This window comes from Melopsittacus undulatus, chromosome 4 (genome assembly GCF_012275295.1).
Source record: "Melopsittacus undulatus isolate bMelUnd1 chromosome 4, bMelUnd1.mat.Z, whole genome shotgun sequence".
In the NCBI taxonomy this organism is placed as follows: Eukaryota; Metazoa; Chordata; class Aves; order Psittaciformes; family Psittaculidae; genus Melopsittacus; species Melopsittacus undulatus.
Window position 1 is genome coordinate 29,780,419 of NC_047530.1, and position 121,896 is coordinate 29,902,314.

Consider the following 121,896-nt stretch of genomic DNA (forward strand, 5'->3'; position numbering starts at 1 on the left):
GGTTATGCTGCAGAACACCATGTATGTGATTTTTGAACTTCTCCCTGCAGAGCACCTTGAGACTTGGGTTGGTCAGCACCTTGGCCTTAGTTAGTACCTACATCTTGCTGGGGACAGTACTAGCCTGTAGAACCTCCTACTGTCTTGGTTCCTACTGGAGACCTCTTAGTGAAGAAAGCATGCTTGTAACCATAATCCTGTTGGGAAAAAAATAAATGTATGAACTCTGTAATACTGCCTTACCCAAATGTGTTTAGATCTTTAAGAATACAAATAAGTGCCCACCTTGCTTTCCTGTAAGCACAAGTGGTAAAAAAAGCTGGTCCTTTTAAAGCATATTTGAATGTTTTTCATTAATTTATATGTATATGACATAGGACAGCAGGCCTAGTTCCTTGCCCCCTAAGAAGAGATACAGAATGGTAATTAAAACTTTAACAGCAGCATCAATTAGCAGTTGTAACAGACCTTGGTGCCTCAGAGTGATTGAGAGGTGGGGCCTGTACACTGTGGTGTGGAGCACCAACACAAGCACTCATATGACACCAGCATTTAATAAGTCTTACAAAAGCAACAGCCAGTGCCCTGTAAAGAGCAGGTCTTTGTTTCCCAATAAAACATTTATTTGAATTGAACTGCTTTGGTAGCAAAGTGTTACACTGACTGAAAACCCCAGCAGCATTTAACGTCTTCAAGAATGACAATTAGCCAGACTGGTTTTACATCATAGATATCAACTGTCATCAACAGAAAGAGTTCCTGGGAGGCCCCAATGAGGCAAGTGACTTAAAGATACAGTCCCTCAGGGGTTCCCTCCTGCTTCTTGTAGAGAACATTCTCTTTAGACTTCTTGAAGTCTTCATTTGTTACTTTCATTCGCCGTTCCCTCAGAGCCATCAGTCCAGCTTCTGTGCAAATGGCCTGCAACAGAGAGCAAGATAAGTCACCATCCCTGCACAGCCCCTGCAAGCCCTACCTCAGAGGGCAGCAGCACCTCCATGCTGCTCTGACTGACTCCAACAGAAGGGAGGAGCATTTACAAAACTTTCATTCTGATGTACGATACTGTTCAGTAGCACTAAAACATAGAACATTGGATAAAGCCAGAAGAGCATGTCCTACTGCAGGCAAGAATGCTTCTGTAACAGAAAAGCACCTTCATAACCATGCTACTTCTCTCCTGTGAGGACATGCACCTCCAGCTTGGGTAATGTGGACTGCATGACCCGTCTGCAGTGAGCTGAGAGCAATGTCATGTGTAGTACCTCTGGCAAGGGCCCCAGCTGCTTCAGAAAAGCAGACTACTTATGTCTGAACCTGCTTAAGCTACAGCTGTATTTTTAGCTGCTTGCAACTGAATCTCTAAGATGCAGAGGATAAGAAGCAATTTTAAGTAATACCTAAAAATCTTGCATCTTTGTGCAAGATTCCACATTCCCCTTCTAATTTCCACTTCACTACTTCTAAAATGTCGTATTTTAACAGCTAACAGACACGTGCTGTTCTCAATAGAAACTACATCATCATGACAGGTTTGATAAATTCCCCCTGTGTAAAGCCAAGTGCATGGCACTCATAAAAGGTATTTTAAAGCCAGCCAACTGTCCCCCAGCGATGGAGCCACAGGTCATTAGAGAACAGTTTCAACTGTTAAATTTTTGAATGCAGTAAAAATGAGGTCCAGTTTGTGTTTTGAAGTATAAACAATGGTCATGTATACTGACCTTAATATCTGCACCACTGAGATCATCTTTTGCCATAATCAGCTCATCCAGAGTCACATCATCTGCCAGTGTCATCCTGCTTGTGTGAATCTGAAAGATTCGTTTCTTGGTCTTCTCATCAGGTAGGGGGAACTCTATTTTCCTGTCGATACGTCCTGTGCAAAAGGAAAGCTCAGTCTTAGGGTTTCTGCACACAGCTACTGGGATGAGCACAGGAAGAATATCTCAAGGTGAGGCTGACAGCACCTGTTTTTTCCCACCACAATGAATGAATGAATCAATCAATCAATCATATCTTGGCATAGAAAGTGAGATCAGACTGCTGGCCATGAACAGAAAGCCATGGAAGCTGACAGATGCCACACTGCTGGAAAAGCCTGTGTCACTGCAAGCAAGTAAGACTCCTCACCTGGGAAACATGAACCTCCCCCCCACCGCATCATAGTATAGAAAAGGATTACAAAATTCTTTAAGTATTTGCTTAATCAATTTCATTCTACTCTGACATGACACTTAGCTCCCAAATTTGTTTTTCTGCCACATTCACATACACCATGGCAGCTTCCTCTCCTGTGTAACCAACATCCTAAAACCAAAAAACCCAAAGACAAAACCCAAACCCTCAACTGATGACAGCAGGTTTTGCCTGAAGAGTTGTGCTGCAAGCTCCTGCCAGATGTTTCCTGTGTGTCAGCAGGGGCTTTGGATGTTCTGGTATCCATTGTTCCAGTTTAATGAGCAATCTTTTAAAAGACATTTTCCATCTCTGGATCACTCCTGCTTTTCTTCAGTTTTACAGCATCTTCCCTAAGGAGTTGATGGCACTACTTACAATACCCCAGAAGATCCTACACAACAGCAGCTCTTGTCAGTTGCTAGACATGCCCTGATTGCTCACAGGATGGTTGGAATGTAAATAGCTGACAGGTGTAGGATGCTTCCTTCCAATAAGTTTTAGATCATCTCAGCTTGTCTTTCAATACTGATGTAACAGTATCTCCTCTGGGCTCTCCTGACTTTGATTTGGAGGAGCGTGGTGACAAAACCAGACTTCTTTTAAAAACCACAAACACACCTCAGCACCTCCACACTACGGAGGTTTGCATAAACCCTGCAGTCCAGTGAGTGCTCAGAGCAGATTTTTGACAATTTCAGCTTAAATTACCTTTTCTATCTTACCTCTATTACTTCAGGAGAATCTTCACAATCTCTTCAATACTGTGGATTTACTTGAAGATCCCAATGGGAGGCTTAGCTTATTCCTTTTATCTCTTGTGTTGCTTTCTACTTTCCAATCGAACAGACCCCAGATGTGTTATGTTCCTGTACATTTTTAGTGGCAATTTAAAAATACTACTTGTGCCTCTTCAAGCTCTTGGCTCAACATGTAATACATGTGCCAAAATAAGGCATTACTTGTCCCCTGAATGACAGCAGCAGGCCAGGTCAGAAGAGAAGCAGACTGGCTTCCTGGTGTCAAAATCCTAGACCAAGTTCTGAGCCGTGAGGCATGAATGGTGCTGCCTCACCTCCCCCAGCTGCTGCAGGCAGGAATGAAATGCTGCTGCTGCAGCACACCCTGCCCCAACAATGACTTCCCACAGCAGGAAGTCTCTTACCTGGCCTAATTAAAGCTGGGTCCAGTGTTTCTATTCTGTTCGTAGCCATGATAACTTTAACATCCCCCCGAGAGTCAAACCCATCCAGCTGGTTCAGCAGCTCCAGCATGGTACGCTGGATCTCTCTCTCACCACCTGAATTTGAATCATACCTATAAGAGAACAGAGTCAAAAAAAGCACTTGGCAAACTTAAGAACATATTTTACAAAACTGCTACAAACACACCAGTATAACAGTGTGTGTGGTGTTTTGTTGAGGTTTTTTAACACCCATAATAGGTTATCATTTAATATTTAACCATAGAAAATAAAAAGCACCTTTTCAGAATCATACTGTAACATCAAGGTACAAAGACACGCTGAACTATTCTTGTAGCTGTAGGATGTTGCTTTACAATTGAACCAGTGAAGCTGATAACTGGATTTGGATATGCCCTTAGGGGATGCCCTATGAACTTGTACACAGGGTCTCCTTCTGCCTAAGATACTTTGTCCTAGAGATGCTAACAGGTAGCTAGAGAATAGGGGCTAAGTTTCTGGTCATACCTATTTAAAATTAAAAGGTTGTGATGTATTTTAGTTTTGGAGAAGATATTTGAAGTCTCACTTGTTAAAAATACTTACATCAAAAAGAGTATTACAAGAAGGTAGCAGAGCTACCAATATGGTTGCAAAAGAGATGTTTCTAGTAAACCATTTACTGTCCCTGGTAACACTTGTGTGTGATGCCAGAGCTGGAATACTGTACCTCTTTGTGCCAATGGCATCTATTTCATCGATGAAGACAATGGACGGGGCGTGTTCTTCAGCCACACGGAACAGCTCGCGCACAAGCTTCGGACCATCACCCAAGTATTTCTGTATAAGTTCTGAACCAACCACTCGCAGGAAGGTTGCTGAAGTCTGGTTGGCCACTGCTTTGGCTAGTAAAGTTTTCCCTAGGTTTGGATGGGAAAAGATATTGTAGTTAGGCTGGGGAGGGGGGGAAAGAGGCGCTTTAACAAAACAGTCACATGAAATCTGTAACAGACTTGGCATTGCTTTAGTACTAAACCAAGTATATTTATTTCACTTGTGTTAGCACAGCAGAGCTGTTACTGTACTGTAAAAAGATACCTGTGCCAGGTGGGCCATACAGAATGACTCCCTTAGGTGGCTTTATACCCATCTCTTCATAGTATTCAGGGTGGGTGAGAGGAAGCTCCACAGACTCCTGCAGCACAAGAAAAACAGTGAGTGAATGCTCTGCACAGTTCTGTAGGAGTCTCAACAGCATTAATAAAAGTAATGACGGCAAAAAAGAACTTAACTGATTTTGAGACAGACCTTGAAAAGCCTGTCTCTCTACTGCCTCAGTTCTAAGGCACACAACTACTCTACCTGAACAGTCTTCCTACTGTTCCCACCTGACATGGGGAAGAGAAGCAGTAAGTGTTCCCCCTCCTCCAGCACTGAATCTAGACCCTTGGAGTCCTTGACTTACAAATGCTCACGGAAGACTCCTTATAAAAGGATGTTTTCCATCATGAGTTATCAGACACTGCAGATCTCATCAGTGATTTTGAAAACACGTAAATCAAAGCACAAGGGTTGAGCTTTACGAGGGTTCAGACAGACCTGCTTGTAGGGGAAACAAAAACAGCTCCCCCCTAAAAAAAAACCAAACAAAAAAAATCCCCAAAACCAAACACCAGAACCCAACCGAACACAAAGCCCCCCAATCCACCAACAAACAAATGCAAACACAAAACAAGCCCAAAGCCCCTACCCACTAAATCCTCAGACTGCATGGCACCACACAATCAAAACACCTCTGCACTTCTTTAACTGTTCATCATGCAACAATCAGTAACTTTGCTGCAAAACAATAGTTTTGCAAAAGTTATTGCAGAGACCTTACAAGCTCAGGGCTCTACAGATTCCCCAATGAAAGGTTTCTGTATGTACTGTTGTGGATGGGTATGCTCCCACCTTAGAGACTTAAGCCTATGAGCCTTCCTAGCAAAACCAAATGAAGAAAAGTTCTAGAGCAAGACAGAGAACACTGTGTGAGCAGCAGTTGCCCTGTGGTGACACTTACAAACCCCCAGCACAGTAGCTACATCAGCAGCTTGCTGAATAGTGCAAATCAGTAAAACTGAGTACCTTGATTTCTTGAATCTGGTTGTCGAGGCCGCCAATGTCAGCGTATGTTTCTTGAGGAGCCTTCTCCACTTTCATCACAGTAACTAAAGGGTCTGTGTCATCCATCAGGACTCCAATCACAGCATGAACCTAATTCAAGCATAAGAGTTGTCAAATCAAGCAAGTGCTGTTAATACAGGCTAAAGCCTAATCCCAATGCCCATCTATTTAGATGCATGAAATAACAGCATCAGCTCTCCTGTGATTCTCAGAAAAAAAGGCCAGTTAAAAACTGCACAAGAACTTGTTTCTTTTTATAAAACCAGCTCACCTTATGGTTTAGCAATACAGAGCAGCCTGGCTCCAACAGATCTTTGTCCACAAAAGACAGAATACTAACGTAGTGTTCCGAGCCTACCGATGTGGACACGATAGCATGGTTGTCATCAATGATCTCTTCCAAGGTACCCACGGACATCGGTGTTCCTCTCAGATCATCCACTTTTGATCTTTCTTCCTGTTGCCAAAAAGAACCCAAGAAACAGCTCAAGCACACAGGCAAAAACATTCTTGTACAACACTGGCTCAACTGTTTACACTGAACAGAACTGTTTTTTTCCTGTGGTTGATCTTCTGCATTAGAAGGTGTAATAGCAGAGGCCAGTAACAAAATCCATTACTGTTTTTGTCCTATTTTATACACACTACTATATGGATGTGCACAGCTAGAATATTCTTTCTGTCTCTGCTGCAACTGGGCAGACCACTAACAAGCTGAAAACCACCATGGCCTTATCTGTACTAACGAATACTTGGACTAAAACCATTACACCATTAGAAAAAAAGTCTTCTGGTTTTTGGACAGTAATTGAGATTTAACAAATAACTGTAACACATACAGTATGTCTGTACTGATTTATATATTCATGGCACTTTATTCCCATTGCTTGTATTTCACATTAGAGCACTTACTGTAATATTAGACATAACAGTTAACTCAAGCCTCACCTCTTGTTTTTCTTCCAAAGGTTTCATCTGTTCTTGATTTCTGATAAATTCTTCCTCCATTAAGAGGTAATCTTTAATTCTCTCCAATTTCAACAATTTGAGTCTGCACTGTGTGTGAGGAGTCACTGCAATTCAAGTGGAATCACAGTATTTTAGATCAAGTTTGACATATTACCAATTACTCACTAATTCATTACCAGAAACTCTGCTTTATTTTTTACCAATAACTTCTATGTGAGCAGCAGCCACTATTTTACTTGTCTCACTGTAAACCTACATAAAAAACTGATCTTTAAAGATAATGTTTCCCCTGCATTTCTCATCATTTAAATTTCTCTCTCTGTCTCACTCATGAATTCTTGGGCTGCATCTTGCATAACTAACTTACATCTAACTAATGTAAAAGAACAAAGTAAGATTACATTTTCTCTTCTGCTACACCACTTGTGACACAACACCCAGCCAGCTCAAGGGGAAAGGACAGCTCTGCGCCTCTCAAAGGCCACTGTCCACAGCACTGCTGGGGCTGGCAGGACACTTACCCAGGGGGAGTTTGCTGGCAGCATCTGGTCCCTTTGTTTTCTTCTTCTTTTTCCCCACTCTGGTTGGAACTGGAGGTTCATATTTCTTCTTCTTATCCTTATTCATAAGGATAAAATTAATGAAAAAACAGTTTGGGTAACAATAAAAAATACAGATGTAAGGTGCACAGAATGAGAGTGCTCAGCTGAAGTGAATGGATACATAACACAACTGTCTCCTTTATGATACACAACAAGAAGCCCAAAAGAAATATTCTTATTCTTTAGCAAAGTTCAAAAACGTCTTCTCCTGCTTATTTTACACTTAGTAACAAATTTAGATTTCTGCCAATTTTCAGTGAATACAGCACACAGAAGGTGAAGCCTGAAGGAAATCACAACTAAAGCTCAGATGCAGAAGGATGAGGCAAATGCTGAATCTGAATGTTTCTGCTGCAGTTTAACCCACAGGTAAAGCACATTCAATCGGTCAGCTCAGACATAGCTTCTCAAGTGCATTGTACTTCCATCTCCAAACAAAACTGGAAAGATCTCTACTGGTCCACAACACCAAGTCCAGACCTTATGCAGATGAAGGTGTGATGTCATTTTCAAACCAAACCTACTGACTTGACAGCTTGAAGGCAACTCATCTTTCCTAACCCGCACAGGTTTGTAGTTTATTTTAACAAATATACTACTAGCATCAAATAACTTCACATTTCCTTTACAGTTAACCTCTTTTTCTATTTTTGAACAGCAACCCGTTTTCTCCATTGCGCACTTGGAAAAGAGAAGGCATTTCATCAAAACCAGCAAGAGCAGAATTTTGTGTGGTTCCGAGTACAAAATCAAAAAACAGTTGTAGGTTGTAAAATAAAGCCTATTGCATCCACTCTCTGTAGTAAGACATACTTAGTTCATCCCGTAAGTAAAAGCCTTTGTTGTGGTTTTAGTTACCTTGTCATCCTTTTTACCCCCACCAGGACCGTGTCCACCACTCTGACTCTGACCCTAAGAAAAACCAAAACAACAGCCAACATTAGTATACTACTGTGAATTGTGAAATCCATGCACAGGTCCATGTAAAGAAATAATTAGATTCCTCTTATCCAAACAAATCACTAATATATTTCAATTTATTGCCAAAAATAAATAACGAGAAGTGTGGACTTTTGAGACAGGAAGGCCACGCTCAGTGTTGTCTGCACTGTCGTGGTGCATCGTGGGTTTAGCTCATTCCTTGCCAGTGTAAATTCACGAGCAACATGAAGCAACGCGTACCACAGAGCTCCCAGCATCTCCCGCGAGCAGAGCGGGCCAGCCCCGCTGCCCCTCTAGCAGAAGGCCGGACCCGCGGCGCGATCGATGGCCCTGCTGCCGGGACGCTGCAGACCCATGCCTACAAACCCACTTCCCTATTAGAGCAGCGAGGCGAGCCTCCCACAGCACCCGCCCGGCTCGCAGCCCTGCTCGGCCTCAGCGCAGCTGGTCGCGCTCCCCCGGCCGCTGCCGCTGGAGCGGCCTACGGGCCCGGCGCTGACTCCGCAAAATCCCCAGCCAACGGCCGGGCGATGCCTGAGGAGGCCTGGCACCCCCCGGCCCCGCTCAGGCACCGCCAGCCCAGCCCCTGCCCCTGCCCCACACGGCCGCTCTCCCAGCGCCCGGCCCGCCCCGAGCACCGCACCGCTGTCTCACCATCCTGCCCCGCCGCCGCAACGGAACTAAAGTACCGCACCGGAAGTCCCGCACCAGCAGCGCCCGGCGACGGATGCGGTGGCGACGTCACTACGGCGTACGGCCAGGGCCAAACGCCACAGCGCGGCGTGAGTGGGGCGAAGCCCAGGCCACGTGATCCAGCGGGCGCAGCGGTTGCTTGTTCTCCTCAGCCCGCCCGCCATCTGAGCGGGGTCACGTGACCTGGACGGCACGGGGCCCTGAGGCGGTGCTCGGTAGGGGGCGCTCGGTGCCGCAGTTGGCCGCTGGTTGGTGCGGAGCGTCCCGGGGCCACCGCTGTGTGCGGGTGCGCGGCTCCGGTGCTACGGGGCGAACCCGCCCGGGTTGGGTTGAGTGCGGCCTGCGGGCGGGACACCGCGTCTGAACCGGCCCTCCTGGGTGCAGCTGTTGGAGAAGTGGTGGCTTCTGTCCCGTCGGCAGGCACGGCGTGGTCACATTCCACCTATGAGAAAAGCCGCGGTAGCTTTTGAATACAGCGTCAGGTTACCAGCACTGTTCACCATGGTTAAGTAGGGAAGATGTTTCAAACGGTCTGATAAACCTAGATAAAAGCAGAATTCCTTCCCTATGAGGTATTTCACAGGTATTCTTACAGCTCAGTTCATTACAGTTCATTATGAGCTTCATCATGCACATTGAAGCTCATAATAACCAGCTGCGGCAATGTTAACAACTATGAAAATGATGCTTAAAACTTCTGAGTACGCCGGAAAAGTATGCCTTCATCCTGGTAGTTGAGGTTACCTCCCTTAAGCACTGCTGCTTAACCACCGAGAGATGGCTCTTACTGGCAAGACCAGCGCTCTCTGGCCGTGTTGTGCCACAAGTGAAAATGTTAAGGCACTTGCAGCCTCTACCTGGTTTGTACGGCGGCTTTGGGAGGTCCCTGCTCCTGCCGGGTGTCGTGGGAGACTCTTCACGCAGTCACAGCCTTTTACCTGCTGCAAGCTCTGCTTTTAACGTGTGGCCCTGTACAGTGGAGGGAGACATAGTGAGTGCTGTAGAGGACTGCAGCTTTAGAGCCCAGGAGGGTAGCCTGAAGTATAAAAAAAGAACAAACCCAGAGCCAATGTTTTACAATAGTGATGGAAGGATCTTCTCCAGAGACCATGTCCGGAGTGCTATGCTGATACATTGCAGCAGATGTTTTCAGAGTGCTGCTGGTGCTGGTTGTTCTCCACCTGTAGAACGAGCTGCCATGTGTTTTGGCTGTTCCAGCAATAGAAACAGGCATTCGTTTGTGTACAAAATGTCAGTAGCTCTTCCAAAGGTTTGCTTTCCTGTAATATTTCCTCATCTGTGTTTCCAAAATGAATGGAAGCATCCAACCTTGTTTTTAGGTTATTTGTAGGGGTAGTAACCAGAAAAGCTTCTCAGGAATGAAAGAATGGAAATACAAATCAGAGAGAGTGAGGGAAGTTTGTATGTCTAGGGATAACATCTAAGCTTTGTGAGTTTTAACTACCAAGAAAGAAGAGACACTGTGACCTTTCTGTTAGGACTTATTGCTACTGTGGAGAAGCAGAGGAGGAAGACTTCTATTTAAGGTTACAGGCTTTTCCCTAGACCCGATGCTTCCTTCTGGCTCTTGCATTGGCCAGTCAATATGAAAGCATAATTTCTAGTGTGAGAATTGCTTTTCTTATGGCTAGCACTGTAAGAACACTGGTAGTTTTAAGGAAATCCCTCTTTCCAGATAAACATTACACTTGTACCTGCAGTGAGGTCTACCGATCTGTAATGTTCCTGCAGAAACACAGTGCAGACTTCTGGTGTCTGCCTTGGGCACTCCCAAAGGCAGAGCACAGACTGAACACAAGCATGAGCTCAGTCCAGAATCAAACACCTGCTTCACATCCAGCCTGTCTCACCCTGTGTCTCTGCAGCAGAGGCCCTGTTGTGTGAACCCACAGCAGTGGCTGTGTTTCTGCCTGCCACAGAACACCAGTGCCTGCTTCCTCTGCAGGAGCACTGGTGGTGTGGCTAATGAACTTGGGGGATCTTTGGGTACTTTCTCTTTTTTGGGCTGAAAACTCTGTGGCAAAATACTGTGGAGTTATGTAGGGAGTTGATATGGAAAGACAGGGTCTTCTGTGAGCATCACTAGCAGCAGAAGACTTATAATAAAGATGAGGGTGTAGTCTAAAAATACTTCTACTCTGCTTTCAACCTGTTGACCAGCACACAGATTATATTCACATCCGTCACTGTTTTCAGTGTAATGATCATGAGTGTTCATGAGCCTTCACTTTACAGCAGTCAGTAGGACGTGGAGGATGTCTTGCTTTTGCTTTCATGTTTTTTCTTTCACACTGTCTCTAGGATTCGTGAATGAGTAGGGAACTTGATCAAATGTTAATGTGACTGGCTGGGCTGTGCAGAGAGGTGTGAGGTTTTGATCATTTACTTTGGTTTGGTTCCATTTGTTCACAAGGGTTACTGGTTTGCACTGGGGATTTAATCTGCTTTATCTATTTTTATTCTTTTAAGAATTAGCTATGGGCTTTTTATGGCATCAGCTGTTCTGTAACTTTTAAGGACACTTGGAATGAAATTTAAACAGATGTTCTTTTCTTTAATAACATTCACTTCATGGAATTTACTGTCTTACAGGATTGCATCTATATTTTTTTTGTAACGCTGCAGTGTACAGATGCTGGAACATCCTCTCCCTCAAATATATGCAAGTTTTCCTCTCTTCAGCCTCACTTTAGATATAGAAATACCCAAGTTTATTTAGAATTACACTTGGAATTGGTAGTGCTGGTATTGGTTCATGTGGAGACAGTGTTTTCACAGGAGAATGGATATTTGGTACATGAACTCTGAATAACTCCGAAAGATACAGCAAGGCCGTGAGAGGCCCGAGGAAGCTTAAGCAAGCAAGATAAGAAGCTGTAATTCACTGAGTTATGAGAACTGTGGACTGTTGGCAAGCGTTCGAGGTCAAGTTCTCACACCTGTGCTTAACCAATTATATGTTAGTCACTAAGGGTCTTCAAGACAAGTATCCAATCATGATATGCCAAATTGCTGTAGGTGTTTGTAAGCAACAGTATATAGGGAGTTAATGTTTTGCAATAAATGGCTTTTTGTCTGATCACATTGATCTCTGACTAAGTCCATTCCGCGGCAGGTTCAGATTTCTTGTCACTTGTTTCTTACAAAATTTAGCTCTGCAGTCATTTGAAGTGGGAGAATTGTTTTGTAAGTTGACCAGAATGGTAGGGGTGTAAGGTGAAGCTAAAAGCTCAGCTTTGCATTTGTGAACTCACAAGACACATCTGTGACAGCATATCTGGTTTTCTAGCCTTTACAAATATTAGGAGATTATATATGGAAGCAACAGTAAAAGGATGTTCTCAAGATTGCCTCCTAGCTCATTTTCTTAAATACATGCCGTGAAACAGATGTGGCACAAAACACAAATCACAAAAGGGGAATGCTGTGGGTTTTGAACCAGCTTCCCAACTTGGGAATATCTAGCTAATGCTTTCAGTTGTTGGGGCTACTAATGCTGCCCAACTGTCAGTGCTGTGGAAAGGCAGTTCTGTGACCTGTCTGTTTCTCTTCATTATCCACATCCAGATTTTTGGTTTGTTTGCGGAGTGCGGATAATGTCAAATTAGGAAGCTTAAAAAATAACCGTTTGACGATCCACGATTTTGTGTGTTATCCTCATTTGGGAAAGAAAAGAAAGAAACCCACAACAAGAGAGTGAGCAATCAGGGTAACAGGAAGGAACACACAGTCATTGTTTGCTAAAGAGGAACATAGCCTGGGGGGTGTCAGAAAGCTTATTTTCATATAAAAAATGCTAAGAGTTGTTCAGGAGGGATGAGGAGGGTTGCACTTTGTTTTTCTTAGTGTTTTCCTACTCCCTCTTCTTTTTTTTCTGAAGCCAGCTTACTGCTGATCTTTTATGCATATTGTAAAGCCCCCTTCTTTGTTCCCAAGTTTTTGGGGAGGAAGAGGGCAGCTGAAGGCTGCGGGAATATTTGGGCTGGGATTAGTACATAGCAAAGAGTTTTATTTTCCCTTTACACATAGAGGAAATTACTAGGATTGCTCATGTTGTTGATGTTAATATGACTTTCTTATTATATATTTAGGTGCCTAGAGCTTTCTATGTTTCCATAAATCCAGATAATAAAAAGATTAATCTTGCTATTGTAGCTACATATAGTGGGTTACATACTCAAAAGTTGCAATCTGGACTCCCTAAGTGGGTTATGAGCTTATACCCTTCAATAAATGAGTAAAACTGCAGGTTATTAAGGGCCATTTAGAAAAGATCATTTAAGTGTGCATGTGTCCGAGTACCCAATTAACTGTAAAGTTTCTCTGCTGCTTGCAAGTTGTTCAAACATTTTAGCAGTGAAAGGTACTCCCACCACCTACTAACCAGCATGTAACTACGTGAAGGGTAGTTATTAGCAGGGTATTTACTCCTTGTGTGCTCCCTACAGAATCAACTGAGAGAAATTTCTCTCCCAATTCAGAACAAGGCGCTTCATCTTCTGGAAGAGTCTTACTTTACATTGCCTATCTTGGGAACTAAGAACACGGCTTTTTTTAACTAAGCTGCTTGAATAAGCACCTTATGTGAGGCAGCATGATTACTTCCTCCTTCTCCCATCAGCAAGACTCAAATATGATGATTTTAAGAACAGGAATGTTACCTTCACCTCCATTCTTTTTCTGAAGTCTGTATGCTTTGGAAATACAAGAAGTTTCAGATTATTTCTTGTTTCCAGTGAAAGTCACGATAAAGTAATATTTCTAAAGGCAGGTATGAAAGCTTTATTCAGAAAGGTATTCTGACTACTACTTAGGCTGTGAGAATGAAATCTTTAGACAGTATTAGATGTTTGCCAAGTCAGTGTGTTCCATTGAAATATTATCTGCTAATGTTTGGTATGTGTTTCCTCATGAAAGGGCAGAGTTGTTGTAATTACTTATCTAATGCTGCCAGTGCTCATGCTTTGCAAAACCAAGACATGCTACACCTGCTCCACGGTGCTTCTCCTCTCAGTGCAGTACAGGAAGGAGGCCAGAGGGCAAAGCACATCAGCACAGATACAGCAGAGAAGGGTTCCTGAAAGACAGTAGTTTTGAGGAGAGACTTGAAGTCGGAAAACATCTAGGGACTGGCCCAAAGCTCACTGAAATGGATGAGAAGAAAGACTGAATCTAACAACAAATAGCATAAGTGGACTGAATGCACTGAAGTATTAAAGGGAAGCAGAATGCAGAGAAAAGGGAGAAAGCTATCATCAGTGTAGGAGAAAGAATGGGAAGTCATTGTCTGAGACATCAGAAAAGCAAGCAGAAAAAACTTAAAAGTCCCTAGTAATCCAGGAGTCACCAGGTTCACCATTGAAACTGAGATGGAGATACGTTAGTTTTAATTGCTCCTCACTGAGGTACTGGTTCTGCATTAATCTGTTGGCTGTAATGTAATCACTCCTCTCTGTCATTTCCTGCAGCACTGTAATCCAATCCTGCACAACTGTCTCGCCATGTTCACATCCTCTATTGAATAATTGTGGCCTCAGTTTCGTGAAGCACAGTCTGTTCAATCAGGCTGTGATTGCAGCGCTATCTGGAGGTATAGTTGGTATACCTGTGTAATTATATTTACTGCTAATAAGGCAAATTGAATCTGTTGAGTTAGTCAAATCAGTCATCTTCACTTGCAAGCAGCAGTTTCTACAGACAATTTTTTAAGCTGCCGAGACTATTTTTCTAGTTTTACTTTGCTCATTCACACCAAGATACTCTCATTGAAAAATAAGTTTAAAAATAAGAAACAAAGCCCCATTGAGGAAATGTCAGTGCTTACCATAAAGGCTGTGCAGAAATCTTGTCTGCCCAAAACAGCTGGAGAAGGCCCTGAGTTTAGTGGAATAAGGGTGGTACTGGCATGCAGAGTGACTAATGAGAAGTGCATGAATTCCTGTTTGCTTTGGGTATTGTTTCATATGGGCTTTTCCAATATGGGGCAGGGTGATGAATTCAGAAGTACTGGGATATGTAAATCTCCTCTGGAAAAGCATAGAATCTATGCAGGTGCCTTGGCTCTGAAACTCTATTTCATCTTCTACAAAGATGCCTGTTGGAAAAACTTTGTCCCTCCCTCATAATGCTTTATTCCCTCCCAATCTCATATAAGTCAGCCTTGCAAAGGTTTTCAGATATAGGTTTATAGTTAGTGAAATTGTCCACATTTTCTGCTGTAAAAACAGCTCCCTACTTCAGTGTCCTTTTTAATATGCAGCAGTTTCCTTCATTCTGGGAGCAGGGGGAAAGGAGGGGAGAAGGGGGGAATGAACAAGGGGCTACATGGTTCTGAGTTGCCAGCTGGGCTTAAACCCCAACAAAACTGTATTACTCAAATATTACAGCTATCAGGTTAATATATTTCATATTCTAGTGGGAAGTGTTTAGAGACCATGAGAGTTTGATTTATAGGATTATACTGTTTTTCAATAATATCAAACTGCGCTGGGGTCAGACTATGACATTTTCAGTCACCTCTTCTTTCATAATCTTCTGGTTCAAAAGCTATGCTCTTTACTCCTAACTGCATTTGAAACATATAAAATCACCTGTTGTATTACTGATTTCTTGAATGGCAACACAAAAAGGTTGTAATGCTTTGGCAACAGGCTAATGTGCATAGTTCTTCATGTCAAAAGTAGTACACTGCAACAGTATGAGGACTGCAACTGTCTGTGCTGTGAAGATTTGGTAGGATTTGTCTGTATCCCCTCTAACACAAGAAAAATGAATGATTCAACCAAAGATATGTAGAATTCTACAAGCTAGAGGCAGAAGAGACATTACTTTTTACAGAATATGTTTCTCAATTGGAAAAGAAATTCATGTAAGCTATGAGAGTACCCCCAAGCTGAGTCTGAAGTGACCTGTCTGACACAGACTACATGTGACTCAGTGGCAAGCTGCAAAATTCACTACTCTGTCACCCTGTTCTCCTCATTCTTAACACCTAAAGACAGCTTTCTGCTGGCAGGTCTCACATCCAAATAGTGATACAGCCCACACATATTCATATATGAAATGTGATTGCATCATGGCACAATCGTGGCTTCAAGAAACTCATGGAAGTGTTCCAGTTAATTCAGAATGAAACAAGAACAGTAGTTACAACAATATCAACATACTCTGCTGTCAGCTGTTAAAAGGAGAACTCTTTGGTAAACCAAACGTCTGCAGCCTGAGAATGAAAAAGGCAAATGCCCACTCAGAGGAACAGTGGTCCTTTGCAAAACTGTAAGAATTCCAGCTATAATGGTATGTTAAACACAGGGCACCATGGACAGTAATTTTACAGGGGACTGCATCTATCACTGGATCTAAGAGTATAATTTCATTTAGAGAAATTATTGTCTTCCCATGACTGACTGTACTTTTATTATCGATATCTGTCTTTGTATGTGATCCATTCACTTGCGCTTCCCTGGGATCATCTTTAGTGATAACATGATGTTTACCATATATTCCCAGGATCCAGAGCAATTTCTTAAAAAAGCATTTGCAATTTCAAAACTCATCTGGTGTCGAGTGTCAGATTTAAGTTGTTTCTGATTAATATCTTGGAGGTCTGGCTCCAAATTTGGTTTTGGTCTAACAGCAAAATAAGTAGCATATTTCTCTCCTTCTCTCCCAAATCCAGACTGTCATACAAGCCTTAGCTGACCCAGCATACATTTTATGTTTATGCTATCGAAAAAAGCACAAATCTCAAAGTATCAAAGACAGTGTCTGTCTGTAAAATTAGTTTTATACTTTCACCAGATAAATTAGAAAGACAGCAACATTGTTTAACATTCTTTAGCTTACTAAAAACAGTTTTGTCCAGAGAAACAAAACACTCAATTTTAAGAAAAATTAATAACTCATTTCATCTAGGTGTGCTAGGAGTATGCACGTGCAAAGGATAAGGTAACTGGGCAACTCTGAGTCCAGGGATGGAATTTGACCTTATGGCAGGACAAGTTGGGGAGGAAAGGTAGCAGTGCTCAGGCTATGTATCTTTCAAACTACATCAGTAGTATACTTGGTAGAAAATACACATTAAGAACAAATCATGCACTGTAACAGTGCCATGACAACATAACAATATTCCTCCACAAATACACAAGTGATATTTTACTGTTACATCACTTGTGATATAACAGCCTTCCAGTAACTAAAGGGGGCTTACAAGAAATCTGGAGAGATGCTTTTCACAAGAGCAAGTAGCACAAGGGGGGATGACTTTAAACTGAAAGAGGGCAGAGCTAAACTAGATATTAGGCAGAAATTCTGTACTATGAGGGTGATGAAACACTGGAACAGGTTGTCCAGAGAAGCTGTGGATGCCCCATCTGTGACAGTATTCAAGGTCAGGTTGGATGGGAGCAACCTGATCTAGTGGAAGGTGTCTCTGCCTGTGGCACAGGGGTTGGAAATAGATTGTCTTTTAGGTATCTTCTGACCCAAACCTTTCTGTGATTCTATCATTCTATTTTATCAAGTTAGAAGTAAAATTTATTAAACGGTTTAACATTTTTAGACTTTCATTCTCTTTTCAGTGATTGTTAGAGCTTGCCAGCATAGATCTTCTTATGTACGTGTGCTTCTTTCTTCATGAAGAGATACACTTTTTGCTCTAAGTTATCATATTATTCCCCATTGTTACTCATTTATTGTTTGCTGTTGCTCTTATTTACTGTGCACATTTATGCTGTGGTCAAACAATCTAAGTAAACTATCTCCCTACACAGAAAGGTCACAGCTGCAGAGGAAAATAAGAAAATACCATTTTAGGTCAATCCTGGATACATAATAAAGTGAGAGGCTAAACAATGGCAGAATGGGATGTGATAACACAAATGGCCAAGCAGGAAATTTTTAACATTGCAAACCCAGTAATACATAGAAAAGGAAAAAAGATCTAAGGAGTATCCAAGTGTATGTCAGGGTGTGTATATATGGAAAGGGTTAGGAAGAACAGAATAGAAGAATATGATCACCCAGAAGTGAGAGGCAGTACATAAATAGGAATACTGGTATGACAGAAAGAACGTAATGTCACTGCACAGAAAAAGCTACCCAGAGATGAGTCTGTGGAGTATTCTTCTAAACAGAGTATGTGAATACAGACATTTAAACAGACAATGAGCCAAGTGTTTGAGCACACAGCGCTGGCAGTGTCCCACTCCGGCCATAAGCGGCTCTGGGTAAGGGGCAGGGATTTCTGCTTTGCAGCAGTATGTGGGACATGGTTTCCTTCTGCCAAGCCTGCTTTTTTGGGACTTCCCTGTCAAAAGGAATTACTCACTTTGTGATCTTTTTAGCTCAGGATGCTCCTTTTGTAAATGAAGAATTGGTCACACAGTATGAATAATATTTGAAAATGGCTCTCTTGAGCACATTTAATTGAGACTGAATTTAGCACTGTTGCAATAAAATAAATTCAGCTCAGGCTCCAACAGATGGGAGCACTGCACATTTTATGTTACACAGTCCCAGAGTTCTCCCCTGTTTTCTGCATTTAGGTGGCTATTGGAAACTGTTGGTACTGTATTGTTTTCTGGCTAACAGTATTGCCTATGGCTCTGTAAACCCCTAGAAAACAATTATTAATGACTCTGAGTACAGTTATTTGCATAGCAACTGTGGAGTTTTCTGGGGAAGTGCCCTCTGAACATGCAAAACTCTCTTCATGTTTCCTGCGTGGTCCCCCAGCTCTGACTGACTCCAAACATCACTTCAGGTGCTCATGTGATGGAAAAGTGCACAAAGGAGGAACTTTCAAAACTGGAGCTTTCAAGGGGTGATGGTAACTTGTAAATGCCCCTCAAGGACCTCTCCCTCCATTTTCCTATCTCACAGGCGTATGGCTGTGGCCACCCATTCTGTGTCCCTGTCTAGCTGGCTGGAGTTTGCTGTGGCCGTGGGGCAGTTCTGTGGAGAGAAGAACCTTGCTGGCTTCTGGGGGTCAGGGTTACTGCAAAGGTTATAGAAAACAATCAAGAGGAACCTACCAAATTTGCTATTTGTTCCTTAGTGGCACTGTCAACCTGTTTCACACTTCATTCCTCTGTCCAATTTAAACTCTGAAGTTTCAGAGTATTAGTAAGAACTTCAGTTCATTATATCCAGGCTTTTGGATTTAATGAGGTAGAGGGACCATAAAAATGTGTTTCTAAAATCATGGAAAATCATTCTTATTTTGGTGTTTCTCTTCATCTGGAGCTGAAATGGGTTTTTTTCTCTACGATATGGGTGACAAATACTATTCCTTTATCGCTAGCAGGCCCTTGTCCTCATGGGGGACTTCAACCACCCCAGTATCTGTTGGAGCGATGGTATGGCCTTGCATAAGCAATCCAGGAGGTTCCTCGATTGTGTGGAAGACAACTTCTTTCTGCAAGTAATAGAGGAGCTGACAAGGAGAGGTGCCCTGCTTGACCTCGTGCTCACCAACAGGGAAGGGCTTGTTGGAAATGTGATGCTCCAGAGCAGCCTTGGTTGTAGCGATCATGAGATGGTTGAGTCTGAGATCCTCAGTGAGAAGAGCATGCAGCAAACTCACTGCTCTGGACTTCAAGAGAGCAGACTTTGGCCTCTTCAGGAACCTGCTTAGTCAGGTTCCATGGGGTATAGCCCTAGAGGGCAGGGGGGCCCAAGAATTTTGATTGATATTCAAGGATCACCTGCTACAAGCTCAGGAGTGCTGCATCCCGACTAGAAGGAAGTACAGCAGGAGGGCCAGGAGACCTCCTTGGATGGATAAGGAGCTGCTGAGGAAACTTAAAGGAAAAAAGAGGCTTATAAAAGGTGGAGGGAAAAATAGGCGGCCTGGGAAGAATACAGGGATGTTATCTGGAAAGCTAAGGACCAGGTTAGGAAAGCTAAGGCCCAGTTAGAATTAAAATTGGCTAGGGATGTTAAAGATAACAGGAAGGGATTCTGTAGGTACGTAGCGAATAAAAGACAGACTAGGGATGACATGGGCCCTCTCCGGAAGCTATCAGGAGAACTGGCTACACAGGATTTGGAGAAGGCTGAGGTTCTGAATGACTACTTTGCCTCGGTCTTCACTGGCAAATGCTCTGACCACACCACCCAAGTCTTGGAAGGCAGACGCAGGAACTGTGAGAATGATGACCCTAGGTCCACTGTAGGAAAGGATCTGGTTCAAGACCATCTTAAGAACCTGAATGTACACAAGTCCATGGGACCTGATGAAATCCATCCGTGGGTCCTGAAGGAGCTGGCGAATGAAGTTGCAAAGCCACTGGCCATCATATTTGAAAAATCATGGCAGACAGGTGAAGTTGCTGACGACTAGAAAAAGGGAAATAAAGCCCCCATTTTCAAGAAGGGGAAAATGGATGACCCGGGGAATTACAGACCAGTCAGTCTCACCTCTGTGCCTGGCAAAATCTTGGAGCAGATTCTCCTGGAAGGCATGCTAAGGCACATGACAAACAACAAGGTGCTTGGTGACAGCCAGCATGGCTTCACTAGGGGGAAATCCTGCCTGACCAATTTGGTGGCCTTCTATGACTGGGCTACAGAACTGATGGACAGGGGTAGAGCAGTTGATGTCATCTACCTGGACCTGTGCAAAGCGTTCGACACTGTCCCACATGACATCCTTGTCTCTAAATTGGAGTGTCATCAATTTGATAGGTGGACCACTCGGTGGATAAAGAACTGGCTGGATGGCTGCACGCAAAGAGTTGTGGTCAACGGTTCAATGTCCAGCTGGAGACAAGTAAAGAGTGGTGTCCCTCAGAGATCAGTGTTGGGACTGGTCTTGTTTAACATCTCTGTTGGTGACATGGACAGTGGAAGTGAGTGCACCCTCAGCACGTTTGGGAATGACACCAAGCTGTGTGGTTTGGTTGATACACTGAAGGGAAGGAATGCCATCCAGAGGGACCTTGACACACTTGTGAGGTGGGCTGATGCCAACCTCATGAAGTTTAAATATGACAAGTGCAAGGTCCTACACCTGGGTTGGAGCAATCCCAGGCACAGCAACAGGTTGGGCAAAAAGGAAACACAGAGCAGCCCTGTGGAGAAGGACTTGGAGGTTTTGGTCAATGAGAAAATGAACATGAGCCAGCAGTGTGTGCTTGCAGCCCAGAAAGCCAACCGTATCCTGGGCTGCATCAAGAGGAGCGTGACCAGCAGGTCAAAGGAGGTGATCCTGCCCCTCTACTCTGCTCTCATGAGACCTCACTTGGAGTATTGTGTGCAGTTCTGGTGTTCTCAACATAAAAAGGACATGGAACTGTTGGAACAAGTCCAGAGGAGGGCCACGAGGATGATCAGGGGACTGGAGCACCTCCTGTATGAAGACAGGCTGAGAAAGTTGGGGCCGTTCAGCTTGGAGAAGAGAAGGCTGCGTGGAGACCTCATAGCAGTCTTCCAGTGTCTGAAGGGATGCTGGAGAGAGAGTATTCATTAGGGACTGTAGTGATAAGACAAGGGGTAATAGGTTAAAACTTAAACAGGGGAAGTTTAGATTGGATATAAGGAGGAAGTTCTTTACTGTAAGGGTGGTGAGGCACTGGAATGGGTTGCCCGGGGAAGTTGTGAATGCTCCATCCCCGGTGGTGTTCAAGGTAAGGGTGGACAGAGCCTTGGGTGACATGGTTTAGTGTGAGGTGTCCCTGCCCATGGCATGGGAGTTGGAACTAGATGATGTTAGGGTCCTTTCTAACCCTAACTGTTTTATGATTCTGTAATTCTCTTATATCTTCTTGATAATGAGACATTATTTGTCTTTTTTTGCTTAACATTAGCATAATTTGCAACACTGGAGTCCTTGGAACTGAGTATCCCAACAAATGCAAAATCCCTGTGCCAGGGCTTGGGTAAATGCTAACTATATTATCTACAACCTAATTTCAAAACAGAGAAGTGAGGTACTCCTCTGAAAATTAGACAGCAATGGTATGTTCCAGAAAGCCAGCAAGTCTCAGGAATCAGCTGTGACCACCAGGAGTGGAAAATTCTCCTTTTTTATCTTAGACTACTCTTTAAAGATGCAACATTTCTTCTATAGCAGATAGTGTGCAGCATGTCTTAAACACAACACAGCACCTGTGAATCTTGTTCTGGAGGTCCTCACTTTTGCTATGCTTTTCCCAGGAGAACCCACACACCCAAGTCAAGGTCATGATTTCCAAGAGGTGATGAAAAAGAATTCAGTCATGGGATTCTAGAGGATTTTGGTTGGTGTCTGAAGCCCAACTTGCCATTTACCCATTTGAGGATCCAGATTTATGGCCTTTATCTCTATAGTAACTACAAACTGCCCTTTACTTGTATGAACCAAGCAGAGGAGAAGCAAGAATGTTACTGTAATTATGATACCTAGGTGGAATTCTTAGTATTAAGTACCTGTTAATCTGTAGTGTTTATAGGCATGGTGTCTTTCACTCATGCTAGATACCAAACTTAATATGCTATCTTTAAAATATAAGAAAATTAAAAAATAATCTAATATGACTTGTTGCCTTGCAAAGAGACTCTCCCTGTTTTTATTAACTAACTGCAATCTGTGTCTCTCCAAGGTATTTGAAGCAGCTGATCTGTCTTTCATGTCATGTCTGGGTTATTGGCTATATCACAAACAGGATAAATGGTATCAAAGTAAACAGTAGACAACTGATGCATTTATACACTGAATCGCAGCAGTGCAAACTGCATGTGTAGACTTCATTGAAAGTCTGAAAATTGTTTGATATAAGCAACATAAAGTAGAAGCAGGAATCTCCAGAGCAAGTGGATTTACTACCCCAATCAGATGCATTTTTCAGAGACCCTATTGCCAGTTAAGAAGTGATTGGCTATGTAATTACAGATATGATTATGGATATTACATCAACAGGCTGACAGTAATCATGGTAGCTAGATTTTAGTCTCCAGCAGAAATGAGATTAACAACTGAGAAGTCCTCTGATGGAGACTAACCAGATTTCTTTGCGTGACATAGGCATTCCCTATTAAGCTTGTTGAACGAAAAGGCCACAAGGCATCCTGAAAAAGCAATTCCAAGAAAACTATAATTTCATCTGGTTTTCTTCCTCTTTTACTGCCTGATGTTCCCATCAGTTTGTTCTATAGATTAGTCACATGGAATGGAATGGGAGCCAGGTTTGATGAGCAATTCAGACATGGCAGGGAAGCTAGCAGAACTGGATCACTGCTGGGTGAGGTATCTCATTTGAATCTGGAGCAGGGTAACTCATGTGAGTACTGGACAAGCAGTGCAGTGCGAGGGTGGTGCACAGGCTATTCAGGGCAGCAGGCAGGTTTGAATTGCAGTGTCAGAAGTCCTTGCCCTCAGGCACAGGTTTTGGCTGAAGGCAGCACAACCCCTGAGGAGGCAGCCAGCACCATTTACTTCACATCTTCATAGCACTGGGTACCTTCTGCTCCTGCCAGTTTGCAGAATCCAAACACTCTGGCCCTCAAGGATGCTAAATCCCTTATAAGAGGCTCTTAGAGTTTTCTGCTGTCTCTTGATGATTTTTTTCTGTGGAGGCTGCCGACAATCCAGCCTCATTGTAACAACTGCTGGCTGTGGTGCTTTTGTGTAACATACACAGCACTACCAACCCTAAATCCCAAATCCTCAGTGTGAACACCAAAATGAGAATGATTTTCCATGACTTTTAGAAACACATTTTAATGGTCACTCTGCCCTCAGCTTTATGACCTTACAGAGGGCACCAAAAACTTGTGTTCAAGCTTTTCTTTGTGATGATGAGATGTTCCTGGATCACAGTAATGCAGGGGGTGGAGCTCCAAGGAAAATATGTGGTATCCTCAATACACCAATGAAATCAACAGAGCTGACAAAAACCATAATTATTGATGAGCAAAGTGGAGACTTTGCAGGGCAGTGATAAAACAGTAACAACTGGATGGCTAGACAGAACATAACAATAGCTAACGCAATGAAAGAAGAGGCAGGGGAGCAGCACTTTATAAGGGCATGCTGTTTGGCTGCGAGCTGAAGTATGAAGGGATTTCAGCTGATCCCTGTCACCTATAGCCAGAGAAAGTATTTCCAGAAGAGAAAAGTGAAAGGCTGGAGGAGATGTGTGACAGTGAATAAAAAATAGAAGGATTGTAGTTTCTTTTTCATCGTTAACCTGAGGTGGGAACATTGGAAGGCAACTGTTTACATACACCCCAAATAAAAAAGGAGTGCTGGGAAGGCAGTGGTCTGACATGCCCTCAATTAAAGCAAAACCAGCAGGAATATGGTGTGTCTGTGCTGTTAGGCTTCTTGGAGGAGGCAAAAATTGCTGGGAGAACCCTTAACCTTTTATTGTATTAGTGTCCTGAGTTTATAAAAAAATCTATTTCTTTCATGGTAAAAGAGGTGCAAGGGAGGAAAACAACACCGAGAGCGTATCAATTCTGGGGTGGCATATCCTGACAATACTGAGTGTCCTCTGGAGCCAGCTGAGCCCCGCTTCCCAGAGACTCAGGGCTACTGGAGAGCTCCTACACTCACTTCTGGCAGCTGAAAGTGTCATATAGAAACAGGAATCCTCAAGTGGTCAGACAGACCAGCGGGGCCAACAGAAGGCTTCTTTTTTCCTTCTCCTTTCCATTCTCCAGGCATCATGGCTGAATATACTAACAACCTGGTGACTGAGGATTTCTATATATGCCAATGACAGCCTAGATTTCATCCCTACTTGTGTGGCCTGGGGGAAGATACACTTTTAAACCTGCACAAGTATTCAGTTTTCATGAACCTATATCTCTTCATCCTTTTCCCTCAGTTTATGTGGTGGCCAGGCATCCCAGTTGCAAAATACCCTGAGGCAGGAGCATTAGCCCCAGAGGAACTGGGCATAAACTTCTGAGAATGGCTGCTGAGGAACAACCAGCTACTGAAAGCATCCAAACCCAGCAGTTACCTGGAAACTTGTAGTGACCAGCTCAGAGGGAAAATGGCTGCCACCCTTGTGCTCCCAGTGCTCCAGAACAGACAAGCAATAAGGAAGAATGGAAACATACACAGTATCACCTGCAGTGTGCCAGGAAACTCCTTGTGCATGCCGTTCAATGATAGACAGACAGACAGTTGGACCATTTGCCACACCAAGGCACTAGATCATTGATCTACTTTTTCACTGTTCACAAAAAGAAGAGTTGGCACTTCCCTCCCACGTGTCTTATTGCAATTGATGATTGTAGCAACTCACTGTAGAACCATAGGAAGTGTCAGATTAACATCTTTTTTGAATTTAAACACAATACCCGTTTGGAATATGTGACCTGTTTGTTGCCTCTTTGGCCACCTCTGTGTTATCTCCAGCACTGCAGAGAAGCTCATACAGCTATAGCTGATTGAAAATAAACCACCACTGTCTGAGCATGAATGCAGCACGCAGGATCATAACTGGTTTTGGTCACTAGGCTAATTCAGCTTGCTGAAAGTACATTTACACCAGGGCTGACTGTAAAAGTCTGACTGCAGCAAGCAGTAGCCAGGGCTCAGAGCTCAGTTGAAAGTCCAGAAGCAGCAAATACTGGAAGTTTTATCACTAAAAAAGTGGAAGTCTATTACAGCCTGTAAATGCTCTTAGTTAAGCTTAGGTGCATGGGAGCAGAAGCATTTCATGCTGCTTGAGGATTATGTTATTGAACAGCTGTTGTTGCAATTAGCCTTAATAGAAAAGTCCTCCTGAAAGCATATTTCAGTTCATTGTCTGAACTCTGCCTTTAGCTCAGTTATTCATTTCCTATCTAATTATCAAGTCATATTTCCTCTTTGTTACAAATCCCCTGCTATGTTATCCGTTTTAAAGAGCTCGTCTGAACTTTTACATCCTTACTGCTGTATACCAAACATGTAAATTATTTCACGAATTCGCTGGGGGCAATTTGTTAAGCAAAGCTCATTAATTTACTTGCCTGGATTGCCTACACACTGCTCTGCAGCTGGGAGTACAGGTGCATGCAAACAGTAGTGACCCTATCTTATAAGGTGCTGGATACTCCTTTCTGGCACATAGCCCTGCTTTTACTACAACCAGCCTGGTGCCTCCTGTCAAGCACCAGCACAGTAAGTACCTTCATTACCAGCCTCTTCAGAGAAGGAAAACACCAAGTTAGCTTTGAGACTGGATTCATTTATCATCAATACTGATGTTTCTCCTGACTGCAGGATGACACAGTGTTTGGGAACTAAGGGAAGATTTGCAGGACTGATATCTATCTGCAAGCCAGCCAATACCATTTGACACTCTTCTTACACCACTGGACTCCTTTTCTTTGCTCCTTTTCCAAATTATAGGGATATAGGCTGTCTCTCTATGGTTGCTGTTCCCTCACAATCAAGTAGAAAAATCCCAGGAGGCTAAAAGGCTGTATGGAGATATTGATGCATGAAGTCCCCTGGACTTCCCCTGCTGACTGCTCTTAGAAGCACGACTCTACCTTTGACTTGACCCAGTACAGCATAGCTTCAGTACGGCATCTTCCTTGTGATGGTTTTTCTTAGCTTTTAGTGCAATTGTAATACACAGGCTGGTTTGTGTTCAGGAAAATGTTGCAATGAGGGTATACTGCTGTGACAAAGACACTCTCATTTATTCTTTTGTGTTCTGTGAGAAATAAAAGCTAATTCCTAGACAGAGGAAGCATAGCACTATGAGATAAAGGACACTTTTTGTTCCATTAATGAGTGTTTTTAGGAAGGATACCAGGGATCCATGCTTGGATACCATCTGTTTAGTGAAAGGATGACCTCAAGAGGTCTGCGGTTTGCATGCTGTTTCTGAGGTATAGAATGCAACTTGTGGGACAGGCGACAAAGAGGTGCATTCACAGAATGTGCTTGATGGATTGGTTTTCTAGAAAAAACTTTTACCAACAAAGGAGACTTGAGGGAAAACAACACCTACCCATATCATGCAGGCTTGCGAGGGGGAGGAGAACAGGCTAAGTAATCTACTGCTTTCCCACAGTGGCACTGGCAAAGGAAGCACATGCTCCCTTAACTCGCCAGAGCCTGCTCAAAGCAGAGCTGCATTCCTGTCTCCTGAGCTAGCAGCCACAGCACCCACCTGACCTGAGTCAGGCACAGCCTCTGTCTTTGGGAATTTTAATTCTAGAGTCAAGCAAAACTTCACCTTGTGCATCAGAATCAAAGAGCTACTGAGCATGAAACTGAGCATCTCCCTGTGCCACCGCTGTGGCCTGGAAATATTTCCCCATATTCTGTGATAAGTATAACCTCTTTTATACCCACTACTAAAAATTCTTTGTCGTGGCAGAAAGGCACTGAAGATTTGGAGTTACCACAGCCTGAGGTCCCTGCAACAGTGGGGCTTTACTGGGTGAACATGCCAGTCTGATCTAGAAACCAATGGCAGCTCATCTACCCTTCAGTTTGGCTTTTAATCTATAGCTTCTTCCTTTTGTCACTTGGGGACAAGGAAATTCAGTTACTGTTTTCTCCCTGTAAATTGCATGGATGATTTTGTTACTGTGCCTATTGCCACCTTTGTGCTTCCAGGTAGAAGCTGTCAAACAGCTTCTTACCCAAGCATTTCTGCAAATTCTGGATTGTTTACTTGCATTTGATTTGGTTGCTCACCCAAAGCTACAGCGAGAAATAATGTCCACAAATGCGAGAACAGGGCTGTGTTGCTAATTAGCACCCTGGCAGTTTATCATGTTTTACCAAGCCTAAGCTCCTGGCACAGGCAGTCACGTGGTACACTCTGCTCTAAATTTGCCCAAAAAACCCAAATGAAAACTATAGGGCTTCTTTTTCAAAAAAAGGAAAGTTAAAGTGAATGTCAAAGATGCTCTGAGGCCCTTTGTAGCACTTCACATTATTACTATTGATTCATTTAGAGTGCATGAAGCATGTCTAAGCCACAGCACAGACTGAATCTGAAGTATGTCAGGAGGCAACTCATCTGTGGAAAGACAAAATGGTGGGCAGATGGGCATCAGCTCCTATGTTCCCGAGCACTGCAAGCCAACAGCAGGGATACCCATCACCCAGGCAGCTAACACTGGTGTTTTGACAGGGGCTGTGCTAGGAGGCAGATCTGCAGAGGGCAGAGACCCTGTCACAAGCACAAGTGTCTATACAAATGCCCACACAGAGGAAACTATATGACAGTGATGAAGTACAAGGGCAACCCTAACCCACACCCAACCTTTCAGTGGCCTTTCTGCTTTGTATGTTAGCCCTACAGAGACCAACCAGAGCTTCCCAGAGAACACACTTTTCCCCAGAGCTGGCATTAGTGTAGCCACCTGCAGCAACTGATTGTCTTCTCATTAGGATGGAGAGTGCAACTGTAGTAATAAAAGGGCTTTTATATTCTGTTGACCCCTGCCTTTGCAGCAGCTGCTGCTACTCTCCTAGTATCAAGATACAAACTGAGAGCCAGAGATGAAAGCTGAAAGAATAACTCATTGCTGCAGCAGGAACCTCCAAGCCTTCAGTGTGGAGTGAGGCACAAAGGAAGGAGCTGACCCAGGGGAGTAGCCCCCAGAATTTTGCGGCACAACATGTTGATGCATCTGCCTGTCTGTGGGAGATGTGAGAGTGCTTTGGGGTTAACTGCAGTGAACCACCTTATTTCTTTTTCATACCTCCAGAAATCACTCTGAGAAGTTAGCACAAGTACATCCTAGCAGGTTTATGTGATGCTACTACTTGTGATACCAGGTGAGGACAGCATTTGGATTTGAAACATCTAGGATGGACTGAACTGCCTCATGAAACTGTGGCAGCCATGTTGTGAACATCCTGCACCCTAGGTCTGCAGTTGCTCTGCAACATCTGTTAATTCTTGTAACATGCTATGATGTCGATTTTTCTTGCTTTATTTTTACAGGTGTATACAGCTTGAAGAATAGGTGACTGAAGCTGGAAAGACTGTTTTGTATAATTTTGCATAAGTTTGTAGGTCTCCTTCTTAAACGTTGGAGGCAATTTTACATACTGCTGCAGACCTGTGGAGCTGGAGCATGGACAAGAATGCCAAAAAGGCATCACCATTGTGCAACCACTCCCCCCAAAAGTGTAGGTATATTGCAATTGGTAACTAGTGATTCGGAGAAAACTCCAGGAACAAACTCGCCAACAGAGTTTTAAGTTGACAAGCAGGTATTCTTTATTATGGCGCCGGTGGACACGGGGGATAGCTCCTCCTAACGTGTGTCCCCGTATTGCTCTAGAGGCCATCCTTACATAGTCACTGGGAATATTACATCATTTCCAGGAAGTTTCCCGCATTCATACAAAAACGTGATGGTCGTTTACTTTTCCCAGCTTAATTAACATTACAGACATAGCCATCATCCGGTTCTTTTACTTATCAATAGGTTTAACTGCTCCCATCCTGGCCATCAGCTAGTCCCAGGTGCTCCCCACCCCCAGGTCGTTTTCCATTATGTTTTTCTCACACCTTTTGTACTGAGGTTCTGAGGGCCTGAAACTGCCTTCAGGCAAAACGGTTACTTTCCATTACAAAGCATCAAACTTATAGAATCATAGAATCATAGAATAGTTAGGATTGGAAAGGACCTCAAGATCATCTAGTTCCAACCCCCCTGCCATGGGCAGGGACACCTCACACTAAACCATGCCACCCAAGGCTAAACCATGCCACCCAAGGCTTTCATTACTTAGAACTGATTACATTTTGTGCCTCCTTGTTTCACTAGTGATGCCATCCATTAACACAGTGTGGATAATAGAGGATTTCAGAGAAAGGATTTCCTTGCTCAATGGCAAAAGCACTAGCTTCAGTAACTAAAAAGAATATTGATGTCAGTCTGATGCCATTATGTTTCACAGAGTTGAATGTGTGACTTCGGCTGAAACAAAATAGTCTTACAGCAGTGCGAGGACAGAGGCACACATTTTACGTGCCTCATGGGACAGAGAACAAAGCTATAGATGCTGCGAGCCTAATCACACAAATGTGGTTATTTTGTGCATTGCAAAAGAGAACATGGGATTGGTATTTACATAAATCCCCTGGGAGAGCTGAGCAAAGGCAGAGGGACTGGCTTCCCTGCTAGCATGGCCCAACAATCACACACATCTCTGGATCCCTATTCTCTTTTTCGTGATTTCTCTTTGCTTCTAATGTCATGTCATTTCAGAACCCTTATTGCCATGATAAGGGCTTGGTAAAATTAACCTTCCCAGCAGAACAGCTTCTCTCCTAAAATTTCAGAATTTTTTAAATGAAGGTTAATAAATTGTTGTTTTGACTCTCTGGTCAGAGAGACAAGTGCAATTTTTAATTTTTCATTCCCATACACAGCCTACATTGCACAGTGGAAATGCACAGTGGAAAAGTGAAAGCAGACAGAAACGTTTCTCCTCCCCTTACCACATGGTCGGGATCTTACTTTCTGGCCCCACACAGGATCTCCCAGTAGAATAAGGTTTGACTCTTACACTTCCCCTCTGAAGGGTATGTAGCTAACACTGAACCTCTCGTTCCACATTTTTCTCTCAGCCCTTCTCCATGGTGCAAGACTTGCTAGCATGAGTAACAGATCCACAAAAGATTCATGTGTGCAAATTCACACAAATGGCTCTAGTATAACAATACAGTCTGAGATGGTAAACTCTAAAGACAGTTGCTGCCCAGCCCTGGAGATCCCTGGAGTAATTCCCATCATTATGTCCTCAAAGTAGGTCCGTAAGCAGCTGTATTTTGTCTGAGCACCTGGCTTACACTTTGGGGCATTCAGACTTAGCTCTAGCTGTTTCATCTGCAGATGTTTTTAGGCTCGGAGCAGAGTAGACCTGGGAGCAACAGGACCTCCCAGCTACCTTTCCTCCAAATGTGGCAGTATGGATATGCTGTTATGATCCTAGATCAAAGTCCCATTCACAGCTCAATTAACAATTGCGGTCTTGCTTTTAGTGCCATGTGCATGGACAGATCAGTAGTGATGTTGGTATGGAGCAGGAAAAGAGTGCAAAATAGACATTAGCCTCTGGTCATCTTCCAGAGTTGGGCAGCTGGAAACCACATGATCCAGACCATTTTCAGAGGAAATAATACAGCTACCATCTGTCTTTGTACCATGGCTCACTGCAATCACTTTTTCCTCAGTGCATTTTTTCACGCTATCTCAAGTATATTTTGAAGCAATAGATGATAATGTGGCTGCCAGTCATATTTTTACCCTCTCATCTGCTGTAATTATGGGTCTCTGTTCAGTTCCTTATTACTCAAGGAGTTCTTTGGCTTTACATGACTACTTAATTTATCCCATTAATTTCCAAATTACAAATCATGTTTTTGATTTCTCCGTTTATCAGGGTGCAAACCACTCCATTAGTTTTACAGTACAGAATTCCCATAAAGATTATTACAGATTGATTCTGCATCTTTGTATTACATCTATCACTTGAGGCTCAGTCATTTTAATAATGAGCAGGAAAAGAAAGTATTTTGTATTTAAATAACATAATTTTGGTCCCAGTTCAACAGAGCATTTAAGCCCATGCTTATTGGCTAGGAGGTCACCAGGACTCAGCATGTGTTTTAGAAAATGAAAGATGCATTCCTGATCAGGGAAGGACCTGAAAGGGTTCAGCTGTGTGAAAACAGCATATCTGCCCCTTACAGCACATGCGACACAGGAGAGCTGTGATGCACCTCCAGCAAAGCTGCTTATCTTACAAGTAGTGAACAGATGCTCTCTGCAGGAGGTAAAGGATGCTGCTAGTCACGAGCAGCATTTTCATCTGATTCATGTTTCTGAGGGTCTTGGCCCCAGATCAGTATAGCAAGAATGCTTGCTTAAATCCTTGCAGATAATGGGACTGATACCCGTGCTGACCTGAAGGTACATGTTAGCTGGTATAGCTGCCTCCCACTGCAACCCTGCAGGGCTGCATGCTTACTCTCCTTACACTTCAGTGGGAGCTACTGGAACCCTGTAGAGCCATACTGGCTCACTCCTACTCTAGGGCTGACAATCTTAACACGCTTTTTTTAGAAAAATATTTGGGGTTTTTGATAGCTTCTGTTCAAAGGAAGAAGGAAGAGCCACATACCACAGCAGCTGCCAATACAGACTTCAGGGTGTAGAGATCTGCTGAGGACTGGAAAAGCCTATGAAAACTTATCTGTGCCAAAAGGTACCAAGTGCCATTCAAAACCTACATCTGCCTGTGGCAACACGTGAAAGACTCAAAGGATGCCACCAAAATTAACTCACTACTTTATTAACAATCATAATCCCTGCAATTTATTCAGTACCTTGCAGTTAGTAGACTAAAATGCTACAGTCAGAATTCCCAAATTCCTGTTCAACAGTATAGACAAATTACTGCAAAGCAAAATACTGTGCGAGTTTACAATGTGGAAGTGTTGGGGAACTGGTTCCTCAACAGCAGTGATTGAACAACCTTGCAGTCGCTGTAGGCTGGGCAGCTGGGGTGGAAAACATGAAGCAGAATGTTTGCACCCCAGCATTCTCACTGGTAATCTGTCTGCTCTGCACTGGCTGCGCTGTGAAGGAATAACTGTTATGCCCCTATCATGGGAGCAAATCTGGGAACAGACTATCAGATCTCCCACCCAATCCCACAATTCTCTCCTTTGGGTGAAAGAGGACATAAAAAGTTTTCTTCTGAGAGGATGAGAAAAAGAGATTTTGCTTTGTTTGTGGTGTGTGTGTGTTGTTTGGTTGTTTGTTTCATTTTCTTTGGGATTAAAAAGTTCTAGCTTTTTTTTTCCCCAAGGAACTTCTCACTCAACTTTGCTAGGAGGTACTGTATCAGCATAGTGTTATGAAATCAGCTGGTATTTGATATCTCCAGTTTTACAAACCATATGTAAATATTCTATAATGAAAGAAAACAGTACTTTTTTTCCCTTCACTTATTTATTAGTGGTATCACCTACCATGGCTACGAAAGCAGACCACTCATTGGCATGAGGACCTAAACATTTAATCTGTATTAAGACATGGGCCAGCCAGTGATTTCATCCCTATGGACCTTTTCTTGTGAAAGCCTGTCAGGTTGGAAGATCACAGTGTGCTTTGTCTAGGAATTTGTTGCTTCCATGTGGTGCACTTGTGCCATGAAGATTACAGTCAGATGGAGAAAATACTCATTTAGCATCTTGCATCCTGAGCCAGATCCTGCAAGGACACATGTGCTCCCACAGCTTGCTGAGATTCTTATTTTGTAAAACTCTCATATGACAGAGGAATAAAAAAAAAATAATAAAGTTTTGTCTTTTGGGCTCCAGGTCTCCAGGTCTCAGCTTCATTGGTCTGACTTAACTCCCCCCATCTGATGAATCAGAGCATAAACAGAGGAGCCCTGGCACAGTAGTGCCACCAAAGTACAGAGAGGTATTTGGGGATAACTCGGAGCAAAAAGTTCTGACTTCCATTTGGTTACAGTCAGCAGGTTAGTGTGCAGCTCCCGCAGTTCAGAACAGCTCCTTCTGGAGGGCTTTTGGTTTTGTCTAAGGTCTTTCAAAACTAACAACATTAAAGTAACAGCTACTATGAGAAGAGTTTGTGCCTCTGGTGCTTCAGTAGCCAAGCATATTGATTCCTGAGTGAGATGCACTCTGCTGTTGAATCCTGGAGTCTATATTACCAGAGCTTCTCCTGGAAGAGACAGCATTTTGTACTCTCTTCAGCTTTTGTATTTATTAGTCTTAAGAGTCTCAAGTCTTCAAATTGTCAAGCAGAAGAAGCACAAGAATACACTAAAATGGAGTAGAAATTAATATACTGTCTCAACAATTATAGTCATTTGGGAATACAATTTGTAATTACTTTCAGGTCCATAAATATAAATGAAAAGCACTTGATGCACAACTGCAGTGCATAAAGGCTGTTTATTACCAGTGCTTTTCTTCTCTATGTCTCAATGCATTCTGCAAAAGTAAGCTACTGCAAACCATTCTACAGATGAGGAAACTGACTTACAGAGAGCTTGAGTTACCTTTCCAAACCCCTGCTCTGAACAAACATCACCCAGGCAAAGTCCAGGCTTCATAATTCCATATCTGATGCAGCATAGTGCATGAAGTACTAATTACATACAGGAAAACAGTGGAGTTGTGCTGTAAGCACAGATTTCATATCTCAGTTTGGAGCCCAGTCTACCCACTTCCCAAGCCCGCTGTGCATTGTCTGTATGGGCAGGTGTGGTGGAAGTCCCCAGCCAAAGGCCATTAAATACAAAATGCAGAGCAGTTTAAGTGTGAAGGTCTGATTTTAACAAGGTCCAAGGGAGAATGAGAGTAAAATAGGTAGTGTGAGCCCATCTAGAAATTATCTGAAACACCCATATGATTTGAGATTCGTCTGGACTGAAAGTGAGCTGGGATCCAAATATATATGTAAGTGTGTGGGTTTTGCACTTTCCCTGTTCCTCCTTCCTTCACCAAGGCTCTGGCTCCCACAGCACCTTCTGATGAGGGCCAGCTGAGGTTTCTGTTGCTCTAGTGAACACACCTTTCTTTTTCCCAATGCTTGGAGAACGGACAAGAGCCTTTCCTTCCTGTAGCAGCAAGCTGTTGTTCCAGTCTAAGTGGTCTATTGGAGCTGTGTCTTGACACAGCCTGCATGTTGACTGACTATGGTTTGAAGGTCTCTAGAACTGCACAGGTTGTCTCATAATGCAGAATAAAGCATGATGCAAATTACTGATCTGGTAAGAACACAGTCGAGTACCTCAAGTTCCTTCAAAATATTTGCACTGACAGGTTTGTCAACCCTGTATTTTCATCTCCACCAAGTCATGAAGCTGGTGTAAACTACTTATTGTGTGCTCTGTCTAATTTAATGAAAACATGGTTGCATGTATATGCTGGTCACTCCAGGGCTGAAGTATTATTGTGTGATATATGGACCTGCTGTTTCAATTACAGACCATGACAGTGGGTCTGATTACAAGAATGCGTCCTTCAGTCTCTTCCAGGTGCTTAGTAAAGATGGATATTCAACATCTAACCTGTTAAACTCGGACAGTTTCTCGCCTGTGGTTATTTGCACTCAGATAACCATAAAAACCGTAACACACTATTGCACCCTCTCTGAGGATAGAACTCAAATACAGAACCATGAAAAGCCATATAGGCAAAACATATACTTTGATTTATTCATTGTATGGTGGAAGGAGAAACACCCATCTGCTTTTATTCCTCAAGTACAAGTCTCATTAGAAGGCTATTCACAGCTCACAGCAATCTATAGACTCAAAAAGAGTCAGTGTACTTCAAGGGAGGTGTAGAGGCCATTGTCAGTCAGCAAAGCTATAATTAATCATGATCACATTCTCTGGTGACTAATTGGGAATTAAACTTCGATATTATTCTTGGTTTTCAAACAAACTATGCAAGCTTTAACTTGCTGAAGGGAAGTATTAGCTGTGATCTTAAGGTACTGAAATGCTGTGATATATTTGGGTATTTAGTGTTACTATTTCTGTGTTTGTTTGAAGTCATTTATTGCATATGGCTCACTCTGAACAGATGGCAGGAACTTTTGTTTCTGAATGTTGCTCTGATGGCAGAGGGTCAAGAATCCCTCAGTTACAGTAAACCATTGCAAACAACAACAGTGACTGGAAAGCAAATATGATTATTTGATTATTTTCCTTTCCTGCATAGGCAACTAACCAACCACTCTCTGCACAAGCTGGAGTGTGTTCTTATGGCAACAGCCACCTACTGCTGCTGGCCATGCACCTCTCTGCTTCCCCTTGTGATACTTGTGGAAGACAGGTACAGAGAGAGTTAATGGGATAAATGTCTTGGCTAAACAATAAGATGTCAGTTCCAAGGATATTGGCTTGATTTGAGACATCTTGCTGGACAATGCTTGTTTTTATAATTGAAGATTAACTCAGTTACAATAAAATCTGACTCAGTCACAAATATGCCTAAATACAGACTCTGAGAAGAGTATTCTATGGCTTATAAAATGGTACCCAAAAGATAGTTGATCTGTGTATTTGTTAGAAAAAAATCAAACATTTCTGTTTAAAGAACTTCCAGTATTATTGGTATTGTAGGAAATAATTGCCCAGATAGGCTCAGTGCTTTGGATCAATGCAACAGCCATTATATCACTGGGTACATTCTGTAATTATTCTATATTTAAACAGTGGCTAGAGTCTCATCCCTCCCCAGCCCATCATCCTGATCAAAGCTACTTGCATGAAATGAGTTCTCTCAAAGTCTCCTTCCCCTTCTCCAAAGCATGCTGCCAGCAAGCTTTCTTGTCCCATTCCTCACAAGCACAAGTACCTTTGCTTTTTGCATCAAGTAAGTTTTCTGCCCAAACAGAACACAGCTGCTGCACTGTGGTCTATTGCCTGAACATGCATGAGGAGCTGCTGCTCTCACACCTTTCACCAGTGGTACACCATCTGACTTGTGCAATACAGCTCCGGCCCTTGCTGCCTCCCTCCCTGCACTTCACTGTACAAAATCTGCCCCCATGTCCCAGAGTGCCTCTGTTCCCAAACTCACACAACACAGCAGTGTCTGTACTTTTTGGACCAGTATGTTTTAGGAGAGGTCTTCTTCTGGCACATGCTCATGACAGCCAGTGGAACACAAGCTCCTCTGAGGAACTGGCTACACCCGGAACAACCTGTAAGAGTAATACATTTTGCCCTCCCTGCACTGCATCTTTCCGTGCAGGCCACCGTGCTCATGTCTTAACACAAAGACCACCATGCTGCTGCTGCTGACACTCTCACCTCTCAGGACAGTGAGGAAATAGTAGGAGGCAAAGAAAACCCAGCTCCTTCTGTGTCCCATCAAGGAAGCTGTGCCTTGCAGAGTGCTGCCAAAGCAGAAGATGAGCTGCTGCAAGGGGGGGCCTGAGCTGGCAGGTGGAGGTGCATAGACACCAAACTGGTGACCTGTTAGAGGTACTGTTCAAAGCACCTCACTGAAGGGAATGGGCTCACTGCAGTCACCAGTGTAGGGCATTTTGGTATATTTGTCTGAAGACAAGACTTCCTCTTTTTCAAACTATCATAGAACAAATTGCCTGCGCAAAATAAGAGGGTTTGGAGGTTTTACTCAGAAAGGTAGTACTTGCTTCTCACCAACACACAGCTTTCACCTGTATCATGTAATTTAGCTTCCTACAGTCCAGTCTGTGCTGTTTCAAATCCAACAAATCCAACAAAGTCATTCCTGTTTCTATGTCATGCTTCAACTGCCCCAGTCTTCAGGAAGTATTTGGATGTTAAATTTGATTTAAGCCATTATGTTTCATCTTTATGAAGAATCTTTGACTCACCATTTATTTAGCTGATTCAGTTGCTTGTAAGGCAGGTTGCCCATTGCCAAGGCATCCGAGCACCATATTGCCAGTTCAAAAATCAGCAGAGTGACAAGTCCCAAATCCTGAGATATTGGGACAGATTTTACAGGGGGTGATTAATCTTTCAGTTGACAACTTCCAGCTGCTGATATTGGGAGGTTTAGCTGTCTGTATTTACAACACAAATGTTTCAGTCAGTCTTAGCCATTTTATACAGTATGAAGAAGGGCCTGCCCATGCCTATTGGTAATATGATGAAGGCTATGTACTCTCTAGTGCCACTGATAGCCCTTGACACCAGTGAGAACGGAGCAGAGGCAGAGGTGTTTGTGTGTCATTTTCTTCATCATGGTATCATGATTATGATGTGTCAGGTATCTTGTAATAAAGCAGTATGGCTGGGAGTCACAAGAGGAGCATGCATGGTGCGTTCCTTACAGTGACACTAAATCAGCGAGCAAGTTGCGGGACATCCTGGGGTTAATTTCTAATGATCCTGATGGCAGTCTACTCTCCAAACACTTATTGAGAGGCAAAATCATTAAACTAGTCTAAAATGCACAAACAAAATGCAGACACATTAGATTATGACACATTTTTATGACACAAGATTTATGACACATTGTCTGTGAGCACTGAAGTTGTTTTAGTAGTTACAAACATTGTCAGACACAATGAGTTACTGAGATTTTCCCAAATAAGGGTATTTTTAAAAGTTATCCTTAGAAAGCCTCAGGACTGTTAAAAAGAGCTGTAAAATGAAATCAGGGACTTCAGAGCAGATTCACAAAGCATAGTTAATATTAGTTTTAGATAACTATATAAAAAAATCTAGATTATCAAAATGAATGTCCTGTTACTAGCCAGCTCTTGATGACATATAAAATAGATCCAGTAAATACACAGCCTGTGGGCATGTGGACAACAACCAAGGCCTGAGCAGCATCCAGCCACTTCAAAGCCTACAAACTGGTGGTACCCTTAGCACTCTGTGACCAACACCACTTGCAGAAACTTCATCCAATAGGCTAAGAGCATTACAATTGTCAAAAGAGCACACATTTGGGAAAAGGTGGTGCCATCCTTCCGGGGCAGTGCTTAAGGGCAGTCTCTCTGAAGTTCTTCTACATCCTATAAAAGAATATAGAAGCTATAAAGCATACAGGAATATCAGCACCAATACTGCCAAATACCCCCAAGGTATTGTCTGTGAATGTTTACCATTGCCTGCCTTCCTGTGTGGGGCCATGGTCCAAACTTGGGGCTGCTTCCTGACTCCACCAAATGTAACTTTTAATACAAGGCTGACAAATATGTTAGAGCTGTGTGTAGCGAGGGGAATTTGCAAGCTGCTATTCACATCTGTGCCTGCCCAAATACATTTGAGAATCCAGGCATGAGGCTGTCTTCCACTCACAGGGCAAAACACACCATTTCATCCTCAAGAGTCAACGTCCCAGAGGACAAAAAAATCAGTAGGACAACTGAATAGCAGGACCTGGTTCCTAAGAGTCACATGAAGTTTATAGCACAAGTGACCACTGATGTACAAAGCTGCTGAGTTGTATAAATACCTGCATAAATGTTTTATGGGATTTGGCCCCCAATTGTCTGCCTAGTGCCAGAAGACTTGCTTGTCACTAACTCTGACTTTTTTTCCAGCACTTTTTTAAAAATTTCATAATGGTTTTAAAAGTACATAGGAAGAATATGCCTAAAACCTGTTTATATTGCTATTTGAATCATGTTTCATAGAATCAGAGAATCATAGAATAGTTAGGGTTGGAAAGGACCTTAAGATCATCTAGTTCCAACCCCCCTGCCATGGGCAGGGACACCTCACACTAAACCATATCACCCAAAGCTCTGTTCAACCTGGCCTTGAACACCACCAGGGATGGAGCGTTCACAACTTCCCTGGGCAACCCATTCCATATTTAATATTTAATATTAAACTTCTGCAGGATGATTAAATAGAGTGGAAAGTAACTTTGATTTTGGACAAATTAATTTCTCAACACCTTTAGTTAAGGAGGCAAAAAGCCAGCCTTTGATTGTGTTTTATTCAAAATCCAATTCAGTCACAGCTACATCCAAGCATTCAGTCACCAGAGAAGCGTGACAATTGCTAGCAAAAAGTGAAAATCCATTTTCTGGCCGTCTCCCAGGAAGGGCTGGTATAATTGGGCTGCAGGAGAAGGGTGTGCAGTTCGGCTGCTTCACCAGTTATCCCTAGAGTAGTAGTATATATATATTTTTCTACATCCTAGCTCAAAGATATTGAAGTTACCACAGGTAAAAATAATTTTATTGTATAACTATCCAACAAACTGAAGTGATTTTCTGCCTCTGGACCTGTTTACTGGTCTTCTTTAAATTAACAGCATTTCAACTCAGATAAAAATACTTCCTAGTGTAAAAACCACCCATCCTGTTTATTCACACCTAGTGGGGTGGATATTTCATTTAGTAGGTGCAAAAGGAAATCATCAAAAGTAAGCATCATCTGCAGCTGTACAAAGGTTGTCCCAGGGCTCTCTGAGAGTCTTTCCTGTTTATATCTTTCTGAGTCACAACCTGCTCAAGGCAGCTGGAAGGTGCTGGCAGTGGCAGAGCAGGTAGGACAGTGGTCCACAAGCCAGAAAAGCCAAGTGCTGCAATTCACCTGTTGCATGGGCCCTTGCCAAGATATTTCTTGCCCTACCTCCTCCATGGGTTGTCTGCTGCTAAGACAGCCACCTCATTTTGGCTGCCAGGGTGCACCGTTTGCATATTCTATTTGCCATAAACCCAACCCCCAGATCTCTTTCTGCAGGGCTGCTCTCCAGCCTCTTGTCCCCAGTTTCTATGTAAAAGCAGAATTACCCCATCCCAAGTGCGGAATCCGGTTAAATTTCACATGGTTGGTGTTTGCCCAGATCTCTAGTCTGTCCAGATCATTTTGTAAGTACTCTCTACCCTTGAAGAAGTCAACAGCTCCTTCTAGTATGGTATCATCAGCAAATTTACTTAATGTACATTTGAGTCCTGCGTCTACATCAGTTATAATAGCATTAATGAGGACATGCCCTAGAACTGAGCTAACAAAAATCCAGAGTTTCTCATAACCACACAGAGCACATAGATTTAATCAATTTCCTAGTTAATCTTAGTAGTACTCACTTTAAGTCAGTCTTTCTAAGCTCTGCATTAAGACACCTCACTGGTAAAGGTCTGGATAGGAAGTGTTAACAGAAGATTCAACTTTCACTGTCAGCCCAATCTATAAAACACACCTGTGCTGGTATGCATACAATTTACCCGTTTTGGCTTGATTTGTTAATGCTTTCACTAATGTAATCTTCACCTCTCTGGACTGTGGTTTACTTGTAAATAGGAAAGTCTGGGCTAATACTCTGTTCAGAGAAAGTTACACTTTCAGTGTAACTTGCAATTACTACTTTCAGTGTAACTTGCAATGATTTCTATTAGGCAGCCTGTGAAGAACTTGGAGAAGAGAATGTAACTTCTAATTTTCTTCAGACAAATTACAAAAAATCACAGAAGGGGCATCACACTGAAAATTCTAAGAAATTTTTCCTACTTTTTGTGCCTTGGAGTGTCTTTTAAACAAGAATGTCAAATGCAAGTGCCTTTTAAAAATACCTAACTGAACAACTGCTGAAGCTGATCAGCAAAGCACAGAACTGTTAGAAATTCTGTGTTATCTGATTGTATTTTTCTCTGCTTATTAGATGCATTAGGGTACAATTTTTTATTTTATATGAGTTTTGGAAGAGTTCAATAACCCGGTCAGAAAGGGTCCTTTCTCTGCAAATAAACATCCAAACTGTCTATAAATGCTGATAAAAACAAAGTGCAAGCCTTCTCCCCAGTTCAAGCAGATCTGTGTGGGTATGTCACCAACAGATCATGGTAAATCAGTGTAATTCCTTTCTACAAGAGGGGACCTTCTAGCTGAGGGAGAAGAGGTGGAGACTACACATCTTTGAAAAGCTCTGATGCCATCTTTCCACAGTATTTTCAAAAACAATCCAGAGAAATGTGTACCAGATGAGACTGCTTGAAGGTGAAACAGAACTGACTGAAAACGGGGTCAGAGATATTGTTCACTGTCAAGATTCTGGAAAAGGGGCTTGGTGTATTTCCACATTTTCACCAGCAAAGAGGTCACAGTTAATATTGCCTTTTCTGGGATGACCACTGCAGATGCCATGAGGTGTTTCTGCATAGTGCATGGCAGAAGCAGCCAGGGGATGAAGGCAAAAGCATTGAGAGTGGTCAGACTGTGCTTCCCTCACCCCAAGTTCTATGGAAATGGCACCATGAGGCTTTCTGTCTTGTTGAGAGTAAAAGTAGCTGTTGTTCAAACAGGACAGACCTGCATTGCAGAAATAATTCTAAGACTATTATCTTACACTTTTCCCTGAAAACACGCAAATGTGTGCATCAGATGTCAGGAGGGCTTACGGTAATTAAATGAATGATTAGGTGAGATCAGTGATTGCAAAGCCTCACAGCAGCTTATTGATTAAATGGAACAAATTTGCAACTTGATTTTCCTTCCTTCAGTTTCAAAAATATAGCTAATATTTTATGTAACTAAATTCCTTAAACTTAGGGATTTGGAACCTAGCCAAATATCTTTAAATTAGATGAGATTGTCTAACAGTATCCTAGTACAGTTTGGAGTGCCAAGTTTGTGCTGCACAAGGAGCTGTGTATGTAACATTAATAGTGTGCAGAACACTTTACACTGGTACATAGCTTGCCCTACACTGCAGAGCTCCCATCTGTGATGGTACATAGCAAAGGCAGTTTGGGAACTCCTGATGCAACATTAGAGTAGCAGTCCAGTGTAACAGCCTGTAACACAAATGATGCTCATTAGCACGTTTCAGTTATCATTTTGCCTACAGTAAACCTATGACACACAGTAAACATGGGATTAAGTTTTAACGAAGTGCCAAAACCTCCTCCTTCCCCCATGGTAAAACTGGAAAGCTGAAGTGGTAAGCAATGACTATTATAGCTGCTGGGGCTCAGGGGAAATATATAACAGGAATAGTCTTTCTCAGGGACTGTCACACGAATTTAAATTCTCTTTGTTTGAATTAACATTACTCATCTACCAATTTCATTGCCCATGAGCAAAACCTGGAATTGTGTGTGTAGTTAGAGCAGTAACATGTAACACTATTCCGTGCTATGGCTTTATAGCATAGAATAAATAATGCAGTATTGAGCTACAAATATTTTCACCAAGAACTTTTTAAAAAAGAGCCAAACTTGCTTTAAACCAAATCCTGATGGCAGACTGACTGAAGCACACCAACACTGCGAGCATCTGTGCTAGACACTATTTCCAAAGCAGTACTGTGCTGCCGTGGAGTGTCACACGCTGCAGTGCAGCCTTTCAGCCCCTAAATCACTTGTACAGTGTGTGTGTGTGTACACATTTTTGCACTTGACAGCGCTCAGCTTGGTTCTTTAGTATTCCAGCTAACACTGGGGAGGACAAAACGACATTGGCTTTTGTTCTGTAGCAGGTTACATATTGCTTCCTCCAGGAAGCAATATCCACACATCCCTCTGAATGGACCACCTGCACACCTTCCCTATGTGTAGGGTAATGTCCTGCTGCTACTTGATGTACGGCTTTGCCATACAGCTTTGTAATGCAAAGAGGTTTTGAGCTGAACATTTTGCAGGTTCAAGTCCCAATAGCCTCAGACTGCATGTGACCATGGGATCAGTGTGCTGAAAGTCCTGTTCACACAAATAGAGGAGGATGCTTATTTCCCTCCTCAAGCACTGTGGTGGCAACTGTCACCAAGAAACCAAACTGGGGGAAATACAAAACCATTAAAATCGATTTCCAGCCTTCCCTAATCACTTACAAGATTACATACCTCACTATATTGCTGCTTCCCCTCATACCTGAATCTGGTACTTTCATGACAAGCATACTGTTAATTTTAGGGTTGCCTGCTAGCATCTCTAAGTGATCTGAGCTAGGGTGGAATGGGAACATGCAGAAATGACTCTTTCAAAGCAATAAAACAATCTTTTGGATTAAGAATGTTCATCTATTGTACTACAAGGAATCAGGAAGCAATAACTGAAATCCACAGTATAGTCAGCTTAAAATGAAATTATTAATAATGTAAAGTTTATAAAACATAGGCAGTTTTTCATATGAAGGATGCTTTATCAGAAGACAGTAAAACTTCTCTAGTTTTTTTACTGCTGCTGCTATCACCTTATTGAAGTTGTAACATGTTATCTTGCCTCATAACAATAATGAGTACTTTGCCACCAGCTTTGCAAAGTTTATAGCTGAAAGGCATCCAGGTTTTTACACAGGTGTAATAGAAAATAATTTATTAGAAAGGAAAAATGTGTTTTCCTATGAACTCAAAAGGATGGGGAAGTAGGCAAATCAGCGAGACTTTTCTGGGACAGCTGGAATATTGTATGATGACAGTAAGATGCTAAAAATGGTGAAGATGGTTCAGTGCTTAAGGTCTTGGAGAGCTTTGATCAGAAACCTTTCCCACAGAAACATCCAGTTTTAGCAGCACTGGCCTTATTCTCCACTGCTTTTCCCTCACACACTTTCTGTAGATATTTAAAATGTTACACTCAACCCATGAAACTTTGATTCATGACTTCTTTTACACAGAACAAAGTAAGACAGTAACATCCATCTGAACAGGATCATTCAAAATTAGACATGCCAATTTTCTAAGCAAAATAAACTGTACTGTTTCTGAACATAAACTACATTCTAAGGGAAAGAGAAGTTTCCCAGGTAAGCAGATAATTTCATAGCCATCCATTAACAGAATTCAGTCAGTCTTCTTTAAGGCACCTTGCACTGGCTGCTGCAAAACAGAGACTTCAATACACCATTAATTTGATCCAGGTCCTTCCCTCTCAGTAAAGATAAATAAAATTCCTAGTTGTCTATTCTGGGAATTATTTTTTCTTTTAGGGGTGGATGGAGGGGTGGGTGTGTGAAATGGCACAAGAGTTGGAAGATTTATGGTTTTGAAGTTTTTGCTTCAGGATGCTCCCTACCATCTCTTAACTTTAAATGCATTACCTTTATAATAGAAATTGTTTAACTGCACATCAGGGAATGAAAAGAAAATTATCAGCAAATCCAAATTATGTCCACTCTTAAAGACATTGGAATTTAGGTACAGCAAAACAAAATTATTACATTGTGATAACATTTTCCCTAAAGAAGTCTTGGCATTCTTTAAAGTACTGATTCTGAAAGGTATTATTTTAAATGAACGACTGACATGACAACAGATTTTGGAGCCTGACATGCATATGTTGGAATTGGATGGAATCACCATGCCCAGGATGCCTTTATACAGCTTAATTGAGTAATAACAGAAGCAAAGCTATGACAGGCACTAACTGTACAAGTCTGACAGAAAAATTTGATATTACCTCTTGTATTTAGGGCATGCCACAATGTTTATACTGAAATTGTTACTCAAACTCACTGGGCTGGCCAGGTTGGATAGCGCCTTGGCAAATATTCTAGTGTGAGGCATCCCTGCCCATGGCAGTGGGGTTGGAACTATCTGATCTTAAGGCCCTTTCCAACTCAAAACATTCTATGATTCTGTGATTCTGTTGATGGGGAAGGGAGTGACTACAGTGACTGCAAAGACAGAACTGGCAGCAGACCTCAGAACTGGTGACCTGCATACCTTTAAGCATAATCCCATCATGTCCAGCAGGGAATGAAAGATAATACAAAGCACAGACAAAATGCTGATGAGCTTTTTTTAACTTTCAGGAACTAGCTGAAGAACAATTCAGAAAGAAGTGGTGGTTCTGAAAAATCAGAGGCCTGAGATATCCCGCCTGTTGGAGCACCAGATGACCAGCTACTCTGGGTAGGTCTTCTTTTCCTTCTCTTCTATTGCAGCTGTGTTACATATTAATATTTGTATAGAATATTTAAAGAGCCACAGTGCAATAAATTGACCTCTTAGGTAAGCTACCAGGTGAAACATCAGGTTTTCAGACCCTGTTCCTGTGGAAATAAGTGTCTATGTAAAAGAACTGGACTGTGAGCAGGATACTCCTTAGGAGAAGGAAGAAACCAGCTTGAACACGTTGGTACAGGTACAGTTGAAGCTAGATCTCTTTCAAGCTAAGCAAATATTACAACCATAGGAACTATAAGATCACTATCAAGGCCAGCCATGAGAGAGGGTTTTTTCATTGCTCAGTTGTGACCATTTGGCCAACACCTCAATTTTATGGCTGAGACAATTAAAATGGTTATTTTTTTTCTTGTCAGTTTACTGTCCTGTTAAACTCCCATTATCTGCAAAGATAATTAAGGAAAAAAGTGGAGTACCAAGGAGTAGATCACTATGATACCAGGAGTTGGCTCCGAGCAAAGGCAGACTCAGGAAGAGCATTCCCACACAGAGAGCACAAATACAGCTGCAGAAATGTCCAAATGGGCAAAGAAACTGGTGGGGCTGAAGGCTGCATATGACAAACGAGGGCAGTACAATACAACTTACTGATGGGAACATGACATTTAAGTCTGGCATAGGAACATCCTAGTTCATACAGGGAGGGATAGAGAAAGGATTGGAAGTTACATAGTGGTAACAGAGCTGGACTAAAGGGTTGTTGCAGACTTTGTCTGTAGTTGACCAGGCTAGGGAAGGCTTGTTTAGTTTTCCATAATCCTCAGATCAGAAATGCCTCACTATGTCTAAGTGTTGCAGAAGTGTTTCCCCATCTATTATGAAATGTTGGCACAAGTGTAGAGCACCTGAAGGAGGGAAGGGGATGGCACATTTATCCATTGAAGCAATATGGGACTGAAGAAGAGAACTGCTGCTCTTTCACCACAGTTAATTGAAAAAAAAAAAGTGTCTCCAAGTGACATCATAGAAGAAACACCATTATTCAGAAAAAGAGATCTTCAAACTTGCAGTTCCAAGTAACCTGTGTTAACCATAGGCAGTGTAGCACTCACCACCATACCTCAGCCCCCTCTGTAAGGATACATATTTGAAGAATCCAGTTAGTTAATGGGACATCCATAAACAAGAGGAAGAGGGAAACAAGCTTCCTTCTGAAGTGTTTATCTGGTGAGCAGAGAACACAAATGAGTGATTTAGTAAGAGATGGAATTACCTCCTTCCCCTTATGGGCTCCATTTTGTAATTGTCAAAGCAAAGCTGCTCCCTAAAGGCTGAAAGTACAATTGGGTCTTTTTCTATAGACTCAGTTGAGCCACTTGAGATTGATGAGATTTCTGAGTCTTGTCAGGAAGAGATGTTAGCTGCTGTGCTTGGTGAGCAGAAATTGCAGGGCGTTTGTCTGATAAGCAAAGACAGTCCAGGATGCTGGGGGAAAAAATAATTTCTATAACCTATTGGCTTCACAATGCTTCATTAATAAACACAGTTTTAAATTTCACTTGTTTCACATTCAGAAGAGATGCATTAGCCTATGCACTAGTGCGCATTAGCAGCACAGAACCATTTGGCTGTTTTGATTTTTGATCCTTGCAGACACAACCTTTACATTTAATGTCTTAGAAGGATTTTCCTTTTCCCTCTCCACAATCAAACACCCAAAACCTTGTCTAGTGTCCCTACCCATAGCTCATGTTCAGTGTGCCTGCTAGAACAAGAGTTGAATTAAATTTCTCTCTCAGTTTGTTGGCTTGAATGATTCCCTATAAAACATGAGCACAGATCACTCCAAAGAAACACCAATAATTATGATGTAAATGCAAAACACTTTATCCAAGTATGGATGTAACTCATTACTTCACATGGTTAAATTTAATTCTCTTCCCTGGGAGAAGTGAAGTAAAGTGGACTGGAAAACAATGTTCTCTGAATGGATTCATCAAGATAATCACTAGTGACAACAAAAGAGAAATGTCCTAAATATGCCAGAGAAGCACCTGCACTGTGGTGCTTTATTGAAGTAAGTGCTAGTAAGGTGTCTAAAACAACCTGTCAAGAACCAGAAATATGTACAAATTACCTTGCAGCTTTGTGACACATTCTCACAATATTAGAGCTATTATAGATCAAAGCTATTTTAAAATATGTCCGTAAAGTAGTGCTGCTTTGGGGATTATTGTGCAAATAGAGTGTTTGATACTTAATGGCCAGACACAGGTATTATTTTAATATTGGGAAGTGTAATTGGCTTGCTGTTACATTTTTGCTGCAAGTGGAGTTGCTCGACTTAATGCTGTATTGCTAAAGCTGGAGCAAAGTTAACTCCTATTGCTTGAACATAAGGTAAATGCTTTTGAAGTTGGATGATCAGAGTTTTGTCCACTGTAACTGAGAAATTTCAGATGACCATGACATGCTGTATGTTGATAACCACCAAGTGCTAGGTGGACATGGATTTGTTAAAAAGCTTACAGTTAAATGAAGTTGTTACCCTTTTTTCTACTACAGATACTTCTGTTAATTTTATCTCCAGGGGATGAAATGGTAAATTAAGTATTCTTAAGTACTTGTACCCTTAACTTGTCTGTAACTAAGTCACTAAAGGGGCAAACAATTGTGCAAGCTGGGAGAAGAGCTACACAGCAGTAAAAACAGTAAATGCATGAAAAAGGATTATGCAAGGTGAACATATGAAGACTTGTTCAGAGATAATATGAGGCACATACACACATGCAAGAGAGAAATCATGCAATTTTCAAAGGCAGTTTAGATGAATATGCTTCTGGGATGTATGTCAACTGTTCCTCTTGCAGAGACCAGGCTATCAGCTTAGTTCAGCCTCATTTCCTGGACCGCTACAGATACAATATGAAAAAAAGCACTTCCTTACGTAGTGCTGCTGTTTAATCTATTTGGTACTATCATTCTCTTAACATTTGGCAACCTTTCTCCAAAAAAACACACAGATAATTGAAACATGCAAAATAAAGGAGAAGCTTTGGAGGAATTAATTCAAATAAACTAAACTGGATTATTTTCTGTAGGAATCTTAGTTGCATAAATTCAAGCAACTTTTACTTCTAGAAATAAGCTGATGTTTTTATTATAATCAACTGTTATTTTTTAAATTACCTCTCTGAACAACAGTGGCAATGAAAACACAATCCTTAAATGTATTAGCAGATTGCCTGTACATACAGCAACTGCATGGGCAGAATCCCTAGGGACTTTGTGCTCTGGTTCTCAGCTCACAGTAAAATCCAGACTGCCAGATCTTTACTCTCCTGTTTTCCCTGCTGAAGTCATGCCTGAAACTTATTATCTCAATATACTCTAGATCTCCTCAGTATTGTTGCTTTTACAGTTATTTCCTCTTGGAGGGCAAGAAAAAATATCCACAGTTTTGAACTGTGTGCTTAAAGACTTGCAAAGATGTGTGCTCCAAAACTGCATAGACAGGCTCACCTGTAAAACTGGAAACTCCAAAAAAAAATACTGAACTTTTGTCTAAGGCAAAAGATCTGAGATAAAATCACATGACTTAATAATTTTTTTCCTGTATCTGTATGTGGAGAAAACAGATTTAAGTATTCTATATTTTCTGCAAATAAAGAATGGAGAGACATGATTCTTTCTTCTTTTTGAGGTCATCTGTGCCACTACAAATTCCATTTAATCAGGCTACAAGAACCCTGCTGTAATAATCAGGAAGAAATGGAACCTTCAGTCATCTCCTTTTCAATCAAACATTTTAATTTAGAAGCAGAAGACTGCAGTGCAGTAAGACATGTAACTCATTCTAATCCTATGTATCAGATAATTAATTCATAAGGGTGCTACATCTGCTACATGCAGGGGGAAGAGGGAGTGCCATAAATGCAGAGGAAACTGCCAGTTTCCATGAGTGTCCAGAGATTTCTTTCAATCTGCATATGCAGACTTCCTCTGAGCACAGCTTCTGACATTCAGATAAAAAATAATGGTTGAGAGGTAAATGAGGCCACTTACACTTATTTTCATCAGCAACAAGTGGGTTTAAACTATCACAGTGGTACTGGCATGCTATGAAAACCTTTGAGTCAGTCGGGAAGTAACAGGAAGTAATCAGTAAATTGTGGGAGTCTCAAAAGTGAAAAAGAGGCAAGTGTAGCAGGAAAGTCTGTGAAACTTGACAGAAAGGAAAATTCTTGCCTCAGCTGCTCTTGGTATTGGCAAACACAAATGCATTCTCAAAAGTTAGTTTAATCTACTTGTCTACCCCTTAGAGTAAGAATAAGGCTTTCAGACATGATTAGAGTAACCAGACAAAGCAGAAAACATCCAAATTAAACAAAAAAATAGAATCCAAAAGCTGCCTCACTACTTCATTAGGACTATACTAATAAGCATTAAGAGAAACTAATCACCCAGTAAACATCAGAAGTAACCCTTAACTTGTGGTTCTTTCATCTGAAAACTGAGCTTCTTACAACTCAAAGACTGAAAAAACCCCAAGAACAACAAAAAAGGTTACTTACTAAAGGAAGCCAAGTTAGAATGCAAACAAATGAAGAGTACAAACCCCATTGCATACCTTTTTCTATTATCTTCCATTATCATGCTAGTGCATTGGCCTTGTCTGAAGATCTAATCTTTTGGACAGGCTTTCAAGTACAACTTTAAATTTCAGTGTAATTGATGAAGATTCTGTGTCTGGAAGGCAGGATTCTAGCCTTGGGATTTGAATGTACTCACAAAAGAGCGAAGGAGCAGAGCAGAAATCTTCAATATCTGTAGCTTCACAGAAGCTCCTCTAGTCTCATTGGCATTGATATGAATGAAGAATAATGTCAGATCATGACAAGCTAGTATCATGTACTCAAAGCTATTAACATCAATAACCAAACAAGCCTATGATAAGCCTCTGAAAGAAAATCTCTTGGTCCAAAAAAACCAAAAAGGCAGCATAGTAATGTCTCTGCTGTGACATTAGCTATTGCCTTTCCTCTGCAGAATTGTGTTAGGAGGCTAAAAATATGGAAGTGTGAAACATGCTGAGCAGAGGCTACAGGACTGAGACCTTCCACAGTCTATGGTGAGGTCCCCCAGCTTGCCCTAGCCATGCATCAGTGGTACATCCAGAAACTGAGCTTGAGACCTACGCTTACCTCCTGGTTTCCTTCAAAAGGAAGTGGTGGCACAAGTGAAGGAGTTGAACTGAGCTGCTCTCCAGCTAACCTCCAGTAAAGACTGGTTTGGAAGAAAGGATAATGTGAACTGTGGGACATACTAGGGAGAACTCTTATTCCACCATATAGACTCAGCTTCAACAGTGATGACAGCAGTATCACAGATGTTAGTTTTCAAATAGATAAGTACCTGGAAGCATCCTTGCAGACCTTTTCCAGTTAGCTGAATTCTTCTTTGAAACAATTTGAATTTTCTGTCACTTACAAATTGGAGAACTTCTGAGGCCTGTAGCAGTATTTTTCTAAGACAGATACAACCCAAAGAAAGCAGTCCATGACCCTGTGACTGAGACACTAATCTGGGGCATAGGAATCTGCTCTTTAGAAGAACAAAAATCAGGTCTGATAACTTGTTTCCAATAGGGATTTCAGTCTGAATACTTGTCCTCCACTAATACAAAGCCAATGCATTTTCCTGCAGCATTTGTAATCTTATACTAAGCAAAGCAGGAGGAGAAGCCTTCAGGAATCTGTAAAACACAAACCACACATTATGCTCTGAGGGCATCATAATCATTTACTTCCCATGTGGGAACTGCGTTTTCCCATTAGTCAGCACTGATACTGTATTTATCAGTATCAAAGCACACAGTGAGCACAAACTCAGCCACAAGAATAGCTTCTGAAAAAGACAACTGAAGACATAAAAATTATCTTAATTATAGAGACTCAATTTCAATGAAGAGAAGCATCTGCCCTTTGGCAAACAGCATGCATGGGAGCTGTATGTTTGGATTTGATACATCACTTTAGAAGGGACAAGTGTACCAGTTGTTTTCTGAAACCACGAGGGCATTTTGACAACCCGTGAGACATGCTAATAGACTGGCTTAGAGACACTCTCGCACAAAATAGCCCAAGTCCATGACAGGCAAATTAAATTACAGAGCATTCAATTGACATGCTCTCATTTGGCAGTGAGTGCTAACTGTCCCTCCTGTCATGGGACATGGTGGGGGCCTTGCAGCCCTGTGGGGGAGCAGCCTCATTGTGCAGTGCCGTGCCAAGCAAATGGTTGGTGGGGTCTGGAGGTGGATCGCTGGTAGGGCTTCTCTGGAGAACCAAAACTGGAATGAAGGAAACCACAAACCTCACCATACTCTCGCTGCTCCCTGAGAAATAATTGCCTACGGTGACTTGTTTTGAGTACTGCCAGATGGGAGACCCATGCCTAGGGGCAGCCCTGGCCACTTGTGCTGGGGCTCTCACCATCACCAGGGCAAACTGCATGTAAGGCAGGGCACTGAGGGCCTTACCAGCCCTGACCAGCCTCTCCCATCCTGCCCAGCAATCTGCTGCAGTGCCAGCCTCCAACTCCTCACAGCCCTGGCCTGGCCTGGCCTTGGCCTGTCCCTATCCCACAGCCCTGCACACCCATCCCAGGGCTGTGTCTGACCCCCGGTTCCCCTCAGCAGGGTCTCATCCAGACTCACGTCACCCTTGGCAGGTCTCGGTCAGGGGTCTGTCACCGTGACTCCAAACTTGGTTTTCTCCCCAGCCCTCCTTGCTGAGGGCAGCCCTGTGCGGGACAGGCCAAGGCATACTGCTTCCCTGCGGGACTGCCTGACCACGGGCTTGAGTGTCAGAGGACTGCCTGGTGCCTTCCTAAAACGCATGGTGTCTGTGAGGGGAGGTGCAGGGCCTGTGTGTGGGGCTGAGAGCTGCTCCCTGCTTGGCGGGCTGCTGTGGAGGTCAGGCTGTGTCCCTGACATACCACAGAAGCAACAAAAACCCTCTCGCTTGAATGGCTTGAAATCTCTGCTCACACAGCAGCCTTTTGACTAGTACAAACGCTTCTGCGTTGTGCTGCAAAGTGCTTTCACCCCAGACCACCAGCTGTAAGTTTTGTGCCTCGAAGCAATGCTGCTTATCCTGCCCTTACACATTCTGAAATGGTGTCTGGAAAAAAAGCCCAAAGTGTTTCCCAGTGTCTGCTGGTTTGTAGTGTTAAGCAAGCAGACATTTTGGACAGAGCTACCTGAAAAATATTAATCCAAGCACATAAGATAACATTGGTATCTTTCATTGAACAGAAAAATATCAGCATCTTGATTTTTAAATAATTTTATGAGCCATTTTTGGGCGAGAAAATAAATGGGTTGCATGCTATTAATACCCTTATAGAGTCTTGTTTGTTCTTAATGCCATCTGCTAAGGAGAAAACCTTCACATATACTTTTACAAAAATTAATGTTTCACACGAGAGGGCATTTTTTTTCTCAACATTTTCTGCCTGGAAGAATCTTTCTTTCATTCTGCAAGTGATCATCCTGCTGGGCATGCTGGAACTCAAGTCAGATGTGTGAGCCTTACTGCTGTTGTACTTGCACATGGAGATGTCTTCATTCAGCTGCCTTTGGAGATACAGATAATAGGTTTTTTACTTGCCTCTATAAATATAATTCAGAACCCATCTCATGCATTTTAATGTTTTCCCTTTAAAACAATATACTCAAGTGGTTTGTGGTATTACATCTGCTAATAAAACGTTGCTTCTGTAGTGCTTCAGAGGTATCTCTAGCTCTATGAATGTGAAATATTATTCTTTGTACAGATTTTCTGCTGGCCCTGAAATATTCTGATATTCTTTCCTGGAATACCCTGATTCTAATTAGTTATTAACCTGTTTGTGCTGGCAGCTGGACTGTGTCAGATGCAGATTCTTTTCCCTCATCACAATACCTAGTTAGCATTAGAGGTGTGTCATGGTTACAGCTTCCTGCTTGCGATTTTTGTTGGTAATGAGCTGTGAACTGTTTGGAGTCTTTGAAAGCATTTGAACCTCGTGGTAATTTTCAACCACATCTAAAGCAGGAGTAGAAATATGAAAGATACATACCACATTTCTACAAATTTTGTGAAGATAAAGTGCCTGGGTGAGAAGTGTGCCTGAGGGAAGGGCAGGGCAAGCTGTTACCTGGTCTGTTAGCAGCTTGCCCAGCTACTGTCAGCTTAACATACACTGGCTAGAGGCAGGGGACAATGCAGGAGACAAGGGTATTAAAAATGTGGAAAATAGGATATCATAATGGGCTTGGTATGGCTAGAAGAAGGATCTGAGACTATCTGAATACTGGAATTCCTAACACTAGAAATTCATTAAGAGCATGACAAAATTCTCAATTTTCTTATCATTGTGGACTGTGGATATTAGTTCTTGCTATTGCACAGCCCTATTTCTTGGTGTCACACAAGGACCAAATCTTCTGCAAATATGGGGACGTGTTTCTGTAGTTTCAGTTTTTTAGGCACAAGGTCTTTAATCCTTGGGCATTCAAAGTAGGTAACAGAGCTCAGGGCAGAGATTGAGCTATAAACAAAAAAAAGCCAAAATCCTGGCTGACTAAAGGGATCTTATTTTTCTTTTTGCAATGTTAAAATATCGCTACACTTGCTGTTTTCCCTTTGGAACTGTGCTGTAGTCTGAGGAGGTGTGAGCTGTGTTTGCCATTTTCTCAGCTGATGGGACATTCAAAATATCATACTCTGTAAGGATGTCACTTTCTTTTCCTCCTGCCCTGCTTTGTGTGGCTTTTCTTGTACTTAACAGGTTGGCAGCCTGCCTCCCAAGAATTCTTCTCAGGTGAGTGCTAACATTTGTCAGGAGGTGTAGGAACACAGTTCTGTGTGAGACCTCTCCCCCTTTGGCAATTTAGTTTTCAAACTGACCAGTGTTTGAAACAGAGCAGAGGCACACAGACACCTGTGTACAGCCTCATCCCACACTCCGTGTTTCCATAAGGCATCAGGCAAAAGTGCTTGAAGGACATCTTATTACTGCTTCTGGTACTAGTGTGAGAAATTCCACTCAAATGCCAGTGAAATCCTGGCTGGGAAGCTGAGGAGATAAAAATCTTTAATATCTGTGCCACGGTTGTGTTTCATAGCAGCCAAGATTAGCCCTTATCAGAAAAAGAAAGTTAAAATCAACACTGATTCGCTAGTATGTGGGGAAGTCTGGAGTGCTACTGACTGTTAATGTGGTCACTGAGCACACAGACTTATTTATTAAAAATGTAGTAAGCTAAAAGCAGTAAATACTGACTCTGTGAGGCTGAATCAACTAAGCAGTCTCTACTGAAAGCATCATTCAATAACATAAAGAATCTATGCAAATTGCAGGCCAACTGAATGTACAAAAAGGGGCAGAATATCCCTTCCAGTTGCCAAGGTGTCAGTCACTACAGCTGCTTTCCATCCAAGTATCTGCGTATGATACTTGTATTCCAATTTCCTAAAAAATATCTTGCTCCTCTCAGTGGAAGTAGGAATGAAAAAATAGTAAAAATACATCTTTCTCATTATATTTAGTGGATGAGGTATGGCTCTGAATGCTTACTGAATGAAGAGGTGTTTGTTTTACAAGGCTTTTTTTGATGGTGAGTCCATGTTCAGCAGAGTCAAATTCCATGGTATATTTGATGAGGAAAGAATTTAATGAACTGAGAGAAAGATGAATGGAAAGGGAAAAAAAAGGAGGGAAGAAGGTCTTGTAGGTGTGGACTGAGGGAAGAAAGTTGAGGGAAAGAACAAGATGACACAGACAGCACAATGCAAAATCTGCCCTTGAAGAACTGCAGGAAGTTTCAGGGAAAATGTAATACCTATCAAGAGTTTTCCAGCTGAGAAAATGCGTGACTACCAAACGCATACTAGAGATAATAATCTGAATACTTTCATTTTCAAGTAAATCTTCCTTACAAACATATTATTATTTTTCAGACAAAATAATGGTCCTGGAGTAATAAGCTGGTCCAGAACACAATACTGCCTGAGTAAAATTAGCATTTGCACAGATGGAGGTAAAAGCAAAGCAAAAAGCTAGTCAACATTTCATTGGGTTACTTTTTAAAGTGAAATAAATTCTTTTGCAAAATGCTAGATAAAAAGCCCAGTAGTAAAGTCTCCATTGATTTCAGTGGAGCAGAATCAGTCCCTGAGCCCAGCCTTTTGAAGTTTAACCATGCCAAGTGCAAGGTCCTACACCTGGGTTGGAGCAATCCCAGACACAGCGACAGGTTGGGCAGAGAAGAGATTCAGAGCAGTCCTGCGGAGAAGGACCTGCGGGTGTTGCTCGATGAGAAACTGAACATGAGCCAGCTTCAGTGAGCCCTCGCAGCCCAGAAAGCCATCTGTATTCTGGGCTGCATCAAGAGGAGCGTGACCAGCAGGTTGAAGGAGGTGATCCTGCCCCTCTACTCTGCTCTTGTGAGACCTCACATGGAGTATTGTGTGCAGTTCTGGTGTCCTCAACATAAAAAGGATGTGGAGCTGTTGGAACAAGTCCAGAGGAGGGCCATGAGGATGATCAGGGGACTGGAGCACCTCCCATATGAAGACAGGCTGAGAAAGTTGGGGCTGTTCAGCCTGGAGAGGAGAAGGCTGCGTGGAGACCTCGTAGCAGCCTTCCAGTATCTGAAGGGGGCCTACAGGGATGCTGGGGAGGGACTATTCATTAGGGACTGTAGTGATAGGACAAGGGGTAATGGGTTAGAACTTAAACAGGGGAAGTTTAGATTGGATATAAGGAGGAAGTTCTTTACTGTAAGGGTGGTGAGGCACTGGAATGGGTTGCCCAGGGAGGTTGTGAATGCTCCATCCCTGGCAGTGTTCAAGGCCAGATTGGACAGAGCCTTGGGTGACATGGTTTAGTGTGAGTGTCCCTGCCCATGGCAGGGGGGTTGGAACTAGATGATCTTGAGGTCCTTTCCAACCCTAACTATTCTTTGATTCTATGATAAGACCCTTGATTAGCAGCCTAGGGTTGACAGCCTTACTGACCTTTTCAGTCCTTGCCATCTCTAATAAGAAAGACTACCAGCAATAATGACACCTAGAGATCAAAACACCCTTCTGCTATGTATGAGGCTGAGAAGAGCAGCTGCCTAGATGCTATTTACAAAGACATGTGTTTAACTTAGAGTGAAATGCTTGGCCATCACAATAGCTGCAGATGAAGGGCTGTGACTTCCTCTTGATACAGGGTGGTGGTCATTATTTAGAGAGAACATATTTTTCATCACACTCTGAGAGTGCAACACACCAAAGAGACAGCATCCAGCAAATTGCAGATACTTGCACTTTGATGAGATGGGCAGGAACAAGCTGGATCTGCCTTGGAAAAGGGTTTGGAGACTAGATGGCATTGAGAAGCTTCTTCGATAGTAAATTATTCTAGTTAGTATTATGCTTTCAAAAGTCTGCAGTGATAGGGTTTTTCTCTGGTTTGACATGAAACAGCTCTCTAAACACAAGCCATATCAAAAAGCTTCTGACTACTTGCACCTGAAGTGTCATTCTTCGTGTTCACATTGTTTCTCTCAAATCCAATAAAGAATAGGACTGTGGTGGTCCACCTTGATGAGCAATGGCTTTAATTTTCCTGGTGAAATGTTACCTTTTAAGCAGTCAGCACAGAGGATTGTATAGCCATTGTTCCCAAGAGATGTTTGGAAAATAGAGAAAAGGGAAGTGATTGTATTCTTGTTTCCTGAACTAAGAAAAATACTGTGAAAATTCTCAAATGGACAGATTATACTTGTATATTTGGCAGTATTTTCCGCCTAGGGAGAAACAATACTTGGAGGATTCTCCAGATTGTACATGAAGTTGGACAAAATTACTACTTCTTGAAGAGTCAAAGAAATTATAGTATTAGCCACATGTTAGTAAGCTAAATCAAAACAACAAAAGATGCAAACTATTGATTGGAATACTGACCCTTCTCTCAGCTAAGGCTCACTAAGCTGCTGTTCCCAGAGCAGGAACATCAGCGAGTCATAGCAATGACTTCCACAGCCCTTGGAGAGGAGTCATCCAAACAACTTAATACCATCCACCTCCAGAGGAACTTTATTCAAATATGTTAACTAGAAAGCTCCTTCCCCAACCTGTCCTCTTTCACTTGATTAATTCAGTCTGAGAAATGGAGATGGTTTGCTTTTGATGCCCACCCCAACCTTTGTTATTGAATTTAAAATGTGTCAAATATAATTAAAACTGGCAGAGGCCATCATTAAATCAAGCAAACTGTAAACATTGCTTGTGCTATTCATTTGATGCAAAGCTTTCACCATAAAAGGCTTTTAAATAAATGAATTCAGCTCTTACTGTGCTGCACCACTAAAACCTTGCTCCAAGTGTTTGAACTTTCCAGGGACACTGTCAGGTCAGCTTACATTCAAAACCTAGTGCACAGCTGTGATTCTGGAATTCCCTAGGGGAATTAGATACCTGACTTTTACTGAAAGTCAATGTGTAGTGGGAAGTGAATAGACTTCCAGCAGGAATTAGATGCCTTTGAAAAGCCTATTCACGTCCTTGTAAACAGAGGACCAGTCCTTCATGGAGAGCAATTAATGTAACTAACTCCTTTGATGCCTACAGACCCAGCAAAGCATCTGATATACAAATGTTACAAAACCTAAGACTAGCCAGAGAAACCTGAGAGCTACCTTTACTTATTTGATTGTATTGTGGTTAGCACTAAGTATTTCCTTTCAATGTGCAATAAATACATTGTACAGTAATGATATTAAGGCATAACTATAAGCCCAACTTCTAGGAGATTATTTCATTAAGGACTTTCAGTTTCAGTCTGCCAGGCTGCAACATGCATCTAACCTACTGATTTTAGTAGTACTCCTGACCTGTTAAGTGCAGCTTCAGAGCCTCAGTACACTCAAGGTTTCCCCCAAAGCATTTCTGTATTAAAGTCCTACACAAGAAGGAGGACCTGGGTAATTATAGACTGATCAGCCTTACCTCCATCCCTGGAAAGGTGATGAAACAACTTATTCTTGACGGCATCTCTAGACAGATCAAGGATGAAGGGATCATTAAGAACAGCCAACATGGTTTTACAAGGGGAAGTCATGTTTGACCAACCTTATAGCCTTCTATGAGGAAGTAACTAGGTGGAGGGATGATGGTAGAGCGGTAGATGTGGTTTTTCTTGATTTCAGTAAGGCATTTGATACTGTTTCCCACAGCATTCTCATAGATAAGCTAAGGAAGTGTGGGCTTGACGATCAGGTAGTGAGGTGGATCAAGAACTGGTTGAGAGGAAGAAGGCAGAGAGTTGTGGTCAATGGCACGGAATCTAGCTGGAGGTCTGTGACTAGTGGAGTCCCTCAGGGGTTGGTGCTGGGACCAGTGCTGTTTAATATTTTCATCAATGACCTGGATGAGGGAACTGAGTGTACCCTCAGCAAGTTCGCTGATGACACTAAACTGGGAGGAGTGGCTGACACACCAGAAGCCTGTGTTGCCATTCAGCGAGACCTGGACAGGCTGGAGAGTTGGGCAGGGAGAAACTTGATGAAATTCAACAAGGGCAAGTGTAGAGTCTTGCATCTGGGGAAGAACAACCCCATGTACCAGTACAGGTTGGGGGCTGACCTGCTGGAAAGGAGTGAAGGGGAAAGGGACCTGGGGGTCCTGGTGGATAGAGGATGACCATGAGCCAGCAATGTGCCCTTGTGGCCAAGAAGACAAATGGCATCCTAGGATGCATTAGAAAGGGTGTGGTTAGTAGGGCAAGAGAGGTTCTCCTCCCCCTCTACTCTGCTTTGGTGAGGCCGCATCTGGAATATTGCATCCGGTTCTGGGCCCCTCAGTTCAAGAAGGACAGGGAATTGCTTGAAAGAGTCCAGAGCAGAGCCACAAAGATGATGAAGGGAGTGGAACACCTCCCTTATGAGGAGAGGCTGAGGGAGCTGGGTCTCTTTAGCTTGGAGGAGAGGAGACTGAGGGGTGACCTCATCAGTGTTTACAAATATGTAAAGGGTGGGTGTCAGGATGATGGAGCTAGGCTTTTTTCAGTGATATCCATTGATAGGACAAGGGGCAATGGGTGTAAACTGGAGCATAGGAGGTTCCACGTTAACATCAGGAAGAACTTCTTTACTGTAAGAGTGACAGAGCACTGGAACAGGTTGCCCAGGGAGGTTGTGGAGTTTCCTACATTGGAGATATTCAAGGCCTGCCTGGACAAGTTCCTGTGTGATGTACTCTAGGTTACCCTGCTCTTTCAGGGGGGTTGGACTAGATGATCTTTCGAGGTCCCTTCCAACCCTTGGGATTCTGTGATTAGTCATCATGCAATTTCATAGCAGGCAACAGGGAAACTCAGCATTTTCAAAAACAGGTTTCTGTCTTGTTGATTGAGATTTTAGGGCTAAGCAATATGGCATTAAAATTTAGATTACACAGCTTTGAAAATAGATCCCTGGCTATTTGACACTATTTCCTTTAGTTCCTGAGCAATACTTTAAAAAGTAATTCAAGAAATGTCTGTATTTTTGTTCTAACTTATTTTCCACACAGGATGGCCATTTTCCACTGTTATGCTAAATTCTGCTTTTTTTTTTTTGGCATGTCTATTTATATCTCCGCATGTTTTACAACTTTAATAACCTGAAGCTACATTATGAATGGAACTTTTTGGGATTTCCCCATCCAGTACCTTAAAAACAACTTTAGAATACTACTGGACTGCAGTCAGTAATTTCCTTTTCTGATCTTAAAAGTCTTATTTATCTACAAATATCCCTTAAGAATTCTACTGGTCTCCTAGGTAAAGCTGCCTCATTCAATGTTCAGCATAGTGCTAGATGGGGAACTTAATGACAAAGTCAGACCTTTGGGGGGCAGGATGACATCATGACACAAGACGGCACTGTCACAGAATGTACTGGTCCTTCATCTCTGGAATGTAATTCTCATCTCAGTAGAGATTATTACACAAAATTAGTGCACTTATTCCCTCTTTACCTTCTGTGGACATGAAATCAGACCACAGAATCACTTCAGAGAGCCTTACAACTGGCAGGGTTGAATCATGAGGAAGCCAGTATTTGAAAGAGCAGATCAGGATTGATCAATAAAGCTATCATACATTGATCTTGCTACACCAAAGAGCTAGCTAGCATACACCAAAGATCTCATACAGCGTTGCCCAATCTGTTTGATCAGGGTTACGTATTAGTTACTTTCTCTCATAACTATAGATATTTTCAGATCTATTGAAAATAGATGATGAAGATTCTTCTGTGATGTTGGGTAACTGAGGCTTGGCATCACAAAGAACAGAAAGGAATGATGTAGGAGCAGCTGAAATAATCTGAAGACCATTTTAACTATCTGCTACTAGGATGTGTAATATTCTAAAACCTAAATAATCTCTGTTGAATTGCCCACAGATTGTCAGGTTTTATCTATTTCCATCAATTTAATTTATTTTCCTTGATTTGCTTTCCCAACTATTTGCTATGGATATTGCTCTCTGTTTAGACTTCCAGAATAAAATTTTGAAAGCTAATAAGATATGGAAGGGTTTGAGTGAAAATGCTTCATGGAAGACAGATCCTTCATTAACAATGACATAGAACTATATAAAAAATAAACAAGAAAAGCTTGCATGTTCTGTTTATTTGTCTGAGATGATAATGTGCATTGCCTCAGTCATCTGGAAAATGGAAGAATCTTGAGTAACTTCTGTCTTCAGTTCTAAGCAAAATGACATTTGCAACTTAAGAGTTAATAAGCGGCATAAATGGAGAAATAAGCTCCACTTTTCAAGACTGTGGCTGTTATGCTCAGAATGAGGGCCCTGATTAAGCAAAGGGTCAAGTCCTAAACTATTTCTGCTAGTTGACAGCATGAGAAATACTTCTGTAAAATGAGATCTTAGGGTTACAGGCAGTGAACAAAAACATTGCAATTTGGAAAGAAGGCTTCAGAGCAGTACTTTTCTCTTTTTATATCCAAGTATTTTTATTAAGTGAGGTTGAAACAAAGGTGGTCTTGGGAGAAAAAAAATAATTGTAACAATGTAATAGATCTTGGGTACTTTAATATCGCTTAAAATAATTCAGTGGCAATTTTTGCTAATACATAACACCCCTCCCAAAAAAAAAAACAAACCCAAACCAAACAACAGAAAACCAAACCAAAACCAAACAGTCAGACTGCATTTCTCAGTTAAGTTAGGCTTTGGAAGCCAATTAGATTTTACATAGATGAAAATGTGAAGGGGTATCATTAGAGGTATTCCATTGCTGCACAGCTGAGCTGATATCAGAATCTGGACTTCAGCTGGAAGTTCTCCTTCTAAGAAATGACAGCAGCATTTGACTTTTAATCAGGAAAATTTAGCTGTAATATGTCAAAAGAGCTTGCAATTGTTTTCAATAGTTAAGTACATTTGCTTAATATCTGTTTTTTCTTTACAATATAAAAGGCTTCCAAGAGGTTTGGTTTTGTTTTCAAATCCAAATATTGCTTAAAATAAGTATTAAAATGTTTTTCTACAGTATTATGATCCTAAATAAAATAACAATTGGCCAGGATAGAAAAGAAAAAGGATATTATACGAATTCCTCATCAAATTAAACTGAAGAGGCTATCTGCATTGTTCTGTGTGAGACAAATTAAGAACTGTGCAACGGTGTTTTAAATTCCCCAGAAGTGTAGTATTCTGCAAGGCTTTCTAGCTGCAAGAAAACAGTCCTGATGCATGTACTGTTCTTTTCCAGGGAATTGGATCAGGTCCTTCGTGACCAATTCTCCTTATTTACACTCTCATACATGGTTTAGCTTTAATGCACTTCATGGTTAAAGGAGAATCAGAAATTCAGCCCAGTCTTCCTTAAATTCTTGCTAGACTTTATGGTAACTTTATACCTTATTTTTTGTTCAGTTACCTAATACAAAGGATGATTTCACTGTCATTAAAGATCACCTCTTTTCTTCCTGTTTTTATATTCTTCTCACTGTTACTTCTCATTGAAGTCTCCTTTCAAGTCGTAATAAACACTCAGAGCACTTATTTGAGAAAAATGAGGAGTTAAACATTTTCTATTTCCCTAATCAAGACCCTGTCATTATCATCACCAAAAGGCAGAAAAACAGGTGAAGAATGACAGAATTACATGAAAGGAAAAAAGGACACTGCCAAATTGATTTTGTGATCACAGTCACTTATAGTAATACATTGAATGTTGGCATGGCAATTTAATTATGCATTACATAATGCTGATGCTCAATCGCTTCAGTCACAATTGAGCAAAATATGAACAGAAATTTGGAAAAGTCCCTGTTATTGTGGAATAATTGATACAACTCATCAGTATGGCAGTTTTCCATTGAATTTGGTCATTCTGAAATAGAAAGCCACAGGGATTCAATTCTAGAAGTAAAGGTAGCTTAGAAAAAAAATGTTTTGCAAATGGAGAGAACAAAAGCAGGCTGAATTTTATTCTATCACTTTTGAAAGTATCCTTTTGAAGGGAAGACTAAATTAAATTATAAAGGCCAAATTCTCTTTCCATTCACATCACAATAGAGCCACAATAGTCCCAGTAACTTTCATATTAATTTCCATTAAATTGGGTCTGCAATATCATAGAGAAAGACTGATTCCTCTTTGGGTCTCTAATAAGCTACTTTCAGAAAACAGTTATGACAAGAGTAAGTCATACTTGAGAGCTCAGAACAGTAATTAAGAATGTGTTCTGTAGACACACTTCATTTCTTCCTATATCACAGATTTCTTATTCTGAAATCTGTATTTCACATAAATGGAGGAAAACAGGTAGGGAAAACTGATCTGAAGGCTAAATCAAATTTCTCATACAGTGACCTGCTTGAGGAACAGGAGTAAGGGGAAGAAGAAAGGCTGAGATCGGTGCAATTCAAAGAGCAAAGACGTTAAGTGACAGCCCCAAAAAAGTGTCAAAGGTCTTCCAACAGAACGTATGCCATCCACATCCATCCCACCCTCTGGTGACACCATCTCCCTAGCTGTTTCTGCGTGGTTCACGCTGTTTCTTACTTGTTGAAATGGTTCCCACTGTTTCACTGTTACTACTGTTATTATTTTACCTATCCACACTTGTCTCTGCCAGCCTGTTATTCATAATTGCTAGGGCTCCAACCCCACCAGAGAATCCATTTTGCTTTGAATTAGAGCTCATTTGCCTCGGATAGCCATTAGCAGTTTCTGACAGCTGTTTCTGCATGATGGCCAGTGAGACTTTATTGGAGGCCAGGAAGTCTTTCATGGAGATCATCTCGCCTGACAGCCGGCGTCCATCTGTGTCGCTCTCGTTGACAACATCAGTCTCAATGGAGATGTTTCTCCGGCTGCGCACATTTCCTGGCATTACCACATTCCTCCGTGAACGGAATAATTTTCTTTGGCATTTGTGGCAGCACCTGCAGTCCAATTTCTTTAATATCCAGTTTATGGACTGTTTGATAACAATAGAGATCACATTAAATAAGGAATAGATGCAGCACACCCCCATGAGTATGAAGACAAAATTGCCAAAGCGGTAAAGGCCCTGGCTCTCATACTTGATGTTCTGGCTACTGACCAGATCACCAAAACCAATGGTGCTGAAGGCCACGAAGCAGAAGTAAAGTGAGTCAAAGTAACTCCACCCTTCAATAGGTGTGTACATTGCAGAGGCACAGCAGGAAATGATGAGTGATGCTACACATAAAATCAGCATGACATAGTACACAGAGGGCTTCCAGCCTGCCAGGCTGTCTACCTCAGAGGTCCCTGAGCCCCACTGGCTGTTGTGAGGGAGAACCCCTTTCCTCCTCAGCTGTCTTTCATGGCAGGACTTCATGATGTAGGCTATGACAGTGATCAAGCGCTCCAGGAACAGGTTAAAGAACAAAATGGTCCCTGCACATCCTATAAGGCCGTAAAATATCAGAAAAATTTTGCCTCCAACGGTGGCTGGGGTGGTCATGCCAAACCCTGGAAGACAAAACAAACAGTTGAAAAGAACAGACCTGTAGTTATCATGTTGGCAGTTTTGTCACATGCAAGACTGATGGACTGGCAGCTCAGGCCTGGGTAAAAAACGACGCCCTCCCCAGCTGCTGCCCCCTTGTTCTTGGCCATGTCCCAGCAGTAAGGGGAAGGAAACTAATGCTAGCATTTTCTCCAGAATCAGAATGGAGCAAAAAGCAGAAGAAAACACACTGGAAAGAAGAGTTTAGTGTAGCTCTGAATTTTGGTCTAGTTGCTAGGCTCACTCACACTAGTGCCTTGGATCACTTCCAGGCTTCAGGGTTATTGCACCCACTTCCTTCTCTCTGATGCTGCTCTGCACTGTGAGTCTGTAATGGTGCCTCTTGCCTTGCAGGGGTCTGTCTCCACAAAATCTTTGTAACACTAGGTGAAATATTCCTAAGCCTCATTTAGCTCCCTGCTGTAAGCGCAGGTGGCAGAGCACCCAGCATCTGATCTTGGTGCCTGTCACCCATTATCAGTCCTTTTTAAAATCATCAGTACTGAAGCTGTACTATTTCTCTGTGTCCCACTACACAGCTCAAGTCTGTGCTAAACTAAACAGCCTACAAATTGTAGGCTAAAGCCTACAAATAGTAATTTTGTTTTGGTTAAAACTTTTGATAAGATAATCTTGCTTTAATAAAATATTACTAAAAAATAAAAAGCATACCCATAGCATCATTGAGCAATTTGGAGCAATACTCATGATAAATAACTTTGCTGCTGTTTTATTAGGATTAATAAGGGATTACATAACTGATTAATTAAGCCAAAACAATATTGCTGGGAGAAGAAAAATCATGTTGGACGAGAGACACAGTTATTTGCTTCCCTCTCTTTGTAACTGTGAGATGCAAATTATGAAATAAAGCCATTAAGCTCTAGGAAATAAAGCAAATCTTATTTGGTGTGATAAGCTTGTGCTTGGAAGACAGACAACTGCAGCATGAAGAGACCATGTTTCCAACAGTGCTGAACTGCACTCATCTTCCCTTCATTGGCAACCTTCTACCAGCACAAATTCCTCCCTAACGCTGGTGCTGCTTCACACGGTTAAGTGGCAGCCCTTGCCTTCAGCCCTGGGCACAGCCCTCTCTGATCAACAGCCCCAGACAGCCCCAGACACAGGCTCTTGAGAACTGCTGCATCTCCGCCTGCATCGACAGCTAAACCTCAGCGTTCAGAGGACCTGCATAACTCCAGCCTCCTCATCAAATTTCTGTGCTAGAGAGAGCTGGACTGCAGCTCTGTGCTGTAGGGAACAGCATGGTAAGACACAAACCACACAGACAAAATGTTCTTTGTGACAAGAACCTTTTGCCATTGTTCCCCTTGGCACACAAGTATTTCCATTCATTTTCTACCTTCCCCTTCTGCTCCATGACCTGATCCCAGTCTTGATGATTATTTTCTGTGCAGGATGGCTTATGTGCAAGTCATGACCTCCACCCTGTGGACAGACCCAATGGACAAGAGGAACCTCTCTGCAGCTGGTGGGATCTGCCCAAAGCAGCTGGCAGGGAGGAGGTGAGGGCTGCCCCGTCTCTGGACCACTCCGTTCATTGAAGAAGAGAAGTGGATGCTGGGCAGAGATGGACAGTGGGGAGCCTCTGGCATAGGGTGAACAGTGTCAGGGACTGGCACGTATCTCTCACAGCACAGGGAAATGCCCTGGCAAGAGAAATGCAGTTAAGGGTCACACTTCCCATAGGACATTGGAGTCCCTTCTTATATGGCCCCTCTGGGGATCCTGCTGCTGATTTGATGGCCAGAGCCTGAGCTCCTGTGATTCGTTGGTTTAGTCACTTGGATTCTGTCTCTGAGCTCAGATGTGTGGGTAAAACCCCACTTTACAAAGGCATCTAAATAGGCATGATAAGAAATGCATGGTGAACTATAAACCCAAAAGATGCAGAACACTGACCCAGAGAGGCAGCAAGCCTCTAAGTGTGACTGTCCCTTGTGAGCTCCTCTTCTTCAGGAGGGGCACTCTTTTTACCTCCTGGAGTAAATGTAATTTTGCATTCATTTTTCTAATTACAAATCTCAGCATGTAGCAATCAATACTAACATTTCAACAGAAGCACTGAAATGGAAAACCTGAAAGCAGTATAAAGACATTAATTAAACAAATATTTTCTTTTAAAAGCAATTTGTCAAAATTGAGCTATAAGCTTTTAGTCCTAGAAATAATTTCAGTTCTTCAAGTGCCTCTTATATCCATGTACTGGGCCACACTATGCCTCTTTAACCATCACTGTGTTACACTTGGGATTATTCTGGAATACTGTATTATAGAATAAGACTTGTTTGACAGTGAGTATGTCTTTTTCCAGACGGAATCCTGAGGTGTTTGACATATTCAAAAATCCAAATAAATCTGGTGAATTGTTTCAGCCAAGGGATGAAGGAGGTCAAAACTGTAAAAGGCTGAAACAATTGAGATGAAATTAAATCTTTTCTTTTGGCATTTTAATGACAAAACTTTTCATTTCAAAATATCAATCACCTTCTGTTAAAAAAAAATCAGTTTGAAATAAAAAGAATAGAAAAAATAATTGAAAACTAAGAGTTTTAAAAGCTTCATTATCTTGAAGTAGAATGCAGTATTTCACTAGTAGTCAAATTATTTCTTTAGAGGCTTTGATGAACAGGTTTGTGAAGAAGCTTTTTGTATGTCCAGGTACACTGCTGATTTTGTGAGAGTTGACTTCCCTCTGCAAAGGCTGTACCACATTTTTGATTCTCCTAACTAATTATATTCTTGCTTACACATCCCTGTGTGCCTCTATGGAAGACAGACTTATTGGCCTATGGCTCCCAGAAACATCTTTGCAGCTTTTTCTACAAATTGTTGCTATACTTGCTATCTTCTCCCTGCACCAAAACTGACTTAAGGTTATAAACCACACTTGGTTTAAGCAGTTTAATTTTGAGTTCTTTTACAAGTCCTGCATGAAAAAACTCAGTCCTGACAGTTTGAAAGAGATTACTGAAATATGAGAAATGTAGGTGAAACCAACAGTCAAGTATATAGAAGGCAAACGACTTAGTGCGCAATTAGAACATCAGTCTGATCCATACAGCATAACAATGCAAGAGCAAGAAGTTGCAGACTAGGAAGCAGATACAAAATAAAATTACGAAATCATATAAAAGAGGAAATAAAAGCAGTGGCTAACAGGTGGAGATTAATACAAAATTACTTCTTGTGTGAAGAAACAAAAACAGGAAACAATTGCAGGGAAAATGCTACTGAGTTTATTTTGGGTATGAGAGAATGCTGATGAAATTTAGTGAACTTTACAAGTTGGGTGACATTTCTAGAAAAGAGTTATTTCAAGTAGAAACTGAGGTTATAGTTAATCAAGTGGGAATCAGATCTTTCTGAGTCAGCAAAGTTGAATGTTTTTAAGGTACCAAAAAGTGTTTCAGTTGATTTATTGGATACGTCTGCAGATATGACACTATATTAGCACCACTGATAGATATGCATGACAAATCCTAACTTTACCAGGCCAGCAATGAAGAACACATTCTTAGTGAATATTTCAGATTTCTACTCCGAAATCAGTAAGATATCGATTTGCCTGTGCCCCATGATCTACTGAGTACTATAAACTGGTCCTGTCTTTCCTAATACTCAGCTGAACTGAGCAACCACATTCCTTGTAGCTTCAATTCTCCTTCAGCTATCATGGTCTGATTTTTTTCATATACTGCTTATGCAAGAATTCATATTTGTTTGCTGAGTATTCCTACTAATCCTGAATTTCTCTGTAGCATAGCTACATTTCCAGAGGTTGGAGGGAATTTAAACTCTAAATAAAGTCACTGGAAGTTTTCTATAGCACTGCATACCTCCTACACAAAACAATTTTGTAGATTTTCTCTTCCTAGCAGAACTTATATTGTGAAGGTTGTTACTGCAAAGTGCTCTAAAATCCACCTCTGGATCCACATTCCAGGAGCATACAGGTTACTTACACAAAAGAGAAATTGAAAAGTGCAAACACATCAGTAGGATAACATAATCATGCTTCATGATTCCCAAAGCAAGTCCTGGGTATAACCAAAGAAAAGCAAGCAGCTGTAATTCTTATCAATAGTCAATTTGATAAGAATGACTGAGGTCCAGCAGGATGTTCTAAAGCAGAATCGTCTGATAGAAAGTAAATATTAAACAACATTAAGTGAATAATTTATCTCAATCTAACAAGAACATGGTTATACTGAAATCTAACAAGAGGAAACAGGCATCAATTTTCTATGATTAATCTACTCTACATGAAACCCTAGGTTCTCTCTTTTCTCTCCTCAATACTTTTATTTATCAACCTCTGAAAATCTGGAAAAGCTGAATTAAAACAAGCACCAGGCTCCAAAAGCCAGACCTCAGTCCCACAGAGATGTTCTTGCTCTGCCTGTGTCCTCCAACCCCATCACAACCCATTACCCAGACACAGCCAAGGAGAACAGCCCAGGGGACTCAGGTCACCCACCCCCTGGCATGTCGCACAAACAACACACACATTCAGGGACTCCAGCCGCCTACTCCAGATCAATATTAGGTCATTTAATCTTTTCTTTTGTAAACTACTCCAGTGCTCCCAACTGCAGTGTTTCAAATAATATAGATCCATGCTGGATCACTACTCTCACTCATCTTCCTCTGCCTATTGACACGTGGTTTGGCATGTTCTTCTGGATTCTGGATGTCTTGACATTCACAGGTTACATTAATTAAACCTTCAGTTTTCACTTCCTGCTATGCTTGACACCATGAAAGAGTATGAGAAACAGTTCATCAATCCTAATTCCTTATGAATGAAGACTGGATCACCAAATATAACATGTGTAGGAAAACTAGGACAGACATACAGATTTTACAGTTAATTTTTGATCATGATACTGGGTCTTTCTATTGTTCTGCAAAATATATCTGTCTTCTGAGAGGTTTCATTTCCTTTTGAATGTGTGCAGCTCACTGCTCCTGCCCTTCTCACAAAGAGGAAGTAGGTAAAAAGAGGGGGCAACAATAATGAATCATTGTGATGTTAGGAATATAAATATCATCATGAAACAGCTCTCCAGCTTAGCTACAGTCAGAGCTCTTTATCTGTGATGTTGTGTCTGTATTCCTAATGCATTTTCTATTTACTTGATTAACTCTTTTCCTTGTTTTTCTCTATCAATCAGTTCTACTTTAGTTATGACTCACTGGGGGAATGGTGAATTTCGCTAGTGGAGCAGTCACCAGCAAATGAATGAGGATCATGCCAGGTGTGAGCCAAGCTAAATAAGACCAAGACTTTGAACTACAGTGAAAGATTATCAAGAAAATACTCATTACGAAAAAGAAACATAGACAGTTTTAGATACCTGCAAAGATGCTGACCTGCCTTCCCTGAAACACATTCTGCACTGAACTATCAATGTAAGGATACTTTGTGCTTCTAAGGAGAGGCAGAAGAAACAACTCTTAAGAAACTTCAAAGAACTCTGAGTATTTGAAAGACTTTACTGAGAGAATGTCCTGTACTGCACACTGTTCCTACAGTGTGCAGACACTAATAATTTGTCAAAATCCACTTCTGCCATAATAGCCTACTCAGGTGCTGTCTGAGCAGAGTAAGTAGTCCTAACAAAACTCTTAGTTCTGCTGGAGTAATTGTCACCCATAGGAACTCTTCTAGGAGTAGCTAAAGCACTCTCAAATGATGCCACATCACTCCCCTTATCACATTCCTGTGTCAGCAAGCTTGTAATTGAGTCCTGCTCTGGAAAGGAATGAAGACATTAAGTCCTTTGTCCCAGGAAGAGAACAAAAAGACATATTTCTGTGGAACTGTGTGAGAAGACACATCCATGGAAGCAGGCACAGTGTTGTCTCAGGTACCTGACAGCAGTAAACTTGGACTTAGGTCTGATTTCTGAAATGAAAAATAATGTCTGGTGGGGTTCATTTTGCTAAGTGTATGCAGAAAATCACACCAAATGACATATGCATGTACACATCTCTGAGTTCCCATCAGTGGAAACTCAGCATTTGAGCATCTGTATGGCTAGCTGGTGAGACATACATCCATAAGCATTGTCACAACCATTCAACATCTTGACCTTCTCTCTGAAAAGGAGGGAAGAATGAGCTAGCCGTCTACTGAAACTCTCCTTTACTGCAACAATTATTTGACACAATAATATTTTATTTGGGACAGCCTGATATGTGGTAGCATTTATTTCATTGGTAACACTATTTTCTTGTGCAGATGGCTGTGTGGTGAAAAACCTCTGGTGGAGTACATTCAGCCTGCCCAGGAAGGGAAGGATGTATGGCTATTACAGAGCTCCCTTGCACTACATGCTCTTCTGTTCCCAGATGTGCCTGCCTGAACGAGCTCTGTACCTCCTGCCCAGGCATCCCAAGCATTCTGGGAAGAAAAAAACAAAGATGGAAATGCCCCCAGGGCTATTAGAGCCAAGTTGTATCAGCAGATACACAGCTATTCTGAGTGACTGACTGCTTGGTGATCTGGGACCCTGCCTTGAGTGATGCATCTGCTGCTTCCTTCTGCATGTGTCTGCACCTGCAGTGCTGTGCTCAGGCTGAGAAAGATGTAACCTCCTGCAGAGCTCCTGGCACGGTTAAGTCCATTCCTAAAGGGCAATACTGATTTACATAGTTACCCAGGTACAACCTACATTTCCTCATACATATTGAGATTTCTTTTCCCTCTCTAATTTGTTTGGGGAGTCATCATCAACCACATCAAACCTGGCTGACAGGACTTTTTCTGCTGTTTCAATAAAGCCAAAGGACAAGAGGGACATACTGCTTCAAGGACTGCTCAAGTTCTGTGCTCATTCTGTGCCATCAGGGAGATGTAAGACTTGTGTAAAAGGTTGTGCATAACATTTCTTTGCCTCTGACAAGAGCCTTCTGTAAACCCAGTCTTGCAACATGGATGTATGCTAGGGTCATGCTGAGCATGTGAATGGGAATTTGAGAGTGGAAAAAACAAAATCTTAGGCTTTGGTTTGGAGAGTGTAAAAAAATTTGGTTTTGTGTTGGTGTATGTGAGGCTATGTCTGTATTTAACACAGCGAAGTGCAGCTCTCAATGAGTAACTGTTAAAACCTGGCTGGAGAGCTGGGTACCTGTCACTGCCTTTCTTGCATTTCACATACACAAACTGCATGTTCTTGAACATGCCTTGAACAGAAAACCAACTTAAAAAAAGCTTCAAATGTTAAGAAATCTAAAAGACTTTAAAAAATGTAAAAAAAAAGAGGAACAATTTTGGATGAAAAATATAACAAAAATTCAATTTTAATAGACATCTTTGTTGATACTTCTGTTACAATGTCTGTGTAGCCCTTAAATAATACATGACCCTTTGGGGGAGAAAGTCTCTGTAATTTTCATTACTGTAAGTTTTCACACAGTATAATTTATGGAAACCTTGCCATTCTGCTTTATATAGTTAAGGTTATATTTTTTTAAGGTTCATTCCAGGTCTTGCGTAAGAAATGCATGCAGCCTTCTTACAGCTCCTGTGCTATCATAAATTCCATGTATAAATATTTTACATCTACATTCTGCTTTCCCTTTATAATCTTTTTGTAGTTTTTGAAGCCTGAGGTGCTAGGCTCAGTGTCTTTCCACCACCCCTAGATAAATTTGTAAGTAAGTCTGTACAACTTTTGTGTTACTATAGGGAAGAACAGGACTCAAACACTCAGTTTCGAAAAGACATGATTATTTTCAAACCTTTTTGCGACTTGTTGAACAGTCATTTAAAGGTTTATGTAGGTTTTATTTAGTCTTAAAAGACAGAAACATTTATCTAATGAAATAATTTGAAAGTTATTAAAGCATTTGCATTTAATATTTGATTAAATATTGATTTTAATATGGCATATGAAAAGGTACTTGAGCCCTATATAGGGGTGCAACACCACATCTGGTCCAGCCTGAACACTCATCAAAGGCATCCATCAATAGTTTGGCTGGCTCTAGAAGGCAGACTAACATCAGTAGCTCTGCTGGAGCTGCAGGAGTAGTTGAGTGCTTGATTACATCTACACTACCACTCCCCAGCCCCTGGGAAGGCAGTAAGGGTTCATTCAGTCCCTGTGGCCATTTGCAAATGTGCTGCTGGCACCAGCTTTCACTTCTCTCTTCCATAGAAACACTCATATGGTGACACCAAGCCCAGTTTTGATGGGTGTAAACTTTGCCCAAAGACAATTGGAAACCCTGTGCCAAAGTGTGCTTAGCAGCTGATACTTTGATATGGCTAATAATGACAACTGTTGGCTCTGTGAATAAGTAACATTAACTATAATTTAAGAAGTGAAGATGTTAGTGCTCCTGTTCCCCTGTCTCGGGTCTCTGGCAGAAGTTGCAGCCCTACAGGCCACCGTCTGAGTCTATTTGGAACCAGCTTTTTGCTGTTTCTTTTGGGAGAAATGGAAGCCCTACATTTTACAATAAAAAAATAAAGGTCTATTTGATGCCTATGTAAAGTAAGGATGCTAAAGCAGTAGCATTTCTATTGTTTAAACTAAATTAAAAATAATAAGATTGCTACGTGCTGGAGGGATGCCCAGCTTGTGTCTCGAGGGGAGGGTGTACCTATCCATCCAGCCCAACTGCAGCAAAATCCAAAGACTCATCTGACCCTGCCACTAACCCAGCACATCACCCCTTTCCCCAGGGTGGGTGCTGCATGCCTCCCAGAGCTTGGCAAAACTGCCATAAATAGGTGTGACACAAGTTCAACCACAGCAAAGTGTCAGACACCCCCTGTGTGTCAGCAGACTGCTAAACACTAGCTGGTTTTTCCTAAATTATAATCACCACAATATCATAAACTCCAAGCTATAGGCAAATTTATCACAGGAACAATGAGGAAATATGGTAGAACGAACTGATCCTTTCCACAGTTAAAAAAATGCCATGGCTGACGAGGCATTCTATGCAATACAGTAAAACAATTAGTAGCATCACCAGCTCCATTCCTGTTAAAACAACCATCATAAAAATAAATCAAAATTTTGATCACAGGAGAAATCTTTTCAGTTTAAAGCCAAAGGCATATACTTTTAAATTTAAGGTGACTGAGAAACACAGTAACAGTCTAAGTTGCACTGTATGTTTGATTAACATTAGCACCAAAAAAGTCTCTGTAAAGACATATTGATAGGAAAAAAATGCTTTAAAATACTGGCCTTCTTTTACTGATCCCAGAAGAGTGTGTTCAGAATCCAGGTATATACTGCATACACTCTGTATATATGAAATGTTTGTGATGTGTGAAGAATCAAAACCAAACCTAAAGATCTTGAAGTATGACCAAAACAAGGGATTTAAAAATATTTGTCTCAGTTCTTTACAGCAGAAGGCACTTAAGAGAACATACATGTATTCCTATACATGCAAAACTGAAAAATGTATCTATTTATATCTGTGTCATATAAGCATGTGTGTATATGATGAATACACACACATACATGTATATAAACCTTTCTTTCTGTTGAATAGTCTGCCTTACTAACAATGAGCAGTAACTTCAAGCCATAAATCATCTTGGCAGGATAATACCTTGTCTGAATTGTGAATGTAATTAACACTGTTTAAGGGTTTGCTTTCAGTCAGTCAGTCTGTGTAAGGATAATAACTTCAGCCATTAAGGAACAGGAACATAATGTTGTGTACTGATTAAGCTATAGGTTCATCTACACTAAAATTTTCCTTTTTAGGCAGTATAAATCTGCCTCTGTTTTAAGTGTTGTCAAAGGTTGGTTTAGATTTGCTTATTGTGAATTTCATTCTTGGCATATACAGCTTCCCTCTGGAGCAAAACTTTAGGGTTTCTTCTTATTAGGGGTAAATGTATGGGAAGCAAGGCAGGTTTTTTCATTTCCTCCAGTGGAAAAATGTAAGTGAGAAAATGTCATGTCCAACACAATCAGAGCAATTTATGCAAGTGTCACTTATGGTTCAACTAAAGCAGAAAGATCTCAGCTGTGTTAAGCTCAAGGAAGCAGAGCATTACAGGCTGTAAGGAAGCTAGACACAGATAAGGAAAACTGGGTTTTGGTACCATGACAGAACACGTAACATGTGTATGTGTGTAACGTGTGCATGTATGTAACGTGTGCATATGTGTTTGTGTGTGATTACCTTTTCCTAACCAATTTCATGCCTTATCTTGATGGCAGAGAGGCAGGTGGGAAGCCATTGCTACCAGAACCACCACATGGCAAGGGCCTCAGCACTGCTACCTCACTGCTGTGGGAAAACTCACCAGAAAACTAGGTTAGCCTGATGCTTAGGTACATCAAACTGAAGGACAGCTCAAAGGAGTACAGCATGAAAGGCAGCACAAACACAGCTTTAGTTCCTTGGAGGCTAACAGACAGCCCTAAAACACTAAGAATAAAGACTAAAATTTCACAGTTCCCAAGCTGGTGCTAGGGGGACTGCAAATGTAAAGCAAGGGCAATGAGTATACACCGCCTAGAAAAGGCTGTTGGTAGGGTATGTAGTGAGGTTTTTGAAACAGTCTTTATAAAAGCAGAGGCAAATATTAACACTGTGATTAAAATGATAAAAACTGTCAGACAATGCTTACAGCAAACATCAGAGATGTCAGTAAACAGCACTGCAGAAGTGGTGATGGAGACCTGACAATTCTGTTGAGTGCTTGCAATAATGAACTTGAACACCTGTTTTATCACCTTCAAATTTCCTATCCATTAATTTGTGTCTCAAAAGCTGGGAGTTACGAAGGAGGCAAAGGAGACTTTTTGACAGTTCGAAAGCAAAAGCTTATGCTGGGAGGGCTGACAGATGCCCACTTGGAAATAAAACCTGAATTTGTGAAGTAATCATAGAATCATGGAATAGTTTGGGTTGGAATGGACCTTTAAAGATCATCTTGTCCAATATCCTTGATATGAGCAGGGTCCTCTTTCACTAGATCATGTTGCTCAACCTGAATAATGCCAGGCTACTACAAAGAACACATCACCGATGAAAGTGTCACTGCCATTTGCATTACAGATGCAAAAATGTCAAGATAAACTTAGGACATCATAGAGAAGAAAGAAGAAGAACAACAACAACAAAATCAAGGAGGTTTGACAGAAATAGAGAGCACAAAGAATTCTGGCTTAGAGAAAAGAGTAAGCCATTGTCAAAACGACGTGCTGGCTTCTATCCACATGATGACAAGGTGTGTAGCTTTGTTTATGAAATGTCTGTCTTTCTCAAAAGGCAAGGACTTGCTAAGTCCCAGCTCATGGATGTCTTACCTGTAATGCAGGTGTCTCTTTCTGTGAAGTCAGAGATGCTTTTTTATTGACAGGTCTAGCGGCATACATCTAAGACAAGCCCATGTTCAGTGACTAAGCCTACTCATATGATTTTACAGATCCAAACAGTTACGTAAAAAAGGATCAATATGTAAAATAGGACAGGGAGGTTCACACTCCACTACTCCAAATCTTCAAATCCTCCATAGCAACTCTGGCTTGCTGGCAAAGTATTGTGCCATTACAAATGTTTAAAAAATCACAACACAATACCTACTGCAAGGATTGATTCTCTTCTTACCTATCTGGATGATGACCAACCCTGCTCTCTTTTGCATCAAGCATACTCAAAATCACTGTGTCAGCTTCCTTACCTACACAAACAAGAACACCACAAGCATGCAGAGGAGGTTAGACTTGAACAACATCATAACAAATTGTTACAGTGGTGAAAAGCTACAACACTAGTCATTTTCTAATATAACTGGGCATGTGGTGTACCGAGCACATCCCAAAATCAGAGGATGGCTGAGGTGAGACTGGCCGGTCCACCTGCCCCACTGGTCCAGGACAAAAATATATCATGAAATAACAGAAGGGAGCTGTAAACCAAAACCTGGTTAGTAATTCTTCAATGCACTCAGCTTCACTGAGACTATTAGAGCTCCTGGAGGACTGATACTTTAATGAAAACTATGGTTGACCTACTGTTGCCGTATTTTGCTGTGTGCTGAGTGTCGCTGCCTTCCAGAATCTCTAGGATCACCTGAAAATCTGTACCACGCACATTGGATGTGACCAAAAGCCCCCACTGCCTCCCACTCTCTGGCCTCTTAGAAAGCAAAAATTGGCTAAAATACTTTTTTGCTCAGTATTTATATATTATTTTATATTTTTAAGATGTGATTTTAAAATTTCACTTTGAATAAAACTTTGCTTTAAGAAATGTTACAATTAATGTTTCCTTAGAGGTGCTTGAAGCAAAACTGACAAAAAGTAAAACCAGCTGCCAGCTGTCTTGCAGTCCCAAGAGCAATGTTTTACTTTCAAACATGACAATTACATTCTTTACTGGATGCATGTCTGGGCTTGCTAAAACGTGTTTTTAGATAACCTTGACAAGTTTATGGCTTTATGATTTATCTTTTTAAAAAACGTGGACTCATAGAATGATAGAATGGTTAGAGTTGGAAAGGACCTTAAGATCATTTAGTTCTAACCCCCATGTCATGGGCCGGATACCTTCCACTAGACCAGGTTGCTTGAAGCCGCATCTAACTTGGCTTTGAACACTTCGAGGAATGGAGCATTCATGGATGGAGCATTCACAAATACTTTGGGCAACCTGTTCCACAGTGCCTCACCAGCCTGTTCCAGTGCTTCATCAACTGGAATAACAAGCTTTATGTATATTCAAATGATAAATCTTTCTGGTTGAGGTTAGGAAAAAAGCATCCAATGCTGTCTATAAGGAAAAGGTGTTTTAAATATCCAGTGCAAAATAGTACATAAAATCCACTCTTACTTGAATATTTAATGATTATTCTGGAATAGTATACACATTCTAGAATAGTCACGAACAGACTATATAATACTTTTTTCAGGGAACAGTGAACAGCAAGCTATATCCTATCCATCTCTGTGAACGTACATTGATGAATGAATCCAAGGACATTAAGACACCCTGCCACCCCAAAGAGATTGCCTTGTGCATAAGATCTGTTAATCACCAAGCAACAGTGATGGCAAGGTGTCATCAGATGGAAGATCTGAATACATTCAGATAAGTGTTGGCTAGCAATGGCAGCTGTTTCATATGCATGTTACAGTTGATTCATGTTCTCTTCCTTGCATCTTCTGACCTCAAGAAGGGGAAAATGGATGACCCAGGGAACTACAGACCAGTCAGTCTCACCTCTGTGCCTGGCAAAATCTTGGAGCAGATTCTCCTGGAAGGCATGCTGGGGCACACGAAAAACAACAAAGTGCTTGGTGACAGCCAGCATGGCTTCACTAAGGGGAAATCCTGCCTGACCAATCTGGTGGCCTTCTACGGTGGGGCTGTGAAACTGACGGGCAGGGGTAGAGCAGCTGATGTCATCTACCGGGACTTGTGCAAAGCGTTTGACACTGTCACACATGACATCTTTGTCTCTAAACTGGAGATACATCAATTTGATAGGTGGACCACTGGTTGGATAAAGAACTGGCTGGATGGCTGCATGTAAAGAGTTGTGGTCAATGGCTCAATGTCCAGCTAGAGACCAGTAACAACTGATGTCCCTCAGGGATCGGTGTTGGGACCAGTCTTGTTTGCCGATGACACCAAGCTGTGTGGTTCTATTGATACACTAGAGGGAAGGAATGCCATCCAGAGGGATCTTGATCTGCTTGTGAGGTGGGATGATGCCAAACTCGTGAAGTTTAACCATGATAAGTGCAAGGTCCTACACCTTGGTCAGAGCAATCCCAGGCACAGCTACAGGTTGGGCAAAAAGGAAATTCATGGTAGTCCTGCGGAGAAGGACTTGGAGGTGTTAGTCAATGAGAAAATGAACATGAGCCGGCTTCAGTGTGCACTCACAGCCCAGAAAGCCAACCGTATCCTGGGCTGCATCAAGAGGAGCGTGACCAGCAGGTCAAAGGAGGTGATCCTGCCCCTTTACTCTGCTCTTGTGAGACCTCACTTGGAGTATTGTGTGCAGTTCTGGTGCCCTCAACATGAAAAGGACATGGAACTGTTGGAACAAGTCCAGAGGAGGGCCACAAGGATGATCAGGGGACTGGAGCACCTCCTGTATTAACATAGGTTGAGAAAGTTGGGGCTGTTCAGCCTGGAGAAGGCTGCATGGAGACCTCATAGCAGCCTTCCAGTATCTGAAGGGAGCCTACAAGGATGCTGGGGAGGGATTTTTCATTAAGGACTGTAGTGACAGGACAAGGGGTAACGGGTTGAAACTTAAACAGGGGAGGTTTAGATTGGATATAAGGAAGAAATTCTTTACTGTAAGGGTGGTGAGGCACTGGACTGGGTTGCCCAGGGAAGTTGTGAATGCTCCATCCCTGGCAGTGTTCAAGGCCAGGTTGGACGAAGCCTTGGGTGACATGGTTTAGTGTGAGGTGTCCCTGCCCATGGCAGTGGGGGTTGGAACTAGATGATCTTGAGGTCCTTTCCAACCCTAACTATTCTATGATTCTATGAATAGTTAGCAGTAAACATGTGTTCGCATCCCTTGCAAGGATGCCTTTGATTATAGGAAAAAGCCTCAAATGATCTGCCTTTGAAAATGGGTTACAGACAGGACAAACTGTCCTGATAGACCTCTTCTATGCTCTCAGAAAATATGCAGGGAAATGTCAGTATATATGTGACAAGTGTTTGAGAAATTTTATGTTAAAAATCTTCAAATACCAACAAAATGTTTCTTAGCAAATGCTGCTGCGGATCAGAAAATGCTTCCACATCCTAGATGTTAAGCTTAATTTTGTTTCTGTGATTGGTAAGGCAAAAACTTTCAGGAAATTGCTTCAGAAGTAATTAAAATGTCCTCTTTCTGTTTAAAATCTATGGTATATGTATCTTGAAACGTTTTGAAGAACATGGGCTCTTCAGAAACTCTTCTGTCTTTCAGATCTAAGGACTGAGTGACTTAGAGAAACATCTAGAATTCCATTCATGGCTTCAAATTGTTTCATGACTGGCCACCATTGCTGCCTACCACTGGAACTCCTTGTCTGAAACCTCCCAGACTCGAAACTGGGTTGTTATCTGCCTACTGTTCTAGTAAGTACTTTTTGGCTGCTTGTAAAAACCCAACATTTGCTACTTCAAAATTCCCAATTCCATCTGAGGAATCAGACATTACCTTTAGAAATGCTTTCTGTATAGATTTCTCTGAATCTGAAATGTTGTCAACTAGTGAAGACATATTGGTTACACAGATTATAAAAATATTAAATAATACAAACAAAAGTTATTTAATAAGGTGATGACATATAATGTTTTACAGCTTACTGATAAAAGCAACTCCTTTCCAAACTATAGTAACATGGTGTTTGAGTGATTTATGTATCATTTATTTCATACTTTGAGTGTCCTTGTAATCAACCCTGTCAGGCATGACCAGCAATGGATGGTGAACAGTATATTAACTTCTGCAGGACTGCCAGTATGTAGTTTCTGAAAGGTTACTGAGAATGAAGAAACAATACTAAATCACAGCTTCTGCTTTTTCATTTAATTGATCAATCACTCTCTCAGTTGCATGATGACTTTCACTTTTAGCCCCTTTTGCTGTTATGTATTTGCCAGCAGAAGTTATCAGCTATACTGACAAAAAAATGTACACTGAAATTTAATAACCCGTTATCCTAGTGGCAGTAGCAGCAGAAGCACCTCTTGCCCACTTAACCCCGGTGCTGGCTTTCTTGTCATGCCAGTGCAATTGTCTGTGCCTGTATATTGATTCAGGGAAGAGATTAAAAATAACTCTTTTGTCAGACTATTTTTAACCAGATGAGTTCCTTGATCCAGTTAATTACATACCCCACAAGAAGCAGGTAGGTGGGAGAGCAGAGGTAGTTCTGGGTGCTTGATATGGCTACAGGGTTTAGGGCTACAGGGTGCGGCACGGACTCTGAAGAAAGATACGCAACATTAAGGATGTGGTGTTTCTACCAGACCAGCTCCTAGCAAATGATTTATCAAATGCTTTTAGTTTTGGATATGGTGTCCTCCTGTTCCTGGAAACTTGTTTTCTGAAGGTATGTTTCCTTCTGTCTCTGCTCACCAGGGGAGAACTGAGTTCTTCCAGTACTGCTGCTGAGCTGGCAGAGCTCCCCTCCTGAGGACTGGAGAGGGAGCACCAGGGGCCTTCTCAAATGGGTGTTGCTATGGGAAACTGTGTATAGGAGAACGTAGGCAGAGGCAAAGAAAGCCAGGGGGATGCAGTAGAAAGAACAGCCCAGCAGGAACAGCTCTCAGAGAGGGTATAAATGCTGATAAAATGGCAACTCAAGCAGACTGCCAGCAACTGGAAAAAATCACAGCCAATGCACCAACGGGCTAGAAGTTATCACTCTTGGCAACAAAATGTGAGTTCCATGCTTCCTAAAATGAGGGTGCAGAAGTGTCTGCTCCTCTGAAGATGGGAAGCAGATGGAGAGCTGCAGAGACTTAGCAAAGCAGTCAGCTCTGCACCTTCCTCTGCTGCCTTCTCTCGTGCAAGATGAGGAGGAGCTGACATCTGCGGAGGGAGAGCTGTCAATCACGATCGGTTTACTACCTTCCTCACATCTAGGCATATAATTTTTTTCATTTCCTTTTGGAACTGTTACGGAAATTCATGGTCAGCTTCTCTAAAGGCACTTGCAGTGTGTCTGATTGGCATTTGCACAAGTCAGACTAAGCTGAGCAGTTTAGCCCATGAAAGCAGCAGGTAACCTTCTTTGCAACTCTCCATTGAAGAAAGTTTGTTCTTTCTATTAGCACAGAAAGTAGCAGAAACAGCTATTATACACCTCAGCTTAGAAGCAGACTTTCACCTCCAGTTGCTTTGCAGTTGCATTTAGGAGTCCAAGATGGACAACTCCATGCATGTCACAATGCCTCAGCTTTGGTAAGTTTCCCATTACTGTTTAGCACTGAGCCAGATAGCACTGTGAAAGCAAGATATCAGGCATGTCAATGCTACTGCTGGAAATCCAAAACAAAACTGCTTTTCCTCTGAATCCTCCAGTTTGCCTTCCCTTGATGCCCTGTCTCACCCTTGGATACTGGCAGGGAGCCAGGAGTGCAATAATGCACTGGACAATCAAGTAATTGATTTTTCTTAATTCAATATTCCAGCCTGTTGCTGTTACTTTTCTCTTCCAACATCCAAAATAAAGCATTAGACTGCTTGCCACTGGTACTTTTCCTTAGGTGCTTTGCTGATGGAGGTCCCTGAGGATGATGCTGAACCAGGACATTACACAGATAGGCTCCTTCAAGACACACTTGTCCAGATTGGACTCCATCCATTTTATATGAAGGTGGTTTGGCTAAATCAACATTTTTTTTAGCAAATACAGCAAATAACTCACCTTTAAACACAGACCCTAATGAGACTGAAGTCTGCTGTGTTCTCATTCAGTCAAGTATTATTCACATGCAGCTTTGAGTTTCACACATTATGGCATTTGTTTCTAAGGCAAGCAATCAATTGCAAAGATATACAAGAACTTTGCCTGAAAGTTGCAAGCAGCTTTTTAATTTTATCTTAGTCTTCTATTTCCCAAAGGACAGAAGAAAACTCTATGGGAAAGTCACAGTGAAATAGCCATTGACAGTTTATATTTCATTGCCATTTTTTTTCAATGAAGGATGATTTTATCCAAGCCCAACTTTAATAAATTGAACTAAATTGTATCAGGAACTGTCACATCTTCAGGTCTCCAATTATGTTATAGCATCATTACACAGGTACAGTAAGAAGTCTGCTAGCACTTCATGGAAAAACCTGAGACATCTTCTAATGAGGTGTGATTCCACCTGAATACAGCTTCCAGCTTTTCTGCTCATTTTTTCTCTTCTCGCATTTGATAAAGGCATAGTCTGCTAGAAATGAACAATCTTGCTTTCTTAAGATACCAAGCTCCTCTTCCGTGCTATTTACATGCATGTAAACTAACTGTAACATTGCAAGAGATACTTACAGCCTTATATACAAAATGAAGAACAGGGCAAGATTTCACTTTAAAGCAGATGCATAGCACATGCACATTCACAGACGAAGCACTGTGTATTAGCAAACTTGGTATGATGTAACTGTTAACACCAACAATTAAGAAGTAATTTCTAACATTTCCCACTGTAGAACAAGTGAAGAATTCCATGAATACAACCTGGATCTTGCCAATTTAAAGTAACAAGATGCAGGAAACTGCCATATTCACTCTTGATGGAAAGTTGAGTAGATCTCTATGGGCAATGGACACTTTGGATCTCATTCTCACACCCTAAAACTTCTCTTTTTCTGCCACGATTTCTTCCCTGCCTCCCAGGACAAATACCACTGAATATCAATGAGCAATACTGAACTGCTATGAAAAGATGCTTCCTTTTAGCTTGACACATAGCAATTAAAGCCTTGCAATGAAATGTGCACAGATGGTGTGGGGCTTATGCCTTGAAAAAAGTGAAGTGGTGACAGGAAGCAGGAACTTCAACTCTTTTAAAAAGAAGAGCAGCTGTTGACGGCACATGCAGATAAGCGAGTGTGCAATGTATGCAGTGAGGCCAAGTCTCAAGCACACAGACTTCCCCTTGAGTTTCTCATCAAAAGGTGAAGAACCAAAAATATTGTCACTGCTTTCAAAAACTTACATGTTTGCTTAGTTTGCTATGATGGGAAGTTACTGACTCAAAGCCATAATAAATTGAAATGCATGGGTACATCTTTGAAAGACAGATGAATAAACCAGTGGATGGTCATCCAATCCCACTGATGATTTCCTAGTGCACTTTAAGTTACGATGGATGGTTCTGAAATGTTCTTTTAGTGATACAGAAATCTGATGCTCTGTGCTTTTTTAAAATAAAAATGGTTTCAGTTGATCCTCATAAAATCACAATTGGTTCTCCCAGAGATTAATTTTGTCTCTACAATGCGAATCAAAACCAACTCAAAAGTCAAGCATTTCTTTGCCTTCTACAGTTTTAATAACATGGTCATAGACTACTGAAAGTGTGAAAACCACCAAGAGCAAAGAATTTCAGCACTTGTCATCTGTGGTCCTTCTGAAGGGTTTTTCAGTTATTTTGCAGTTAGTGAAAACAGTTATGAGCTCTGCTTTTATATCTGAGCAGATTCTCGGGCAGCAATATACAATGCCACAATATTTTGGCTGCAAACACAACAGAAAGATGATGATATAAAAATATTTCCGTTAAATAATCACCATGCTGCCACAATAATGTGTTCATCAGCATATGGAACGGTAAATAAAGGCTAGAACGAAACATTAAATTAACTTTCTTTCTATAATTTTGACTCTCCCTAGAGGCAAACACCTTCCACAGAGCATCTTTTCATCTATTTTGATGCCTAGAATACCGAGAAATATGGCAGAAGTCACTTTTTTTCCCATGGAGTTCAGAAAACATGGTAAATAAAAAGAGGAAAAATTGTTCTTGTCTGAAAGGGAACATATTATGTAAGATGGAAGATGATGTTTAAAGCAATATTATTATTTAGCTTAAGAAAAATAATGCATAGCTGTTTATTTTCAATTACATCAATATTCTTGCTGGCAGTTCTTCTTGACCTGGGAAGGTAATGAAGCCTTCAGCAGGCAAAAAAATCCTTCAGCAGGCAAAAAAATCCTTCATAAATTCTAAATGAAAGAATCTTTAACTAAATGCTCATAGACAAATTATGCCTTAACTTAAATAAAATAAAACATTGAAAGCCTGAGCTGGCCAAACCATATAAACTAATCTGCTAGATTGGCTATCTCTAAAATCAGTTTTCCATTCCTTATGCAGTCACAAAAGCATCACATCCCCTCCTTTTTCATAAATTAGAATCAAGTCAAGACTTTCCTTAAAAAACAGGTCTTGTGAAATTCTACTATTCCCATGACTCTTTCCTAAAACTTCACCTTCTCTCCCTATTCTTCATATGTAGTTTGAAGCAAGAAAGACAAAGCATAGACTTGACCCAGAGACAGAAACTTGGAGAATAGCTTACTGATACATCTCGATATTGAAATAAACAAACCCAACAGATAAAGTGAAAAAACCCAAGCAATGAAGCAGGATATTAAAGAGAGTCTGTCATAAGAAATTACTGTCAGTGCCCTGACATTACCTACTCTCAAATCAGGTGAAGCAATAGGCACAGAATTTACAAAATGTTTATTTGTAATTTAAAACGGTATGGGGTAAGCTAAAGGACCTGTTTCACTGGGTTAAGTGTATCAAACCCCCTGCACCTGGAATAAAATCTTTGCTTGGATGAAATCAGTGCAAAGAATTGCCTTGAAAACTGAAGCAGCTAGTAAAAATCGTCATTAGCAAGGCTTTAACACTGCTTTTATTTGTACTTTTCATAAACTTAAATATTACCTTCCATTATGTATGTGATTAAATTGAATTCCACTGCAGTTGCCTTAGATAATTAACCATTTTTACCTAATTCAGCAGATATCTAAACTGAGACACAGGGGAGGCAAAGTCTGTCTATCAGTTAGTGGCAAAATCTCAAATAGTTGCTAAAAGAGTTTAACTCCTATTTCTTTAAACAACTTACAGCACTAATTCCCTGACTAAGCAGCTGTTCATGATTTCAAAATGAATGCTTATTGGGAAAACATTTTCAAGTATTAAATGCAACAAATAATCTAACAGATTAACCACATTGGCATAAGGTATCACATTGTAGTACACAGCTGACTTCTAACTGACTTCCCATGGATAGGTTATTCTGTATTTGACTCCATGTACACTTCCTTTGTTAAACCTTCAGTACACTGTTGCTGTGGCAAAAAGAATGAACTGCAGAAGGCCAGAAACAGCAACTGCCTCACATCCTTCTGGTCTCTACACTGTGATATTCCCACATTTCCAGCCCTCCTGACAAGGCAGCATGTTAACCCTACAGCACAGTTAAGTTTTCCACCTATCCAGGTTTGGAGGCCAGTTTCAGTGACTGCCCTCACCCTTGTGTGCCTATGTCAGCATCACTTAATTACATCTGTGGTTTTAATAAACACAGGCACTGATGTTCAAATATTCTGCCTTTTACACAGTATGAGGCAATATGCTTAGTGTGAGCTTTGACCTTGGGTCACAAGCTGGAAAAGATTGTAAATGGTACTAAATAAAGGCGAGAGCATGTTTTCAAAGCTGCATTGCTTCACCACCCTTCTGCTACTGTTTGGTTTCCTGAGGAATATAGATACAGCATTATGGTGTCTGAGTGTCCAACATAGCATATCCTACCTCTAAAAATAGCCAGATAACTAGTCTTGAGAAAGAGAAGGGCTGCTGCTGATTGCCTAAGACAAATTGGTCATGGAAAGTTTCCTCCTGTCTGTGTCAGTTAGAGAGCAGTTTAGACCCAAAGGCATAACCATTGACACAGCCTGCTAAAAAGTAACAGCTGAAAAATTATCTCTGCTTCTGTATATTGTCATTAGCCATGCACAGATATGCACAGAGGAAAATGTTACACTAGCCAGTTTGGTCTAGTGCTACCTTACTCCTTTCCTATGCTTTTGTAACTCCGTTACAAAAGATCTATTTACACTGGGGAAATACAATGATGAGCCAGACACCAAGATAGCAAATTCAGTGACATATAACTGTGCTGTAAACAACAGATGTAAAACTTTGCACAAATGACTCAGTACCTAGCAAAAAAAAAAAAAAAAAAAAAAAGTTATCTGATGGGGATGACAAAAATTGGCAGGGGGAGGGAACATCAAAAACCCCGAACAATTTTAATAGCCTCACTGAGTAATAAGCTGCATTAGTATTTCAGCTACGTTACTTTTATGGTTTGTCTGGGTTTTAAGCAAATATCTGAAAAATAAAGTCTTCTGAAAGCTGCTTGTTGGGAGCAGTTTTTCTATTAAAATTATCTGGTATTCCCAATTTTAAAGCAGGGTTCTTATTAAATCAAGACTTCTAACCCACCAAGGTTATTAAATTGGCTAAATGTATCATGCAATAGGATCTGCATAACTTTAACAAAATATTCCTCATTGACCCAAAAATACTTGAAAACCTTTTCCTGTGCAAGATCCACATCTTATAGAAGAGATGTTTTATATGTGCCTCTTTTACTTGTGACTGAGCACATCAGTTCCCTCAGCATCTCCAATTGTAGTTTATGCCCTTGCTCAGCTTGGCACAGTTGCAAACTTGGAAGGAAATATTAAGAAAAGATTTACAAGACTTTTATTTGCCTTTAACACAACAGATCCAAGTAGTTAGAACACTTAACAGCAAGCATCTTCTAGACCACTGCTGATTCAAAACCATAATTTGTCAGCTAACAGTTAATAAAAATTCATATTTTCCCCCTGATATTAATCTTAAACTTTTTTCTCAACTTTATCCCATTACTATTAATCATACTCTTTTTCATGCTAAGTAAATACACTCCTCCCATATGTTTACATTTTCAAATATTTAGAGATTGTCACCAGTTTATACTGTACTATCACAAATATTAACAGGCTGTATATAAGTGTCTCTCACCATGCAATTAATATTTACCTTTTTTAATCTTCTCACATCCTGGAGACATCCCCTCATCTCCTGGAAATTTGTGTGGCTCTCCCTTAAACTCCCTAACTTTGCTCAAATTAAAAAAAAAAAAAAAAAGAAGAATTGAATAAAAAATGTCCAAAAAGCTCTGTGTGTTTACCCAGATGAAGTTGTGAGTAAGTACTCTGCTGCCCCAAAAGCCTTCTTTGCTTTGGTCATGTGTGTTGGGCAACTAGTTGAGTGAGGAGCTGTCCCCGAGCAGTGCCCACCCTAAGGCACTGTTTGCCTCTCCTCTGCCTTGCCATGGACAAGAATGGTGGCAGATGGACCTGTTTGCTCTGCTGCCAACCCCTGTGCAGTCCACTGATACCTGCAAGAGTTTCTACAAGACTTCAAGAGGCACTGACTTGAGGGTTTTCTAGACAGGCTCAGTGCTAGAGGCAGTGTGAGAGCTGGCACTACCCTGCTACCGAAATAACGGAGGGTAAGAGATGCTCTAGGCAGAGGCCCTTACTGCAGACATATGTAGAGTAAGAAGAATATATTTCACAGAATCGTAGAATGGTTTGGGTTGGAAAGAACCTTAAAGATCATCTAGATCCAAGCCCCTGCCATGGGCAGGGACACCTTCTACTATAACATGTTGCTCAAAGGCCCATCCAGCCTGACCTTGAGCACTGCCAGGGAAGGAGCATTTACCACTTCCCTGGGCAACCTGTGCCAGAACCTCACCACCCTCATAGTGAAGAATTTCTTCCCTTCCTCTAGTTTCTCACCACCTCCACAAAACACAATGAATTGGCTAAGCAATAACTGAGTTTTCTGGTTTCTAGAGGAACAATACATCACCTGACTTGCAAAGAAAACCCTGTATTTTCCTTGCCACTAAAGCATTTATCATGAGGACATGCTATTACTGCTTTTAATGTTTGTGACTGCGAAAGGAAGCCGTTGGACTGTTTTTTAAGGAAAATACTTGCTGGAACACTTTCTCAGAAAATGGAGGGTTTCTTTTTTAAAAGTCCATAAAGCCACTTAGATTGCTCACAGTTCTGTCAAAATTGCTGAAATGTGTGATATATTCATACTTACAACAATCGCATGAATATATTTATTAGGGAACTCATTCTGTCTGTAGCCTAATATCATCATTTGCTCTACAACTCTATTTCCACTGAAGTTCCATGTTCTCAATGATCTATTAGCAGAGTTATGTCAGGGCTGCTCTAACAAGCACTTAGGAGAAAAAGTCTGCATGTAGGTCCCTGTTAAAGCTTTTAGTATCTCTCCAAAATCCTCAGTGGTAAAATGTACAGTTAGAAGTAAATCTATCTCTCAAGGTGTCCTGTGTTTCAGATTAAATGGCATTTTTTTTAGTTTTCCTCTGATGGAGACAGGCTCTAAATTAAAACTTTATTTCCAAGCATCGATTTTAAACCACCATTCACATGTATGCACTACAACCACTATCCGCGGCTACTTTAATAGGCTGTAGCCTTTTTGATTTCATTATATACTCTGGTTGCAGGCAAAGTTAAAAGGCATACCAAGTGCTAAAATGGCCATAATACAAAATATACAGAGGCTATGTTAATTTTACCACTAGCAATTTTGCTGTTACTATGGCAAGTGTGAAAGCATTCCCGTTATTTAAGGCAGGATTTATGCAGTGCTGTAAGTTCTCATGCAGTTACCCTCTCAGTTCTGTAAGAACAAACCAAACCAGAGCTACTTAAACTCTTTTTCATATACAAATAATTTCTACATCCACCTTTGACTTTTTCCTTGTGGAAGAACACTGCCAGCCCATGTTGACACGTTGGTCTCAGCTCTGAGGCTTTTGTGACAGCTTTAACACAGCATGTGAATCTGATCCTGTCTAAAACTGCATGCATATCCTGGGTCTCCTCCTGATTTCATCCTCAGCCAAGGAGACCACAACTGGGCCTTAAATTTTGCCAAGGAAGTAATTCAGCAAAGAATCCCCCTGAAGAAACAGAAAACACCATCAGACTGTGGAAACAAAATAGGAATATATATATGGAAGAAGAGCCATAAATTAAACTAACTAAACAAATAAAATGGTTAATGAATTAAATTAGTCTAACATGAACCTGTCTAATACTAATCAAACACATGCCTATGGAAGGAATGACAGAGGAGGACACAGCCTTCCACAATTAAAAGAGATGCTGATTTACGACACTAAATTATTTTATGTTTAAAAAGACACACAGCTGAGGAACAATCAAAATAGCTAACAAATGTTAGAACACAAAGAACAGGAGATCAGATTAAGTTAAAATATAGTATAGGCTATGGTACTATATATACAACTAAAGTTAAGCACCTATGTAAATTGCTGGAGTTGGAGTTCAGAGTGTGCAGCACCGCAAAGCTCTGGTCCACATCCCTGGTGTGACCTCATCGTGATTATTAGTTTGTGGGCTGTGCACTTCTCTCAGTGTAGGAGAAAGAGGATTCAGGGCAATAACAATAATGTTGAAAGCAGGAAAACTGCTGAATGAAAAGAAATTGAAAAGGCTCTGGCTGTTAAATATGAAGATACACTATGACAAAAATTCAGAAAGACTCTTGATGGTATAAAGGAAGTGAAGCATTCTTGCTTATGTTTTCTAACCCAAGAACAAGAGGATATTTCTTTAAATACAAATCCTGTTGATTTTCACATTATATAAATCACCAGAGATGGGGGTTGCACTGTACCACACACTTGCACAAAGTGGGTATGAGAACTCTATGCACTACTGCAATTTAAATATGAATAAATGCCAGAAGTCACCTCATCTATTACTCCACCCACAGCAAGGCTAAGTAAGGTTGTCTAATTGCTTAGGAAGATCCAAAAGGCACTGAAATACATTTCTGCCAACATCTATCCTGAATCTTAGTTCCCCCAGCATCTTGCCCTGCTCACTGCACAAAGAGCAGAATGCTCCCTCTGCCTTTTCAGGTTCCCTTCATGGAAGATTCTTATCCTTTTTCCTTTCACTTTCTTCAGCACAATTTAAATCTTCAGGTTTTGCTAAAAGACAATATTTTAAGGCTCAGATCATTCTCAACCATCTCCTCTGGACTCCCTCCAATTTGGCTTCAGTTCCTTCTCAGGGTGCAGAGCCCAGAACTGGGAAGCACTCCACTAATTTCAAAGAGGTTCCTAACATATGGCAGCACTTGCTCTGCACGTACTACAAGCAATACTTGTTGATATGCTACAGAGGGAGACTTTCCTCCTCTTTCCAGCAAGATATCCTCTCATGTTCAGGTTGTGATCCTCCATAACACCTGGGTGTTGTTCCTAAAGAATTCCTATATGACGTTGTCTGCTTGCATACTTGGCCATTCTCCAGTGCAGGATTTTGTATTCCCGTGTATTTGTTTTCACCCCATTCTTTGCAGACCTCTCCTCCAACTGGAATTCCCATCCTGCCATTAGAAAGGCTTGCACTCCTCCCACCATTATGACAACTGAGACAGGTAAGTAACTTATCTCCTTTTTCACAGAAATATTCCCAGCAAAAATACTGCATAATTACACTGGGAGCACATTTCCCTGCCATAGGGCGCCATCTGACTGATATATCTAAACACATGCACAGTGGTGCCTTCTGTCTGAACAGAACTTTTCAATCAGTTTATACTCACTTAACAGTAATTTAATCCAGACCATGTTTATGCAGGATGTGTATAACAGCCATGTGAGACAGTATCATAATTTATGCTAAAATGATGATGTCTGTTTTCCCACTGAAAAGAACCATTACTTTGCCATGGAAAGAAATTAATTCACCCAGGCCATCCCTCAAATACTGGCTTTCATGGTTTTGCCCCTCATTTCCTTCCTACTCAAGTTTTCTCAGCTCATATGAAACACTTCTATCTACTGTCAGTATATCAGCATGTACATATATATATAAAATATGTAATTAGCCTGAAGTGTATTTCTGCTGTTCTGTATTCCACATTATAAAAAGGAAGGAAGGAAGAAAATGTCCAGTTCATAGAGGAAACATTCTGGCTGTAAATATAGTCCCTGTAGATGGAGGGATCCAAATTTCAGCCTGCCTTTTTCACTGACTCTGTAATTACAGTGGACTAGAAACTGGCAACACGCATCAGTAAACCTATTTTTTCTTGAAATGGTAAAAAATTGGAATTGTCTGGAATTAAAAATATTGAAGTGTGACCAGGATGAATTTCCAGGGGAAAAAAGAAAAAAGTTCAGAGAAGCGAAAGACAATTATTCACAGAAAGCAAATGGAAAAAGAAAAAAGTTAACTAGAAGAACTGCCACCTAGCATGCCCACTTCATCTGTATGAGTCTCAGATCTGTTCTTTCTTCTTCCTAACCAAGATTCATTGTTCATAGAAATATACAGCATTTTTTATAGAAAAAATATTATACAGACAAATCTTATATATCTCTTATATATACACATATATCTTAGAAGTTTGTAAGCATTTTTCTTTGTATTTGCATTATTAATATAATTAATATACATAATATAATATCATATAATATGATATATATTGGCTGATTCATAAAATACATTCTCTGACAATCTCTGACCACTTGGAGTAACACCTCAGGTATGCTCAGGTCTTGCCCCATTGTGGAGTCCATGAGCACATGATCACTGCCTTGTGTGCATTTCAGCCACCACTGTCCTGTCTCCTCCAGGAGATTAACACAACTGCCCCAGTTCAGCCAGCTACTACAGTACTGTGGTGATGGTGGGCCACATCAAGACCATAAAGACAACTACTGTCTCCACTTTTAGCAGAGCAGAGATGTGGGACACCCACACACACAAAAAAAAAACCCCACCAAACCACTGTGAGAATGGTTCATGGTTTTCACTTCTAGCAAAACACCCTGTCATGTCTGCTTAAATTTCTATGGCATCTTCTTTTGCATACTCATCTTTGCCTCCCACTGACAGTGGAATTTTCTTCTCCTCAGTTAATTAACCCTGTGGGGTCCCATGCTAGCCAAATTCTGCATTGAAAGTTTTGGTTTCTGTGGTATTAACCAAAGGATGGAATTATTGAATATTTTGGCTCTGTCATAATTTATAATTGAAGGATTGTTTTCCTAATAAACTCAGATTTATTCAGCTGCACATCGGACCACAAAATATGAGCTAAATTTAGCCCTTCCTTTGCAATGATATTACTGCATGGAACAAATTCAATTTTCTTTCCTTTTCCTGATCACATAGGTGGGTACAGATTTTATGGTGCAGCAAGCAAGATCTCTATGTTTTGTCCAGCTGACATTATATTATAACAAAACCAGCAATTTCTGAGCTGGAACCATATGACATGCTCTCCTTTTTATGTCATAAAATTAACAAAAACTTCCTATGGAAATAACACCAAATACATATACTCTTATTAATGAAGGCATAATTTGGCAAGCTTTAAATGAGGCAGCAATGCAAAGTATGATGTAGTGTGGTATCTGTGACAGCAAGTACAAGTTTTTCTTGCAGAATTTAACTATGCTGTTCACCTGATATACAGGAAGAGAAAGACATCAGAAAATCTTCATTTTGAGTGGCACCAGCACAACTTTTCTGTGTGATGCAGATATATATACATGGGCCTTAGTTCTTTGCAAAGAAATCTATCTTTAGGCAAACAAGACATGTTCTTTCAATGAAGTCAGTCTGCCTCTGTTTCTGCTTCTATTTTGAATTATTCCTGTAAGGAAAGATGAGCAGTGCTTATGTAAGGCCAGAAGGCAACAAATGCTTCTCCTCATGCTGGGATGTTAAACCAGTATTTCTTCTGCTCATGTATGGTTGCTGTGGAGGTGGGATGTAAAGATCCCACAGCATTTAAAAAGTGTGGGGAAGTCCTGCAGTCCTAACCATACTCCCATCTTCCCATCTGCCAAGGCACTGATAACTTCACTCTGAGAAAGGGAAGCCCCAAATATCACCACAGGATGAGATTAAATTCGGAAAGACAGAAAGATCTGCAGGAAAACACCACTTCAGTGTTAACTAAACTTTCAGTGCCCTGCAAAACATCCCTGACTTTATATATATAAATGGGAACTCTGAGGTATCTGAAATTCAGATCATGGCATAGTCCACTTCAATTTTAGTGTTCAAAACTATCTGTAACAAACTGACAGCAACATCTTGGCTGCCACATCTGTTCAACTGTGAAAACTAATTTCAGGGTCTAGTCTCTTGCACTGAGATAACCAAGTCCATAAAGTCCAAAAGGACAATTTTATTCTAATTTTCCACTTAAAACACCTTGTCAAGGGAGGCACCTTTGCAAGATTACATTGTTCACAGTACCATAAAGATCTCAGTCAAATCATGCCTTTGAGCACTACATGGCAGGTGTAGCTTGCTGATTTCTTGGCACATTTCCCATTCCAAAGCACCGAGCCAATCTTATGATATTCCAGAATTAAATACAAATCACTACAACTAAAACAATCGATGCATCACCAAGAAAACCTGAAATTATATATTTCTTAAAAACATTCATTCCAGATCACACATTTATTTTGAAGACCAAAGCACCACTTCTCAAGGAATATATCCAGTTTGGAATATAGTGTTTGGTATAAAGAAAAAATACGTAATCCAAGCTTGTGTAGGTGCAAATCTGTGATACTATTTCTCTTTCCTTTCTTCCTTCCCTATTATGAGCTGACTACCAAGAAGCAGAAGTGTTGCTGAATTTCCAAATTCGGGACTTCCCGGACTTGAGATAGTTACCATCAGGCTGCAATCTAAGGCAGTAGACTTGTGGCTCAACGTACGTTCAGTTCCCAGCAATAATCAGTGACACTGCCTCTATCAGTGAGGAACTGCAATCACCATTAACAGTGAGTTTCATATCCGAGTGTGCTAAACAAGAACATTAGCATTGTGAAATATGCAATCACTATTGTTTTCCTAATGGCAGAGCTACTAATTTCACTGCTATATGGATCCTGAAGTGAGAACAGAAGTCTTAGGATCATTTACATTTCAATATAGAAAGCAGAAGAATGTGTGAGCTGCAAACTCAGCTTCATAAACTCTTATTGCCATGGGTACAGGACTGCATTAGCAGTGATACTTTCCTAGCAACTGGCAAACATTTTAAGGACAACAGGCTCTTTTGCCTATGCCTGCAATACTATACTTTCTAGCTAGCACTACATATTGGTCTAAAAGATAGTTCCGTAATTTTAAAGTTACAAATACCTCGCTGAATCAGTGAATGGTTTCCCTTCTTTACATTTCAAGACTGATTATTTGTGCAGGATTTTACCTACTGGGTATTGAGAGTGCTGATAATTTATAAGCCCCGGGATTATACTGGGGGATGGAAGAGAGAAAATCTCCCCCCCCCCCCCCCCAAATTTTCCTCAGCTGACTCAAAGGCTGCTTTCTCCACTAACTCTTTTCTTATGGCTGCTGAGGAAGATCCATCATGCTCTTGATTTTCATTAAATATAATCATGAGCAATGTGTAAGAATCAAAGATGATTCACTGGATTTGATGGGGGAAAAACACAGGGCTGTGCCATTTTTACCCAGCAAAATTTTTCATAGTCCCATATCACAGTGGAATTTTTCAGCAGAAAAAAAAAGGTGAAGGTGACAATAATGATGTCAGATGATAGTGTTTGAAAGATGAAAATAAAGTTTTGCCTTACTCATTTTTATAAAAGATTTTAATTTTATCTTGACCATTTTCATTTGCTAATCAGAAGTTGCTCAAGTTTTAATGCAAGTGTGTGTGAACATCCAGTCTGTATCCTTCCTTCTCATCCCTTACATACTAGTTTATTTAGAGATTCTTTGCAAAGCAGAAGATTTTTAGGCAAAGATTATGTTATTTTGCAAAGATATAGAACTCCTGGTTTCCCTGCCTAATTCTGCTACAAGAAGCTCCCTATACATCTGCTGAACCTATGTATGTACACATAAAACATGTAAATGCAAAAACACCCTTACTACGCCTACCCAGGAGTTAATGACAAAGCAATTAAACCTACTTGGATGTTTTCAAGCAAAAAGCCTTTAGAAATCTAAAGAAAAGCTTGGCATAGAAAAGTCTAATAGTGATGGCAACTAAAAACAAGTAAGTGTATGTACATTTTTAGTTGGGCTCTGCAATAAAGTTGAGCTGATGTGCCCACCTGCCCACCTCTCTGACTATCTGTCAGTCATACTATGCTTAAGCAGTTTTGGAGCTATTGTCAAATCTGAAATAGGGCTAGAAGCCTCCAAGATAATTGTGATCCTACAGATTTTCTGATAAGAAGAGTTTGGGTAAAGAAAGAGATGCTAATTCATGTTGTTCTAAAACAAGAGCAGGCTGAAAAAACTACTACATTTTTTTTTAAAGCAATTGCATATACACATTACTCAGTATTTAGCAATGTAGCTCTTACTGAGAAATAGCACATGCTGACTTCTGTGAAATTAAGGGGATCAGAAGACACTTTGCAGTTACTGTAGAGTGGGTTGGCTGATGGAATAAAAGAATAAATCAAAGGAAACTAAGATCAAGTAAAATGTTAAACTAAAACCAAAACAGACAGAATTGATACAATCTTAATTAAGTTTCAATACATCCTCACAAACACCTAGACCATTTAGGATGTTGCATATTCACAGTTCAGGTGAAACCAAGTTTCCAGAAACCTCAGCTTTGTTTCCTGAGGTTATTACCAGATGTGTGAGTACACCTGGTACAGCTCGTCTCCAAAATCATGTCTAAATTCAACTATTCTAATGTCCAGGAGTCCACATAGAAGAATGTGGACTTTGTATTCATCACTGGCCTCCTTATGACTTTGACCAGATAAACATGTTTTGGTATTCAATACAGGGACATTACTCCTGCATTTGAACTTCCTACTAAACACAGAAGTCAGCTGCATGGTATAAACAGTTTCTACGTGAAAATATGCTTCCTAAAAACAGGAAAATCCCATATAAAACACTGGTAGTTTTGAGGAAAACCTTGTGAGTTTGGCTCACTTCTATATTTCTATTATTACTTCCCTTGTTTGGGTGCAGGTGTGTAAATGAACGCAGGTTTTCTGTGCCAAGATATGTGCCAAACATAGATTTACACAGAGGTGTCCCAATTGCCTGGGCAGCCTTCTCTGCAACGTCTGCACAAAAACATTCTGTAAGGTTAGAAATCTTCATTTCTAAGGCTGATACACTAAAAAAAGTAGTTTCTACCCAAATCTAAGCTAATATTACAGGCCTGCACTTGCAGATTAGCACAGTTCATAGGCATGATGGCCTGGGCAGACAGGCTCCTGGCAGCATGTCAAGGCAGCCCTTGGCAGTGCGGCATCTTGTGCAGAGATTTAAGGGCAGAATGCCACACAGTTTAGGCTTCACACTGCCTGCATACAGTTGACTAATGACCATCAAACTGTTATTGCCATGGTTCATTATGTTATGTCAAAGGGAACAATGACTGCTTTTCCAACAAAGTGCTCTTAATTTAGTGAAACTAAACTGGTACCAATTACAATCCAGAAAGTTTCAAAGGAGATAATAATCTCTAAAATGCTGAAGGGTTGTTGTTTTTTATAGCTAATTTGTACATGTTTTGACAGTAATCACTGAACCTTTTGATGTTTCCAGAGGTTCCCATGGTGCTGCCATGAGAAGTTTTGGCAGATTCTGCAGTCCTCAGATCAACAGCAGAAGTATTATTCAATAGCAAATATTTGGTTTACTCTTTTACTTCACACATCAGAGTATCAAGCCTATGTATTGTTGTCATAATAATTTAAAAAGAGAATTTTAAAAGTGAATGGACACTAAAACCTTGAAATCAAATCAATCTAAAAAATAGCTGCATTTTTGTCCTTCTGAGACTGTGGTTTTACAAGAAGACCACTTGTTCTTCCATTTCACGCTGCTAAAAAATGTCAGTATGAATAAAATTAGCTACACTTCAGTGTCCTGTGAAGAAATAAATGGAGAAAAAAAAGGCAAAAAACCAATTTCTGCTACACTAGTTACATGTTTTATGTGTAACTGCAGAAGAAACATTTAAAACTCATTTCTGCAGAGACCTGTACTACATGCACAGAATAGGAAAGCAGTTTCGTTACTTCAGGGTGATTACTGAGGATGTGTAAGATTAAGCATCTGCATAAATCTGTTTTGTATTTCAGACGCTGTCTACAGCATCATCTATTTTAGGCACATTTTCAACACAGAAATTTAAATGTGCTATTCAGACTTTTCACTTTCCAGATATCTTACAAAATTCCTACAGCCTCACTGCTCCTCCACAAACTATTCGAAGTACCTGAGCTGCCATGAATACTCTACAGCAACTCAGCCCATCCAAACTTTGAATTCCAGGAGTCATGAGATGTCCAAACTCTTTGTATCTCTTGACTTACATTTGTCACAGGGAGGTTTCAAGCATTGCTCTCATTCCCTGGAGTAGTGTTTAAACCACCAACTTAAACACGAGGCTGGGATCAGAACCTCTTCTGTCCCTTCTTAGGGAACCTGGGTTATGGTGCCAGCAGAAGAAATGGAGCGTGGACATAGATCTGCCAGAGAAGAATGACTGTGTCACCTCGACTTTTTTATTTTATCAATACAACAAAGCCCTGATACTGTCACCACTTATGAATGCTGTTAAATGCATCTTTCATGTTCCCCCCCAGCCAACCATCCTGGGCTGCATCAAAAGGAGCGTGACCAGCAGGTCAAAGGAGGTGATCCTGCCCCTCTACTCTGCTCTTGTGAGACCTCACTTGGTGTATTGTGTGCAGTTCTGGTGCCCTCAACATAAAAAGGACATGGAACTGTTGGAAGAAGTCCAGAGGAGGGCCACAAGGATGATCAGGGGACGGGAGCACCTCCTGTATCAAGTTGTATAGGTTGAGAAAGTTGGGGTTGCTCAGCCTGAAGAAGAGTAGGTTGCATGGAGATGTCACAGCAGCCTTTCAGTATCTGAAGGGGGCCTACAAGGATGCTGGGGAGGGATTTTTCATTAAGGACTGTAGTGACAGGACAAGGGGTAATGGGTTAAAACTTTAACAGGGGAAGTTTAGGTTGGATATAAGGAAGAAGTTCATTACTGTAAGGGTGGTGAGGCACTGGAATGGGTTGCCCAGGGAAGTTGTGAATGCTCCATCCCTGGCAGTGTTCAAGGTCAGGTTGGACAGAGCCCTGGGTGACATGGTTTAGTGTGAGGTGTCCCTGCCCATGGCAGGGGGGTTGGAACTAGATGATGTTAGGGTCCTTTCCAACCCTAACTATTCTATGATTCTGTGGCTCATCCCTGCCCTGTAACAGATTCTTCAGAGGACTTTTTCTCCTGTAAAAACTGTTCCTGTCAGCCCCTTCGTTTATCACACCAGACAGCTGGCTCAGGTAAAGATCCCTATGGGCTTCTCCAGAGCTCTGTCCTGGAACAGCACTCCTCAGAAAACCAAAGATCCAGGCCAACACAGCCTGGAAGCCTCAGTCATGCCTGTGTTGTCATCAGGGCCAAGGTAATGGTCAGGAACAAATAAAAAAGCAGACAGTAAAGAAAGTGCAGGTGAGGATCAGGTGCAAAGTCTGTGGTTGACTGAAGAGATTTTATATAAAGGAGAAAGTGTCCAAATGAAACCGTTCATAGCAGTGCCTGTTGAATTTCTTTTGTCATCAGACCCCACAGCTTTACCGAGCCCTGAAACAAAAACAAGACCCAGAGAGGCTCTGAGGCAGATATATTCCTCTGAATGGACTACTTGTAAACACTACATTCTCCATTTAAGAAATTAACTTGTGAAATTAAAAACCCTACTTCTATTGCTTCTATTTGGCCAAAACTGAATTCATGACTTCAGAAAACAAAACCTAACCAGTTCACGGTATTTCAAGGTCTTATCCATCTTACTGTGCATTGCTGAATTATGCATTTACTCTGCTGAGTATGTTTTTTCTTTCACTGCTTAGTTTTCTGTGACCTTGCATAGATTTACTTTCATGGATATCCTCTGAAAGGGCAAGTGCTAAAGACAGCACATTGCTAGAAAATCAGTAGCCATATGTCACAAAAGTCTTTGCCCATTCTTTTGAAATGGTTGTTATTCTAAGTACTTAAAAATTGTACCTGATGTGGTTGAGGTTTTTGCTTCTATCTGTAGGTCTTTTGATTGCCTCTTAATTACTGAGAAGATGACAACCAATTACATTTACATCTAACACAAAGCATATTGTTAAAGTTTGTTATACCCATTTAAGTTCCCTTTCTTGCATGTTAACACAACGATGTAACTTTAACATTTTCTGCCTTACTGCTGCTAGGAGCACTAATCAGTAAAGTTATTCCATTTTAACATTTGAATTAAGTGGCAATTAAATATGAAGAGCTGAAATGTCTGCATAACTCATGCCTCTCAGGATGCTTGTTCCAAGCAAAGTCTACAAAAGACTTAAAATACATTAGGATTCTGATGTTTTGCTATGGGCAAAGCCTCATCAAAGCCATTAAAAGGAGCTACACGCCTCTCTGCAGGGCTAAATCTGCGTTTTATCATTGATTTATCCATTCCTGAGTCAGAGATCTACAAGAGCAAAAGCCTCAGAAAAGACAGGGAAGGCCAACTTTACTTTCTTATGTTCACATCTACCAGCACTGACAGGGTTTTTTGCCCAGGAGAATTTGAATTTGGCCCTGCGGTTAAGGCAGAGGTTTCTGACATCCTCTATGGAACAAAAAAGTTTGTTTGTTTTTCCTGGATTCAAGAAAAATTCTGTTGGCCACCAGAGATGAGCTTCCCTGGGCAAAACAAACTGACTTCTTACTAAGTCCCATAATAGTTACTTGACGGGAAGAAAAGTCCATGTTGCCAGATGTTTGATTCATTTCTTATTTTAAAAATAGAGTATCTTTTTAAAAATGAAAAACAATAAGGGAACAAACAAAGAAAATTACTTACATTTAATTGTTTCTGCATAGTGGAATTAACTAGGAATTTTCTAACAAAACATTTTTCAGGGGAAGTAACAAAGCATCAAACACAAGTGGTTCACAGAAACATTTTGGTTTGGACTATTATTCTGAAAACAGAAACAGGATGCTGACAATAAGAAGCTATCTTCCTTAGTGGTCTACTAAAGAGCCCTGGTCTCCTTGCATGCGGCTGAGAGACAGCCCCACTCTGTGGGTTGTCCAGTGACAAGTATCTTGTAACCCCAAATCAACCTGTTGCAGAGCCAGAGGTTTATGACAGCCCAGCTGTACTAGTGGCTCCTCAGACTCCCTTCTGCATGGGGAGAAGCTACCCTTTTTCCAATAAGGTCTCCAATTGTCCCAATACCAGAAACTTTCCAGAAACCACTCTCCTTTTTAGGTTCAGCAAGTGGAGTCCCTGGCAGGGCCCAGAATCCCTGACAGTGAGTATCTGGCTTCTCCATGCTGCTTTGAAAAATAAGGGGGGAGAAGAAGGGGAAGTATTCCTGCAGACAGCTTTTTCTGTTTGATCTATACAAATGTTTGGAGTGTCTGTCCAAATGGTATCTTGGGCCTGAACTAGCTCTAACAGGTCACTGCTTCCCCTAACTCCTTCAAACACGCTACTGTTGCAAACTGTCGTCTCACACTCTAATTGAGCACTAGAACTGTGTTCTGGGACAGTTGCACAGTTCGAGGGCTTACCAGGCAATTACCAATGACTAGCTAGCTCCTTTCTTACAAAGCTGAGCATCTGTTTTGTAAATATTTCTGCTACTCACATTTTCATTTTATAACTTGGTCTGTAATTCTGGATTATGCAGCCTAATTTACCGTTAAAGCATAGATAAAATGATGACCAAATGTTTGTGTTTACAAGAGCTCAGATAATGAGGAATACTTATTATTCCAGGTTAGAAGAAATTCAGATTCAGTCAGGAGATTTTCCACTTAACACCTGCCTCTTCATAGCTGCTCATCTGTACTGCATGATTTTGGCACTATAGCACAAAATAGGGTCAGGGCCCACTTGGTATTACATGGAAAATAAAACCTGCAGAACAGAATGGAAGAATGAAGAAGAAAATAATTTTACTGAAAACAAGTCCTCCCTCAGCTACAAGAAGCATAACCCCCCAGGCAGTGGAGGAATAGTGGGCTGGATACTATGGGCCAGTAAGACAAATCCCACATCGCTGCTTACAGGAGACTCTTACAGCAGTTGGGATTAGATAAACACTTCTACATAGTGCTTTGCTGAGAACATCTTCCTTCTTGTAAATCACAGGCATCAAATAAGGCATGAGAGTTTAGTTTTTCCAGTTATATAATTTGGGAACAGCTCCAGTTAAAAGCATGGGGAAAGAAAAGGGAACTGCATTTGCAATCAAGATGGTGTTTTAAGATGAAAGGTAAACAAATTATGTGATTTTAGTGTTTCAGATGAGTCTCCCATGACATTGGATACTTAGTGTTTTCCTATAAATTCATGTCCCTTTACATTTATTTCTTTCTTCCACAGCTATTTTAACTCAGTTTAGTCACCTACCTTGGACCACTGGCCTGCACCAGGAGCAAGTGCTGGGAAATGCTTATGGAAGTCAGAGCAATGCTTCTTCTCACCCATACTTCTTGCTTTGACTTTTCTCCATGCTGATCAGGTGCTGATTCCCTGTCAGCTCTAAGATATCTCAGGCTAATATTTAAGTGTGTTTCACACATTTTATTTCATGTTTTTTTTAATTACTTGTTGTGTCAGGAGTTGAGGTGATTCTGTGAGCATTGCAAACACATGCCAATGCTCCCCCTTTAATCTGCCGGGGAGGCAATTTGTCGTGGTTTAAACACAGCCACACTGTCTCTCTCTCACCCACACTCCCTGCCCCTTGCTCCCGGAGGGATGGGGACAAGAATCGAAAGACTCTAACTCCCACAGGCTGAGATAAGTACAGCCCAGTAACTGAAGTATAACACAAACCACTACTGCTGCCACCAATAATAATAATGATAAGGGAAATAACAAGGGAAGAGAGTACGATACCACCTGCCGAAATGAACCTGACCCAGAAGAGAATGAACCCTTCTGGGTAACTCCCAGTTACCTTCCCGGGCATGACGTGCTGTGGTATGGAATACCTCTTCAGCCAGCTTGGGTCAGGTGTCCTGTCTCTGCTTCCTCCCGGCTTCCCTTCCTCCCTGGCAGAGCATGGGACTCACAAAGTCCTTGGCCAGCGTAAACATTACTTAGCAACAACTAAAAACATTGCTGTTACCAGCGCTGTTCCCAGGCTGAAACTCAAAACCACAGCGCTGCACCAGCTACTAAGAAGGAGAAAAACTGACTGCTACTGCTAAAGCCAGGACACAGTTCTAGGTATGAGACTGTTTTTATCTCTCAGCTCTAGCAGCAAATAAACACATCAGAAACTGAACAGGTATTTTTGCATGCTTCTGAGCTGCCCATTTTCCTGCTAGATTTGGGCTACTCGCTATTACTTCTTTCTTGTGCAACATGTTCTATCATGGAAAAATGATCTGTTTGTAATTGAAAGTGCTGCTGATACAATGCATTGCTCTAAGGAAAAAAAAAAACAAACCAAGAAAACCACCAACAAAAACCAAACCAACCAACAAACAAAAAAACCCCAAATCAAACAAAAGCCAACAAAAAAAATCAAACAAAAAACCCCACACCTGCACCTTCCCTCCCCCAAAAAAACAAGAAAGCCAACAAAAAGCATAGCTGAAGAACACTACTTCAAGAAATGAAATGTTGTAGGAACAAGCGCCTCTGTGATACCATAATTATCATGAGGAAGGGACAAAATCTATCTTAGGACTCGTTAAAGCAAGCAGTCCCAGAACATGAAAGCCAAAAGTTTTTGGAGCATAGCTTCATTGTTGAAAGGCAAGTGCCTATACTCAACACCTTCTTTAGCCAGACCTACATCTTCAAAATGTCTGGAATATCTGTGGCTTTTACCCTGGATAATACTCAGTGGCACTAAAAGACAGCTGGATCACTTCAGCTTGAGTAAAGGGTAATGAGTATGGCTGCTGAAGCTCAGCAGGGTCGCTAAGCCTGTGATCTTCAGCCTAAACACCTGCCTGCCCACTGGCCCTTTACAGGGAACTGCTTTTTCTCTGCAGTCACCTTGATCACTTCTACTGGCCACCTCCTCCTCATTTCTGCCTGCTTGCTGCCCAGGTGCCTGCTTTGAAAAGAACAGTGATACCCAGCTGATGGTCAGAAGAGTAAAAGTAGGATTTACATCTTCTTTTCCTACAGGGTATTTAGTTTAGTGAGCCTCAGAGGCAATGGGAAAGAACTTTAAGAAAAGCAAATACATAAACTAGCACTAATGGATGATATCCCACGATTATTCAGTGGAAGCAAAACTTGATTTTTAAAGTGCATGTCTGCTCTGAAACATGACTGTAAGTCACCTGGTAAACAGCAGATCTGTTCTGGGTGTATTTTGAGTCATGTCAGTGTTTTCTTTAGGGTTAGAAGGCTCTGCAGACAGGTCGTAGAAAACATTTAATTTAATCCCTTAGATGACGGTAAAATAAAAATTTATTCTTAAAATTATATGCCTTCAGTGCATCAGCCTCTCCAAGATATGACATAGACTTATAGACCAAATATGTTATTTAAAAAAATCAGTATTTTGTCCTTGATTTGAGTAACAACCAACTTAGCAATTTCTATCTGTACACTACAAAAAAAATTGATTTTAAATTGATTGCAAACTCCCCCACCTTGTTGTTTACATGCTCAACTTTAAACACATCAGGAAAACAGTTCCAAAGTTTCTGCAATAAAACCTCATGCAGCTAATTCCTTTTCCCAATACTCCCCTGAATCATCTCCCGAAGCAGAAGATAATTCATTCTGGGGGAGCGACAAAGAAAAAACATTGCTAACAAGAGCATTTCTCCTTATAAAAGGATAATTTGCAGAGCAGTAACCCAGTTCTTGCTGCATAAATTACAAAATATTTAGTATCTAGTTATGACAAGCCTGTTACATGCTACCTCCTATTCCTCTGCTCTTTCAGATTCCAGACAAAGAAATTGGAAGGAATAAATGTGGGGAACCTTGAAGTTATAACTAACGGCCCCCACGAGGAAATGAGAGTGCTCAAAAGCAATGTTTTATTTCTCTGCAACGCTTCAACACTAATAACTTCTGGAACACATTTCCTAACAAAATGATTTCTTTTTTTAAGATTATATAGAGGTGTCTTGTCAACATCACGGACCTGTAGCAGCCCTGCCATGAAACAAGGCTGCAACATAACAGCAAACAAAAGCCCATGAGGTATCAGAGAACAGTCAGAATACAGTGTCCAGCTGAAAATGTGGGTAGGATACCTTTTATCTACCTTTACCAGGTGCACCCAAATTAAAATTTGGACAAGGCTAAAGTCTTACTCTTACAGAGGATGCCAGGACAGTTCTAATGATAAGAAGCTTTGGTTTACAGCTTATCTGTAAGGCAGTGTCTCTTTCAGCATATGGATATTTGAATTTGTGGTGAAGTAGCACTTCCGAGGAAGGAATGGCCAGTACTGCTCCCTGGAGCACATAGGACAGTCTTAGAATCACAGAATGGTTTGGTTTGGAAAGGACCTTAAGATGATCAAGTTCCAGCCCCCCTGCCATGGGCAGGGACATCTCACACTAAACCATGTCACTCAAGTCTTAAGAACTTTCTCATAAAGCCACAAACCAAGCTTCCACCTGCTTACTTGATGAACTAGGAATATTGCAGCCTGAGATGGCCAATGTAGATTCCAATTCTTTGGGCAGACAAAAAAAAAATCCTATTTAAAGCATTATATGCAGAAGACCAAAAGAGAAAGGGCAGCCTGTACAACAAGATTAACTTCTTAGAAAAAAGAGAGAAACTGGCCACTACAAAGTACTTTTCTTACAGTAAAGAGCATCACAGTGCCACTGCACAGCGCAAAGGGAATGGAAAAGAGATGTGATGCAGCTAGAATACAAAAGGAAGGAATAAAAAGAAAGAACTAATCTGCAATACGAAAGAAAGGCTGCATTTAAAGAGCAGGTTCTACCCTAACAGCACTACCCTATTTATATTTTTATGGAAATAATTTCAGGCAAAAAACCCCCTTTCTTCTAACTGGACTGTAACATTTCCTTATTTTCACAGCAATTCATGGAACTTGCTGGTTTTGCTCTAACTAGCTTAAAGATTTTTGAACTTGACTATATAAGAAACTTTAAGTGTGTGCACAGGAACACAGAATTGAGTATCATGCCTTTTTGGTAGAGCATTATCCTCTACCAGAAAGGATCAGCAAAGCCCAGCTGTCTGTACAGGCTATACTGCTGGCATGAATAAGAGAATCAGAAGTACAGATGTACACAAGGAAAAGTATTTTAGTGAGAAGGCTGGACAGCTGCTGCTGTTAAGTTATGGCTACTACAAAAGTGTTGCAGAAAAGTACAAAATGGATACACGTACATGCTTAAAATAGAAAACTTTTTAGCCTGCATCTTTGGTACATTTAAATTCAATGTTTTGCTACTTGTTTTGCCTTTGTACAATGTTAGGTTTACACTGAAGCAATATATACTTTCCACTTTTTTAGCTTTCTAATAACTGAAGACTATCCAATTTTTCAGCAGAACTGCTTTCTATTAAAAAGTGTCACACTTGAAATAGTCATTTCTTCTGTATGAATAAAATAACATTTAGGGTCTTATTAACATTCATACTCTGAGAACAAAACCAGCTCAAATTCAATATTGGTTTGAGGTTTGCTAAAAGCCTAGGCTACATTTGCCACCAACACCACCTTCTGATATACTGAATCTTCTCAAGTCACTAAGACCAAAACACTTCCACAGGCTGTATTCTTCCTTCAGGGGTGGCAATGTGAACTCAATGGAAAACTTAAGCCACGGGAACTCTACAAAAATCCTAATATTATAATCCTAAACAGTTTTCCTGGCAATATAAATTTTAAAATAATATTTTATAGAATCATAGAATAGTTAAGGTAGGAAAGGACCTTAAGATCATCTAGTTCCAACCCCCCTGCCATGGACAGGGACACCTCACACTAAACCATATCACCCAAGGCTTTGTCCAACCTGGTCTTGAACACTGCCAGGGATGGAGCATTCACTACCTCCCTGGGCAACCCATTCCACTACCTCACCACCCTCACAGTAAAGAATTTCTTCCTTAGATCCAGTCTAAACCTCCCCTGTTTAAGTTTCAACCCCTTACCCCTTATCCTATCACTACAGTCCCTAATGAATAGTCCCTCCCCAGCATCCCTGTAGGCCCCCTTCAGATACTGGGGGCTGCTATGAGGTCTCCATGCAGCCTTCTCTTCTCCAGGCTGAACAGCCCCAACTTTCTCAGCCTGTCTTCATACAGGAGGTGCTCCAGGCCCCTGATCATCCTCGTGGCCCTCCTCTGGACTTGTTCCAACAGTTCCATGTCCTTTTTATGTTGAGGACCCCAGAACTGCACACAATACTCCAAGTGAGGTCTCACGAGAGCAGAGTAGAGGGGCAGGATCACCTCCTTTGACCTGCTGGTCACGCTCCTCTTGATGCAGCCCAGAATACGGTTGGCTTTCTGGGCTGCGAGCGCTCACTGAAGCTGGCTCATGTTCATTTTCTCATTGACTAACACCCCCAAGTCCTTCTCCGCAGGACTACCATGAATTTCCTTTTTGCCCAACCTGTAGCTGTGCCTGGGATTGCTCCAACCCAGGTGCAGAACCTTGCACTTGGCATGGTTAAACTTCATGAGGTTGGCATCAGCCCACCTCACAAGTGTGTCAAGGTCCCTCTGGATGGCATTCCTTCCCTCTAGTGTATCAACAGAACCTCACAGCTTGGTGTCATTGGCAAACTTGCTGAGGGAGCACTCCATCCCACTGTCCATGTCACCAACAAAGATTTTGAACAAGATCAGTCCCAACACTGATCCCTGAGGGACACCACTCGTTACTGGTCTCCAACTGGACATTGAACCGTTGACCACAACTCTTTGCATGTGGCCATCCAGCCAGTTCTTTATCCACCAATATTTCAAATATTATTATTCATGTATAAAAGTATAAAAGAATTTTTTGTCATTTTTAATATTGAAACAAGTCTGTTTCAAAGTATTTTTTACTGCACTGAAAAAACTTTGACATAGTGATTGTTGGTGCATCTATCACCTGAACAATGCTTCACTTTAGCAGCTGAAAAAATTCCACTACAGAAATGCTACTATCCATACCAGTAAATGTAAATAGTAATCACAGCCTTTCTTTTCAGTGTTTTATATCTTGAATAAACTATCTAAAACTCAGTTAAGACAGTCAGCTAATACTGAGATTAAGTTTGCAACCCCCAGCATGTACAATTTATTTACCACAATTTTCCCATTTTTTTTATATGTGGGCTAATCCAAGTCAAACTCATTATCTTCTATTAACAGCTGTAATATAAATAATTGTTTTAACTGACTAATTTTAAATCTTGTAAGTCAATAGAGTCTCTTTAAAAAAAAACCCAAACAAGCAAAACCCCAAACAAAAATCTCACTATTCAGTATACTTAGACCCTCTTTATTCCTAGAATTCACCCGCTGGATGAAGTAAGACCACTCCCATAACCAGCAAGTAACTTCTTTAAATTGGTGGTTTTCTTTCCTCCAACTTCTCACACTTTATGGCATACTTGGTGTCCTCAGCCCTGATTAGGCTTTTTGCTTTCACCAAAAAAATGCAATTTTCCCTCCAGGAAATAGGAAAACTAAGTACTTCATGTGTCACCATTCCAGTCAAAACACCTGCATTTGCATTATGCTCCAATATACAGAATTAGTCTCCAGCTCAGCCTCAGGAAACTTCCAGCCTGGAAAATTATAGATGCTTTAGGAAAATTACAGATGCCTCAGCAGTAAGAAATAGTCAGAAGTAGTAGAATTTTAGCAGCGAGACCTTTTCACAAGGTGAGCAGGTTGGAGTGTTGTGATCGGGAGAATGGACCCATCTTCCAGTTGACCTATCTGGGGCTTTCCCAGTATCTACGAGAGTTTTCCTTGGCCTGGAATTCACATATTCAGTCTTTGACAGGAAGCATGGTGTGTTTTCTGGTCTGCTTCCTTATCTGCAGACGGCTGCAGTATCAAGAGCCTGGGACAAGGCTGGGCAATCCAGCAATGGTCCTTCCAATGCTCGCCTACGGAACTCATATTTCGTTTGAACACACAGACGTCCTACAAAGGTCCTTACTGCATGCCACCTCAAGGACTGTGTTCCATTTTTATCAGTGTTTTGTGCAAAAAATGCCTTGGCTTGGGAGTATACAGACTTTGAAAAATTTAGAAAATTTAATTGTAAGTCACTTCTGAATATAGTATTTGGCCTTTCAAATCATTTAGGCTTTCCAACAACTTCAGATGCTATCTGTCTGTGTTTGTAAAGTGGGATCTCTCAGCAGTGCCCCCAGCCATGTCCCACCTGCACATGAAGGCAAGGGCTGGGCATGCCTAGCCACCCTTCCTTCACTTCCCCCCTGTCCCTTGGTTTCTTCAGGAAAACAATGCAAGTATAAAGCCCCAAAGGGAGCAATGGTTTATTCTGCCAGGTCTCCCCCTTCAACACGGAGATGACAAGAGCAGTAGAGAATATCCACTGCTCAGTTTAATGGAACATAATTGCCCTAAATCTTAATCTGTTGAATATGGGCAACAATACTTTCTTCATGCTCTTTGTCTCCAAATCATACCAGTGTATCTGACACTAGCAGGAGAAGGTACAATTAATTACAGCTGCCAAAATAGAGATTTGTAGCAAAGTACTTAGCTCCTTATAGGACCAAGTTCATCAAATAAAGAACTGGATTTCGATGAATCTTCTCCCATTCAGATTTTTTTTTCATTTCAACTGCAGTAAAGATATTGTTATCTCCGATTTCACTTTAATTATGTACTTCTCAGTCCATGATCAGTTCTATTTTAGGCTGTTTTAAAGTTTATTTAAATTTAGATGTATGCTAAGCAGGGTAACATAATTGCACATGTTAAAGCCTGCTTCATCCTAATATCAAAGTGTTCCTTTGATTTCCTGAAGGTTTAAAAAAAAAGGAACCTAGGAAGTTCCATGTAAATTTTTCACAACACTTTTTTTATCTGTACCCTAAAAATACAAGTGAAAAATTGCCAAAGAACAAAATTCTATATGCGGTGTGCTGAACGCCATTGGGTTTTTTGTTTTTTGTTTTTTTTTTTTTTGGGGGGGGGATAACAAGGGACAATCATCATAGAATCATGAAACAGTTTGTGTTGGAAGGAACTTTAAAGATTACCTAGATCCAACTGCCTGCCATGGGCAGGAACACCTTCCACTGGACCAAGTTGCTCAAAGTTGTCCAACCTCACCTTGAACACTGCCAGGGATGGGGCAGCCACAGCTTCTCTGGGAAACCTGTGCTAGGCCCTCACCACCCTCACACAGTGAAGAATTTTTTTCCTAATCTTTAACCTCAAGCTACCCTCTGTAAGTTTAAAGCCATTAATGAATACCTATTATCATAGAAGCTGGTTGAGGCATAAAAAGGTCATCTCATCCATTCACTGGCCATTGATGGAATTACAGCATCATTCATGTGAGGTGTCTGGTTATTCTGAGTGTCAGGGGCTCTGGTGATGAAGTCTCTACGGCATTCCTAAGGAGGCTTGTACAACTGATTCACTATACTTAGTGTTAGGAAATTTTTCCTCATGTATAACCTGAATCTACTTTGTCATAATTTAAGCCTGTTAACAGATGTCCTAGCTACCGTGCACTTAGACAGCAGTGTTCAATTCTTCCCGATTCAGTGTTCTCCCTCGCTAATTCCCTTCTCTCAGCTGTGAAAGTTCCTTGATTTCTTCCAATTTTTATGTAAGTTCTGCTTTCTAGATGTCTGATCATATGAATCATTTCCTTCTAGACCCTATTTCTACAAATGAAGCAGCCTAAATCTGAAAATTGTATTCCAGACAATGCTTCCCAGTACAGTATATAGAAATATTATGCTGTTATCTTCCTCATACATCTCATTGTGATTTAAAAAATAGGTCAAGATACCTGATATCAATTGCTTATTTCTTATACACAGGGCTAGTTATCCTGCCATACAAGATCAACTAAATTTGACAAGATCTGCTTTCGATAATTTCATGTTATGATTACTCAACTCCTCATTTCCACTTTGATGTTTACAAGTAGTTGATCTGATTACCCACTCAAGTGATTTTCAGTGAATTAAAGCTGTTTGGGCCATGATTTTCTTTTTTAATTCCGTTCTGTCATCATCCCTTTTTAAAAGACTGTCAAAATACTTGCCATCAGAAATGCTTGGAAGTTCAGCTCCTTCCATGAGATGCCAAAGGGTTCCTTATTGATACAGTAATTTCTTTGAATATTCTAGAATGCAGTTGGCTTACATGATTTGAAAAGATCTGACAGACTAGGGATTCAAACCCATTCTTTATCACAGGTGTTAATTGTACCACACATCAGTTCAGCATTGACCTTTTCATGAGACTGACGAAGAAAAAGGCGTTAAAACATTTCAGCCTTCTTGGAGTCATTTGTTGAGAGTTCTCCCTCTTTTCTATAGAGCAGACTGATACTTTTCTTATGTCTTTCTCATAATTTTTTTGTTGATGAATGAGTTCACATCACCATTGATATCCCTTGCTAATAGCACCATGTTTTGAGAGGCTGGGCTTTTTATTCAGTTCCTGTATTTCCATAATACTCCTTTTGTCTTCACTGATTTCATTCTCTATATGCTTCCTTCTTGTGACTGAAATTAATAAATCTAAAAATGTAGAGATGTTCATCTTCCATTACAATTCTTGTCCTCCTTCTACATTTGGATCACTTGAGCCAGCATTATTTGTGCATTTTGTCTGAGAAACTGCTAGCCTGCCATTTTAACTCATTTTTCCTTTGGTTTTGATTCCTCTGAGATTGCCCACTGCAGATCTCTAAGTTCTGCTTTTGAAATCCCCTGGTTTTCTAGTCTTCCTCCTCCTCTACAGAATTAATTAACTCTCCCACCCTGTGGTCACAAAAGTTGCCTTCTGCTCTTCCAATGAAACTAGGCTAGAGCCAAATCCAGACAGGTTTCCTCTTAAGTGGCTTTTAAGTTTCAAAAATTTGCTAGAGAATTTGTGCTCATCTCTCAGCACACACAACTGTACACAGATAAATCCCCTATTACAATCAAGTCATGCCCTGGAGAATCTTGACAGGTCCTCACAAAAAAAAAACCCTAATCCAAATCTTCCTGAGAGGGTGCAACTGGCAAAATTATTTCCTCTACAGACTTTAAAGTGTGTTTAACTACTTACTGATCTCGTTTAAGAGACAGAGAATCTGTGGCAAAGAAGTTACAGTCAGCATTGCGAACAGTGGTGTGCTGGGTTGGTTCCGCTACTGTCTGGGTACTCATCTTTAGATTGCTAGGGTGAGATTTATTTCACCTAAATTCCAAGACCAATAGTATAAATATCTACCTTTGCACTCAGTGTTTTTATCCTGTCAGGGAAGAGGGACAGACACATCAGGACATTCTAACCCATTTTAGCTATTTTCTGTAAAATTGGAGGACTTGACGATCATTTGAAGACTTCAGCACTAATAGATGTAAGAAAATTTACACAGGAGAACTGACCTGGCCTTTCCCGTGACCTGATAGGTTAGAACCATGTGGTTTTAACCAGTGTTTTACCAGTGTGTTTTAACCAGCGTCCAAGAGAGAACATGCTAGACTACCACACCTGTACATTTTTAGATCCTGCTAGTTAAAAGGATTCCAGGTTGTTTTAATTTTATACTTCCTTTCTGTTACATGGTTTGCTTTGTTTGAACATTTCTACTTTGTTCTGTGTTGACAGAGACTAGTGGCCATCCTATCATAACCACCATTCTCCTCATATTTTTCCCTACATCTTTCCTTTATACGGATCTGCCATATATTACAGTAAGCTTTCAGTAAAAATGTAATGAAGCATTCACTGGAGCATTTAAGTCTTTCAAAAGGTGGGGAATGTTCTAGTTTATTGCCTCAGTTTACCTACAACTTCCCTAAAACATCAGCCTAAGCACCCCTTACTGTCAAACACAGAACAGAGCAGGGGAGCAGGAGGAAGGATGGGAATAAAAAGTGAAGGGCCTTTTGCTCTAGAGATGCCTTTCCCGAAGCACTCTCCCCAGCACACACACCTTCCACACTCTCAGGGCTATCAATGCAGGAGTATTCCAATGCATTTTTTAAGATAACCTGTAACAAATGAATGACTCATTTATATTACACTAGACAAAACTTTCTTCCTGAAGTATCAAAAGGAGAGAGAAAACATTCTTCCCTTTTTTTTTTTTCCACTGCCAGCTCCCTGCATGTCAAGTAAATCTCCTTGTTCTTCACTGCTTCCAGTTTCACTGTTTCTGGCTGCCGTTTCCTTGTTTTCATGGGACAAGCCTTGTTCTTCCTCTTTCTTTTGTACCTCCACATTCAAAACATCTATTGAGCAAGTAATTTTTTATTTTTAATTCAAATCCTCTTTGCAGTGCTCCTAATGCAAATGCTACATTATTTGGAAAAATAACAAATCCTGTTTGCTCTGTTCACACAATGAAGGCCAGCAGGATTGTTTCAATACCTTCCGAAAAAAAACAACCTCCAAAGCAACCAGTGTAACATTTTTTTTATTTTTTTGTTTCTTGTGTATCTGTGAAATATTTCAAAGCAAATTCTTCCCTTCTAATTTTCATCTCTTTGTTCAGTGTAACTCAGTCAGGCGCATTTCTCACTTTTAAATTATCACCATACAATTGTTGACACATTAAATACTGCAGTGACATTTTTAGAAAGCTGTTTCTTGTGTACTATTCCTGCTCATCAGAATCCCTAGTTTTCTGCACTGAAACTATGAGATCCCCGAATATTCTGTCATTGTGGAAACTAATTATAATTACTAAAGTATGCTAAAAGGAAAGGACAGCAGACATGACATTCAGTAACCTGTATTACACCTATTTGGAGTACAAGGGGAATATGCTTGCTTGTCAAAGCAGAGACTGCAGGATGTGATATATTCAAAGGGAGAGAACGAATGTCACACTAACTCAAGCAGTCATGACCTGCACTGATAGTTGGGATATTCCTGTCTTTCTGGTCACTCTACAATAGAAGAAAGGAGACAAACCATCTGTAAGATACTTTCAACAGAGCAGGCTGGAACTAAATGTTTTATTTCTAATCATGTATCTGAAAGAGAATCCAAACAGCCTGGTGCAACTTTTGTGCTTCTGCTGAGCATGACAAGATGACAAAAAGTACTTTATATCCAGGAAAGGGTTCAAGAGGCTTAGTGGCTTTGGGAATGTAATCTAGTCCTTGCATGGTCTGGTTCTGTACATCATACCAGGAAGAAGGTAGACACCTCAGAAGGGTGCCCCCAAGCTGAACAAGATGTTCTTCATAGGAATGTGTCCATCACCAAGAGAAGCTTTAGCGAAAAGTATCTTGGAATCAGTAAAGAATCCATAAAACTATAAATTAGGTAACATCGTTCTTCACTAAATGTAGCCTTCATCAAGAATAGCCAAAACAGGACAGCTGTGATCAAAGCAAGGAACTGAAACTCAAAGTCCCCTTCTTGCAACAGAATTTTAATCATTGCCTTTATTGAGTAGCTGCATGCCACTGTTTCTAAGGGAAGAAGAGTTCTCTTTAAAATAAAATGTATAGAGGGTCACATTTGGGACACAGTTCAGGGTCTGATGGTGTCTTCTGAAGTTCACGATTAGGCAACTGACATTCCAGGACAAGAACGACGATACACTTTGTGGGCATAAAAACAAGCTTAGTCTCTCCAGATCAAAGAATAGTTCTGTTCTCACTGTTTGGCTGGCTAAAGTAAAGCAGAGAGATAAGAAACTTCACTAATGAACATGGGACACAACTAGAAACATAACTAAAAGCACTGACTTGTGTTGCTTCCTTCTAAATGGTAAGATGCACTTACCGCATACATACAACTTTCTTGAAGTGTTGGCTCACCAAAAAAGAAAAAAGAGAAGAATAAAATCTGATTAGAAAAACCCAGAAACTGAAAGAATCCATGAAAAAGAAAATGCTAGCTCTGATTATCTCATCTAACTGTCCCACCTGGGACTATGGAGCCCTGGTTATGGCTCAGTGTCTAAAGCAGGTCATTTTGAATCATTAGGGCTGCTTGCAGCACAAACAATATTTGAGGTATAGAAATGTTAGCTGGGAGAACAACTCACTTTGTGCTGTACAGGTTTAAATAGCTCAGGCACGGTACAGTTAGGTAATGGTGAATCCTTCGGTCTTGGTGACACCAGGAGTAAGTTTGGCTCTTGGCCCTAGGGAGGTAGATGTGGTTTTTCTTGATTTCAGTAAGGCATTTGATACTGTCTCCCACAGCATCCTCATAGATGAGCTAAGGAAGTGTGGGCTTGACGATCAGGTAGTGAGGTGGATCAAGAACTGGTTGTAAGGAAGAAGGCAGAGAGTTGTGGTCAATGGCACAGAATCTCGCTGGAGGTCTGTGACTAGTGGAGTCCCTCAGGGGTTGGTGCTGGGACCAGTGCTGTTTAATATTTTCATCAACGACCTGGATGAGGGAACTGAGTGTACCCTCAGCAAGTTCACTGATGACACTAAATTGGGAGGAGTGGCTGACACACCAGAAGGCTGTGTTGCCATTCAGCGAGACCTGGACAGGCTGGAGAGTTGGGCAGGGAGAAACTTGATGAAATTCAACAAGGGCAAGTGTAGAGTCTTGCGTCTGGGGAAGAACAACCCCATGTACCAGTACAGGTTGGGGGTTGACCTGCTGGAAAGGAGTGAAGGGGAATGGGACCTGGGGGTCCTGGTGGATAGGAGGATGACCATGAGCCAGCAATGTGCCCTCGTGGCCAAGAAGGCAAATGGCATCCTAGGGTGCATTAGAAAGGGTGTGGTTAGTAGGGCAAGAGAGGTTCTCCTCCCCCTCTACTCTGCCTTGGTGAGGCTGCGTCTGGAATATTGCATCCAGTTCTGGGCCCCTCAGTTCAAGAAGGACAGGGAATTGCTTGAAAGAGTCCAGCGCAGAGCCACAAAGATGATGAAGGGAGTGAAACACCTCCCTTATGAGGAGAGGCTGAGGGAGCTGGGTCTCTTTTGCTTGGAGGAGACTGAGGGGTGACCTCATCAGTGTTTACAAATATGTAAAGGGTGAGTGTCAGGATGATGGAGCTAGGCTTTTTTCAGTGATATCCAGTGATAGAACAAGGGGCAATGGGTGTAAACTGGAGCATAGGAGGTTCCACGTTAACATCAGGAAGAACTTCTTTACTGTAAGAGTGACAGAGCACTGGAACAGGTTGCCCAGGGAGGTTGTGGAGTCTCCTACGTTGGAGATATTCAAGGCCTGCCTGGACAAGTTCCTGTGTGATGTACTCTAGGTTCCCCTGCTCTTGCAGGGGGGTTGGACTAGATGATCTTTTGAGGTCCCTTCCAACCCTCAGGATTTTGTGATTCTGTGAGGGGTCTCGTTGCAGTTGCCACCCTTTCTTCACACTACGTATGGTAGAGAAAAAGCTACAAGCACGTAGCCTAGCTCTCAGTTTTTAATGATTAGGTGGGTTGCTGGGCATTATCCCACACACATGCCTGGGTTTTCTTCACAGCTGTAACTCCACTCAGTAGTACGTACTGCACTTACACAGGTGAAAATGACATAGCAGGCACTTTCTCTGACATTGATCAGCAAGCACTCCCTCCTTCAGTCCACCACAGACTCCTATACATGGACACTGTGGCTCTGTCACCCCATGCAGATCTCCCCATTAGGAAATGACACTCCCACCAATCAACCCTCTCTAAGCTGCTTAAAGAAGATGCTGTGACTCCTACACCTTGTGTACAAGGGGTACTATGCTGTGTAGGTACTCGTCCCTCTCTGCAATAAAGATCTCACTCTTTGCTCCAGGAAATTTTACTTCTTGGTCCTCAGGTAATGCATTAGTGGACAAATCTGTTTTTTCACCTTGCATCAACACCTTACACCTCCAGCCCAATATGCTGCAGCTTCTTGCAGAAAGGAAGGATGCAAATTTGGACAATTTCCTTCTTCACCTCACTGCTTATAAACAGTTCACACAGAAAAGGCAGGAGGCAACAGGCATAAACTGAAATACAGGAAATTCCATTAGAACAGGAGGAAAAAATAAATCCTCTTTTACTGTGAAGATGACCAAACACAAGCACAGATTGCCCTATGAGTGCTATGGAGTCTCCATCGAAAACCCGACAGGACGTGGCTCTAGCTGACCCTGCCTGGAGCATGGGGGTTGGACAAGACAATCTCCAGAGTCCTCATTCAACTTCCTTCCTCTGAAAAGGGCAGCCACATCATACATCAGGTGAGGAGCTGCTTCAGGCCATGCCTGTATGATGAGATACATTTTATTCCACTTACAGTTAAAATAAACAGGTTTTAATCAGGAACATAATATGGGCTGGGGTGCACACAGGTGTTTTTGGTTTGGTTTTGGTTAAGAAAAAGGGAATAGAGTCCTTTCAATTTTCTTAAGTTATTTAAAGTAAAACAGCTGCACATCAGAGTATCTTAATACATTGATAAACTCCTCATTTGGCGCAACTTAAGTCAGTAACAGTTTTTTCCAATGGTTTCAAAGAGCAGAGGAGGATCTAGATGCTGCAAATATCCCAGTATGAAAACCCTCTGTATGGCTATGGTAATAGTGTTCACTTATTTCCAGTAGAAATGAGAGTGCTCAGGTGTCTGTCAGGAAAGATGAGCAATGATCCAATCTGTAGATTTCCAAACTCCTGGGCAGCAGCTCCCTACCTCTTGGAGGCACTACTGTCCCAAGGCACCACAGACATTCTTAGATATCAGAGCACCTGCTGATGACTGGGACCTTACAGTCTAATGCTGAACACCCAGAGCCTACCAAATGCTGTAAACCCCTGGACAGACCACAGCAGCATTCACTGAAGCACAGATTAGGAGCTAGATTTTGGGTTTCTGGTCTGCAGAATATTTTATTAGTTTATGTAAAGTGGGTGAGTTTCAACACAAAACACTGAGTCCCATCTAAAACTTATTCCCCAGACCAGGGGAATAGTGCCCGGTCAGGACACTATGCTGAGATATGAGGCTTCAAGTCCTTGCTGAGAAAGAAGTTGCTTTGATCTTCTGCATCCTGAGACAGTACTACATACTACTACACTACACACTTGTGGGCTCCTCCCTCCAGATTAGAGTTGGACACCTGTCTTCATAGGATGGAGGAACTTCAACCCCATCTTCTTCCTTGGAATCACCTCCTGGCTAGTCTAGGTAGTTTCCCAGTTGGGCTGGTATCTGTGGTAACCTTCTCACATTTCTAATGCTTCCACTTACTGTATAGGTAACCTTAGTGCTGTATCACACTACCTAACTCCTAATTTTCATGTGCCTTTTATAGGCTGAGCACTTACAGAAATAAAGCCTTTATGGAACAAATTCTAAACTGCTGAACTGAGAAAAAAACAAATTAAATTTTATTCCTTCAGCTCTGTTTAGCTTTGTATTTTCTTCAGAAATGAAAATAGGCTGGTTACATTTAGTTTTAACCTTCTGACCCAATGCACTAGTATCATGTTCCCAGTATTTATGTGACAAACATTTTATGCAAGTCTTTAATTAAAAAGGCAATATTATTCCCTTAGGTACTGTTAAACTCCCTTCTTTCCTCTGAAAGTCAACAATATGACAGCATTTCTTTTACTCTGGTGGAGTAGCAAAATTATTTCCACTACGCAAAAGAGAAAAAAAAAGTTCACAAATTAAATAAAAGGTGACTGCTTTCACAACAATTTACCTGCTAAATAACCTTCCATACCAGCACATAGTACTGTATGTAGAAGATTAGCTGATATTAGGAACATGCCATAAAAGCACCTATTCCTGAAAAAGTGCCTTTAACTGAAGGCACCATGTTTTATTTAGGTGTAGAAATGTATATAGCCACCTATCTACATTGGCATATAGGTAGCAGAAGTGCAGACTGAAAACCACAAGATACAATCCCTTGAGGTCACAACTGGGGTAATACATTAACTTTAGGGCACTGTACAGGGAAACGAAAGATGTGGACCGTTTGGAAAGGGCTGAGAGCAGAAATACTGATTTGAGATGCATAAAAAAAACCTATTGTTAGGACCCCAATACAGTGTGTGGCTGCAGAGCCTGCAGGAGAATGCTCCTGCAGGGCACATCTGAGGGCATCTGGCCAGAGAACAGTCCTGTGCACATCTGGAGAGCCCAGTCCACAGCCCAAGCTAAAATAAAGGTCTGAAATATGATGAGAACTGGCAATACCATTAGTAAGATTTAGTGACCCCATTTGTCACACTGGCAAATGCGCATAAGGCTGTCTGTCTTTAACTAAAGCAAGCTCCACTTCTCTGGGGTCTTCAGCCATCTGCAGCTGTCCAGACCAAGCCTTTCTGTTGACTCTCACAGGCTCCCTGGCTTGTGTCAGTTCCTGGTGCTGTCCCTTTCCATCTTACAGTACTCTCAACCCCCTTGGAGTTTCTGTTCCCCCAAAAGGCTCCTTCAACCTGAAAACACACGTGTTTATTCACAAAGTAAGCAGTGCCCACCAGCTTGCTGACTCTGCCTCAGAAAGCCAGAAGAGCAGAAAGCCGAGTATTTTGACATCCAGCCCTTCTAAGTTGCACACTTTGCATCTGGACACAGCAAAACGTATTTTATGGTTCTTGTTAAACCAGATTAAAGCCTTAGAAAGGTCTCTTCTAGGCCTACAAACTACAAAGCCACCTACCTCGATATCTACAGATTTGCTATAATAAGACTTTAGATTCCTATTATGAGAATTTAAAGACATACAGTGTTTGTTTAAAGCTTTCGACTTTAGGTGCAACTGTTCTTGCACAAAGTCCGACACTGCTTGCCCAGGCCAAGCTCCCTGGTGAGGGCGAGCGGAACTCCCGGGGGCAGCCCGTCCGGCGCCCGAAGGCGAGCAACGAGCCGGGCTCCCGCCCGCATCGGAGCATCCCACGGGAGAGCGCTTCCCGCACGCGCGGGGCTTCCCGCCGCCGTGCGTCTTCGACAGCAGCAGGGAAAATAGGAGCAGCTACAGGACCGGACGGTGCCCGGCACCGGCGCGAAGCCCGCTGTGCGCCCGGGGAGCTGGGGAGAAGGACAGGGGGATGCGCACCCCCGGCCCTCCCGCGGCTGCCAGAGAGTCCCACACTCACCGATAGTGGAGACAACGGTGCCCACGAAGTAGAAGGCTCCGGTGAAATCCCACCGGGGCCGAATGTCATCGACGCGGATGCCGGCCACACTGGCTTCCTCGTACTCCCGAAGGAAGTGCCGGAGCTCGGCGCGGCTCAGGTTGTGGCGCCGGGTGAAGTTCTCCAGCCGCTCCTCCCAGCGCTCCTTGGCCTCTCGCTCCGTAGGCAGCTCGATGGCCGAAAAGACGGCGGCACCGCACAGCATGTACAGCACGATCAGCACCGCCAGCAGGAGGAACCGCGCGTTGTCCGCGTTCAGGCGACCGGCGCTGGAGCAGCAGCCGCCGCGACACGCCATCCTCCGCCCCGCGGGACCGGGATGCCGCGCCGATACGCTACGTCGGGGCCCTCCTGCCGCCACCGCCGCCGGGCATGACGGCACCGCCCGCCAGGCGTGCGCGGGGCCGCGGAGCTCAGGGTGCTGCGGAGCCCGGAGGCGGCGAGCGGTTCTCCCGTGAGCCGGCCGGCACCTCCGCCCCGGGGGCAGGGCACTGCCCCGCCGCGCCCGGCACGGCCCCGCGGCTTACGGGCTCCGGGCTGAGGCGCATCCTGCGGGCGAGGGAACCGTCCTGCGGGGCCCCTCAATGCCGCCGCACGCCCCCCCGGGCTCCCGTCTCCGCCAGTTTCATACTCCCTTGTTCCCCCGCCCCGAGCACGTCGGAGAGGAGCTCAGGGACAGGCACCGCCAGACGCCTCCTGCCTGACGAGGGGTGGGGGAGAAGGCGGGACCGGCAGCAGCTCGCCCCGCCGCCCTGGAGCACCTCAACCCCCGTCCTGGGCCGCCCGCGCCATGGCACCGAGGACACACGGGACGCTCACCTCAGCTGAGCGCGGCCACCGCCCCTGAGGTGCTGCGGGCGGGGCGGGGCGGCACCTGGCAGGGCGGGCAGCGGGAGCGCGGCTGCCTCCATCCCTCAGCGGGGCTCCCAGCCTCCCTCAGCCCCCGCGGCCGTCCTGCTGGCTGCGGCTGCAGGGCTGTCTGATCGCTGTGCGCCCGGGATAAGGGGGCCCCGCAGACCCTACAGGTGAAGACCCTACAGTTGGTGTGCTCCGGCTATCGGAGTACCATCGAAGCAAGAAAAATTACTCCCTTTTGCCAAAAGAGGGCACCACTTTCTCTACAGGTCTGGTTACTGGCGGCCTTCTCCTCCACAGGTTGTTAGACCTCCGTCCAGCACCAGGCAGTCGAAGGGAAATTTTGTGTGAAAAAGAGGCAGCTTTAGGACTGCAGTGTGGTTTAAAAATGAGCTGTTTTCAAGGTCAAAGAGTTATCCAACCAAACCTTCTGGAAAAAGCATTGTTGATATAAAAAGAAAAAGCTGAACCCAGCACTGTCTGGTGACTACTACTGTGCTGAATTCTACTTTAAAATAATTGTGGACTAGAACTGACCTCTGTAAAACATACTGGTATATATACACTTTCTTTCCAGTGAAAGGCAACCTACATGTATTTTATGTGAGAAAGCATGTTAATAAGGTATTCTTACAACATCTACTTATATATATGTATTCTATTAATTATGCTGCAGTTACAATGTAATGGCAATGAACACTGAGGTCTTAGTAATTAGATTTCTCCATTAATGGCAGACAATCGTGCAAGAAACATTGATGGTCTCACAGCCTGAGGTACCTCTACTGGCCTAAGCCCTGGGAGGGGACTGTCGACAGGTCTGTGCCCATGTTTGAGAGAGGATCACTCACAGTGGGGCAAATATCTACATGGGCAGCAGGCACAGAGTAAAACCAAGTCCTTTTCTCATATTGCACAGTAAACCTACAGCCAAGGATGAGTGGGATTCATGCTTCCTCTTTGCTTTTTCTATTTGTTGTGACTTGTAGGTATGCATAACACATTACGTTGCAGAATTTTATTCTGTCTTCATTAGCCTCCAGCATAGACTGACATATGGCAATTAAATATAGTAGCAGTGCTAGAAGACACTGAGCAGCCAAAATAAGAGGAAGAGGGGATGCCAGTCAAAGTAACCAGACTGTTCCAACTGCTAAAGGTAACCACATGCTTCAACAAAAAAAAATGCTGGTATATCTTTAAAATCATTGATAGTTCCTATTAGAGGGGAAAAAAAGCCCACCTATATTTCCCTGCTTTGCCAGTCAGAAAGATGGATCTAAATTGGTGTTCTCTCAGCCAGCACAGGCAGCAGAACTGACTGAACATCCTCAGTCTGCACTGAACTCTCCATCCATCAAAGCTGTTGTTCTTGGCTGGCTTGGATCAGCACAGTGGCATCAGGAGCCTTTAAATTCTTGCAGGCATGACATCAATGTGGTTGCCCAAAGGAACATGAAGAACAATCACATTATCCAGAGAATTATCCATGGAAAATTATTCTACGATATTGAGTTCCTCCTATTATTTACATATTGTTTTGTTAGGCAGGAATAGTTATGGCAAAACCATACAGGCAAGACCAATATGGTCTTGGGCATAGAGGATGCATTACTTAGAACATCCAGCATGGTGTTGAAAGACAGTGAACTAAACCACTGCCCTTGGGCATTAAAAATTGCAAGTTACCTTAATTTGTAAAATATGATCTTCACCAGACTAAAATGCTACAAACGAACTGCAGTGATTTAATCTCTTGAGAAAGCATCATGCTCCCTATTAAGGGGTAGAGCAAATGTAAGTTGATACTGACTGGAATCCTGAAGTAGAAAATGAGAAGGTGTCTGACAAATATCAGAGGTGTGTCACCTTTTATTGTTTTAAGCTCCTTTTCTTCTTTACTTCCCCTGTTTTAATGAAAGTATTTATTTGAAAGAATACTGGACTTGTAAAAAAAAGATCACTATTCCCATTGCT

General features: G+C 41.6%; 2 protein-coding genes across 2 annotated transcripts; both read right to left on the reverse strand.

Annotated features, from left to right (window-relative positions):
- Positions 1 to 601: 601 nt before the first annotated feature.
- On the reverse strand, positions 602 to 8,837 carry PSMC1 (proteasome 26S subunit, ATPase 1). Its single transcript, XM_034061837.1, has 11 exons — positions 8,695 to 8,837; positions 7,957 to 8,010; positions 7,018 to 7,114; positions 6,476 to 6,600; positions 5,799 to 5,984; positions 5,489 to 5,617; positions 4,460 to 4,556; positions 4,092 to 4,281; positions 3,344 to 3,495; positions 1,725 to 1,879; positions 602 to 921 (listed from the first exon to the last, which is right to left on the reverse strand). Exons 1-11 carry the CDS (start codon positions 8,695 to 8,697, stop codon positions 787 to 789), a joined length of 1,323 nt encoding a protein of 440 aa, XP_033917728.1. The 5' UTR covers positions 8,698 to 8,837; the 3' UTR covers positions 602 to 786.
- A 52,257-nt stretch (positions 8,838 to 61,094) lies between these two features.
- On the reverse strand, positions 61,095 to 119,362 carry KCNK13 (potassium two pore domain channel subfamily K member 13). The gene is made up of 2 exons (XM_005149500.3): positions 119,026 to 119,362; positions 61,095 to 64,079 (listed from the first exon to the last, which is right to left on the reverse strand). The coding sequence occupies exons 1-2, from the start codon at positions 119,360 to 119,362 to the stop codon at positions 63,187 to 63,189; spliced, it is 1,230 nt and encodes a 409-aa protein (XP_005149557.2). The 3' UTR covers positions 61,095 to 63,186.
- Between the last annotated feature and the right edge of the window lie 2,534 nt (positions 119,363 to 121,896).

Bases quoted from the DNA above. Each gene is read 5' to 3' on its own strand.
- PSMC1 (XM_034061837.1), bottom strand. The intron at 7,115-7,956 runs GTAACTAAAACC...CTTATGAATAAG, and splicing joins GGGGTAAAAAGGATGACAAG to GATAAGAAGAAGAAATATGA. The intron at 5,618-5,798 runs GTGAGCTGGTTT...TGCTTGAATTAG, and splicing joins CTGTATTGCTAAACCATAAG to GTTCATGCTGTGATTGGAGT.
- KCNK13 (XM_005149500.3), bottom strand. From the start codon at position 119,362: ATGGCGTGTCGCGGCGGCTGCTGCTCCAGCGCCGGTCGCCTGAACGCG. The intron at 64,080-119,025 runs GTGAGTGTGGGA...TTTGTCTTCCAG, and splicing joins CACCGTTGTCTCCACTATCG to GGTTTGGCATGACCACCCCA.